Genomic DNA, 140,550 nt, shown 5'->3' on the forward strand with positions numbered 1-140,550 from the left:
GCGCGAATCATCGACTCATCGTCTGTTTAATGCGATGAACTTGAAAAGTCTGTCGCTCACACTGAACAAATTAAAATATAAATAACATTGGCATCTTTATTTGAAATGCTGAAAATTTACGTAACTACTAGCAGCACTCGATCTAAGACACAATCGCTTCGATAGGAGTCAAGAGCGCAGACGGGAGGAATGTACGGCTTCTTAGTTAACCTTCTAGGGCTCGTTCAATTAGGTTTTGTTTGTGCACTAGCAGAATTCACTTGTAAAGCAAAAAATAAGTAAACACATAGCGTTAATTGCTGAGGGGAAATCGGGAATATGTATCGTCCAAGGGAAAAGTCACCTAGTGTAAAGTTGGATTCTGCAGTTGGAAATGTGTTTGATATTAACATTTCTGCCTACAAGATTTCAGTTGCTGGACGTCTGTGTAACCAAGACAAATGCCACTAGGACGCTCAAGTCTTTCCCTCAAACTAATGTCTTTCACTCACGCTTAACATACTCCCGCCAAGCCACGAAGCATTCAAACCGAGCTCCATTGCATTCATAAGACAGTTCAGAAAGTGAATTTGTCGCACATTTCAACCGTCTACCGTCAAACTAACTTCTCTGAGAGGTGATATGTAAACCGGAAATGAGACCACGAACATTAAACCACGCATTTGGACCCATCTGCCAATCTCGACAGGGTAGTCGTGTCAAGCAGTCATGAGCAGGCGACAGATCAGATATTAAGATTGACAGCCTCTATTATCGTTCTTGTGGAAAGAACGATTCGTTATCCAGCACCGCCGCCGTAAGCCCCCTTCAGCTCTGAACTTGGATGTGGCGGTGTTTAAAGGATTCATAGATGTATCACATTTGTAAATAAAATCGAAATAACTAATTTTAAAGTAACGTGTATTGGCTTACGTTGTACTCTGCAAGGAAAAAAGCGTGACATAGAGATGCGTAAGTACGCTGGTTATATAGTCACAACAACCTGTAGCAGCTGGGTCGAGATTCATTCCTTTTACAGTGATTTTCTGCTTATATCCGATTTCCCAGAGTTGTTTCGAGTTACAAGTGTCTCGTTGCTAGTAAGGACCTTTTTCACTGAAATTCCCGGTGTAAGCTTAGCCCTACAAAATGCATTTTCGCTAGTTAGTTATCGCCTGTACATACACTATTACTTATGCTGCCGCAAATGCCTACACACTATTCAAGCGGCTCATGAACTGACATTCTGTTATGGCTATTGCGACTTGGCAGGTATTTTACCAGGCGGCGCGGGCAAAGGTAAGAAAATCATTTTTTTTTTTTTTGGGGGGGGGGGGGGGGACATTTACGTACTTGCGCTTATTAGCGAACAAAAGTTACCGGTGTAGTACCTCCAATAAACAATTTATTTGTACTTTTTCCTAGGCCATCATTTATCTGATATTTTATTTCCGCTGTTGGGCAATAATACACATGCGTGGGACATCTTCCCCTTTAAGTAATTTTGTGTATTTTGCCCACTCTCTCCATTATTACGAGTTCTCAATTACTACCCAAGCATGGATCTAAGCATGCAAGCTTTTCTTCTTGCACCCCTAGCTACTCTACGAACGTGGCGCGCTAAGTGGTTTATGATTTTTGAGAGCTAAACGCCGCAAAGTTACTCAGGCTATGAGGGACGCCGTAGTGTGGTGAGTTTTCACTTTCACCAAGTCAGGAATGCACTTGTCGGGTTCAAAAGGCCTCTTCCCGGCCAACGCATTGCCTGTAAGGACCCGCAGGTGCGAGCCGTCGGCGAGGTTTACTGCCAGGACCGGTGCTGAGCTGCTACTACGATCCGGCATGGTCCAACGCCACACAGCGGGGCGCTTGGGTGTACGACCTGGCCCAGCACTTCCCCGCCGAGCAGTGCACCCACGCTGTGTTCGTGGGTGTGCGGTACGGCTACCAGGGCATCCAGATACCACGTTACGCTTCAGGTACAACACGAAGCGGGTTTTAGTGACACTCGCTATATGTCAAGGGCTGGATAGCACACATGCTCAAGTGTTTAGGTCAAGGCACCCCTACTAGCGAAGCTAGTAGTTTCATATTATTTACTCTGGAGATACGTTTACATCTGCAACTTATTGTCTGCTGCTGTACAGCAGATTCTTTTTGTCGTACCACAAGCACGCCCCGGAGTTATTGAGGGTGCGTTATTTCAACGTACGATAAATATGACGCAAGAGGATGCTGGGACGACACTTCGAAACATATTTTCAAAGGGAACTCATAGGAGATGAAAATGTAATACTTGCCGTAGTAAACAGCTCGTTTCCGGCACATCAAAAATGCACCTTCCAAGTGAAATTTTATGAACTGGTCCTCTGATGGGAGAAACCGTTCCTACGGAGATTTGCGTTAGAGGAAGAACATTTTCGAAAGCTGCGCCCTCTCTCAGCGCACCTGAACATTCTCTAAGAGGTGAACTCAAGAGTTTTAGGTTACGACTAGCTGCAGCGCTGACTCCGGCTCAGCCCGGTGAGTGGCCCCGAGCAGCTTTTGCTTGCACAATGATGCGGGGGTTTCTGTAGCAGTCGAGCCAGAAGTAGACTTATTACGATTATATGCCTGTTCAATCATGCTGCTCTAGCGTCAGTGCCTTAGACGTCAAAAGCATGTTGTCTGAATCTCACCGTCTAGCGCAACTCTTCAGAACAATTGCGTTCTCTGTGTGGCTCAATACTTGTGTTCATCACAGCAATGAAGCAGCTTCACCATACAGTGGTTGCGCAAAAGGGATGGGGACAAATGCAGATATCCCAGCATGAGAATATCACTACGTTATAATAGCACAGATGTTACGATAAATTGAACGGAGCTTTTATAACCCGGGAAAAGTCACGAAATGAAATGCAGGTATCGCCACCGCCGGCTGTATCTGGAAGAATTTTGCGCTAAGGATCCCTGAGGCTTGGTTACACAGCCTTTCACTTCGTAACGGTTATCACGGAGTCATTATCACTCTTGACTTCACGAGTTTTATTCGAGAGGTGGCAAAACTTTGAAATCCAATTTTAGCAGAAAAAAAATGTGCCTTCTGCTGCCAACAAACGCTCACATTAACAGAGCAAATGATAGAAATTATTTCTGTTATCCACAGTGCACAGGTCTTACTTCGATATCTACTGTGATAAATTACTTCGGTGTCAACTTTTACGCCTGTGGGAAAGCGACATACATGCGCATGCTGGTTCTTGGTTCCGCACAGAATACCTGTCGAATTTCCTTCAACTGAAGCGTACTGGACTGACACTGCTCGTGTCAGTGCTGGTGCCGGACGTCTCCAAAGCATCTGCAGATCCTGGCCACTTTGCCGCCGCCGTAGTTGGCTGGGCTGCGGAACAAAGATTTGACGGCGTGGAGCTTGACCTCGACCAGGACACCGATTGTCGTGGATACGATGCCCTTGTCCAGGTAAACCACAGTCGATTTATTATATTTGATGTTGCCCGCAGTTAATAGCTTCCTTATCTAGTGGGAGGTTTCTCTTAGCGTGCACAGCTCTGCAGCAAAATTACAAGGCATGAAAGTTTAGAGTGGGGACCCTCCTTAATTAAAACTTCAGAAGGTACGATTGTAACTCAAGGACGGGGACAGAAGAAGAGGTGGTTGACAGTGGCGGGCACTTGATTTCAACCAGTCTTTCAGATGTCTCGCCTGTCTCTAATATCCCGACTTGACAATTTTTCATATGCGTATGCGGTGATCAGATAAGGGCTTAAATAGTGCGCTGACTTCTTGCGGTACTGAATTATACTTTAAGTATTGTGACAGGTAACGCGCTTTGCCTGTTGCCAAGGCGATAACCCCCACACTTATGTTGGCACGGTCTTGCGAAGATAGAACCGGCTAAAAATGGCCCAATGGAGAAAAAATAAGCGGATATAACGTGAAGTATTAAGCGAGTTGCACTAATAACGCAGGAACTGACCCAACACTTTGTGTTATCACGTACTCTTTTGTATTCAACTGCCCTCGTGCCTGCTATATTTAAGCATTTGTCACTGCAGTGATCTTCGTTTGTTTTCAGGCTGTGTCGCTGGAGATGGCTCACTCTCCACACGAGTGTATCCTGAGTGCTAACATCTACATGAGGCCAAGCTTCATAAATCACGTTGATTTGAAGCAGCTGCACAGGTTAGTGGACACCATGTGTATTCCCAAACTGTTGTGTCATTGTTTGTGCGGCTACCAAAATCAACCGCTAGAAAAGTAGATTGAATAGTAGGCGCCCTGCACGTTTCCCCCTGTTAGGTTGAAAGCACACAACAGTGCTGTCAAGCGTGATCAGAATTCACACTGTTGTGCAGGTACAGTCAAGAGTGGTAGTGAGCTCTGTGTTATTGAAGCAGGAAACTTTTCTTGGGACATCAAGAGAAAAACCACGCGTGATCGCGGAGGTCGTTCGTAATGACGGAAAACGTGCCATGTGCTGTAGATCCCTCGATTAGCACTAATACATTTTAATAGCCCTGCTTCAGCAACACAATGTATTTATGCGAGCAGGAAGAATAAGACGAAGACGAGAATCGAGGCGCATTTATCGGAAAACAATTATAAATAGCGCCCCTCCTGTTTTCTTGCCGTCATCCTTGTCATTGTGGATCTGTTAAGATTCAATCATACCACCAAGCAAATCACGTGTTTTGATCACAAAACGTGAAGCCCGGACGATGTGAACACGACTTAAAACAGTTGGAACGGAACAAGGCATAAAAATGGGAACAGTTTCTTCAAGCGCCGACAGAGATGTTTTGAATGCCAATAACCTAAGACCAAAATTATTATCCACAATGATTAGTTGTGTTTAAAAGCTGGAAAAACAATTGACCCTTTATGGCGTATTTTAATTTAATCCTATGGTACCTATATCATGGCCCACAAGCCCATCTCCGCTCTCGAGCCGCGTTGGCAGACTTCTGTCTCCCGTGTGTCAATGGCCGAAAAGAAGCAAGAAGGAAGTATCTAAGGAAGAAAAAGTTAATAAGGTATTAAAATTTAGAAGCTGAGCTAAAGTTCTAGGCTCAGTAGCCGAGCGCTCTAACCACCTAGCCACAGCGGCCGGTCGCCCTTGGATATAGCGGAATTTGATATCAGTGTCAAGCTTCCGACTATGAGCATTAAACGTTCAGTAGTGCTTATTGGGCGCAGCATAAGGTGACATATTCGACGAAGGTGCGCTTTCTCGAGCAACCGAATCGTAGTGGCTGCGGATAGCGGTCTATGTGAGTGTTCAGTTCAGTTTCAGTTGACTTTTCTGTCGCAGTGACACCGACTTCCTGGTCCTGAACACTCAACGTCTGTCGAACAGTGACCACGTGACTGCAGCTCATTCTCCCCTCTACGGAAATAACTCATGGGTGAGGAAAATACGTTGCAGATATGCCAAGTGTTCTAGCTGATCCTCTTGCGACTTCTGTTCTCGCCACCTGTCGATAAAACGTTGAGAAATAATCCGTATTTTCCGATGCGTCAGATCTTGCAAACTGAAGCGCATGCAGTGCAGTGGACGATGTGCTGAAATGTTTCAGAATCTTGAGAACGTGTTCGAGGGATGCGGTCTGGTGACAAGATGCTATTAATATAATACAGATGCACTCTCCAAATGCCTTTGGGAGGTTCGAAAGAGTCAGACACTTTTATTACACTTAGTAACCTCTTTGCAAGGTGTATCAGTTTGCAGCATAGAATTCCTGACAGTTCTAAATTTCGGTGGCATCTTGCAAAGGCGTCATGGCATCACAGCAAGTGCATACCGGAAGGACGGACGCCTGACACCCTGAATGACGCACTCTTTGTGCAGAACAACAGCCTGGGCGAGGTGTACACCCGAACGGGCACCCTCTCTCGGCTGGTGCCGGTGCTGCCGTTCATGTCGCGGGAGTTCGAGTTGCAGCCGTTCCGTGGTGCCCCCAAGGTGGCCGCGGGAATCGCCTGCCGCGGACTGGCCCCCGCGACGCAGTACCACTCCACGCCAGGAACAAGGGCGTTCTTCGAGGTGCCTGCACCTTTTGCTCCAGCTTTATCACAAAGCCTCGTTGATATCAACGCGCATAACGATCATAGTTATGGCTTTTTTATTTATTTTTTTGGACGCAAGGGCACCTGTGGCTAAAGAGCACCGATGGTCAACAAGGTGAATAGTCAAAGCCAGTTTTTAAGATGGGTTAACCTATCTTAAAAGTACATACATTGGACGTTTTGTCTAAAGCGTAGGGCCGACTAAATGTTTACCTTGTTTTATATAATGTTCGGAAGCTTTCGAAGTGCTATATAATTTAAGAACGAAGCTATCCTACGGGGCTCATAAATGTTAAATTGTATGCCAATGGTATAAACTAGCCGTGGTGCGAGGTTGTTTGCTCAGTAGCTTGACTGCGTACCCCTTAATTTGGCAAGAGAGGTGAAGATCCCATGCCGCGTTCAGTCATGACGGACAGACTGATGTCACATTTGTGTGTTATATGTACTTCTAAAAATTATTACCAGTGATAAAAAATTCCATCAGATAAAAACCAGAGAACAAGACAAAGAATGGATGGGTATCTAAATAAAATGTAAATGTTCACTTTGACAATATCTTCAGTTGAAAATGGGTTTCTGGGTCGACTTCGGTTCCTGGCATTGGCGGAGCCCTCTGCCGTATAGTTAAGATGGTGACTATATTGTCTTTACCTCATTTGAACAGTGCCATCGCTTCGTGTGTCCAGCAGCAGTGGGATGCGGACAGAAAAACATTTGTTTCTGCAGTTCTGGTTTCCTTACTGAACTCCCTGTTTTATGCCCAAAGAACTTGTGCTCATGAGAAAGGGTTTTGCTCACCTTTCTGTACAAGCCATGCTTCCAAATGGCTTTCAATCAACACGGCTTGACTACAGAAGGTACCGTAAAAGACGATGTATCTTAAACCGATATTCGCTAAGACAAGAAACACTTGACACACTCAGTTCATTTCTTTAAAAGTTGACCTTTTCAGGGTTAATTTATTCCGATATTTTTTGGCACTCGGAACAATAGCAAATTGAAACAACCTACGCGATTATTGCATTTAACCTTCAAGCATGATAGAGGCCACCATATTAAGCGACTAACAGGACTCAACATCTGATCAATGTTTATATTATTTTCCTTCTATCAGAAGTGTATATTTTGAATATACATTTTCTTTTTATCAATATAAGGTTTATCTGGGCCGTTACTCTTATGCAACTATAATTTTTCATTTGCTTAACTGGGCAGTACCTTGGAGAATTTACATCGTGTATGCTGTTAGGTTTTTATTTTTCATCTGCGCGACCCCTCCTTGGTGTCCACGCGCGAAGCACTCGGTAAAAATCCAAAATAAATATATAAAGCTTGAGCAAGGCGTTATAAAACTGGTTCAATCATCTTACTGGCCTTCCGCCGCTACACTCTCAGAGTACGAAAAACCGTGTCGTCTTAAGTCGGACAGGCCTCAGTGTCAATGTGAAACTCGTGTCACTCTACCGCAGGTGTGTCAAACGTTAGAAGATTCATCGTGGTTCAAAGCCTGGCAAGAAGACGAGTATCTCTACATGATGGCCAGGCAGCTGCGGTTTATCGTCGCCGAAAGCAAAGAAAGCGTCATTTGCAAGGCAAGGGGAATATGATCTTTTTCTTAGAGCCACACAGTACATTTCCCGCGGCCGTATAAGCCTTCTAGTAAGCTTGGCACACCCAATACAGGAGTGTATTAGCAGCCTGTGTGAACTTTTCAACACTCTCACGTATACTGCGTTACCATAATGGAAACATCGTTTTTAGTGTCTTAATTTCGCGGCTCTGATGAGTGTAGGGAGGGGGGCCTCTCCGTTGTCTAAATCCTAACAGTTGTATTTTCACAACACGGCTGGACTGAAACCTTAGAAATCAGGCCGGTCATCCAAAGATTACTTTAAGTGCCTAACTGACCCATTTTCTATTTGCGAGTGTATAACAACTCCATTTTCACAAATATCTGCGAACTTACCCTCACATGCAGAATCAGCTTTTGATCATTTTTTTAGGCCATGTGTGATTCCGCTGCCATTTGAACGACGCGTTTCAAAGTCTGTGCCGAGCACAGCAATTTGCAGGCTGCTTTCAAATGTCACGAGCATTGAATGCCAGCCCACAAAAGGCTTGAGCCAGCGCCACTGATTGGCGGTGCAGGCAAAGAGCTAAAAAAACTTTCAACAAAACAATTAGGCTGCAGCTGGCAACGCGATGAGGAAACAAATTCCTGCGCAACGAGTTATGCGAGTCACTGTTTTCTGTTGATAAAACGTGGCGACAGCAAATGAAGAGTTGGAGGACGTGCGTGGAGATTCCCGGGTCTGCTTAACTTCAGTGATGGAAAACCTTTTAAAAATATAAGAATTCTTCACCTTACACTTACGAATTATGTGTTGGCTACACCCAGGCTAACGTGATTCTACTGCGTGTTTATCGCAATGCGCTTAGTGTTACTACGTGTGTACTGCACAACACTCATTTAGATCACGTTTTGCGAGTATAATGTGGCTATTTAACCAAAAGCCCGTTTGCGCCAAAACTTCATTTCCTTTCAATCGAATTATCAGACTTCGCCGTAGCCACAGGAGCGGCAGGTTTGTTTTGTTTTCTTTGCCCTCCCCGCGCTCTTGCTTGAACCTGCCCGCTCAGGCTATTGCGGTATTAGTGCTATCGTGGCGTCTCAAGCCTGTCGTGTTGCTGAACGCTACATTGCGTTCGTTTCTGGAAAAGTAGAATTCTATCTAAAATGAAACGCGTGACTCACACTGACACTTCATTAAGCCGCGACACCACTATCCCCCTGCCGCTACTTCCCCCTCCCCTCCTCTTCTCCACTCTTCAGATGGAGTTCGTCAAGGCGCACCGGCTTCTGGGCGTCGCACTGAAGCAGCTGGGGTTGGACGCCTTCCGCGTGCCATCTGACTGTGGCACCGAAGAGACGCTCTTCGACGTCGTGGTGACGCAGATGCGGCACGTGAAGCCCAGCGGAGACGAGCAACTTGCCTGGCAACTCGCGGGGCTCCGGGTGACCGCGTTGTACGAAAAGGGGAAGATAACCTGCTTGGGTGTAATCCGCTAGACAACGCCCAAACTGTGCTCTTTCTCCCGCAAATTTGAATACTTGGTGCATTTCATGTCGTTTTTTTTGTTTAACGTGTTCTTCGAACAATGTTCGCAGTCGCGAATGGCGCAGGACTACTATAATTTAGACCTGTTTGACAGAGAGAACAAAAAAAAAACGAAATGAAACTTTCATTACACAAGTTTATTCCAGTTCATTCACCAACATTCATTTACTCCGGGGAAATTCACTTATTTTCTGTCACTAATGTTGGTGGATTAACTGGAATAAACTTGTGGAGTAAGGCTCGGTGTTTGATATTTGTCCCATGGAGCTGCTTTTTATGAGCACTTCTAAGAACCTTCGCTACTGAAAGAAAGTAAGTGAATTTCCCCGGAGTAAATTTTTAGACATTTACGGAGAATCTTTTATTAAAGCTTTCGATCATACTCAGAAATGCGTAATTGAAACTTATCGCTATAGGAAACAAAGCAGGATTCCAGAACGAAAGGTACATTTTTCACTGCAATGCTTTAAGCTCTAATAATGAAAGTGAAAGAATACCCAAAAACGAACATTTGTCGCATGAATAGGATGCGTTGCTTTCGAACAGTCTACTTTAGTGACACGACGAGCGGCTTCGTCAAGTGTATAGGATAGGACACAACTGAAATAATTTTTGTACTTTGCGTTCCAAAGTTATTTCACAGATGTCCTCTCCGTTGCATCTTTCTCTCTTCCTTCTTTCGCACCCTGGCGGAGTCCCTTGCTTGCAGCGAACAGACGTGCAGCGCCATGTGACCAATAATTGCACCTGAACAGGTTACAAACCGCATTAGCTTTGTGGGAACTCAATGTATTTTTGCCAGTTTAACCACTTGGCGCCGCCACAAGACACTGTACAACCGATTCTTTCACGCTCGTGTGACATTGTTAAAGAAGTCGCCGAGTGTAATTCTTTGCATACATGCAAGATTAAAAATAATTCAAAAACAACTGCATTAATTTTCGAACGCGATTGTAATGTGATGCTATTACATTTGGTGGGCAGTAAATAGTAATGTAATTTAATTACATATTGGCTAGTATTTTTAAAGTAATTACTAGTGTAATTTCATTAGTTTTTAAAGGTTTTTAAAAACTACCCTGTTGTCGAACAGCCCTACAGTCTTAGTACGAATAGCTTGGACTTACGGCTGAAATTTCATCTATTTAAGCGTTACTAACTACTATTGAAGCGTTACAAATAGTGTTAGGTTTTAAAAAAATTAAAAACGGGGCGAGAAACTCTGTGTGCGTCTTTGCTGGGCTTGAGGATTGTTCAAGACTACAAGACTACAAGGTCTATATATGTCGTTTTTATGTTTCCATTAAGATCGGGCCGTCATGCCCTTATCACTTAACGCACTTCCCACCCGGTGTGGGTGGGTGATGCATTTAACACAAAGACAGAACGATATGGCGTGAGCTCTTCTAAACGAAGACACAGGCTCCACTTCCAGAGAAAAATATGGTTCCGCTCGCTGTATACCCTGCAGTTGCCGTTGTACTCCCTAACCCTAATGCAATCTCCTTCATTATCTAGTGGCAGTCGGGAGGTGCAACATAGTTCGGCTGCCATTTACGAGGGGAACAAGATACTTACGAAGACACTTTCAAACGTACTCGCAAAGCGTATTACGCAAGGATGTACTCAGAAAAAAATACACAACCATGCCATTTAAGTTGTCAAAATCAATTTGCTAAACATAAAATGGCACAAACTAAACATAAACTCTTAGCAACACGCGTGTAGAATTCTACACTCCGCTCTCTGCACTATCCGTATGTGGAGGCCCCATAGAAACACGCCATTTACCTTGCAACATGTTGCATAGGGTGTCTTGCTCGTTCAGCTCTGTGATGGTCAGAAGGAGCGCCTACTCCTCTGCGCAACTTGGCAGGGTCTTGTTGGCCAGGCTGGGCTGTACTGACAGTAACCGAAAAATTCAGGAAACGTGCATAATCCCAAAAGGAGCTGCATAGGGCATTCTCAGTCCTGCTGTTCCCCAGGAACATGCACTCCGAACTGCACAAGACAAGGGGCTTAGGGAGGTAAGAAAGAGACGCGGCCGTGGAGAGACACCTAGTCGGAAGGGCAGACACTGTCTACGCAGACGCCTCCAACTATACCCTAGGAAACAGTGGCAGTGGCCTTGGTGGTCGACCACACTCATCGGAACGTCACCAGCGTCACCGTCGGTTACCCTCTCTTGCCATGGCCCTCGTGATAGTCGAAGGCTTCAGGAGGGCCATATGTCTTCGCAAAAATCATGGACTCCTTGGCGGCCGGCCTCAAATACATTAGGGGTAGGATCAGCAAGCCGGCTCTCCAAATCTTACAAGACCCCATGGTCGACAACAACGAGCACCAAGTTATATGGACACCAGGACATGCCGGCCTCGTTGGAAACTGCGCAGCGGATACTGTAGCTAAAGGATACACTAACCGATCTGATAAGTACCCGCTGGAACCCAGACCAGTGGTTTCGACGTTCAAAGTTATCTTGGAACAACATAGAGGGTGGAGGATGGCCCTACACCCACCTCAGAGCCAGCTCACAAAAGAACAGGCAACTGGCTGGAGGCGGCTCCCAAACACTAGCCAAATTCACCCAAAAGCCTCAAGGGCCGCCTGTTCGCTCTGCGCGGAGGTGGCCACTCACTGTCGCACCTCGTGGGGCTTCCGGCGCAACAAGGCGGCCCCCCTCAATATACAAAACACATCACAGTAGAAGTGGGAAGGAGCTTTCTCCAGCTCGATCAGCGACACATGGTGGGTCTTGCGAGAACTGCTGCAGTCTCCGTTGGGGGTCCTGGACAGGAGCTCCACCCAATCGCCAGAGAAGGCTTCGCTCGACTGAATAATAATTGGTTTTGGGGGACAGGAAATGGCGCAGTATCTGTCTCGTATATCGTTGGACACCAGAACCGCGCCGTAAGGAAAGGGATAAAGGAGGGAGTGAAAGAAGAAATGAAGACAGAGGTGCCGTAGTGGAGTGCACCGGAATAATTTCGACCACCTGGGGATCTTTACCGTGCACTGACATCGCACAGCACGCGGGCGCCTTAGCGTTTTGCCTCCATAAAAACGCAGCCGCCGCGGTCGGGTTCGAACCCGGGAACTCCGGATCAGTAGCCGAGCGCCCTAACCGCTGAGCCACCGCGGCGGGGCTTTGCTCGACTGAAAGCCGCGTCGCCCCTTAAGCGCAGGGTGCCTTTTCTGTGCTGGCGAAAATCACCACAGAATGAATTGATAAGGAATGTTTATTCAGTCTTCGCTCGACTGAATAAATATTCCTTATCAATTCATTCTGTGGTATTTTTCGCCAGCACAGAAAAGGCACCCTCCGTTTAAAGGGCGACGCGACTTTTAGCAACAATTTCTTAGTTCTTGATGTCTTCAAAAGAAATTTTTTAGCACATAAGAAATAGTTAAGTGACTACTCTCACAAAATTTCATGGTTATACTTGCAGAAAATTGTTTTCTAATATATATTTTTTTCTCTGAATCTTGCGAAAAGACTGGAGAGTTAAGAAATTGTGGCAGAAGGCTGGTTCAACATTCATTTCATTCCCACTGGCATGCTACAGGTCTAGGCATTCATGGGCTTTACTTTAGCAAAGCGCGAGTTTTTGTTTTCAGTTTTCACGATGCACTGCCCACTGTAAGGTGTAGAATGACAACAAAATTTCACACAAACAGTTTAAAATTCACAAATTTGAAAAACAAGATGTCATGGCCTGCGCTATGATACCTGCAGTGCAGCAAAAAAAAACGGGGTGAAAATATACAAAAGCAGGCATGAAGACACCTCCTCGGTAAGGTGAGTATCTAGACAGAAAACCGTAGCGTAGATGAACGTCCATTGATCAAACGTTTCCTCGCAATGCAATGCGGCCACGACTCACGAACAAATTTTTTAGGTTACTTGCCAGTTCATTTGAGTAATGAACCTTCGGGACAGCATAAAAAAAAACAGGCATAAAAGCGGATGCAACAATATTTCAAAAAATCATTTTTTTCCTTTTTTTCAGGATTCAGTGCCAGGTCCCCCCCTCAAAGCGGGACCCTCATACTGTATTTTATCTTTCAAGAAGGGGAGGTAGACAGATGCAGGATTTTCAGTTAGTAAATTTGTTATGCAATTAATGTGCCAGCAGGACTAAAGTCTCAAGGCTCTTTCTTTCTGACTAATAATCGGGCTCGCATCCCCGTGTGTCTGTGTGCGAAAAACATCAAACATTTAATGCGCTCGGATCCCGACCCGAAAGACGCGGGTTACATCCCGGCCGCGGTGGTCGAATTTCGATGGAGGCGGAATTCTAGAGGCCCGTGTACTGTGCGATGTCAGTGCACGTTGAAGAATTCCCGGTGGTCGAAATTTCCGGAGACCTTCACTACAGCGTCCCGCGAGGCCTGAGTCGCTTTAGGACGTCAAACCCCCGTAAAGCAAACCAAAAACATTTAATGCATAGAATAAATCCATGTTAATTGGGTGGGTCCTCATTCCAGGAGCCCACTGGCTTTTGCCGCCGCTGCATGCCACTTGATGCTTCTATTACGTCAAGGAAGACAAAGAAGAAGAACATTGGAACCCTGAAGCAGTGCGCCATTTTGTCTCTGCATCTTCCAGGCCCCGTCCAGCTCGCGACGACCAAGGCAGACGTTACTGTGACGGGTTTCCTACACCACAGTGATCTCCGTCACACGGAAGACACCGCCGACGCAATGTGGAGCAGGTTCCAGAGGCAGGACAGGGCCAGCATAGTGTCCATATCATCGAACGTTGTGAAGTCGGTAAGACAGCAGGAAGCCGAGCAATCCCTAAGATCAGTTCTAACGAGTTATATTCTTAGACTTTTCCGAAATATCCCCTGTGTGTATGTGTGTACGTCTGTGTATCATCCCCATGCGGGACAAGGATGGGTAGTCAGGGTGTCAGGAGAGCAGTGGACGGCCCGTTTTTTTCAGCACTGATATTTATAGCTGAGGGTGGAAAGGGGCTATAGCGTAAAGAGAAGGCAAGCGCTAAGCACGTGGCAATGTAGCATACACAGATTGCTTGCGTGCCTTCATCTGATATGATAGCCTGGGTTAAGCAACACTTCATTGCGATCACTGCTTTATCAGCAAATCACTTGGACTTCTCTTTCAATCAGTAATTATCATCTCTCCTCTTAAAAGGCAGCAGCCGATATTTCACTGAGAGCTGCTTGCATACAGGCATTTATCTTCTCTCGTACAGCTCTTACGGTTTTTTTTCCTGCCCAAACAGCTGAACGTTTAGGTATTTATATTCAACAACCCCTTGGGAGGAGGAACATGCTGTCAGTAATGTCTTCAGGCGATGCAGAGAGATAAACGACCGAGTTCAGAGCTCGTCACAGCCAGGATTTTACCTAACGTGCCTCTGCCACAACGCAGGGTCTGGCCTCAACCTGCGACCTGTCTGACGGGCAAATACCCCTCTCGCCAGGTACGGCCTCTGCGGCCAACGCTCGACGCAGAAGTTCGAGCTCGCGTCGCCAGAGCAACCAGTCCGCCAGGCAGGGCCTGTTCTCCGAAGGCGTCCACACATTCTGGAGCCTGCGCTCGGGAATCCATCCCTCGCGTACCTTTCTGTGAGTGGCCTGTCCTAAGGCTCGAAGAATAAACGGAATATTTGTACTAATCTTAGGGGCGCCGTCGGCAATGGGCAGAGGTTGCTATGTCATTTCTATTGGTGCCTAGCGTATCCAGCTGTAAGCACCTTAGGACCTTAGGGGATAGGTGCTCTGTGAGTTTCTAGCCCGGTTAATTACCTTATGACCACCAGTTCACTTAGCTGATATGTTCGGAAAGGCTGGGCAAGGTTGCCTGGGTAAAGGACATTGTACGTAGCAAGCCACGATGGCTCACCTGCTTTGGCATTTGGCTGTTGTGTTCAAGGTAATGGGGTCAAATCTCGGCCGCATTGCGATGCACGCGAAATTAAAAAAAAACACTTTGCTGTGCAATGTCAGTGAGATTTAAAGGATCCTAAGCGGTAAAAATTGATCCGAAGCCTTCACAATGATTACGTAAAACTCTTACTTGGACTAGTTGGTTCATGCTTGAAGATGTAATGAAAACGGGGCGACTCCTAGCGTCGTTTGTGTTCTGCTTTTGTCCTCGTTCTTCGCGCCGTTATCATTACCATCTTCGCTGTGACGTTCCTCATAGCCTGCAGCAGCTTTGGGTGGTGAAATACTCCTATATACTCCCTTTCATACACCAGGTGCAACGCTGTGAAAGGTACGGAAGTAGTCCGCATGGAAAAATAGAGGGAGGCGTGTTAATCCGCGCTTGTTTTTCTGGCCTAGCGGTTAGTCCGCATGGAAAAATAGAGGGAGGCGTGTTAATCCGCGCTTGTTTTTCTGGCCTAGCGGTCTAAGGCACGAGGAAGCGACAGTGTGTCATCAGAAATGAGTGCACATTTTATCAAGCTCGTGACAAATGTATCACGTAATAAGCCCGCAGGCAAAGCATTTATTATTTTTCGCTCACCACAATGAACGCACTACTTTTTGATCGTGCATGTAGGCAGCGCCAACAGGAGCGCTAGCTTTGACAGCGTTGCACCCGACGTGCCAAGCGAAGTATAGATTAAGCGAGACGGGAGCTTGTGGGCTGAAATAAACTTTGAGCTTTGGTAAATGCTAAATACATTGTATTAATTTCCCTCTTATTTAAAATATACTCCACCTTGGGGTATTCCTCAAAACACATGGGACTAAAGCCACTCCCACTTCGAGTTGGTTATCTACGGCGCCTCGCCCAACCAGCTATTAGCCGATAGCTTAGCTCGTAGAGTAACTGTCCGGGACATGTGGTGGTCCTTGTTTCGATCTTTGGACCTGGCCGAAGTTTCCTAGACTACAAAGTTTCTGTGAAATCTGTGTATTTTTTTCTGTTTTCGTGTGGATGTTCTTGGATGTGGGGTAATGTATTATTGCTCCCTCATATTGAATCCACTCTGCCTTTTTGGATTTTCCTCAGCGCATGGGTCTGTGGCAATCTCACATCCACAAATGTTCTCAAGAACAACGTAGCTGCAGTCATTTATCTCCTGATAAGTTCGCAAGGCAAAATTGTATCACTAAAAAATGCAAACCAGAAAAAGTGCTTCACTTGACTCCTTATGAGCGCCAGAAAGTGATAGTTCGTTTCGATTAGAGCCGGTTAGGGCTACAAGAGAAGCCATTAGTAAAATTTTGAACTTTCAAGAATCTCCGTCGGAGTGCACCGTTTCTCGATTGCGTCGCTGCCAACTAACTTTGAGACAAAGTACTTTGCCCCTTTCATGGTGTCTAGGGAATATTGTTATTTTGATAACCGTTATAAATTGATAATGGCGGTGTGCATCTCTTGTATTGTAAAATAAGGTGTAACGAAGGAATTCACTCAGCTACAGTATCTGATGTGCAAAACGTCTCGGAGCACTGCCACCTCCTGACTTCTGATCCCCACCTCCCGGATCAAGGCAAGACGTTCGAACCAGGGACCTGGGATGCGTGGTGGCAAGCATCCTGGCGCTGGCGGTGCTCCTGGTGGCGCTTTCCACTCTCCTGCGCTCCGACGAGGGCGACAAGAACCGCGTGCTGGTGACCGGCGACTTCGGCAGCTGCCAAGGCACCGTCTCCGTCGTGGCCGGGGTGACCGTCGGCGTCTTTCTAGGCGTGCCTTACGCTGAGCCAAGCACGGCGCGGTTCGCGCCGCCGCTTTCCCGGCACGGCAACTTGCACGGCCACGACGCTACGGCCCCTGCGCCCGGTTGCGCACAGCCCGCCTCGACGTCCGGTGGGTAGCGAGCTTCGGCTGCTCATCGCGTTCAAGCTGTGAAAAGCGTTCCTCATAAAGCGCCATAGCTGCGCATGTTTCACGTTAGCGTGTCAGCAAAGAAGACACTTCGAGACAGTTTCTCAGCCATTACTTTGGCATATTCACCCACCGTGGTGTCATTTTCTTCAAACAAAACCACCGGCTAGGAAAATAATCCCCAAGGAGTAATTACAATCTACCTTGAAATCTATTTATGCAATACTGTTTGTGCATTTTGATCGACATTCTCTTTCAGGAATTAAAGCACTTTTGTTTGCGGTTTAAAGGGTGCAACTTGAACCAAAAGACTGCAGACTCGATTTAAATCACGATGAACACATTTGCCATTCACGAAGTGCAAGCACAAGCTGCCCGATTCGTGATGCTGCTCGTGAACTGGGAAACTAGTCCCTAAATCTTGTACGTCAGCCACATTAAAAATAAAAATGGCATTGTTTAATCACTGTTTCGGACGCCGGTTCAAGTTTATTAGATAAGGTTTTCAGTCGTGGTTCAAATATCAACAATATTTCTGGTGTGTATACTGCACGCTATCAGAAAGGACAGCAATGTGTGGTGGTGTGTTTTTTTTTTTTTTCAAAATATTAATCTACAGCAGCTCTCATTCGGACTGTCAAGGCGAAGCTCCACCACTTTCTTCCGATCTCTTTCAGATGGGATGAACGCGAGCACATCCGAAGACTGCCTGTGCCTGAACATCTGGGCACCCTCGTGCGGGCCCCGCCTCTGCCCGGGAAACAAGACGGTCGTCTTCTTCATACACGACGGTTTTTTCCAAGTGATTCCATATTACGAAATATAGTCCGGGTCTTCCCCGGGTGACTAAGCCTTGACGCGTGCCTAGATGTTAGGCCTCATTTATTTGTTTTTAGTAAAGAATGTGCAACGAGGGTGCAGGTGAACAACCCTAACTATATCTAGTTTCTTTAATAATGGCTAACATTGAAGCCCATTCAGGTTCTACACACCATTAAAATTTTTAGATACCTCGATGTCTCCCTACCTGAATTCTTGTATAAATTGTAGTTAATATTTTATATATCATTTTATATACAATTTTATACAAAATTTAAGAGAAAAGTATCTGCGTTACAGTTACTAGAGACACGAGTTAAATTTTAATCTTTTGTTTTGCTCGCTTTAGCCACTGTTTCACCGGTGTCAAAAGATATATCATCGCCGTCTTCTTCACTGCGTAAATTTAAAATTGCAAAACCAGATCTTTTTTTTTAGGGTGTTGGGGGTCGTATTCACATTGCGAATGCAGCCATGGGTATCTGGAATACCAGACCTGTAGGGCTGACAAAAACCGATAGATCTGTGGTTTACTTCAGGATCTTCCGAAAGTCCAAGAGCATGTGTTAAAACGTGATGCGTGTAGAGTTAAGTTCCTCTACGGCGCGCTCTTGTTAGCAACTGTACAATAGTGTTTAGAAAATGTATTCAAAAGTCAATAAACTACAGGCTTATTTTGTTCTAGTACATTGTTTCGGACGAAGCAAGTTCACGAGAACTATCTTTCGTCGTCTTCGCCTCAGGATACTCAATGTTGCCTGAGTGGTCGAGGAAGCCGCGCAGCTGTGTGGAGTGCCATAAGAAATTAACAGAAACCACACTGTGCTGAGAGTACACAGCTTCTTTGTTGCATGACGTGCCGAACCTCTTTCGTGGAATATTTGCTGTAGTGCGCACATGTTTTAACATGCGAACCAAAGAAGCACAAGGATCTAAATTTCACTTATAGTTCACTTCGTATTCTGTACGAGAAAGTTCTCTTGTGCCTTTCCTATTTCCCTTGTTCCGGGGTCTCCCACCATGGATTTCCACTCTGCAGAGGAAACGCAAGAAACCGTCGAGATGAAATGTTTTATTTATCGAATGTCTGATGCTCCCGCCTTCTTCCTCTAACACCAAAAAGAATCGCACGGCGACTGATGGCTTGACTCGACGGAAATGCGTGAGCATGGCTCGTTACCATGACACCTGACATTCCGCTCATTGCAGCTCCTACCTCTATCACTTCCATCGTGTACGTCCAATCGCCTTCGTTGTCACTGGTCGGGAGAACTGCTACCATCATGTTGTCTTCAGTAATCATCCAACGCACTACGCTGGTACTTGTTAAGTGGCCGGCATCCATAACGTTGTCGGCACCACTCGCCCTTCTACTCGTTCCCCCACTCGTATATGGAATCGCGCTGCTGTAGATACACACGGCTCATTTCACAACCGCACAGGACATCGCGCCGCGCGTACCTTTATTAAGGGTCCAGAAACACAAGCGCACACTTCACAGGCGCCGCTCCAGTTCCCCCCCCCCCCCCCCTCAGTCTGCACGCACTACTTCCGTCACGCTGCAAGTGCGCTTATGCGATTCTTTACCAACCCGAAACAATCTCCAAGCCAGCGCGCGCCTTCTCCTTTAACGTGAGAGCGTTAAGGAGCTCGTGAGACGGAAAAACCGGCGTTGCCATAATCTAAAACTGCCGCGGCAGCCCAAGGTCGACCGTGGTTACGCCACTTCGTGGTGAAAAGTACCAGGAGTACCCACGGTGCAGGTCTTGCGCCGCTGCTCCGTCAACGCGCTGAACCTGCACCCTGCCCAGCCCTCCTCGCGCGCGGCTGCTGATAGCGGCTGCAGATAAGGGGCGAACCAGCACCCCCCTCGCCGCGCACGGCTGCTGATAGCGCCTGATGATCAAGGGCGCTGGTGGAATAACGCTATCGCGTTGTACTCCTAAAGGCGAAGCTTAAGCATCCTCCAAGTTTTCTTCTTCCTCTGTTCTCCTGTTCGTTTTTTCTGCTACTCAAGTTCTCCGAGGGGGCGCGAGCGCGCTCTTCCTCCTCTTTTTCCGCATTTCTTTTCTCGCTCCTTTTGTCTTTCTTCTTGAGCGCGAGGGCGCTCTTCCCGACCGCGGCGGCCGCGTTTCGATGGAGGCGAAACGCAAAGGCGCCCGGATGCTGTGCGGTGTCAGTACGCGTTAAAGATACCTGGGTGGTCGAAATTATTCCAGAGTCCTCCACTTCGGCACCTCTTTCTTTCTTTCTTCTTTCACTCCCTCTTTCCTTATATTCCTCACAGCGCGTTTTAGGTGTCCACCCAGAAGTTAGTGACTGCGCCACTTCCTTGCCTCAAAAACCACTAATTCTCCTTCCTAGTCTCCACTTTTCTCCATCCTTCTTTCTTATTCTCCCTTCCTTCTTTCTCGTGGCGCTCATATCCTCCGCGGTGCTGCTTCACTAACACACCTCGAATTCTAGACGTGGCCCCTCTAATGCTCAACAATTAATATCGCCCAGTGCATATTTAACTCGACACCTACAAAAGCTGTCACTTTAAGTAGCTTTCTCTGCTGGACAGCGGTTCTGATCAATGTGCAATTGTGAACGCTCGCCGTATTTGGCAGTTCCTTCTGTGAAGAAAACAAATTGGCAGCAATGCTGTTTTGTTCGCGCGCTCGAAATGCTTCCCCCGTCATCTACTGTCTTCCCCTTTGATAAGCAAGTTTAACTAGCATTGCGTACGGTTCATCATCAAAAAAACCCTGAACATAACTCTGCAACAGCATCGTGCTGGTTGTTTCCCTAGAATACGGCGGCAATAGTGCAGCTGGCTGTATAAAGCAGATAAAGGGTTGTGTGCATAGACATTTTTCGTAGAGGTTCCGGTTTCTGCAGTGCCAGTCACAACCGCTATCAGCACTGTTGTAATAATATGCCATAGAAGTACCATATCAGTGCGGATATTTGGCACAAACAGACCGGCGCTACAGGGTTAACCATCTTTCCACTAGCATGGAACTATCTAAGAAGGTCGGATAAGAGGACATGTGCGTTCCTGCGCTTACACGCGGAAAGATTTCAGTGCGCTTATTTTCGTTGAAACAAGTCGAAAGCGGCATCTCATACAGTGTGCAGGCTTAGCTTTGGCACCAGGAGCAGTCCATTCGTTTTCCGGCCATGAGCCTTTCCGACACTCAGTGGAAGCTGGCACGTTCACCAGTGGACCAAGCTGCGCATTCAACCTGCGCGACAACAAATACTAAGTCACGCAATGAAACTGTCGAATAGCTAAGAAAGGTCCAAAGAACCAACAAAAAGCACTCGTGTAAGGAAAGTAATGCCGTCTGTTTGCAGCTCAATAAAGTGTGTTTCGGCAGTGGCTCACTGGTGGTTCATGCCACACCCAGAGGAACTGATGGGTGTTCCACCGGTGTGCCACCATGCACAAGGATCTAGACTCCGTAAATTTCTCCTGCAGTGAACGTGTCAAGTGGTGCAGCTGTAGGTATGCACTGAAGAAGGATGGATAGCTGGGCGAATTGGTAGATAGCTGGGCGAATTGGTAAAAGGCAGTGAACGTGTCAAGTGGTGCAGCTGTAGGTATGCACTGAAGAAGGATGGATAGCTGGGCGAATTGGTGAAAATAGTTCAATGTGGGTGGTACAGCGCGAAACAGACAGCTGTACCGCACACAATGAGCTGCAGGTATAGGGCTATGGTACATAACAGTCCGGCCGGACAAAGTTCAAACGGAAAGCGTTCTTGCCTTAGGAAAGTGTATGTAACCTGCGCTCCTGTTCTGTGCGTTCGCAGAGCGGCAGCAACAATGACCCTTACTACGACGGTAAGATCCTCGCGGCAGTGGGTGACGTGCTGGTGGTGGTTCCCAACTGGCGTCTCGGCGTGCTGGGCTTCCTGAACGTGGCGCTGCCGGATGCACCCGTCAACGCCGGTTTCCTGGACCAGGCCGAGGCTCTCAGGTGGACCATGCGCCACGCTGCGGCCTTCGGCGGCAACGCCTCGGACGTGGTGGTCGTGGGACACGGCTCTGGAGCCTCTGCGGTCGGCTACCACTTGTTCGCTGGAGAGTTCCTGCAAGCCGGTGTCCGCAAGCTCGTCTTCATGAGCGAGAGCCCGTTTACCAGGTGGGCTCAAACGAAGTCTTCATCAGGTTGCCTTTAGATCACAGCTGCTTTTTGCAACAGTTACCCGAATCGAATTCAGCTCCAGTCAGTGGACGGAGCTAAGAACTCAAAACCACTAGAAAAAGCGTAGAAGTTCTGCTAGGCACGAAAGAGGAAACCGAAAGTGGGGATGGGATTGCAAGAGCTTTGGCTCACTCAGGAGGAATATTAGTCCAGTTCCATGCCATGGGATTCGATAGACCATCAGCGCCAATTGGGGATAACAAGGCGATTACTTAAAACACTACAAGTAATTGCCAAATTTGCGCATTCTCAATTTCATCAACCCTTTTGTGTAACACTTATTGAAAGGAGTAATTAAACTGAGGGTTTGCCCGCTTCTGTTTAAGCCGAAAAACAACGATACAAAAATTTAGACAACACACAAGCGTTCTTAAAGGTACAATGCGATAGCATTATAGCGCCCTCGCCCTCCTGCGGAAGCACTCCTTTACTTTCACTTAGGTTACACCAACTATCGCACTGAGTGAACGCTACTCCGCTACCCTTTGGGTAGCGGTTTGATTCCTTCTCGACCACCTTAATTTTGTTTTCTATGGAAGTGCTTCTATTCGGAGGCACTTCGCAATTGTGCTTGGATTCCGTCACGACCCTCTCGACCACAGGGAACTGCGGTGACGTCACTACGTCACGACCCTCTGGACCGATGGGTCTTTTTCGGGGCACGGACTGTCAACGCCGGCTTTTTCCGAGAACAGGACCTCTAATGCTGTCGAATTAAAATTACGCTCCATTAATTTTTGAAATTTTGCTTTAACCGAAAAATATTCAGTATCCCTAACATGCACGCTACGACTACATGGCTATTCAAAACCAGCTACAGTAAGTCACAGGAGAAAATTAGGAAAGTGCTAGTAACCGGAACGCGGCGACGTTACAATATCTTTGGAAGTTAATGTTTTCGTTATGAGTTTTAAAGCAGTGATTCGCGAACTCGGACTCAGCGTTGTAGATATGGACCTTCCACATCCTAGCCAAGCACTGTCGGCTAACGTAGCACCGTCTACTCGTACTTATCACCGGTTTAGGGCCACCACTTGGTTAAGTAGCTCTTCCCTTGCATGCGAGGACATCGACAACTTGTGGAACCGTATCAAGCAACCGCCAAAATGAAACCTTGCATAAACAGCACGAAAGTGGAATTTTGTGGCTTCCGTGTTTAAGCGACAGTTACACTGCTGCCGTCAGCACTCAGACCATGTAATTCATGGTCCTCTCGTTCAATACAGGGCGTAATCAAAACATAATCACAAATATTCCACGCGCGTTTCTGTCTCACTGCCTGATTTTAGACTTTAACGTGCTTTTTACGCTGAACAACCTCCTTCTGCAAGCATACTTCCTAATACGGTCATTTTTATGTGAATTGTTGCTACATTAGTTGCTTTCGCTAAAAAGAAAAGGCCAAGATATACTATACTTCACTTTTGACCGCAGAGGAACCCTATATATTTAATCGATAAAAATTGAATTTTTTACCGAAAATTTCAAAATTTGAATATGATTCACCGATAAAAATCGTCAGTTTGGTCTGAGGTAAGCATTGAAATAGAGCCGCCGAATTTTTAAAAAAATGTAGAATTCCGAGCCCTAGTTGTACTTAACGAGCAGCGATTACAGGAAATGTTTCTTTATGTGATCCAGGCTCCTGTCTTATGAAAGTTGGTGCAGTAATTTGGAGATCAGCGACCGAGCGTCATTTCTGCTTGCTCTTAAAATGTCATTTGTTGTAAGTGAATCGAACACCGAAGTTCACTTGCGCAGAAATTGCCCCACTTCCTGTCCCTCTAGAAACAGCAGCCAAAGGGGAAATTTTAAAAAAGAAAGCCTGTACGAAATGATACGTAACAGGCGCCCAACTTACTCTGGGCTATACAGAGACAAAAATTTATGATGAATTAAAAACAACAAATAGTGAAACCACGGCCCTGACTGTCGACAACTCTGCCGCCAGGCCCTCTTTTCGTAGCAGGTTCTCGAGTGACTGATTAATTGAAAACTTTATTTAAAGAATGGCAATTCTCGGAGTCTTGGGTGGTTCGCCTATTACGCGGCAGCCCATTGGCCTACGCCGCCGCGTGGGCCCTGCGAACCAGTCCTCGCTGCTGGTCGGTGTCCTCGCTGTGCAGAATGGCCTCCCACTGCTCCAGATTGGGCTTATTAACTTTGTCAATAGCAGGACTGAATTGGAATGCCCACACCATGTGAAGAGCCGTTGCTATATTTCTCCCCAGTGTGTGCACTTGGTTTGTGGAGCGAGATTTCTGCCCGTCCCGCATTTTCTCGTCTACTGCTGTTCCAGGTACCCCGTGTATGGCCGCTCCCTGGACGAGAAAAGAGCGATCCTGGCTCGACTAGTGTGCGAGCGTACCGAGAGGGCGCGCTCGTGGCTGGCGTGCCTTCGCGACCTTCCGGTCGCGGCGCTGCTGGAGCAGCCACCCGGGGCCCTGCGGGGTCTGCCCACCTTCTTTCCCGTGCTGCCCGTCATGTGGAAGCGCAGCAACTGGGAGATGCTCAAGGTGGTGGTGGCATTGTCGACGACGGTACTCGGGGCTTACACATGAATGGGGCAGAGTTTATAAACGGAGGCGATGAAGACGAAGCAGACTCGACGTTTTGTTAAGAAACAAGATAGGGAACGATTCGGTATATTCAGATTTTGCCAAAAGTATGGTGACCAACAGGTTTGCTTCTGAGCCATTTCGTGTGACTCGTTGCACGTAGCCAGCGTTCCAAATCTCTTGCTCAGGCAAGGGGGTGGAAAGAGGTGCTGGTTATGGCATATATATACGACGGAAGCCAACAGTCACCGAAGTCAAGGAGCGTAGGGGACGTCTTTTTTATTGTTTGCAGTTTTCATCTAGGGGAGGGTCATAAAAGCAGAATAACACAACCACATGCCGCCGGTAGGATCCGAACCCACGACCTCCGAATTTCTGTCACTGCTGGCTTTCGTCACAAATCTTTTGAAGGTAATAAGAGAAGCTCTGGTCGTCGCCCTTCCTAAAAGTAAGGACTTCCACGGATGCTACAAGGGCCCCTTACGTGGCTTGGAGGCAAAACTTCTTGGCCTCTTTACTTTTGACTAAGGCCCTGCAAAATATTTTTGAAAAAGTATAGACAATTTTTAGGTAAGTTGCTGTTGAAAGTTGAATTTGCCGCAGCCAAGAAGGGAAGAAACGTGCAGGGCTCCGCGAAAATACAGCCTCTGTTTCCATCTCATGTTGCCCTCTTCCTTATATCTAGTTCCTCGAAATTCGGGCTAGTTGGAAAAAAAAACTGTGCTTTGTAGATTACACCACCGCGCATTTCTGTTTTATTAATCACGAAATTTTTTTCTATACACAGCCGCCTCTCGACAGGCACCCTGCATTTTGCGTTGCTATAACTTGCTGGTTTCTGGAGACGTATGAATTTCGTATTTTTGATCCCGGTAACCAAAACATTCGTAAAATAAAGACGGCAGCATTGCAAGGTACTTGCCATCACTGTTCGCAATGCGTCTATGCGTGCTCGTTCCTTGTCCACGCTTTCTGGCTGCTGTGTTCAATTTATATTTGTGGCACGCAGCGCTTCTACTGCCAGAGTTTTGTACGAACTCCCAGTCGGAAAAAACAACAGTACCGTGTCAAATATACGACAGTATGTTTTGTAGTTTTGTCGGAACGATATATTTTTCTGTTGCTTGTTATATTTTCCTTTAGCACTGTAATTTTTTCTGTAGTCCTTTTCTTCAGCCTGTAGTTCTGTAGTACTTTCGTGTTGTAAGTACGGAAACTTCTGTCGTTACTGCTAAATATCTGTTATTATACTACAAGTTTTAGATTTAAAAATTGCATAACGTCTGTTGTTACGCAGAAACTTTTCTGCTCTCTTTTATCACTACGCTTTCGCTAAAAACTGATGAACTGATGATCAAGTGCTCGACAAGGGCTATCTTGGCCCGCTCATCAACCAAACCAAGTAGTTTTTTTTTTTTCACTAACACGCTCCTTTATTCAATCCTGGATGCCTCCAATCAGGTATCCGGTCTCACGGTGCTCATGGGCTTCTCGGACGATGAAGGACCAGCACTGCTAGAGTCCTTCGGCAACTACTTCGGGCTTCGGGACCGCGGTTTAAGAAAAGCAGTAAGCTCCTTGCTCGCGCTGCTGGGGCTTCCCAAGGACGACGCCGACGAAATTTTTAGAAACTACCCCGAGGTGAGTGCCGGATGCAAATGTAATTCCGGAACTTAAGACCTCGAAACAATGGCGCTTAGCCGGGAAGCTTGAGGACCCAGATGCTGACAGAGTGTGAAATGAATTGTCCGCAAAATTTAAACAAAACCATCCAGAAGCCCGTTAGTGTCAGAGTAGTGAAAACGGTTTATTTTAGTTCGGATAGTGTGTCGAAACTGTAAAAAAAAAAACAGCCTGCTATAAGAGGTTTCACACCATCAGAAGAACAACAGAGCTACCGGAGCAGAAAAGTGCCACCTAAAAGTAATAGATTACCTTACGGAAATTTTCATTAAGCTAAAGCAGCCTGACGCGAATGTGACGCTCAAGATTTCTCGCAAAGGTCTCGCTTTTCACTTTGCGTTGGCACAGTACAAGCAATTCCGTTTCATATTTCAATGATTCTTTCTACAGAGAATTGGAGATATTGGCCACCAAGGCATATTGATGAAGGTAGCTGGTGGTGCCTACTGCAGCACGCATCCCAGATTCTGTGTCAGTGGCTCCCTTATTGCCAACTAACTTCGTACGCCACACGCGAGAGCAAGGCTTAGCTAACTGTGCGACTTTTCAAAAACGGTATTGGCGAAGTACAATCTCAGGCGATCACTGTGTTCTAGAGGTCTTCAATTTGAATCTTCGAATCTTGAGACAAGTTCCGAGAAAATACAGAACTGGCGAGGAAAGGATGCACACGTTTCTCTCTGATCTTTGCCAACCTATTAATGGAAATTATCGGTGTGTGTCTCTTTTTCTGCACTGCCCTGTGGTACAGCAGCTCTCGTTTATCCATAAATTCGCACTCGGGTAAATCCCCGCCGCGGTGGCTCAGTGGTTAGGGCGCTCGACTACTGATCCGGAGTTCCCGGGTTCGAACCCGACCGCGGCGGCTGCGTTTTTATGGAGGAAAAACGCTAAGGCGCCCGCGTGCTGTGCGATGTCAGTGCACGTTAAAGATCCCCAGGTGGTCGAAATTATTCCGGACCCCTCCACTACGGCACCTCTCTCTTCCTTTCTTCTTTCACTCCCTCCTTTACCCTTCCCCTACGGCGCGGTTCAGGTGTCCAACGATATATGAGACAGATACTGCGCCATTTCCTTTTCCCCCAAAACCAATTATTATTATTAAAGTGGCTTGACGGGCTTCACGGCAGACTATTCGCACGGCAACGCAGAACCGTGTACGTCAGTCCAAAAGGATTTGTACCTCTTCGAGCCCGCTTCGTCTATTCTGTGGAAGACAAGGTTCTGTAACTCCAAAAAAAGTCAAACGAATTCTGATCCGAGTCATCCCACTGGCAAGCGACCGCCTTCATATCGTTACCGGTCCGAGCGCTTAGCACCTCCTTCTGACAAAACAAATGGGCATTTTTGTTGTATGTCCAGGGAGTCCCTGAGGGCCGCTGGGCCAAGGACCTGGTGTCCGACCTGCTGGTCATCTGTCCAGTGCGATTCTTCGCAGAGCGGCTGCATGGGTTGGGCAATCGGGTGCACGGCTACATTTTGCATCGCGCCAATCCGAAGAAGGATAGCGGTGCGTCCCGGGGTTACGCGATTCGACTGCTGTTCGGCGTCGCTAATGCGCACTCCGACGCCCCCGAAGAGCAGACACTCGGCCATCGCATGATTGCGGTCATGTCGCACTTCTTCAAAACCGGGTGAGAGTGAGCGATCTATGGCTGAGCGATTTCAAGCACTCCACAGAATTTAACGCCGGACACGATTTCGTGGTGGCATTTTCGCTAATAGAATACAAGTATTATGAAGAATACGAAAATATGGACAGCCATCACTTTCGCACGGGAATAACGGGAGCATTGCATACATTTCATTTTTTTTTAGTTTTAAGAACATTTTCTCACTTTTTCTAGTATCCGACACCGCTCCCTTATGGGGGTATGAATATCAAATTTACCTGCGGATTTAACAGTAGTCGGCACTTGTGAAACTGCGAAGTGATCAGTGTCTGTATATGGGGGAGCAATTACTCATTGGAATCCACCCAAACGCAGCCTTACGGCTGCAAAGGAAATCTATACAGCTTCCGCAGAAACTTCGTAGTTAAAGAAAAATTCGTCCTGGTCCGGAGTTCGAACCCGGAACCACCGATTCACCGGAGCAGTCTTTCTACCAGCTTAGCTAACCGGGACAGTAGCGTATGGTAGGGCGAGAGTGGATTGATCAGTAACTCGATATAGGAACAGTATTGGTCACATGTTTACTCCCAAGACCCATCAGGGTCTGTGCGATGGTAAGAAACCGATAAAAGGGTGAAACTGCACGTGGTTGCATCAGCGAACCTTACGCCCATGTTATAAAACGTAAGGACTAGAGTTATGGATGCATGAAAGCGCACGTAAGCGTGGCGATTTTTTTACAGCGTGTGGTACGTGACCATATACGCACGGTCGTGCGACGAGTGCATTTATGAGCCTTGCCGCTTTGTGCATTCACAGAGAACTTCATGTGGAGAATGCCACTGACAACGAAGGAGAAGTCAGCCTCGGCCTGGCTCCAGCCTCGACGACTTTTTCTCCATGGGTGCCGAACTTGCGCAGTGAAGAATGCGAAAAGCTACGGCGTTACTTTCCCATCTCCGCCGAGCACCGCGGTTCGGGCAACGCTGACAGTTCATGAACATTTTCCGATTAGACGGCCATTGTGTTGCGCTTTTAGTTTCCTCAATCTTCGAATTCCTTCTCTCTTTCTTTTTTGTCTTTGGACCCACAACGAACGCTTGCGAATGGTTATTACGCATTAAGGAGGCATAAGTCGAGCTTTTCAGACTGCAAAAAAAAAGTGATTTGGTTTCAGAGACCGAACCGAGTCACCAGAAATATTCTTCTCGCAGGACTTCGGCGCAGGGCTGCCTATTATTGATGACGTTTGTTTATTGTACGTGACAACTGTTATATGTGTCACTCAACCTCATTTTTGTTCTTAGCAGCTCATGCCGTAATGCGCGGCTTCACTACCGTCTGGCATGAGGAGACATGTTCAAATGATCTGAATCGGCAACTATTTTTCCCAGCTAGACTTCAACTTGATCAGCTTTGATTTTATCGTCAGGGGACGTTAGGGCTGAGCAATGATGTCTTATATTTTGCCCCGTTCTGTATATTTGTAGATATGAAGAAAAAATACTTCACCCGATAACGTGTTCTCCTAAATGTTTCGGTCAAATTCTGTGCTCAAAGACGGGCTAACGCAAAAACTGCTCCCTGAGCGCCCTCTTCTCAGTCTCGTATTTGTCTCCACTGCGCATCGACTGGCTTGTGTACACTCTTACCTCGACTGCATCCCTTTGAACAGTCAGTGAATTTTGCGCCGGTAAGGGGGCAGGAAAGCCTCTTTAGTGCTCTTAGGGCTGCGAATGTCGCACAGTTGGGGAGAACACGGCTGGCACAGTAAGTGTTTCGAAGTCTGCTTTTGTATAAGATGGCGTGGCTTCTATTTTTTGCAATGACCGTACTTACACAGCAGCGCGAAACGAGATAGCGTTAACGCGATAGCATTAAAGGCCCCGTTACGCTGAAAACCCGGGTCGGCGGTGTCGACGTTGACGCTGTTGTCAGCGTCAGCGTTGTGAGCAAAAAATTACGAGCATGACTCCGGCAGGTGGTGCCCAGAGAGCAGCCTAGGAGGCAGGTGGGCCGCCTATGTCACGTGACCTTGTGGCGTCATCATAACCTGCCCAACGGACACTGTTTAACTACCCAGCAAACTGGGTCGCACAGTGCCCACCAGTGGCAGCAGCTGCCATCGCAGGGCAGTGGAACATCACTTAACCGCTGCACCACTGCGCCAGGAGGGGTGTGCGGACACCCAGGGACCTATGAATCTAAAGTATAGAATCACCAATTCTTCATATGAGAATTAACCGATTACGCTATCATGCCATACCCTTAAGGTTAAGTGTCCCCTCCAATTTTTATTTGTCCAAACAACGAGAAGGCCTGGTCGGAAATATTAAGCTAACTGTTGTATGTAACGTTCCACTTTATGCCCTAAGGCCACTTCATCATGGCACGTACTGTGTGGGCGCATTGAAAGTGGGAAAACACTAAGCATGTAAAAGTGACGGTGCGTCAGTCACCTCGTTGATGTGCACTATTTGCTTAGCTCTTCGTTTCTAGAGCACAATTTTCAACAGCTGCTTTGCAGATGCCAGCTCATCCTACTCCCGAAGTCCGCTGCACCCAATGATTCCTCGGAACACGTGCCTTCTTATTGGAATATTATCTGTATATATTCTGCGAGGCTGCGGTATACACTGGCGTCAGGGGAAGGACGCTGTCAGGAGAATTGTTCTTTAATACTCTCCAGCGCTCCTCCTGCGTCTGTTTACTGGTCAAAAGCTTCAGACGGAGTAGCGGAGTGTGTTTCAAGTTGAGCTGTGGTAAAATGTTCGAGTATGTTTACGACTTCTTTCAGAATTTTGGTCAATGTTTCCTCGAAATTTCGATGTCCTCGCATTTTCCTCAGGCTGTCTTTGAGCAGCATAAAACAAAGGCATACTTTTGCTATAATGGGAGGAATTATCTGTATTTTTCCAAATTTATCTGCTCTCAACCTATAAGAAAAGTTCCTCGAAGTGCATTATCGTGGTACGCGGTAAAGTACAAAAGGCAAGGGGCATTGCTTCCCTTGCACTTGAAAGCCTTGTAGGACTCGCCCTCAAGATGTTAAAGCGGCGCGTTTTCTTGTACATTTGTTTACAGCCTTCAACGATCCTTTAAATCTGCTACAGCAGTGTTTCTACCATCGCATTGGGTTAACCTTAGAGTGTATAGTCACTGAGATTTTTTCTGGGCTTTCGAGGTTTAAAACCTGTGCGATAGGTGATTAAGGAAAGCGATTTGCTTTTTTTGGCTTATGTTTTGCATTTTTACGGTATTTTGGTAAGTCTTGTTTGGCTGCGCTTACGTCCCCTTAAAATGACCATCTACATGCGGGAGAAGCCTCTTATCTCAACGTGTCGGCGTAATAATTGCCCATTATGCTGATTTTTTGTATCAGTTTGTTCTGCAGGTGCATGCCACTCTAATGCGTGGTTATTAGATGAAAGGATATAAAGTACCTTAATGGTAAAAGGAAACCAGATTCTCAGCCATAAGAAAAGAAGTCGACATTGTTAAAGAACTTTGTCTGCTGTGAATGAGAATAAAGCACCTTAAAGGACCACTGCGAGCAAGTCGACAGACTGTAAGACATTCTAACAGGCATTCACTGTACAGGTACTTCCATCAACGCCTAAGTTTCCGAGTAAAACACATGCGTCGATGCAGAATTTTTTCGTGGATATCGGATACTAAATGTCGCCGCCATTGAAACGACGGCAACCAGTCGTTCTCGGCATGAAGGCCACAAGTTTGAATGGACTAATTTTCTCGCCATAAAAGGCTTTTTTTTTTCTTGCAGCTGGCGAAACGTTTACATACCCAGAGAGGGTAAAAGAATAAATTATAAATGAGAAGAATAGCTGGAGTTGACCTTATTGCGCCTTTAAGAGCAATAAGCCCAAAAGTGAAGGACTACGGAGGTAAAGGGAAAACTATTTCGCGTCCGAAGTCTAGGTCTCTGGCTGAAGTCTTAGTGGCTGAGGCTGCAGCTCTTCGTGATGCAGTGGTTGCCCAACATGCGCATAGGTAATGTGGGCCACCTGTAGCGGCCATGTGTAGTGCAGCAAGGAAAACGGCCCAGCTCTCCCATATCGTCCACGTGTTGGGAGATATGGGCTCCGACTCTCCGACTTCAGACGTCGAGCAGTGCAATGTGAACGTGTAAAGGCGGCTTCTAAGAACGCTGCATGCCGCTATTAGTCGCGGGGCCGCGACGGCGCCAGTGCAAAACAAGTTTTCATTTCTCTTTTCCCCTCTGACTCGACAGCGTTTACATCCCTTGTTAAGTGGGTCGGGATGACTCAACCTACACCCCCCCCCCCCTCCTTAATCGGGATGACCCAGCCTGACCCGCTAACGTTTACGTAGCTGGACAAGCGCATTTCAGCCCAACAGGCCCACTCGACCCGGCGTTGTCAGGTTCATGAAATCGCCAAGAATGTGTTGGGGTTTTCTGCTCGGATGTGTTGCGTAAGGCAGTTGCTGAATAACATCATCAGCCACGTATGACGCGACCCCTGTGGTTCCGTACGTAAGAAAGAAAGAAAGAAAGAAAGAAAGAAAGAAAGAAAGAAAGAAAGAAAGAAAGAAGAGAAGAGAAGAGAAGAGAACAAAGAAATGAAGAATAAAGATAAAAGGGAATGAATAAGGAAAGAACAAATAAAAGAAAGAAGGAAATTAAAGGAATGAAAAGAAGGAAACAAAGAAAGAATGAAAGAAAAAAAGAAATAAAGAAGAGAAGGAAAGGAAAGATGAAAGAAAGAAAAGAACGGAGGAAATGAAACGAAAGAAATCAAGAGATCGACAAATAATCTTATGCAAGTGCACTTTGCTGCACAACTGCAGCAGGGCGCAACAATGTTTGAAGAACACTAGTATTAATATTCGTTTATGGCCAGAGTGAGTGAGTGAAAACTTTTATTGATCCATTCAAGAGATTCGCGGATTCGAAAGCTCCGTCGTCTTCGTTCTTGGCGCTGGCGATCGGAGTCTTCTCTTCAGAATGGGTGGGCCCCTATTCCAGGGCTCCACTGAGCCGTGCTGCATCGCCCGCGTGCCTCACTAAGGCCCGTTGGGCCGTGAGCTCGCTGCTGGTGAGACGGCTCTCCCATTGCTCCGCACTCGGGTGTTCGTGTTTGTGGAATGCTTTGTTGCGTTCGCACTCCCAAGTAATGTGATAAAGTGTGGGTGTGGCTCCGCACCACGGGCAGGTGGCCCTGTATTGTGGTGGGAACATTTTGTTGAGTATGTGTAGGTCGGAGAAGGTTTGTCTGTAGTCTACGCCAGATGGTGGCCTCCTCCTTTGTCAGAGTTTTGTGTGGTGGTGGATATTTGATTCTGATCCCAGAAAGGACTTTTTCCTTACCAATTAAATATTATTCTTTCATAAAAGGTAGCAGCCGGTGAATTAACTTAGCAGTTTACTTTAATCTGCACCATGTTCAACGAATGGCAGCTCCTGAATTCGCAGCAGTCAGTTTCCCCCAAGAGCCAGCTGATCAAAGTCAGAAAGCTGGCATCTGCATAGGTACAGCGTGGATCTCCATGCATTTCAATTGTTTTGTTGTTTTCGTCGAAGACGCTTAATTAAAGTTTCGTGCGTGCGAGTAAGATATGTCCTATCTCTGCGACATTATAGGGTACCTCATTGCCGAAAACGAATTGTCAGTCTCTGCGCCAACATAAAGACCGCGACATTTTTTTTTATTTTTGCGCCTGATGTAGGTTGCGCTCTGTCTCGGAACGTATATCGTACGACTTTTGTTTTCTATAGCTGACTTCGCCATCGTTCTCCATTAACCTCAGATTTCCAGCAACAGTAGCTTTACAAGCAATGCGACAACAAAAAACAAAAAAAAACTGCAAGTCTCAGCACGCACCCGCACAATTGCATACGTTCTCTATTTGTATTCAACAAAGCACGCCAACTCTGGAGCCACCACTACATTTGTAACGGTATGGATTGCAAACAGAGGTGAAAAACACTGGCAGAAAGTAAGATTGTACGCAAAGGTAGGACCGGGCGACAACTTTGCGAAACTCGAAATGCAGCCAGGAAGCTAACAGTGCAAAAACTACGCGCCGACTTCCTTTTCAAACGAAACGACATGTAGCGTATGCATTGAAATTGCACAGTGGACGAGGAAGTGACCTAAATGCAGCAATATATAGCGCCAGTACAGCCTACGTGAAAGGGGCAATCTTCTCAAGGTAAAACGCCAGAAGCCTGGAGTACTCTCTAGCTAAATTGTTTATTTTTCTTGCCCCCTTTTTGGACGTTTTTTCTCGCTTTTTAGGAGTAAGCATTGAATGTGTCCAACCGATGCTTACGCCTCGCGATCACGATGGACCAATAAGGCGTCGCCGCCCGTACAACTGACTGCAGAAATGCGACACCTATATCGGTGTTGCTGTCGGCCAGTCGCTCCTCATTTGCAAGTTCGGAGTGAAAATAAATGCCTCGGCCCAGCAGCGTGCCACGCCGACCAAGATGGCGCCGGCTCTCAGAAAGAACATGCCACCTCTGCTGCAGACAAAGTTCGTGGAAACCTCGCCTGTAATACACGTTAAAGTTCGTCGCACGCGGCCGCAGACAATTCTATGAAAAGAGGACATGCTCACAAATGTTCTTTTCAGGCCAGACAATCACGAAAGTTTTCGAGACTACGTTAATAACCTCTGATCAAATCACAAGAGAGAGTCAACACTGCTCAAGAGAAAATAGATTGAGGTAATAGTAGCACTGTACAAAAGCAAAGCATGCTAGCAAACCTTTACATTTCTTCCGCCGTTCCTCTTATTTTACGTACCTACAATCGTTGATCTATTATCTGTGCAGTTGAAATTTCCATTTTTTTTTCTTTCTTAAACAAAGCACACACCTACGAGAAGAGGTCTCTGCACTCTTCCATGTGCCTCTATGTATGGCGTCTAACCAAACACTGCGCACTCGCGAAGACCCGTCACAAGCGGTATGTGTTCTGCCAAAATCATTCTTGCAATCACAGTGTTGTCGACGCGATTCGAGAATATCTGAGTCCGCAACGCACGCCAAACAACTTGAGCACCTGCACAGTAGCGCGCACACCAACCGCCGCAAACGTAGCAGCCGCCGGTGTAGCGCAGGGGGCGCTACTTTCGTGCCCGGCTCTTGCTCCTGTTGCCCTTATCATTCCGCCGCGGGCTGGCGGCGGAGCTCATAGCTGGCGTCGCCACGACAACGCCGGATCCCAGTGCCGAACTGCCGCTGCCTTCGATGAGGCCGGTCGCGCTGACCACCACAATCTTGGGCTTCTCCGACGGCGAAGTCATCAGGCCACTGGAGGCGCGGCGCCTGACGCTGGTAGCGGGCGAACCCCCAACGTCGCGTCGGCTTTCGGGCGACATGGAGCAGGGCAGCGCGTTCCGCTCTCCGAGGGTCATCTGGTAGCGCATGAACTCCGCACGGCCCCGTGGCCCATACGTGGCCTCGGGCTCCAGAGCAGAGTAGAGGTCCTGGGAGAAGGTAGAGGTAGGAACGAAGGTCACCATCAACATCAACCTGAGTCCAATGCAAAACGACCGCATCTCCAGTTAACCTTGTCCTGTGCCATCTGAGCATCTGTTACCCGTGGTAAGCTTGCCTTTCCTTTAAAACCACTCCGTTTTTCTTGGAGACCGTAGGTCATCTTCCCCTCGCATTACACGTCCTTCCCACGACCACATTTTCATTGTTTCCACTAAGATAGCATGAAATCACGTTTGCTCCCCGACTGCGCCACTCTGCTATCTTCCTGCCTCTTGACATTTCACTGATCATTTTCCTTTCATGATTCGTTCAATTTAAGCTCAAGCCTTCGTCTGGTTCCACTTTTCTGCCCCGAAGTTGGTAGACTGGCAAGATACTATTATTAACTTCCTGCCGAACGCACTCTACATCATTTTGTAGGTATTTCTCTCTTGTTCTACGTGTATGTTCTTGTGTAGCTGTATAGCGGAGGACTCCGGATTAATTTACGTCACCTCAGGTTCTTTAACCCGCACTGTCATAGCACGACACACGGGCGTCTTTCGCATTTCGCCTCCGTTGAAATGGGACCGCCACGATCGTGATTCGATTACACGACCTTGAGCATAGCAGCCGAGTGCCACTAAGCCATAGCAGTAGGCCCTACGAGAAGGGAGAAACGAAAATATGGCAAATACCACCATTTTTTTGCAATTAAGGGAGCAGCCCCACAGGCAGACCACATGGGTTTCAATAGGCAGACATAGAAGAAAGGTACTGCATATTCACAATGGCTCATCACTCCGCTTTGTACGAGAAGGTTTAAGGTTCAAATTCCAGTCGCGGACAAGTTATGCGCTCATGGGTTTACGAGACGGCCTTTCGAAGTTCGCCATATGTAGGTAGCACTCTGCCGGTTGACAGTCGATGGTCTGGTTCGACCTCGTTTTGCGCAGAGGTGATCAACCAATGTGCCCGAACGGAATGAGCTCAATAGGGCGCTCACGTATTTGTTCCTATCGAGCGTGCTGATGACGAAGGTAGCGATGAGCACGACGACGACGCCACATAAGAACAGCTGACACACTCCGGTCCACGCCGGGAACACCTTCTGGTAGCGAGACTGGCGGTGATCGGTGATCGTGAACGAGTTCAGCCCGATGATCTGCAGTGGCGCGCCGCCGTCGAGATGAAGAGTAAGCGGAAGGGCGTGACGGCAACGCAAAAAAAAAAATTCGCCGAAATAAGGATATAAGGGACCGAAAATAAGGATATCTCGCTAATCACTGCTTTGCATCCGGCAGGCGATACATGTTAGAACGATATCTCAAAACCTTCTTGAACGAAACTTGCCTTCGGCTATAGGGTAGAGGCCTGCGCCTGTACACGATATATGCGGAATACAATCTGACCGGTGGATTAATTTTCACTTCTATCAGCGTCTTTGTTTTCTTTACCCTGGGACATGACGAAGTTCCCAAGAGAGGCTTTATTTTTAATTCTTGTGGTCAAGGATCAAACCGTTATTGAGGCGAAATTAGGGTGAGATTCGAGCGAGAAGCAGCTAAAACTTGATTCGAAACCCGGACAATGAGACAGCGATAAGTCCTCGAGAGCAGGCTCTGCCTTCTGCTGTGGTCCAGCAACTCACCGCCAGCACGAGCGGACAGAGGTAGCGCCAGCAGATGGGAAGAAAGCGCCACGGTGTCGACTCGAACGTGAAGGCTATGTCGTACACCAGTCGGTCGCAACCTGAAGAGAGCAGCGTACACGACAGGCAGCTCACGTTATCAACGAAGCTAACTATTTTCTAAGCGTTTCCCTTTAGTGTTTTTTCTTTTGTAACCTAATGGGGAATTTCCCTAATGTACGCGCTGTTGTTTCTTGTCTGTGGGATTCGTATAGAGCTCTGCTTTTGCTATATCGGCACAGGAGACGCCGATACCGGTCACCTGTGACCAACTGAAGCAAAAAAGTCACCACCTGTGACACTGTGACAACGTGTCACACAGGCGTGAGAAGGACCGTCCCCGAGAGTCGAAAGGCAAGGACAGTCATCGAAAAAAAAGCGTTCGCAGTCTCGTCTAGAACACAGCTCTGCTTTTGCTATATCGGCACAGGAGACGCAGATACTGGTCACCTGTGACCAACTGAAGCAAAAGCAAAAAGTCACCTGTGACTCTGTGACTACGTGTCACACAGGCGTGAAAAGCACCGTCCCCGGAAATCGAAAGGCAAGGACAGTCATCGAAAAAAAGCGTTCGCAGTCTCGTCTAGAACACAGCTCTTGCTCTGCTCTCTTCCGTACGCGCGCGCCGGCGTACCCAGAATTCGGGTGGGCAATTAAACAAAGTGGTAATACAAAGATGCAGCGCTAGCTGCCATGCGATAAAGGGTTATCATGTCTGCATAATGCTAAAAGTTTACTGAAAAATTGGTGAGTGAAATCAGCGTCGTCGCGAGCTGCATAATCACAGATCATTCCATCCGATCGGCATTTAAGCAGCATCATTTTACCGCAGTTTTATTTCATTGACGCACCATCTTTCTGTGCATAATCATTTAACGCACGTTATCTAGCGCTACACTTTCGTATTACCACTTCTCTAGTCACTTCTTAGCAAAACTTGCTCCGTTTTTCGAATTACAAGTATTCTCAGGACAGGGCAAAGGGGAACACAGACGTCACAGCTGATTATCCACCCCCTCTGTGTTCTGTCATATTTATGCGTTGGATTCCCAACATGTGCTGCCGATTCGCAGGTGACGTTACGCTGTTAGTTTGTTCACTTTGCGGCATGGCAATACTAGCACAATTACAGCTTTTTCCTAGTGTGTAGATTAACTGTTGTTACTGAAACGTTGTGATTATTGTTATGAGAGCAAACGTTAACTCGAACCCCGTATAAAAAGTTCACAATCACACTTCGAAACACTCAGATACAAACTATGTGTACGTCATGTATTTCTTTTGGTTACTAACCCTCCCCTCTTCCTTTCACCGATCCCCTTTATGCTATATAAAACCAGATGAGATAGGGTCTTCACAGTACAGCAACTTTCCAGCTAAAGCTTCGCCGTTGGAGGAGCTGTTTCTAAATGGTCATATAGCCTCCAGTGTGAGCGTGTGAAAACTCTAATAGCTTTTCAAACACCTGCGTCTATTTCAGGAAACATGGCAGATCCAACCACTGCGTGACAGCCACTTCCTTCACTGGGTCAACGCAGTCTGGCAACACTGCGCGTCTGACATTATATACAGACTATCATTCCAGACCCCAAATGGTGCATTCGCTCGCGTGTTCCCCAGAAATGCAAAATTCCTTCGCCTTGCTCAGTTGTAAGTAAAAGTCTCAGCGAAAGAATAAATTTGAGCAGCCAGAATCACAAAGCGGCTCGTAGGTATCGTGCTGACTGGCCTGCATGGACGATGAACACGCGACAACCAAGGTGCCGGGCAATCTCGGACCGTTTCTGCGCACTCGTAACTCTTCGCGAATCCGGCCCTAGAATCGCATACAACGGGCGTTTGCGGGGCTGCGTGACCTTCCATGTCAGGCAGCCACATAGCCGGACGTTAGAGCAAACGGCAAAGCTTATGCGCGACCGTGGCAACTCGGCCACCAGCGATGACGTCAGGCCGTGGAGACTCACCGTAGCCGTGCGCTACGGCTATAAGCTCCGCGAGTCCGACCCAGGGCAGCAGGTCTCCGTAGATGAGGCTCTCCATCAGCTCCAACATGTAGAGACCCGCCTGCAGAGAATCGATATGCGTTCACGCCTGGTCCGTACTTGGTACTCAGTGCAAGATGCCTACAAGCGAGGCGCCGAGCAGGTTTCAGGCTAAGCTCTCGCAGATCTCACCGGAAACGAGTCCAGCTCCAGCAACGAACGAAGTCAAAAAGAAAGTACTTTTCACTACTCGGCAAGCCTGAAACCGCTGAATTTGCCATAATGCGTACGGAGAAAGACGAATAGAATTTACAGGAGCGAAAATTTGGAACTCGTTGCCAATTGAAATAAAGCAAGCTAGGAATTTCAAACTGACATGCAAGAAACATTTTTTGGGAATGGAAGCAAGACTACAGAGTTATTTTTTCTTCAATGTGTTTGTGATTGCTGTCCTATATGTTATTTTGTATTGGACCGCTTACTAGCCTCATTGGCTATCGGTCCAAATATCTGTGTATACATTTTGTTTGCGTTACTCAATAAAGGCTTCTTGACTCTTGAGTCTCTGGCGCCTTTAAAGGGGGACAAGGGACAAATTGAAGTTGATCTGTATTGATATGTTACCGCATTCTAACGACAAGGACGCTATTTTCACTGAAAACGGATCCTTTATGAGCTACGAAATTGCGAAAATGAAATATAGGTGCCGCCACCATAGGTCAATCCAGCCGGCAAACTACGTTGCATCGATAATATACTTTCTTTTATGTTTATGGTGCGTGAGGCTGTTCGTGCAACACGCCTTGCTGTCACCCGCGAGCGTTTCCGGAAACGAAGAAACACAACGTTCTGCCAACAGTTGGCCAGTTCCGATGGCAGAACCTTGCGGGAATTCGCATTCCTCTGTTCTGGTTTCGCTTTGAGAAAATAACCTACTCGAGTTGTTTACAATTAAAAAAGAACACGTAAAGTTGTTTGACTTCGGTCGCGTGGAACACTACGAGCCTTCGAAAGTGTTCAATGCACCGGCACATGTTCTAATATATCGCAGTGAAGTGACGCTTCTCGCTGATGCCTTGATGTGCTTAGAAGGGTTAATAATGCGGTAATACATCTCATCTTTGAAGAGGCCATTGTAAACTTCAAGCAGGATTGAGCAAGAAGGGCTACAGGTTAGTTCAGGCAAACTTATCGAGTGCTGTAATGAATCAAAAGCAAAATTAAGCGCCGTGTAACGGGACGTACGGGAAGGTCTGTCTTCAAACCGCCTTTTCCCGGTCAGTTACTGGGCGGTTTTATGTGGTCAGGGCAGTACACTTTTCACGGCGACCTCTCGGTCGCGGAGGAGGAGGCAAATATTTCCTGAACTTTTTTTTTTTTACGAAGGTCTTTATGGGAGGCTTCCCGCGGGTATCACCGGGCCACCGCTACAGGCGTCGCGTGCAGACAGAATCTGCTCAAGTTGTCGACGGTATTGTACTGTTTTCCCCTAGCCTGCATTAAAGGTTCGCGAAAACGGCACATTGCACAAGACAACATTCATTCAAAAAGCTCATTTTAAGGAGCATCCGAAGTTTTTTACAAACTTCAATTGTGCACGTATTCCATGGTGTCGTGTCTAATCTGGTTTTGTCCTCCTTATCACAAGGAAGCGGTCAGCTGCAGGTGCATCCTAGCGAGATTTTGTGCGCTTGCGTCGCTGTTCGTGGCCCAAAGTCAAGCTAGATGAGGATGATGACGAATGCACAGGTGAGGGATCAATGAGCTTGCTTTCCCCTCGCTTGCTTTGCAAAAACTGCTGTAGAGGGGGAGAAGTGTGAACAGCATATGCGCCAGCGCTCGGTGCACCAATGAGTGCGCATACAGGCGTCTACGTCATACCCACGCTGATAAAGGCTGAAAGAGCTTCCTTAGGTGCGTGTGCAGGCGCTGGCGTATACGCTGCATGACCTCAGCGCTATGGATACGACAGAGTAGTGACGTCACAACACAGATACTAGGAGTGATATGAGGCATCAGAGAGAGAAGGCGGCGCTGCGCGCTAGTGCTGTTTGCCTGGCTTTCGCTCAGTCTAAAGATTTACGCAGCGATAGCGTAACACTGCCTTTTTTTTCTCACTTTCTCACTGAGCTTCAGCGTTTCTAGTGCCGCCCTTCAGAAGGTTGCGAGACGAGGATACGTCGCTTGCAAGCCTATCTACGTGTTCCGCGGCCAAGCGACAGTACTGGGCAGTACAACCAAAATAGCAACGAAACGGCTGCGGAGTCACTTGAACTAAACATAACCAAAACAGCCCGTTACTCACAAGTCACCGTTCCTCAGTAAGATGCATGACCGATTTTTTTTTCCACTGCCATGCTTTCTTGACGAAAGTCATATTTCTTTTTCTTTTTGGTCTGCTCGCAGTTTCTTCCACAGCGCATAGCTACGCGTTTCTTTCCCATGGCTCCTGCGGTGACTTTGTGGGTACATATTCCGCAGCGCATTCGAGCGATGCGCCGCGAGTACACATCTGGTTGTGTTCACAGATAAGCACGTGCGCCTCGTACCTGCAAAGCCAGGGGCATTGCGAGTATGGTGCAGCCTGCGCCTCCAAGCACTGCCGCCAGTGACGAGCGCTGGCGAAGCCAGAGGCAGGTGTCCTTCAGGCTGCGCATGTAACCCTCGACCACGCAGACCTGAACATAGCACGCAAGACCGGCCCGTCACTCCCGTGTTGCACAAAATGGGCAACGGTAGCTGAGGTAGCGACCAAAATCAAGCACCGTTAATAACGCGAATGATCCATGGCACTGGGTGGCTTGTTATTGCCAAGAACTGGATACATATTAGAATTTGTGCATTAGCTATAGGATAGTTACGCAGTTAATTAAATGAGTAATGCTCTAAACACCAGTCCACTGAAGCGGAGGCCCAGTGGTCATATTCGGGAGGCGCTGCGAGGTGCGGGAGGTGCTATGCTCGTACGTCGGAGGTGGTTTTACCCGTGGGTGTCCGGCTGTGGGCTTGCGGATGCCGACGCCAAATACGCAAAAATACGGTGCAGGTGGTGCACCCCCACTCTAAACACGAATACGCCTATATGGGAGTAAAAAGGGAGTGAGCTGTCCTCTAGTGCACTACATTTTAATAGAGAGTGCGCTAGATGACAGCTTACTCCCCTTATTACTCCCTTCTGTTCAGAGTGCACCGGTCTCTCCGGAGGGCGCCCGTATGGCTATGCGGACAATGCCACTGACGCCACAATTTTTAGTAACCAGATAAGGACAGCTAACGCTGTAGAAGGAGAATCAGGAAAACCAAGTTACTCGAAAGCCGGTCCGGCCACGTAGCGATTGCATCGAGCTATAAAGTACGTAGCTGCCACTTATACGTCTGCCATATCAGAAGGTGATTTCCTTGCTGGGAGTGATACGGTGGCTCGTCGGAATCTGCATGTGCTCCTTGGATGCGAATCTTCGCATAGATGTCACTAGCTTGGCGGATGGATCAAGAGGCCGGCGCTTGTCCCTTCTGTTCCTATGCACTAAGTTAGACAAAGTGCAGTAAAGAAGCTATTGTCTGCAGAAAAAAAAAATTGAGCTACAGACGGCAGGGAAGCCTCCGTCCGCAAGCCGACTTTTCGACAACAGGAATTGTATACGTCCGGTCGACGAAAGTTCTTTGGCTCCTCGGCACATCTGTCGGGGGGCGTTTGTCGCTCTGATTTCTTCTCTTGAGTGGACAGAAAATTATACGGCAGTGTCTTCTTCTTTTTTCTTTTCTTACAGCAAGTAGGAGACTCTGGCTTTCACAGACTGGCAAATAATAATGTTATGCCGGCCGACCATAAAGGTGGTGTGGTCCGGGAAGTAGTCGTGTTCCGCAATGCGCCATTTGTGGGCTTGCTATCCGCGCGGGCATTACTCACGAGGGACATCAGGATCGTAAGTGGACGGTCTCGAGGACAGCCCATAAAGTGTTGTGACATGGAGCACCACAGCTCTGTCGCCACTGTGGTGACGTTGCGGTCGTCACGGTAGAGCGGCCAAGTTCCCTAGCAGTCTACGTGGCGCCCACGCATGGGCAGGCCAACGGAAGAAAGCCGACGACGTAGCAAACTGACAAGTCTTTATGTACAATATTTACATGGCAGTACAAGGGCTCGGAGAAGGCAGCGACAGCACAACGGCTTCTCGTTATGGGCTCGTGCAAACGACGGAGACCAACCAGATCGCTGCGTCTCGCTCTTTAATGCGAAAGCATTTCTTGGCTTATGAATGGCGTCACCGAAAGCTGTGGACAGGTGCTACGGACGGAAGTTGTGGACAGGGCGTGTCCGCACGAACTGAATAAAAGCGCAGTCGTGACGCCATCATGCGTCACCCAATGAAAACCCCCTCTTGCAATGTACGGTGCCGGTCCAGCAGATGGAGCGTGCGTAGGCGCGTAGGCGAAATGGCGGACGATTATAAGGGAGGAAGGATGCGCAGTAAAAACAAATGGTTTCGCATTACTTCACCTAGGCAGACATAAGTGCACCCTGGCATTTTTTGCTCTCTCTCTCCCTCCTCCGACCTCCTGGCTCGTTTTCATACCCTCGGGGTTAGGCTGACGGTTACAGCCCCCGCTCCGCCAGGAGGGTGACTGACGGACGAGGGCGGGGGGGGGGGGGGGGGGGGGGTTGAAAAAGCAGCGCATACCTGCGATCCCAGGTTGAGGATGAAGAGCGTCAGGTAGAAGGCGAAGCACCACAGCCGCTGGTTGGACCGGGGGCTGATCGCCTCCGGGAAGCCGACAAACGCGAAGTCAATGCCTGCGTCGAGCGTTTGTGGTGGCAACCGTGTTCGGCAAGAGAGAAATTAAACAAATCGGGCACTGCCCGTCTCTTCCAGTTTTACCCCCCCCCCCCCCCCCCTCCTTAATACCAAGCAGCTAAAGAACGGCAGCTGGGGAGTATAGGAATTATTTCAGAGCGCGATCCGTGGCCACTATATCTCGACCTAGCATGAAGTTTTCACAGACACCACCCAAGCCACGTAAGCTAACGGTGAACTTTAAAAAGCTAGTTTCTTTCTGTAAACTGGGCACATCGCCTACCTTTATGCTACCTGTTCCGCATTTTGTCAGCTATCTTACGGCGTTAAACGCCTCAAGGTGTTTAAAAACTTAGCCAGTAGGACGCTCTTTGCGACGTCAGTGCGTAAGTCATGAAATGGCAACGATATGGGGCATTAACAAGCGGCCGTTGTAACTGCCAGTAGGCTAGCCGCGGATTGAATATCCTTCAGAATGTGCGGTACACGCCGTTAGAGTATATAGTAGTATGCATTGCCCTGCATACTGCTTCAATATGTTCTCAGTAGTTCTTGAGTTGTATGCTACATAATTTTATCGCTTTCGCGCTTGTTCATGAGCGAAGTACGGAGGAAAGCAAACCAGTGCTCGAACTGCGATGCCTCGCAAGTTGTCATTCGTGCAAAAACGTACGTAGCTCGAATGCACGCACCGTGGGTGACCACGTCGCCGACTTCCATCTGGGAAGACTGAGCCAGGCTGCCGTAGAGGCCGAACACGAAGACGGTGGCCAGCATGCTGTACCCAAAGTCTGCCAAGCTGGCCTTCATCACGTGGCTTTCGTTGCGGCAATGAAAAGTGATCGCAGAAGAGAACGTTATTCACGCCCTTCTCAACCGAGAGAGCTTCAGATGTGCTTATAGGGACACATCAGCGTGTGGCCACTGCATTGCATTTATGCCGTTGTGTGGTTCTTTTCCTCATGATGTCAAGGAAAGCTACATCCCTTTCGCATTAATTGTGTTCGCTGTGGATCGTATCCGACTTAGGATTGCGAAGCTCGCCTCTTTGTCCCATTAGGTACCTTTAGCACACCGTGTTACCGGTACCGGGAGTCCGCGCGCAGCTAATATCCCCAGGTGGTCGAAATTATTCCGGAGCCCTCCACTACGGCACCTCTTCTTCCTTTCTTCTTTCACTCCCTCCTTTATCCCTTGCCTTACGGCGCGGTTCAGGTGTCCAACGATATATGAGACAGATACTGCGTCATTTCCTTTCCCCCCCCCCCAAAACCAATTATTATTATTAATGCGGGCGCGTAAATCGCCTTCACGGCACCAGATGGCGCCAGGCAGCCGGCAGCTCCTGACTTTAGCATTTGCGTGTTTTTTGTTTTTTAATTCTTTTTTCCTTTTTTGTGCGTTTTATCTTTCTTTTTCTCCTTGTGCGCTTCCATCTTTTTTTTTTTTTTTGGTCCGGGTGCCCAACCTAGTGGTGCCCACCCGTTACAAAGGGCAAGGCCTCAAGTATCTATCTATCTATCTATCTGTAGGGAAAAGCACATGAAGGCTCCCTAGGCAGCTGCTTGCGCGTCTGCAGCATCGGGACCAATCAGCGCGTGCTCAGCGGCGGTGGGCGGGCTCTCGGTACTGCGGTAACAGGTGTGTGTTAGGCGAGAAACGAGAAGAAAATTAAAATATTTTTGGAGCCTCTGTTCTAGACCGGGTCAAGTGTGGCCTCGGTAATACTACGTGATTCAGTAAACTTACTAACCGCATAAACGGGCAGCTTCATGGAGCTGCCAAACAACGGCCAAACAACCTTAACCCTTTCACCCCGTATTCAGCTGACAACCTCTGCTTCCATCAGAGAGCGTGCTCGCGCCCTCGTTTTTCCGCGCACGTTTCCCCTTCTCCGACATCCTACCCTGCTCGAGGAGGAATATATGAGGCTGCTCAGGTGGCTCTTTTACTGGTGGTTCGCCACTAGTGGTGACGCCATTTTACTGGCGCCCGAGCGGTGCGCTCATCTGTGCAGCACTTGCTGGCCTTAGAAACTGATGCGCAGCACGTATTGTGTACCTATCGAGCGACTTCAGTTGACTGTCCTCAGATTCTTTGTGAGACTTGCTCACACGCCTATCTGTAACCCCTTCGTTTTGAATCACCCCCCCCCCCCCCTCTCCTTTTCGTACGACGAAGAGAAAATGAAACTTGATCACCTTGGCGCCTTCGGGCTAAGAAAACAAGGAAAGGGCAGACACGAAGTGGGAAAAGGTACCTTCTTTGCCAGAAGGAGCCAATCTACTGGGTTTGTTTATTATCAGTGTAGCGGAACACTTACGGTAACCCTTAACCTCTAAATATGTGTAATGAACGAATAACCCTTGTCCTCACCTTTCTGGACCTTTTGGTCTTTGCACACAAAGGAGCAAAAAGGGAGGGCGTGTTATAAAAGGGGGACCCCACTCCCCTTTTACTCCCATATAGGCCTATTGTAGGGATGTCGTAAGGGCTCCCCTATACGGGTGAGAAACAAGCTCCGTTGTCTGGTTACTTGTGACAAAGACTATACAAACTCAACCAAGAGGATGTGGTGGACTGCTGCAAAGCAGCACGCTCATCAGAGTGCCTATGATTACTGAAGCAAAATATGCACATATTTATAGGCAATAATAATTGGTCTTTATGGAAAGGAAATGGCACAGTATCTGTCTCATATATCGTTGGACACCTGAACCGCGCCTATGATTACTGAAGCAAAATATGCACATATTTATAGGCAATAATAATTGGTCTTTAGGGAAAGGAAATGGCACAGTATCTGTCTCATATATCGTTGGACACCTGAACCGCGCCGTAAGGGAAGGGATAAAGGAAGGAGTGAAAGAAGAAAGGAAGAGAGAGGTGCCGTAGTGGAGGGCTCCGGAATAATTTCGACCACCTGGGGATCTTTAACGTGCCCTGACATCGCACAGCACACGGGCGCTTTAGCGTTTTTCCTCCATAAAAACGCAGCCGCCGCAGTCGGGTTCGAACCCGGGAACTCCGGACCAGTAAATATTTATAGGCAAAAAAATGATTTCTTCGAACGTTTCTATCTTCTGATCACACATTATCGAGTGATCAAAAAGGTGTTTAAGTCTGCGGCCGATCGATTTCTGCCGACTCACATAGCAAGCAAAACAACGGCACAGTAACCGCTTTAGCCCTAAGTACAAACCACCATTCAGAATGCAGCTGGGCTGCTAAAGTTATCCATCGTTCTTTGCCACTGCGGTGGATCGCGTGCGTTCAAGCCCAAATGGTGAGAACCATTGTGCAATCCAAACTTTGATCTTCAGTTTAGCCCAATATGTTTAGGGGAATCCCTCCAAAAGTGAAGTAAATTTGTAATAAAGGAGCCATTACTCATAAGCATCCGCCCAAGCGCAGCCATATGGCTGCAAAGGAAAACGCTCACAGCAGCTTCGCAGTTGAAGAAAAATTTGTCCTGGTCAGGGGTGCGAACCCTGTACTACCGCCTGTCCTGGAGGTGGTCCCGGAGATTGCTTCCTTACCGCAAATTTATTCCGCTTTGGAGGATTCCCTTAAACAGGTAGAATTAACACCGTTCCTGCTTCGAGTTGTTGGTCAATTCGATTTCGGCCTGACACCTGTTAGTATTTCTTGGTCCGGGTTTCGAACCCCGGAACAGGATGAATTTAAGTTCGGCATTCGAGCCGAACGACATTCGGTTGGAAGGCATTCGAAGCGCCCGTGTAGCACGGGTATAAAGCTTCGGTTAAAGCAGTATAGCCTTCCTTTGTAGCCGTATGGCTGCGCTTGGGCAGATGCTGATGAGTAATTGCACCCTTATTGCAGTTTAACATGCGTTTTACTCTACTGCTTATATAGCACCGCCGTTTCTGCTTACTCGAAAACGTTGGCCTGGAAGTCATTGTAGCTGGCCAAACACGTAACAGTGCCACACGAGAGGCTCAAGCTGTAGAACATATGCCGCGATGCCGAGTGCCAAGTCTGCGAAAGAGTAGCGGCGACGGGGATGCATTAGACGCTGGGTAGAAAGGTAAAAGAGGGAGGTGTATACAAGGGAAGGCTGTGTAAGGGTTGATTGCTGTACGCACGCAATGAACGAGAGCTGGGGCTAGTTGAACTGGTAAACGCACTTCGTTGATAGTCGGGAGAATGTGGGCGGTTTCATATCCGGAAGAACTGAACTGCCTTAAATGATTGCGATGAAATACAAGGTCCCCTCGTGCGACGAAAAATCAGTAAAAACTTCGAGACGCGTGAATAGTTCGTCCTACCAGCGCTTCACAGATAATGAGGCGTCGCTTTTGAGTTGCTGGGTTCCTCTGTGTACATGGGACTGCTTAAGATAAACTTGCTAGCCAGGACGTGTTCCACACACGTGGACTATCGTGTTCTGTTATCCAGCACTCTGGTTTCGGGGCCTCAAAGGCCAACCCAACGCGGCTTCACTCTTGTGAACGCACGCCGAGATTGCGCACAAATTTGCGCTTCAGTTATGTACAATTTCGTCTCAATTATAAGAAAACTTCACTTTACGATAGATAATGTGCAGATATATTAGGATAATTAAAATTGTTTGCCGGGTAACTGATCGTTGCGCAATCAATGCTCTAAGGTGAAACTTTTCCTATCGTGGGTCCAAATATAATAAATATAAGCAGAATATTCGTTTATTCGGTATTATTATAGCTGCCGAGAAAGTTACTTGCAAACGCTTTTTAAGAAAAGCACGCACTAGACTCAGCGCTAACTGTCGTATTGGCGAATGTGCTCTGCTTGTTTTGCTCCGCCCTTGCTTGTTTGTGTTGTGTGTTGTGTTGTTTCGCAATTGTTTCGTTACGCCCGTACGGCCGCGGCGGACACACCGCCCTTGCTTTCTCTTTGCCGCGCTGTCGCGCAACACAGGTCGCGCGCCGCTTCTCCTTCCCCGATAGCCTTCACAGTGCTTCTCTACACTATCCCTTTCCCCTAGCCGCTTTGGTAGGAATGCTCTTTTACTGTTTCTTCTTTTTTTTTAGTCCAAAAATAATCTGTCCACACGTCGTGACGCAGTTCTTTACTTTGCTGCCTTCTCTAACTAGTTCGAGAGGGCCGCAGCCAACAAGTTAGCGCTGCTGTTTGCATCCCATAAGGCCAAAGGTACGTTTTGGGCTAGTAGGTCTACGCTCAACTTTACTGTACAGCCTGTGTCAAAATTACTGAGCCCAAGGAGTTTGGTTCTAAGCCTTGTAGGGGCACCCTTGCAGCGTGTGGTGTAGGGTGCCTGGATGCGCTCTCGGCGCTCCATGGCCAATCGAGAAACCCTAGTCTTTGTAGTCCTAACTTTTGGAGCGCTGAGAACGCAAGCTCGAGTTTGGTTCTAATCCTTTGAAGGGCAGCCTTGTAGTGTATGTGGAAGTCCTAACTTTGGGAGGGCTGACAACGCAAGCTCATCTAAACATCAGGAGTTCGAACGCTTGCGAAGCACAGCGACCCTTACAACATGACACATAAGTAAACACCTTTGGCCTCTAGACTTCTGACAAAATGATGTAGTGAATACATCTTGAGCTGCGCATTTAAGAGTCTGGCGCATTTGGTTAAGGACACGCACCTTGATGTCGATTAGCTTCCAGGGGTCCGGCTTGAAGCAGGCCCAGAGGCCGAGCGGGGCGCCGTCCTGAGCCATTGCGGCTGCGCACAGCACGCACAGTAGCAGGGTGGACAAGTACACTATGACCACCGACAGCTGTGAAAGAAGAAGATGGGGGACGCTACGCTGAGCTGAGTCTCGGTCTGCGCATTGGCTATAGGACTTGGCAAGTCTCCTCCTGTCTGCACGGAGGGGACTGATGCACGCACGAGACACGGAAGGGTGTGGATAGCATGCTCGCGATACAGACCTCTTCTCGTTCTTGCCTGATAGGCTTCCTGCCCGTCTCAACTTATGTCCAACTCCGATTCCAACGCTTAATACGGCAAACACGCGAGTTATCGAACGTATTGCTGTTCAATATCACTGCACAGCACATCTGTAGACGCAGTGCTGCAAGAAGACGCCTTCCGTATACGCCTCTTGCAGAAGACATCGGTTTGAGTTCTCTTTCGTGAAGCAAGCTGGAGTTCTTTTCCGCGCATGTTGAAGCAACTTGCTCCTATCGGGGGTTTATGTGGACGAGTAGATTCGAACCTCAGCACCGCATGATACACTAGCAGTGCCATTACGCTACAGGCGATAGAGGCATTCGTTCCCTGTGGAATTCTTAACGAAATAAGCGGTTATGCCGCATGCCAAGGAGAAAAATGTATCCAACAATGTTTTTCTGGACCTGCAGCGCACGCACAGGTGGCCAGCCATAAAATGCGCAGAGGCCTAAACGGAGGACACATTTCATTTTGGACAAGAGAGAGGTGTTTGACGGCGTGCTGACGATGAGCGCGCTTTGCGAATGAAAATTTGCGCCAAGCTGCTGGCACGAACTTATTGGACGTTTTGCGGGCGACTGTTATTTGAATCCGCGATAGCACAACGTTGTCAGCGCTAATGCACGCAGCCAACATCTCTCTCTCATCACGGCCACGTACCTCAAAGCGCGACTGAGGCGTCCACTGACCCAGGGAGCCAGTTATGCGCCCTCCTTTCCTCCAATTCATCGGAGTCAAACGTTGTCCACGCCAACGCCAATGAACACAATGAACGCCGATAGCTTTCGCTTTATATATCCTGGCTTAGCTGAGCTAATCCACATTCATTTTTATTTGAAATTACTGCTCCAAAGTAATTCATTACGTTACTAAATTAGCAGTCCAGAAAATTAATAATTATATTACAAATTACCGGTAAAGTATTTAGCTACTGCAATTTCATTACAGTAACTTAATTACTGACATGTCTGCCGAGTAATCTCGTCAGGAGAGCGACTAAACGGCAGAATGGCTTCCTATGTTGCCACCGGGTGCCGCCACTCTTCAGTCCCCGCGGAGATTATTTCTTTTTTTTTTCGGCTGGCGACAGTGCGTCAGTTTAGAAGCGATCTTCGTGTCTCAGGCCGTCGTGAATGATGATCAGAGCACTATCAAAATAACAGCTACCTTGCGGATGGGTCGCTCTTTCCGATAAAATGTATGATATGGCATTGATGTGAGCTGCCTTTTATATTTATTGGTTTAGACTGTGCATGTACGTGTTACTACTCTGTTGGTCAGCTTGTAAGGAGTCTGGTTTTTGGCAAATTGTTCAGTGTGACATGGTTGGTTAAATCTTGACACTTGATAAGGCTCCGTGTGGAGTCTGCACTCTCTGTGACATTAAGAGAAATTTTTGCGCGATGGCGAGTTTGCTGTAGCGGCGCTTCGGGTTGTCCTGACATTGCACTACTGTCAGATGCAGCCAAGCTCTCTCTTCAGGAGCAGCGTTATAATCAAAAATCAGGTGAGTTTGGAAGCCCTGTATACATGAACCCGACAGTACCGGGTAGAGTCAGCGTCGGGCTAGGTGACTCGCCTCTGACTCGCCCCGATTGGTGTCTACGTGAACTCTGTTCAAGCGCGTAAGTATCGCAGCGGCGCCTAGCGTCGAGGTTCGCAGTTATCGTGCAAGTTTCTGGTTCCTGTTTTTGGCCCGCGGGTTCCCACAGCGCGCTCATGTGGTCATACCACTTCCAAGCCGACGGTGCAGCTCCACTTCTCTCGCTCCAACCGTTCCTGTCACACAAGACAGAATTGTGCTGCAACGTCGTATCATTCCGTATGGGTGTCGAAATTCTGGTGAGGGAATGTTTATACTCACGGCCGTGAATCGCTTCTTCAAATTTTTCCAGCAGTTCTGCAACTGCTGCCACGTCCAGTGGTAGCCGAGATTGGCCATTTCGGCCTGCAGATCTTTGAACACATCTTGGTTGCGCTGGCGTCTGCTGTCCAGCGCCTCGCTCACTTTTTTTTTTCATTTAATAGCCCCAGAAAACATTCCACTTCCCGGTCGGGTGGAAGCAGCGCGGGGACCGACGGCGGCTGCCATTTTGGTCGACTGATCACATGACCGAAATCTTTCCCAGAGTTCCCTGTTACCCGACTCCCTGACCCGACTGCGTATACATGGTTTTTGGAAAGGCGGGTCAGGCGAGTTAACTCGACTCGCTCTGCCGCTTATTTTACTCGACCCGACAGCGTCTACATAAACCCGGCAACTGGTTTTTTACCCGACAAGCAAACTCTACTCGACTCTATCGGGTTCATGTAGACAGGGCTTATGAGATCTTAGTAGGAACTACTTATGAGTGTAGTATGTATATGTACATTATCTGCGCGGCCAAAAGCTACATATGTGATGACTGTGATCGCCCGCAGGAGCGCACAAAACATTTTCATGAAGGTTTTCGGCGTCCGAGAAACGATGTCCAGATGATGATAGCAACTTAGGGAAGCCCCCCTACTCCCGTCCTGGTGAATGACTTGTTGCTGTGAAGCAGGGACCTCGCTCCGCAGCAGGGTTTCTCTACAATTTATATTTGCTTTAGCCCCCTGAGGAGCTAGCGCATTCTCAGATTATGTGGTCGAGGGTCCCTCTCACACCACAGTGCTTGCGCTTATCGTTTTGTCTCTCATCTTTCTGTACATTATATGCCCAGACCGGGCTTACGAAGTTCCCAGCATGGAGGCGCCGCTATGCGATTGCCTCCCTATTGTTTAGACTTTTATCCGGTGATGGCAACCTCCATATAATTTTGCAGACACGCGTCCATGTTCCGGCAGTCGGGCGTCTCCACAGTTACCCGGAGGTAGAGAGCTCGGGCTAGGATCCGCCGGGCAGAGGGAGAGGATGTGGAGGAAAGAGGCGAATGGTTCGGCCTAGAGGACCTCAAGACATGGGAGGACTGGGAGGCCCTGCTGCGCTCGGAGGACCCGGCCGTGCAGACAATCGCCACCGGCCGGGCTGCCAGTGCTATGGACCTTAGGGACATAAACACTTGAGTGCAGTGGGGTCGTGCGGAGACCCAGGGGCGTGCCCCGACTTCCTCTCCAACAATAAAGTTGCTCTCACTCGGGCTAGGAACGGACGCGTGTGCGGGAGTCCAAAACACCTCCGATGACGTCATTAAGGAAGGTAAAAATGGCTGACGGTTTAGGATTTTGCAAAACATTCACTACGCTAGGTAAAGCCGCTCTTCGCGTGTCCCTAAATTTGACCTTCCCAAGCCAGGTAGGTAAGTGGTTTTTATTCAAATAATAATAACATAGAAGGAAAAGATATTTGCTAGCACCGGCATATGCCATCGATAATGAAGCACCTGAGATGGGGCAGCGGAAATAAAGGATAGCAGGTAGAATGGTGGTAGTGGTTTTATTAAAAATAATAGTAAAAAGGAAGGAAAAGATTTTTGCTAGCCCCGGCATCTGCCATCGATACTGAAGCACCTGAGCTGGGGCAGCGGAAATAAAGGACAGCAGGCAGAATGGAGAAATGAAATGAAAGAGGTGAGGGGAGAGGAATAGAGGACAGGGGGAGAAGTAATATGTACAAACTATTTACACAATAAGAAATGTGTCCAGGTTGTGCGCGTGATTAGTTCATTTTAGAGGAATTAAATCACACACGCGCACAGCACTGTGTTGGTTACAACTGGAGTGGGGCGTCCAGTTATTAATCGTTCAATGTAGAACTCGCGGAGCGTTCGGTCACTGCGTGTAACTACCTGACGGAGAACAGACGGGACGTCAAGCCCGTGTGTTCGAGGAATGCACAGAGGCTCACCAAAGTTCGCTCACGAGTGTGCGCACTGCCCTGCGGCCACAATAGCGTCTTGATGGAGTCTGGTAGTATGCCCTGCGCCCTATAGGCCGCGAGCATATCGCGACGAGCATCGGCGAACGCGGCACAGTGAAGGAGCAGGTGGTCTAGTGTTTCCACTGCACCGCATCCGTCACACACATCACTCGTCGCGATTCCGTGACGCACCCGTCGTTCCCCGGGCCACACGCAGCCAATGCGCGCGCGGAGGATCATTGCACGTTGTGACCGTGTAAGTGCGCGACAGCCGGTGACACTGTCGATGCGCTCACCTCCCGCGATGCGTGGGTCGGGGTGCTGCTTTCGGAGATGGTCGTGGATGGCCGCACGCACGTCCTCCAGCGCAAGGGGCAGATCGCGATGCACGCATTTTTGCTTTTGGTGCTGAACCCTTGTCATATGTGTGTTTACAGCTTGTGATGAAAATTGGTGGTGCTAGTGGTTGTTTATTAAAATAATAGTAAAAAGGAAGGAAAAGATTTTTGCTAGCCCCGGCATCTGCCATCGATACTGAAGCACCTGAGCTGGGGAAGCGGATATAAAGGATAGTAGGCAGAATGGAGAAATGAAATGAAATAGGTGAGGGGAGAGCAAGAGAGGATAGGGGGGGGGGATGTAATATACACAAACTATTTACACAATAAGAAATGTGTACAGGCTGCGCGCGTGATTAGTTCATGATGGAGCAGAGGTCATGCTTTCGCGGGGTTGAGGTGCCCACCTAGATGTCGAAATGTCGGAGCACGGCGCCCTTTGCTTTCGTCAAAAAGGTTTCCTTTCCTCAAAACATATGCTTTCACAATCCTCCACGTAAGCAGACTGAAGTGCCTTCAGTTGCGTTTGTTATGGTGTTGTTTTTAGTGGCTATTTCTTAATTTAAAAATTATGAGATCACTGCGGCACCCGCATTGGAGGAATGCGTAAGCATTGACGCCTCCTCGCTCCTCTTTGCCTCCGACCCTTATCGATTAATCATCAATCGCCTGCTGGTCACGTGATCATCTGATTGAAATTACGTCAATTCATCAAATTTCCAAATTGCTTGAATTAATCACGTTCCATCACTAATTAATTAGTAATAATTTGTTTTGGGGCGAAAGGAAATGGCGCAGTATCTGTCTCATATATAATTGGACACCTGAACCGCGCCGTAAGGGAAGGGATAAGGGAGGGAGTGAAAGAGGAAAGGAAGAAGGAGGTGCCGTAGTGGAGGGCTCCGGAATAATTTCGACCACCTGGGGATCTTTAACGTGCACTGACATCGCACAACACACGGGCGCCTTAGCGTTTTTCCTCCATAAAAATGCACCCGCCGTGGTCGGGTTCGAGCCCGGGAACTCCGGACCAGTAGTCGAGCGCCCTAACCACTGAGCCACCGCGGCAGGTTCCATCATTGCCCATTTTCAGTTTTCAAACTTGGTGCCACGCTTCGTTTTCAAATTTGACGCCAACTTTCGCTCCGTCCACACTTCCGGTTTTTCAAATTTGGCGCCACGCTTTAGCTCCGCCCACTTCCCGTGTTTTCAAATCTGGTGCCACCTTTGCTCCGGCCCTGTTTTTTGCTCTAATTAATTCACTAATTACCCCACATGCACCTCATGATTTCCCCTGCGAGATTTTTTGATGCTTTATCTAATGCAACCATTCTTTTTCTTATCACTGATTTCATTCGAACGCTATCGTGATGAGATATATGAGACAGATACTGCGCCATTTCCTTTCCCCCAAAACCAATTATTATTATTATTATTATTATTATTATTATTATTATTATTATTATTATTATTATTATTATTATTATTATTATTATTATTATTATTATTATTATTATTATTATTATTATCGTGATGACACGAAACTCCAAACATAGCCATACAATGCTTACACATTAATAACAATGGAAGGAAAAGCCGTTGCTAGCCGCGGCATCTGCCATCGAAACCTGAGCTGCGGCTAGAGGGAATAAAAGGACATGGAGACGGAAAGGGGGGAGCGTTTTGCCTCCATCGAAACGCGGCCGCCGCGGTCGGGTTCGAACCCTGATACTCTAGCTCATTAGGCGAGTGCCCTAATCACTGAGCCACCGCGCGGAAAGACAGGGGAGCGTTTCGCCTCCATCGAAACGCGGCCGCCGTGGTCGGGTTCGAACCCTGATACTCTAGCTCATTAGGCGAGTGCCCTAATCACTGAGCCACCGCGCGGAAAGAAAGGGGGAGCGTTTCGCCTCCATCGAAACTCGGCCGCCGCGGTCGGGTTCGAACCCTGATACTCTAGCTCATTAGGCGAGTGCCCTAATCACTGAGCCACCGCGCGGAAAGAAAGGGGGAGCGTTTCGCCTCCATCGAAACGCGGCCGCCGCGGTCGGGTTCGAACCCTGATACTCTAGCTCATTAGGCGAGTGCCCTAATCACTGAGCCACCGCGCGGAAAGAAAGAGGGAGCGTTTCGCCTCCATCGAAACGCGGCCGCCGCGGTCGGGTTCGAACCCTGATACTCTAGCTCATTAGGCGAGTGCCCTAATCACTGAGCCACCGCGCGGAAAGAAAGAGGGAGCGTTTCGCCTCCATCGAAACGCGGCCGCCGCGGTCGGGTTCGAACCCTGATACTCTAGCTCATTAGGCGAGTGCCCTAATCACTGAGCCACCGCGCGGAAAGAAAGAGGGAGCGTTTCGCCTCCATCGAAACGCGGCCGCCGTGGTCGGGTTCGAACCCTGATACTCTAGCTCATTAGGCGAGTGCCCTAATCACTGAGCCACCGCGCGGAAAGAAAGGGGGAGCGTTTCGCCTCCATCGAAACTCGGCCGCCGCGGTCGGGTTCGAACCCTGATACTCTAGCTCATTAGGCGAGTGCCCTATTCACTGAGCCACCGCGCGGAAAGAAAGGGGGAGCGTTTCGCCTCCATCGAAACTCGGCCGCCGCGGTCGGGTTCGAACCCTGATACTCTAGCTCATTAGGCGAGTGCCCTAATCACTGAGCCACCGCGCGGAAAGAAAGAGGGAGCGTTTCGCCTCCATCGAAACGCGGCCGCCGTGGTCGGGTTCGAACCCTGATACTCTAGCTCATTAGGCGAGTGCCCTAATCACTGAGCCACCGCGCGGAAAGAAAGAGGGAGCGTTTCGCCTCCATCGAAACGCGGCCGCCGTGGTCGGGTTCGAACCCTGATACTCTAGCTCATTAGGCGAGTGCCCTAATCACTGAGCCACCGCGCGGAAAGAAAGGGGGAGCGTTTCGCCTCCATCGAAACGCGGCCGCCGCGGTCGGGTTCGAACCCTGATACTCTAGCTCATTAGGCGAGTGCCCTAATCACTGAGCCACCGCGCGGAAAGAAAGAGGGAGCGTTTCGCCTCCATCGAAACGCGGCCGCCGTGGTCGGGTTCGAACCCTGATACTCTAGCTCATTAGGCGAGTGCCCTAATCACTGAGCCACCGCGCGGAAAGAAAGGGGGAGCGTTTCGCCTCCATCGAAACGCGGCCGCCGCGGTCGGGTTCGAACCCTGATACTCTAGCTCATTAGGCGAGTGCCCTAATCACTGAGCCACCGCGCGGAAAGAAAGAGGGAGCGTTTCGCCTCCATCGAAACGCGGCCGCCGTGGTCGGGTTCGAACCCTGATACTCTAGCTCATTAGGCGAGTGCCCTAATCACTGAGCCACCGCGCGGAAAGAAAGAGGGAGCGTTTCGCCTCCATCGAAACGCGGCCGCCGTGGTCGGGTTCGAACCCTGATACTCTAGCTCATTAGGCGAGTGCCCTAATCACTGAGCCACCGCGCGGAAAGAAAGGGGGAGCGTTTCGCCTCCATCGAAACGCGGCCGCCGCGGTCGGGTTCGAACCCTGATACTCTAGCTCATTAGGCGAGTGCCCTAATCACTGAGCCACCGCGTGGAAAGAAAGGGGGAGCGTTTCGCCTCCATCGAAACGCGGCCGCCGCGGTCGGGTTCGAACCCTGATACTCTAGCTCATTAGGCGAGTGCCCTAATCACTGAGCCACCGCGCGGAAAGAAAGAGGGAGCGTTTCGCCTCCATCGAAACGCGGCCGCCGTGGTCGGGTTCGAACCCTGATACTCTAGCTCATTAGGCGAGTGCCCTAATCACTGAGCCACCGCGCGGAAAGAAAGGGGGAGCGTTTCGCCTCCATCGAAACGCGGCCGCCGCGGTCGGGTTCGAACCCTGATACTCTAGCTCATTAGGCGAGTGCCCTAATCACTGAGCCACCGCGCGGAAAGAAAGGGGGAGCGTTTCGCCTCCATCGAAACGCGGCCGCCGCGGTCGGGTTCGAACCCTGATACTCTAGCTCATTAGGCGAGTGCCCTAATCACTGAGCCACCGCGCGGAAAGAAAGGGGGAGCGTTTCGCCTCCATCGAAACGCGGCCGCCGCGGTCGGGTTCGAACCCTGATACTCTAGCTCATTAGGCGAGTGCCCTAATCACTGAGCCACCGCGCGGAAAGAAGGAGCGTTTCGCCTCCATCGAAACGCGGCCGCCGCGGTCGGGTTCGAACCCGGATACTCGAGCTCATTAGGCGAGTGCCCTAATCACTGAGCCACCGCGCGGAAAGAAAGGGGGAGCGTTTCGCCTCCATCCAAACGCGGCCGCCGCGGTCGGGTTCGAACCCTGATACTCTAGCTCATTAGGCGAGTGCCATAATCACTGAGCCACCGCACGGAAAGAAAGGGGGAGCGTTTCGCCTCCATCGAAACGCGGCCGCCGCGGTCGGGTTCGAACCCTGATACTCTAGCTCATTAGGCGAGTGCCCTAATCACTGAGCCACCGTGCGGAAAGAAAGGGGGAGCGTTACGCCTCCATCGAAACGCGGCAGCCGGGGTCGGGTTCGAACCCTGATACTCTAGCTCATTGGGCGAGTGCCCTAACCACTGGGCCACCGTGCGGAAAGAAAGGGGGAGCGTTTCGCCTCCATCGAAACGCGGCCGCCGGGGTCGGGTTCGAACCCTGATACTCTAGCTAATTAGGCGAGTGCCCTAATCACTGAGCCACCGCGCGGAAAGAAAGGGGGAGCGTTTCGCCTCCATCGAAACGCGGCCGCCGCGGTCGGATTCGAACCCTGATACTCTAGCTCATTAGGCGAGTGCCCTAATCACTGAGCCACCGCGCGGAAAAAAAGGGGAGCGTTTCGCCTCCATCGAAACGCGGCCGCCGCGGTCGGGTTCGAACCCTGATACTCTAGCTCATTAGGCGAGTGCCCTAATCACTGAGCCACCGTGCGGAAAGAAAGGGGGAGCGCTTCGCCTCCATCGGAACGCGGCCGCCGCGGTCGGGTTCGAACCCTGATACTCTAGCTCATTAGGCGAGTGCCCTAATCACTGAGTCACCGCGCGGAAAGAAAGGGGAGCGTTTCGCCTCCATCGAAACGCGGCCGCCGCGGTCGGGTTCGAACCCTGATACTCTAGCTCATTAAGCGAGTGCCCTAATCACTGAGCCACCGTGCGGAAAGAAAGGGGGAGCGTTTCGCCTCCATCGGAACGCGGCCGCCGCGGTCGGGTTCGAACCCTGATACTCTAGCTCATTAGGCGAGTGCCCTAATCACTGAGCCACCGTGCGGAAAGAAAGGGGGAGCGTTTCGCCTCCATCGAAACGCGGCCGCCGCGGTCGGGCTCGAACCCTGATACTCTAGCTCATTAGGCGAGTGCCCTAATCACTGAGCCACCGTGCGGAAAGAAAGGGGGAGCGTTTCGCCTCCATCGAAACGCGGCCGCCGCGGTCGGGTTCGAACCCTGATACTCTAGCTCATTAGGCGAGTGCCCTAATCACTGAGCCACCGTGCGGAAAGAAAGGGGGAGCGCTTCGCCTCCATCGGAACGCGGCCGCCGCGGTCGGGTTCGAACCCTGATACTCTAGCTCATTAGGCGAGTGCCCTAATCACTGAGCCACCGCGCGGAAAGAAAGGGGGAGCGTTTCGCCTCCATCGAAACGCAGCCGCCGCGGTCGGGTTCGAACCCGGATACTCGAGCTCATTAGGCGAGTGCCCTAATCACTGAGCCACCGCGCGGAAAGAAAGGGGGAGCGTTTCGCCTCCATCGAAACGCGGCCGCCGCGGTCGGGCTCGAACCCTGATACTCTAGATCATTAGGCGAGTGCCCTAATCACTGAGCCACCGTGCGGAAAGAAAGGGGGAGCGTTTCGCCTCCATCGAAACGCGGCCGCCGCGGTCGGGCTCGAACCCTGATACTCTAGCTCATTAGGCGAGTGCCCTAATCACTGAGCCACCGTGCGGAAAGAAAGGGGGAGCGTTTCGCCTCCATCGAAACGCGGCCGCCGCGGTCGGGTTCGAACCCTGATACTCTAGCTCATTAGGCGAGTGCCCTAATCACTGAGCCACCGTGCGGAAAGAAAGGGGGAGCGTTTCGCCTCCATCGAAACGCGGCCGCCGCGGTCGGGCTCGAACCCTGATACTCTAGCTCATTAGGCGAGTGCCCTAATCACTGAGCCACCGTGCGGAAAGAAAGGGGGAGCGTTTCGCCTCCATCGAAACGCGGCCGCCGCGGTCGGGTTCGAACCCTGATACTCTAGCTCATTAGGCGAGTGCCCTAATCACTGAGCCACCGTGCGGAAAGAAAGGGGGAGCGCTTCGCCTCCATCGGAACGCGGCCGCCGCGGTCGGGTTCGAACCCTGATACTCTAGCTCATTAGGCGAGTGCCCTAATCACTGAGCCACCGCGCGGAAAGAAAGGGGGAGCGTTTCGCCTCCATCGAAACGCAGCCGCCGCGGTCGTGTTCGAACCCGGATACTCGAGCTCATTAGGCGAGTGCCCTAATCACTGAGCCACCGCGCGGAAAGAAAGGGGGAGCGTTTCGCCTCCATCGAAACGCAGCCGCCGCGGTCGGGTTCGAACCCGGATACTCGAGCTCATTAGGCGAGTGCCCTAATCACTGAGCCACCGCGCGGAAAGACAGGGGAGCGTTTCGCCTCCATCGAAACGCGGCCGCCGTGGTCGGGTTCGAACCCTGATACTCTAGCTCATTAGGCGAGTGCCCTAATCACTGAGCCACCGCGCGGAAAGAAAGGGGGAGCGTTTCGCCTCCATCGAAACTCGGCCGCCGCGGTCGGGTTCGAACCCTGATACTCTAGCTCATTAGGCGAGTGCCCTAATCACTGAGCCACCGCGCGGAAAGAAAGGGGGAGCGTTTCGCCTCCATCGAAACGCGGCCGCCGCGGTCGGGTTCGAACCCTGATACTCTAGCTCATTAGGCGAGTGCCCTAATCACTGAGCCACCGCGCGGAAAGAAAGAGGGAGCGTTTCGCCTCCATCGAAACGCGGCCGCCGCGGTCGGGTTCGAACCCTGATACTCTAGCTCATTAGGCGAGTGCCCTAATCACTGAGCCACCGCGCGGAAAGAAAGAGGGAGCGTTTCGCCTCCATCGAAACGCGGCCGCCGCGGTCGGGTTCGAACCCTGATACTCTAGCTCATTAGGCGAGTGCCCTAATCACTGAGCCACCGCGCGGAAAGAAAGAGGGAGCGTTTCGCCTCCATCGAAACGCGGCCGCCGTGGTCGGGTTCGAACCCTGATACTCTAGCTCATTAGGCGAGTGCCCTAATCACTGAGCCACCGCGCGGAAAGAAAGGGGGAGCGTTTCGCCTCCATCGAAACTCGGCCGCCGCGGTCGGGTTCGAACCCTGATACTCTAGCTCATTAGGCGAGTGCCCTATTCACTGAGCCACCGCGCGGAAAGAAAGGGGGAGCGTTTCGCCTCCATCGAAACTCGGCCGCCGCGGTCGGGTTCGAACCCTGATACTCTAGCTCATTAGGCGAGTGCCCTAATCACTGAGCCACCGCGCGGAAAGAAAGAGGGAGCGTTTCGCCTCCATCGAAACGCGGCCGCCGTGGTCGGGTTCGAACCCTGATACTCTAGCTCATTAGGCGAGTGCCCTAATCACTGAGCCACCGCGCGGAAAGAAAGAGGGAGCGTTTCGCCTCCATCGAAACGCGGCCGCCGTGGTCGGGTTCGAACCCTGATACTCTAGCTCATTAGGCGAGTGCCCTAATCACTGAGCCACCGCGCGGAAAGAAAGGGGGAGCGTTTCGCCTCCATCGAAACGCGGCCGCCGCGGTCGGGTTCGAACCCTGATACTCTAGCTCATTAGGCGAGTGCCCTAATCACTGAGCCACCGCGCGGAAAGAAAGAGGGAGCGTTTCGCCTCCATCGAAACGCGGCCGCCGTGGTCGGGTTCGAACCCTGATACTCTAGCTCATTAGGCGAGTGCCCTAATCACTGAGCCACCGCGCGGAAAGAAAGGGGGAGCGTTTCGCCTCCATCGAAACGCGGCCGCCGCGGTCGGGTTCGAACCCTGATACTCTAGCTCATTAGGCGAGTGCCCTAATCACTGAGCCACCGCGCGGAAAGAAAGAGGGAGCGTTTCGCCTCCATCGAAACGCGGCCGCCGTGGTCGGGTTCGAACCCTGATACTCTAGCTCATTAGGCGAGTGCCCTAATCACTGAGCCACCGCGCGGAAAGAAAGAGGGAGCGTTTCGCCTCCATCGAAACGCGGCCGCCGTGGTCGGGTTCGAACCCTGATACTCTAGCTCATTAGGCGAGTGCCCTAATCACTGAGCCACCGCGCGGAAAGAAAGGGGGAGCGTTTCGCCTCCATCGAAACGCGGCCGCCGCGGTCGGGTTCGAACCCTGATACTCTAGCTCATTAGGCGAGTGCCCTAATCACTGAGCCACCGCGTGGAAAGAAAGGGGGAGCGTTTCGCCTCCATCGAAACGCGGCCGCCGCGGTCGGGTTCGAACCCTGATACTCTAGCTCATTAGGCGAGTGCCCTAATCACTGAGCCACCGCGCGGAAAGAAAGAGGGAGCGTTTCGCCTCCATCGAAACGCGGCCGCCGTGGTCGGGTTCGAACCCTGATACTCTAGCTCATTAGGCGAGTGCCCTAATCACTGAGCCACCGTGCGGAAAGAAAGGGGGAGCGTTACGCCTCCATCGAAACGCGGCAGCCGGGGTCGGGTTCGAACCCTGATACTCTAGCTCATTGGGCGAGTGCCCTAACCACTGGGCCACCGTGCGGAAAGAAAGGGGGAGCGTTTCGCCTCCATCGAAACGCGGCCGCCGGGGTCGGGTTCGAACCCTGATACTCTAGCTAATTAGGCGAGTGCCCTAATCACTGAGCCACCGCGCGGAAAGAAAGGGGGAGCGTTTCGCCTCCATCGAAACGCGGCCGCCGCGGTCGGATTCGAACCCTGATACTCTAGCTCATTAGGCGAGTGCCCTAATCACTGAGCCACCGCGCGGAAAAAAAGGGGAGCGTTTCGCCTCCATCGAAACGCGGCCGCCGCGGTCGGGTTCGAACCCTGATACTCTAGCTCATTAGGCGAGTGCCCTAATCACTGAGCCACCGTGCGGAAAGAAAGGGGGAGCGCTTCGCCTCCATCGGAACGCGGCCGCCGCGGTCGGGTTCGAACCCTGATACTCTAGCTCATTAGGCGAGTGCCCTAATCACTGAGTCACCGCGCGGAAAGAAAGGGGAGCGTTTCGCCTCCATCGAAACGCGGCCGCCGCGGTCGGGTTCGAACCCTGATACTCTAGCTCATTAAGCGAGTGCCCTAATCACTGAGCCACCGTGCGGAAAGAAAGGGGGAGCGTTTCGCCTCCATCGGAACGCGGCCGCCGCGGTCGGGTTCGAACCCTGATACTCTAGCTCATTAGGCGAGTGCCCTAATCACTGAGCCACCGTGCGGAAAGAAAGGGGGAGCGTTTCGCCTCCATCGAAACGCGGCCGCCGCGGTCGGGCTCGAACCCTGATACTCTAGCTCATTAGGCGAGTGCCCTAATCACTGAGCCACCGTGCGGAAAGAAAGGGGGAGCGTTTCGCCTCCATCGAAACGCGGCCGCCGCGGTCGGGTTCGAACCCTGATACTCTAGCTCATTAGGCGAGTGCCCTAATCACTGAGCCACCGTGCGGAAAGAAAGGGGGAGCGCTTCGCCTCCATCGGAACGCGGCCGCCGCGGTCGGGTTCGAACCCTGATACTCTAGCTCATTAGGCGAGTGCCCTAATCACTGAGCCACCGCGCGGAAAGAAAGGGGGAGCGTTTCGCCTCCATCGAAACGCAGCCGCCGCGGTCGGGTTCGAACCCGGATACTCGAGCTCATTAGGCGAGTGCCCTAATCACTGAGCCACCGCGCGGAAAGAAAGGGGGAGCGTTTCGCCTCCATCGAAACGCGGCCGCCGCGGTCGGGCTCGAACCCTGATACTCTAGATCATTAGGCGAGTGCCCTAATCACTGAGCCACCGTGCGGAAAGAAAGGGGGAGCGTTTCGCCTCCATCGAAACGCGGCCGCCGCGGTCGGGCTCGAACCCTGATACTCTAGCTCATTAGGCGAGTGCCCTAATCACTGAGCCACCGTGCGGAAAGAAAGGGGGAGCGTTTCGCCTCCATCGAAACGCGGCCGCCGCGGTCGGGTTCGAACCCTGATACTCTAGCTCATTAGGCGAGTGCCCTAATCACTGAGCCACCGTGCGGAAAGAAAGGGGGAGCGTTTCGCCTCCATCGAAACGCGGCCGCCGCGGTCGGGCTCGAACCCTGATACTCTAGCTCATTAGGCGAGTGCCCTAATCACTGAGCCACCGTGCGGAAAGAAAGGGGGAGCGTTTCGCCTCCATCGAAACGCGGCCGCCGCGGTCGGGTTCGAACCCTGATACTCTAGCTCATTAGGCGAGTGCCCTAATCACTGAGCCACCGTGCGGAAAGAAAGGGGGAGCGCTTCGCCTCCATCGGAACGCGGCCGCCGCGGTCGGGTTCGAACCCTGATACTCTAGCTCATTAGGCGAGTGCCCTAATCACTGAGCCACCGCGCGGAAAGAAAGGGGGAGCGTTTCGCCTCCATCGAAACGCAGCCGCCGCGGTCGTGTTCGAACCCGGATACTCGAGCTCATTAGGCGAGTGCCCTAATCACTGAGCCACCGCGCGGAAAGAAAGGGGGAGCGTTTCGCCTCCATCGAAACGCAGCCGCCGCGGTCGGGTTCGAACCCGGATACTCGAGCTCATTAGGCGAGTGCCCTAATCACTGAGCCACCGCGCGGAAAGACAGGGGAGCGTTTCGCCTCCATCGAAACGCGGCCGCCGTGGTCGGGTTCGAACCCTGATACTCTAGCTCATTAGGCGAGTGCCCTAATCACTGAGCCACCGCGCGGAAAGAAAGGGGGAGCGTTTCGCCTCCATCGAAACTCGGCCGCCGCGGTCGGGTTCGAACCCTGATACTCTAGCTCATTAGGCGAGTGCCCTAATCACTGAGCCACCGCGCGGAAAGAAAGGGGGAGCGTTTCGCCTCCATCGAAACGCGGCCGCCGCGGTCGGGTTCGAACCCTGATACTCTAGCTCATTAGGCGAGTGCCCTAATCACTGAGCCACCGCGCGGAAAGAAAGAGGGAGCGTTTCGCCTCCATCGAAACGCGGCCGCCGCGGTCGGGTTCGAACCCTGATACTCTAGCTCATTAGGCGAGTGCCCTAATCACTGAGCCACCGCGCGGAAAGAAAGAGGGAGCGTTTCGCCTCCATCGAAACGCGGCCGCCGCGGTCGGGTTCGAACCCTGATACTCTAGCTCATTAGGCGAGTGCCCTAATCACTGAGCCACCGCGCGGAAAGAAAGAGGGAGCGTTTCGCCTCCATCGAAACGCGGCCGCCGTGGTCGGGTTCGAACCCTGATACTCTAGCTCATTAGGCGAGTGCCCTAATCACTGAGCCACCGCGCGGAAAGAAAGGGGGAGCGTTTCGCCTCCATCGAAACTCGGCCGCCGCGGTCGGGTTCGAACCCTGATACTCTAGCTCATTAGGCGAGTGCCCTATTCACTGAGCCACCGCGCGGAAAGAAAGGGGGAGCGTTTCGCCTCCATCGAAACTCGGCCGCCGCGGTCGGGTTCGAACCCTGATACTCTAGCTCATTAGGCGAGTGCCCTAATCACTGAGCCACCGCGCGGAAAGAAAGAGGGAGCGTTTCGCCTCCATCGAAACGCGGCCGCCGTGGTCGGGTTCGAACCCTGATACTCTAGCTCATTAGGCGAGTGCCCTAATCACTGAGCCACCGCGCGGAAAGAAAGAGGGAGCGTTTCGCCTCCATCGAAACGCGGCCGCCGTGGTCGGGTTCGAACCCTGATACTCTAGCTCATTAGGCGAGTGCCCTAATCACTGAGCCACCGCGCGGAAAGAAAGGGGGAGCGTTTCGCCTCCATCGAAACGCGGCCGCCGCGGTCGGGTTCGAACCCTGATACTCTAGCTCATTAGGCGAGTGCCCTAATCACTGAGCCACCGCGCGGAAAGAAAGAGGGAGCGTTTCGCCTCCATCGAAACGCGGCCGCCGTGGTCGGGTTCGAACCCTGATACTCTAGCTCATTAGGCGAGTGCCCTAATCACTGAGCCACCGCGCGGAAAGAAAGGGGGAGCGTTTCGCCTCCATCGAAACGCGGCCGCCGCGGTCGGGTTCGAACCCTGATACTCTAGCTCATTAGGCGAGTGCCCTAATCACTGAGCCACCGCGCGGAAAGAAAGAGGGAGCGTTTCGCCTCCATCGAAACGCGGCCGCCGTGGTCGGGTTCGAACCCTGATACTCTAGCTCATTAGGCGAGTGCCCTAATCACTGAGCCACCGCGCGGAAAGAAAGAGGGAGCGTTTCGCCTCCATCGAAACGCGGCCGCCGTGGTCGGGTTCGAACCCTGATACTCTAGCTCATTAGGCGAGTGCCCTAATCACTGAGCCACCGCGCGGAAAGAAAGGGGGAGCGTTTCGCCTCCATCGAAACGCGGCCGCCGCGGTCGGGTTCGAACCCTGATACTCTAGCTCATTAGGCGAGTGCCCTAATCACTGAGCCACCGCGTGGAAAGAAAGGGGGAGCGTTTCGCCTCCATCGAAACGCGGCCGCCGCGGTCGGGTTCGAACCCTGATACTCTAGCTCATTAGGCGAGTGCCCTAATCACTGAGCCACCGCGCGGAAAGAAAGAGGGAGCGTTTCGCCTCCATCGAAACGCGGCCGCCGTGGTCGGGTTCGAACCCTGATACTCTAGCTCATTAGGCGAGTGCCCTAATCACTGAGCCACCGCGCGGAAAGAAAGGGGGAGCGTTTCGCCTCCATCGAAACGCGGCCGCCGCGGTCGGGTTCGAACCCTGATACTCTAGCTCATTAGGCGAGTGCCCTAATCACTGAGCCACCGCGCGGAAAGAAAGGGGGAGCGTTTCGCCTCCATCGAAACGCGGCCGCCGCGGTCGGGTTCGAACCCTGATACTCTAGCTCATTAGGCGAGTGCCCTAATCACTGAGCCACCGCGCGGAAAGAAGGAGCGTTTCGCCTCCATCGAAACGCGGCCGCCGCGGTCGGGTTGGAACCCGGATACTCGAGCTCATTAGGCGAGTGCCCTAATCACTGAGCCACCGCGCGGAAAGAAAGGGGGAGCGTTTCGCCTCCATCCAAACGCGGCCGCCGCGGTCGGGTTCGAACCCTGATACTCTAGCTCATTAGGCGAGTGCCATAATCACTGAGCCACCGCACGGAAAGAAAGGGGGAGCGTTTCGCCTCCATCGAAACGCGGCCGCCGCGGTCGGGTTCGAACCCTGATACTCTAGCTCATTAGGCGAGTGCCCTAATCACTGAGCCACCGTGCGGAAAGAAAGGGGGAGCGTTACGCCTCCATCGAAACGCGGCAGCCGGGGTCGGGTTCGAACCCTGATACTCTAGCTCATTAGGCGAGTGCCCTAATCACTGGGCCACCGTGCGGAAAGAAAGGGGGAGCGTTTCGCCTCCATCGAAACGCGGCCGCCGGGGTCGGGTTCGAACCCTGATACTCTAGCTAATTAGGCGAGTGCCCTAATCACTGAGCCACCGCGCGGAAAGAAAGGGGGAGCGTTTCGCCTCCATCGAAACGCGGCCGCCGCGGTCGGATTCGAACCCTGATACTCTAGCTCATTAGGCGAGTGCCCTAATCACTGAGCCACCGCGCGGAAAAAAAGGGGAGCGTTTCGCCTCCATCGAAACGCGGCCGCCGCGGTCGGGTTCGAACCCTGATACTCTAGCTCATTAGGCGAGTGCCCTAATCACTGAGCCACCGTGCGGAAAGAAAGGGGGAGCGCTTCGCCTCCATCGGAACGCGGCCGCCGCGGTCGGGTTCGAACCCTGATACTCTAGCTCATTAGGCGAGTGCCCTAATCACTGAGTCACCGCGCGGAAAGAAAGGGGAGCGTTTCGCCTCCATCGAAACGCGGCCGCCGCGGTCGGGTTCGAACCCTGATACTCTAGCTCATTAGGCGAGTGCCCTAATCACTGAGCCACCGTGCGGAAAGAAAGGGGGAGCGTTTCGCCTCCATCGGAACGCGGCCGCCGCGGTCGGGTTCGAACCCTGATACTCTAGCTCATTAGGCGAGAGCCCTAATCACTGAGCCACCGTGCGGAAAGAAAGGGGGAGCGTTTCGCCTCCATCGAAACGCGGCCGCCGCGGTCGGGCTCGAACCCTGATACTCTAGCTCATTAGGCGAGTGCCCTAATCACTGAGCCACCGTGCGGAAAGAAAGGGGGAGCGTTTCGCCTCCATCGAAACGCGGCCGCCGCGGTCGGGTTCGAACCCTGATACTCTAGCTCATTAGGCGAGTGCCCTAATCACTGAGCCACCGTGCGGAAAGAAAGGGGGAGCGCTTCGCCTCCATCGGAACGCGGCCGCCGCGGTCGGGTTCGAACCCTGATACTCTAGCTCATTAGGCGAGTGCCCTAATCACTGAGCCACCGCGCGGAAAGAAAGGGGGAGCGTTTCGCCTCCATCGAAACGCAGCCGCCGCGGTCGGGTTCGAACCCGGATACTCGAGCTCATTAGGCGAGTGCCCTAATCACTGAGCCACCGCGCGGAAAGAAAGGGGGAGCGTTTCGCCTCCATCGAAACGCGGCCGCCGCGGTCGGGCTCGAACCCTGATACTCTAGCTCATTAGGCGAGTGCCCTAATCACTGAGCCACCGTGCGGAAAGAAAGGGGGAGCGTTTCGCCTCCATCGAAACGCGGCCGCCGCGGTCGGGCTCGAACCCTGATACTCTAGCTCATTAGGCGAGTGCCCTAATCACTGAGCCACCGTGCGGAAAGAAAGGGGGAGCGTTTCGCCTCCATCGAAACGCGGCCGCCGCGGTCGGGTTCGAACCCTGATACTCTAGCTCATTAGGCGAGTGCCCTAATCACTGAGCCACCGTGCGGAAAGAAAGGGGGAGCGTTTCGCCTCCATCGAAACGCGGCCGCCGCGGTCGGGCTCGAACCCTGATACTCTAGCTCATTAGGCGAGTGCCCTAATCACTGAGCCACCGTGCGGAAAGAAAGGGGGAGCGTTTCGCCTCCATCGAAACGCGGCCGCCGCGGTCGGGTTCGAACCCTGATACTCTAGCTCATTAGGCGAGTGCCCTAATCACTGAGCCACCGTGCGGAAAGAAAGGGGGAGCGCTTCGCCTCCATCGGAACGCGGCCGCCGCGGTCGGGTTCGAACCCTGATACTCTAGCTCATTAGGCGAGTGCCCTAATCACTGAGCCACCGCGCGGAAAGAAAGGGGGAGCGTTTCGCCTCCATCGAAACGCAGCCGCCGCGGTCGTGTTCGAACCCGGATACTCGAGCTCATTAGGCGAGTGCCCTAATCACTGAGCCACCGCGCGGAAAGAAAGGGGGAGCGTTTCGCCTCCATCGAAACGCAGCCGCCGCGGTCGGGTTCGAACCCGGATACTCGAGCTCATTAGGCGAGTGCCCTAATCACTGAGCCACCGCGCGGAAAGACAGGGGAGCGTTTCGCCTCCATCGAAACGCAGCCGCCGCGGTCGGGTTCGAACCCTGATACTCTAGCTCATTAGGCGAGTGCCCTAATCACTGAGCCACCGCTCGGAAAGAAAGGGGGAGCGCTTCGCCTCCATCGGAACGCGGCCGCCGCGGTCGGGTTCGAACCCTGATACTCTAGCTCATTAGGCGAGTGCCCTAATCACTGAGCCACCGCGCGGAAAGAAAGGGGAGCGCTTCACCTCCATCGAAACGCGGCCGCCGTGGTCGGGTTCGAACCCTGATACTCTAGCTCATTAGGCGAGTGCCCTAATCACTGAGCCCCCGTGCGGAAAGAAAGGGGGAGCGTTTCGCCTCCATCGAAACGCGGCCGCCGCGGTCGGGTTCGAACCCTGATACTCTAGCTCATTAGGCGAGTGCCCTAATCACTGAGCCACCGTGCGGAAAGAAAGGGGGAGCGTTTCGCCTCCATCGAAACGCGGCCGCCGCGGTCGGGTTCGAACCCTGATACTCTAGCTCATTAGGCGAGTGCCCTAATCACTGAGCCACCGTGCGGAAAGAAAGTGGGAGCGTTTCGCCTCCATCGGAACGCGGCCGCCGCGGTCGGGTTCGAACCCTGATACTCTAGCTCACTAGGCGAGTGCCCTAATCACTGAGCCACCGTGCGGAAAGAAAGGGGGAGCGCTTCGCCTCCATCGGAACGCGGCCGCCGCGGTCGGATTCGAACCCTGATACTCTAGCTCACTAGGCGAGTGTCCTAATCACTGAGCCACCGCGCGGAAAGAAAGGGGGAGCGTTTCGCCTCCATCGAAACGCAGCCGCCGCGGTCGGGTTCGAACCCGGATACTCGAGCTCATTAGGCGAGTGCCCTAATCACTGAGCCACCGCGCGGAAAGAAAGGGGGAGCGTTTCGCCTCCATCGAAACGCAGCCGCCGCGGTCGGGTTCGAACCCGGATACTCGAGCTCATTAGTCGAGTGCCCTAATCACTGAGCCACCGCGCGGAAAGAAAGGGGGAGCGTTTCGCCTCCATCGAAACGCAGCCGCCGCGGTCGGGTTCGAACCCGGATACTCGAGCTCATTAGGCGAGTGCCCTAATCACTGAGCCACCGCGCGGAAAGAAAGGGGGAGCGTTTCGCCTCCATCGAAACGCAGCCGCCGCGGTAGGGTTCGAACCCGGATACTCGAGCTCATTAGGCGAGTGCCCTAATCACTGAGCCACCGCGCGGAAAGAAAGGGGGAGCGTTTCGCCTCCATCGAAACGCAGCCGCCGCGGTCGGGTTCGAACCCGGATACTCGAGCTCATTAGGCGAGTGCCCTAATCACTGAGCCACCGCGCGGAAAGAAAGGGGGAGCGTTTCGCCTCCATCGAAACGCAGCCGCCGCGGTCGGGTTCGAACCCGGATACTCGAGCTCATTAGGCGAGTGCCCTAATCACTGAGCCACCGCGCGGAAAGAAAGGGGGAGCGTTTCGCCTCCATCGAAACGCAGCCGCCGCGGTCGGGTTCGAACCCGGATACTCGAGCTCATTAGTCGAGTGCCCTAATCACTGAGCCACCGCGCGGAAAGAAAGGGGGAGCGTTTCGCCTCCATCGAAACGCAGCCGCCGCGGTCGGGTTCGAACCCGGATACTCGAGCTCATTAGGCGAGTGCCCTAATCACTGAGCCACCGCGCGGAAAGAAAGGGGGAGCGTTTCGCCTCCATCGAAACGCGGCCGCCGTGGTCGGGTTCGAACCCTGATACTCTAGCTCATTAGGCGAGTGCCCTAATCACTGAGCCACCGCGCGGAAAGAAAGGGGGAGCGTTTCGCCTCCATCGAAACGCGGCCGCCGCGGTCGGGTTCGAACCCTGATACTCTAGCTCATTAGGCGAGTGCCCTAATCACTGAGCCACCGCGCGGAAAGAAAGAGGGAGCGTTTCGCCTCCATCGAAACGCGGCCGCCGTGGTCGGGTTCGAACCCTGATACTCTAGCTCATTAGGCGAGTGCCCTAATCACTGAGCCACCGCGCGGAAAGAAAGAGGGAGCGTTTCGCCTCCATCGAAACGCGGCCGCCGTGGTCGGGTTCGAACCCTGATACTCTAGCTCATTAGGCGAGTGCCCTAATCACTGAGCCACCGCGCGGAAAGAAAGGGGGAGCGTTTCGCCTCCATCGAAACGCGGCCGCCGCGGTCGGGTTCGAACCCTGATACTCTAGCTCATTAGGCGAGTGCCCTAATCACTGAGCCACCGCGCGGAAAGAAAGAGGGAGCGTTTCGCCTCCATCGAAACGCGGCCGCCGTGGTCGGGTTCGAACCCTGATACTCTAGCTCATTAGGCGAGTGCCCTAATCACTGAGCCACCGCGCGGAAAGAAAGAGGGAGCGTTTCGCCTCCATCGAAACGCGGCCGCCGTGGTCGGGTTCGAACCCTGATACTCTAGCTCATTAGGCGAGTGCCCTAATCACTGAGCCACCGCGCGGAAAGAAAGGGGGAGCGTTTCGCCTCCATCGAAACGCGGCCGCCGCGGTCGGGTTCGAACCCTGATACTCTAGCTCATTAGGCGAGTGCCCTAATCACTGAGCCACCGCGTGGAAAGAAAGGGGGAGCGTTTCGCCTCCATCGAAACGCGGCCGCCGCGGTCGGGTTCGAACCCTGATACTCTAGCTCATTAGGCGAGTGCCCTAATCACTGAGCCACCGCGCGGAAAGAAAGAGGGAGCGTTTCGCCTCCATCGAAACGCGGCCGCCGTGGTCGGGTTCGAACCCTGATACTCTAGCTCATTAGGCGAGTGCCCTAATCACTGATCCACCGCGCGGAAAGAAAGGGGGAGCGTTTCGCCTCCATCGAAACGCGGCCGCCGCGGTCGGGTTCGAACCCTGATACTCTAGCTCATTAGGCGAGTGCCCTAATCACTGAGCCACCGCGCGGAAAGAAAGGGGGAGCGTTTCGCCTCCATCGAAACGCGGCCGCCGCGGTCGGGTTCGAACCCTGATACTCTAGCTCATTAGGCGAGTGCCCTAATCACTGAGCCACCGCGCGGAAAGAAAGGGGGAGCGTTTCGCCTCCATCGAAACGCGGCCGCCGCGGTCGGGTTCGAACCCTGATACTCTAGCTCATTAGGCGAGTGCCCTAATCACTGAGCCACCGCGCGGAAAGAAGGAGCGTTTCGCCTCCATCGAAACGCGGCCGCCGCGGTCGGGTTCGAACCCGGATACTCGAGCTCATTAGGCGAGTGCCCTAATCACTGAGCCACCGCGCGGAAAGAAAGGGGGAGCGTTTCGCCTCCATCCAAACGCGGCCGCCGCGGTCGGGTTCGAACCCTGATACTCTAGCTCATTAGGCGAGTGCCATAATCACTGAGCCACCGCACGGAAAGAAAGGGGGAGCGTTTCGCCTCCATCGAAACGCGGCCGCCGCGGTCGGGTTCGAACCCTGATACTCTAGCTCATTAGGCGAGTGCCCTAATCACTGAGCCACCGTGCGGAAAGAAAGGGGGAGCGTTACGCCTCCATCGAAACGCGGCAGCCGGGGTCGGGTTCGAACCCTGATACTCTAGCTCACTAGGCGAGTGCCCTAATCACTGGGCCACCGTGCGGAAAGAAAGGGGGAGCGTTTCGCCTCCATCGAAACGCGGCCGCCGGGGTCGGGTTCGAACCCTGATACTCTAGCTAATTAGGCGAGTGCCCTAATCACTGAGCCACCGCGCGGAAAGAAAGGGGGAGCGTTTCGCCTCCATCGAAACGCGGCCGCCGCGGTCGGATTCGAACCCTGATACTCTAGCTCATTAGGCGAGTGCCCTAATCACTGAGCCACCGCGCGGAAAAAAAGGGGAGCGTTTCGCCTCCATCGAAACGCGGCCGCCGCGGTCGGGTTCGAACCCTGATACTCTAGCTCATTAGGCGAGTGCCCTAATCACTGAGCCACCGTGCGGAAAGAAAGGGGGAGCGCTTCGCCTCCATCGGAACGCGGCCGCCGCGGTCGGGTTCGAACCCTGATACTCTAGCTCATTAGGCGAGTGCCCTAATCACTGAGTCACCGCGCGGAAAGAAAGGGGAGCGTTTCGCCTCCATCGAAACGCGGCCGCCGCGGTCGGGTTCGAACCCTGATACTCTAGCTCATTAGGCGAGTGCCCTAATCACTGAGCCACCGTGCGGAAAGAAAGGGGGAGCGTTTCGCCTCCATCGGAACGCGGCCGCCGCGGTCGGGTTCGAACCCTGATACTCCAGCTCATTAGGCGAGTGCCCTAATCACTGAGCCACCGTGCGGAAAGAAAGGGGGAGCGTTTCGCCTCCATCGAAACGCGGCCGCCGCGGTCGGGCTCGAACCCTGATACTCTAGCTCATTAGGCGAGTGCCCTAATCACTGAGCCACCGTGCGGAAAGAAAGGGGGAGCGTTTCGCCTCCATCGAAACGCGGCCGCCGCGGTCGGGTTCGAACCCTGATACTCTAGCTCATTAGGCGAGTGCCCTAATCACTGAGCCACCGTGCGGAAAGAAAGGGGGAGCGCTTCGCCTCCATCGGAACGCGGCCGCCGCGGTCGGGTTCGAACCCTGATACTCTAGCTCATTAGGCGAGTGCCCTAATCACTGAGCCACCGCGCGGAAAGAAAGGGGGAGCGTTTCGCCTCCATCGAAACGCAGCCGCCGCGGTCGGGTTCGAACCCGGATACTCGAGCTCATTAGGCGAGTGCCCTAATCACTGAGCCACCGCGCGGAAAGAAAGGGGGAGCGTTTCGCCTCCATCGAAACGCGGCCGCCGCGGTCGGGCTCGAACCCTGATACTCTAGCTCATTAGGCGAGTGCCCTAATCACTGAGCCACCGTGCGGAAAGAAAGGGGGAGCGTTTCGCCTCCATCGAAACGCGGCCGCCGCGGTCGGGCTCGAACCCTGATACTCTAGCTCATTAGGCGAGTGCCCTAATCACTGAGCCACCGTGCGGAAAGAAAGGGGGAGCGTTTCGCCTCCATCGAAACGCGGCCGCCGCGGTCGGGTTCGAACCCTGATACTCTAGCTCATTAGGCGAGTGCCCTAATCACTGAGCCACCGTGCGGAAAGAAAGGGGGAGCGTTTCGCCTCCATCGAAACGCGGCCGCCGCGGTCGGGCTCGAACCCTGATACTCTAGCTCATTAGGCGAGTGCCCTAATCACTGAGCCACCGTGCGGAAAGAAAGGGGGAGCGTTTCGCCTCCATCGAAACGCGGCCGCCGCGGTCGGGTTCGTACCCTGATACTCTAGCTCATTAGGCGAGTGCCCTAATCACTGAGCCACCGTGCGGAAAGAAAGGGGGAGCGCTTCGCCTCCATCGGAACGCGGCCGCCGCGGTCGGGTTCGAACCCTGATACTCTAGCTCATTAGGCGAGTGCCCTAATCATTGAGCCACCGCGCGGAAAGAAAGGGGGAGCGTTTCGCCTCCATCGAAACGCAGCCGCCGCGGTCGTGTTCGAACCCGGATACTCGAGCTCATTAGGCGAGTGCCCTAATCACTGAGCCACCGCGCGGAAAGAAAGGGGGAGCGTTTCGCCTCCATCGAAACGCAGCCGCCGCGGTCGGGTTCGAACCCGGATACTCGAGCTCATTAGGCGAGTGCCCTAATCACTGAGCCACCGCGCGGAAAGACAGGGGAGCGTTTCGCCTCCATCGAAACGCAGCCGCCGCGGTCGGGTTCGAACCCTGATACTCTAGCTCATTAGGCGAGTGCCCTAATCACTGAGCCACCGCTCGGAAAGAAAGGGGGAGCGCTTCGCCTCCATCGGAACGCGGCCGCCGCGGTCGGGTTCGAACCCTGATACTCTAGCTCATTAGGCGAGTGCCCTAATCACTGAGCCACCGCGCGGAAAGAAAGGGGAGCGCTTCACCTCCATCGAAACGCGGCCGCCGTAGTCGGGTTCGAACCCTGATACTCTAGCTCATTAGGCGAGTGCCCTAATCACTGAGCCCCCGTGCGGAAAGAAAGGGGGAGCGTTTCGCCTCCATCGAAACGCGGCCGCCGCGGTCGGGTTCGAACCCTGATACTCTAGCTCATTAGGCGAGTGCCCTAATCACTGAGCCACCGTGCGGAAAGAAAGGGGGAGCGTTTCGCCTCCATCGAAACGCGGCCGCCGCGGTCGGGTTCGAACCCTGATACTCTAGCTCATTAGGCGAGTGCCCTAATCACTGAGCCACCGTGCGGAAAGAAAGTGGGAGCGTTTCGCCTCCATCGAAACGCGGCCGCCGCGGTCGGGTTCGAACCCTGATACTCTAGCTCATTAGGCGAGTGCCCTAATCACTGAGCCACCGTGCGGAAAGAAAGGGGGAGCGCTTCGCCTCCATCGGAACGCGGCCGCCGCGGTCGGGTTCGAACCCTGATACTCTAGCTCATTAGGCGAGTGCCCTAATCACTGAGCCACCGCGCGGAAAGAAAGGGGGAGCGTTTCGCCTCCATCGAAACGCAGCCGCCGCGGTCGGGTTCGAACCCGGATACTCGAGCTCATTAGGCGAGTGCCCTAATCACTGAGCCACCGCGCGGAAAGAAAGGGGGAGCGTTTCGCCTCCATCGAAACGCGGCCGCCGCGGTCGGGCTCGAACCCTGATACTCTAGCTCATTAGGCGAGTGCCCTAATCACTGAGCCACCGTGCGGAAAGAAAGGGGGAGCGTTTCGCCTCCATCGAAACGCGGCCGCCGCGGTCGGGCTCGAACCCTGATACTCTAGCTCATTAGGCGAGTGCCCTAATCACTGAGCCACCGTGCGGAAAGAAAGGGGGAGCGTTTCGCCTCCATCGAAACGCGGCCGCCGCGGTCGGGTTCGAACCCTGATACTCTAGCTCATTAGGCGAGTGCCCTAATCACTGAGCCACCGTGCGGAAAGAAAGGGGGAGCGTTTCGCCTCCATCGAAACGCGGCCGCCGCGGTCGGGCTCGAACCCTGATACTCTAGCTCATTAGGCGAGTGCCCTAATCACTGAGCCACCGTGCGGAAAGAAAGGGGGAGCGTTTCGCCTCCATCGAAACGCGGCCGCCGCGGTCGGGTTCGTACCCTGATACTCTAGCTCATTAGGCGAGTGCCCTAATCACTGAGCCACCGTGCGGAAAGAAAGGGGGAGCGCTTCGCCTCCATCGGAACGCGGCCGCCGCGGTCGGGTTCGAACCCTGATACTCTAGCTCATTAGGCGAGTGCCCTAATCATTGAGCCACCGCGCGGAAAGAAAGGGGGAGCGTTTCGCCTCCATCGAAACGCAGCCGCCGCGGTCGGGTTCGAACCCGGATACTCGAGCTCATTAGGCGAGTGCCCTAATCACTGAGCCACCGCGCGGAAAGAAAGGGGGAGCGTTTCGCCTCCATCGAAACGCAGCCGCCGCGGTCGGGTTCGAACCCGGATACTCGAGCTCATTAGGCGAGTGCCCTAATCACTGAGCCACCGCGCGGAAAGAAAGGGGGAGCGTTTCGCCTCCATCGAAACGCAGCCGCCGCGGTCGGGTTCGAACCCGGATACTCGAGCTCATTAGGCGAGTGCCCTAATCACTGAGCCACCGCGCGGAAAGAAAGGGGGAGCGTTTCGCCTCCATCGAAACGCAGCCGCCGCGGTCGGGTTCGAACCCGGATACTCGAGCTCATTAGTCGAGTGCCCTAATCACTGAGCCACCGCGCGGAAAGAAAGGGGGAGCGTTTCGCCTCCATCGAAACGCAGCCGCCGCGGTCGGGTTCGAACCCGGATACTCGAGCTCATTAGGCGAGTGCCCTAATCACTGAGCCACCGCGCGGAAAGAAAGGGGGAGCGTTTCGCCTCCATCGAAACGCAGCCGCCGCGGTCGGGATCGAACCCGGATACTCGAGCTCATTAGTCGAGTGCCCTAATCACTGAGCCACCGCGCGGAAAGAAAGGGGGAGCGTTTCGCCTCCATCGAAACGCAGCCGCCGCGGTCGGGATCGAACCCGGATACTCGAGCTCATTAGTCGAGTGCCCTAATCACTGAGCCACCGCGCGGAAAGAAAGGGGGAGCGTTTCGCCTCCATCGAAACGCAGCCGCCGCGGTCGGGTTCGAACCCGGATACTCGAGCTCATTAGGCGAGTGCCCTAATCACTGAGCCACCGCGCGGAAAGAAAGGGGGAGCGTTTCGCCTCCATCGAAACGCGGCCGCCGCGGTCGGGTTCGAACCCGGATACTCGAGCTCATTAGGCGATCGCCCTAACCACTGAGCCACCACGCGGCGGGTGCCTACGTATTGTGCGGAACGCACAAAACGTTACAGACGCAAAGCCGATGCCACCTGCCGAGGTGGCAGGGTGAAAACGAAAATGTTTTTTTTTAGGAAAGTAAACGGCGCAGTAACTGTCTCGCATATCGGTGGACACCCGAACCGCGCCGTAAGGGAAGGAAGGAAGGTGGGAGTGTAAGAAGAAAAAGAGAAAAGAGATGCCGCTCTGCCATATCTAGTGTGTGGAACACGCTCAATGTTACACACGCCCGGCCGCGTCTATACTTTTCCGATACACAGCTCTCGCTCTCGAACCACATTCAGCAGTAGTTAAACCGCACCTAATTTTTGTAGCGAGAGCTACACTACGCCAGCTCTTCGAGCCTTCAGCGTGGCACCCCCTGAGCTCCGAGGCGGCGCTGTGGTCACGTGATCGGTCACGTGGTGCGGAGCAGCTGCTGCTGCCGGCGGCGCGGCGCGCCGGCGAAACCGAGCTGCAACAGCTCTGCGCATGCGCTGTGTCGAGGGGGGGAAGTGGGGGGAGAGAGAGTGAGTACACGTCTAGGGACGAAGATGAAGGAACGCCCAGCGAAACGGAGCGGCGAAAGACTGACTTTGCAACTCGACTGTCGGACGATTAGGTAACAGCTTTGCGCCCCACCTCAGCTGTTGTGTGCTAAGTGTTCTGCGCGTGTGTTTTTCCTCACTCTGCACGCACGCAACTTATACAAATGTATTAATATGTAAGTAATGTATTTATCACCTCTCCCTCTATCCTTTCTTACTGTCTTCTCACCTCTATCATTTCACTTCTTCAAACTGTCTGGTATTCTTTATTTCCACTGCCCCAGCACACTGGAGGTGCCGCCGCCGTGGTGATGGCAGACGCCGAGGTTAGCAAAAATCTTTTACCTTCCTTTTTGTTTGTTTTACATTAAACACATACTACTACTACTGCTTCGACTGAGCGAGTTCCGCGCGGCCAGATGTAGCTCTCGCGTCACTTCAGGTTTAACCAGAGCTAAACCACAGCCAATTTTTCCAGCTTGGTCTGCCTCTGGTCTATAAATCTGATTACATGTAGAAACAGCGCGATTAACGAAAGTCAAGAAAAGGGGAGCAAGGTTCTCGGCAGCTATAAACACATGCTCGGCCGCATATCGAACCTGCTGTGCAGAGAGCGCCCACGCACACCACTTGCCTTTCCCAGAGATTGTGGACCCTTGAAAATGGCCACGAAGACGAAGAACCCGCAGAAAACCATGGCGACCGCCACGCCCACCTGAAAGGTGCCCATCTCGTCGATGCTGGAGCTGAGGTGCACCACCTGCCTCCTGCCGCGGAACGAAAGAGCAACGTTTGTCTGCTGATTTGATATAAGGAGGCCGGCCATCGCCGTCCAAGCGTACGGAGTATATATTACTATGGGTCCGCCAGAATGAGTGAACAAGGGCTCCGGAGCGTCGACACAAGTCCTTTGCGTCTCCAGCGACTGTTTCAAAAGCGGATTTATCTGCCTTTTTTAACCGTTCTGTTACTAACTAAATTGATAGATATGGCCACCCGCCTTGACTATAGGGTACTGGTTGGCGGAAAGGGAACCGAGTCTTTTTATTTCGAAGCGCATCGAAGTGCTTCAAATGTACTAGAATAAGGTCCCCGTCTTATCTTGTCCGGTAGGTGGCCCTAGCAACAGTATCTGGAACGACGAACTCTTGATGCGAGAATCCCTTCATCAGTCCTCCCACCACCGTCACTTGAGACATGAGCGGAGGCCACCCCTATAGTGTCTCCAGTACAACCTCCTCTTTGTGATGATTCCGGAGTATCTGCCCTCGCAACGTCGTTATTGTAGGTGATTATTTAAAACCCCGCGTAGTTTGCGCCACTCAGATCGGCTAGATCGTGAACTAACATTCAAAAGAAACGGCAATTTTGGAACGTCGTTTAAAAAGCACCTTGTGTAGTTATTCAGGACCTAGATGACGCGACCTGCACGGACGGACGGACGCAAACCGGACGGGCAAAATTGCTGACAAAGAGAGGCGAAAATGTAACCGTTAAATGCATTCCTGCATTAAAAACGAAAAAAAGAAAGCCACCACCGTCAGCCCAGACCGCAGCCTGAACACGCTCGTACCGGAAGTGGTACTCCTGAGCCGAAAGGGTGCCATTGATGCAGTTTTTGTGGAGCGCCTCGTACTCCGTCAGAGGTACGGCCACCGCCTTGCCGTCGTCCGTCTGCACGGCCACCGCACGTAAGCCCGTGTAATTGGCCGACGAGTAACGCCTCGCCATGGTCGCGTTCAAACGCACGCACGGGTACTGCACCGGTGGAGATAGACGAAAAAAAAGTAAAGTAGAAAACTCGCCTTCTGCTTTGCTTTGGCAGAGGGGAGACACACAGATCACCACGGTCATTCACACTTCGGGGCAACCATGTCAGCCAGTCATTCGATCAACCAGTCATCCATGGATGCATTAAGGTCGATTGCTCAACCGATAGATCGGATCGATCGGTTAATTGATTCCGGCCGCAGCAGCTGCATTTCGATGAAGGCATTTCGATCACTAATTCAATAAATCAATCATAAATGTCTTACTGTAATCAATATTTTTACCCTACACGTTTTATATAGGAAGGACATTCGGGAGGTTCTCGGTTCGATCTCCAGTGTCACCGTGTACCCACCGGTTTTCTGATTGAGTACAAGATTTCCTCCGGCCTGGTGCTCGGCTTTTCTGGGGTGAAATGCTCAGGAAGAGGGTATTGGACCAAACTGGTACGTTGACGTTTCAGTGGTTCGTTTCACCGTCAAGCAACCGAAATCCGCTTCGTGTGGTTAAAGCCAACTCGTGGCCGGTGCCTGTCCAAGCTCAGAGTGACAGTATTTGAAGACGCGCTGCTCTTTTCCGAAGCCATCCGCTCAGGATAGCCTATAGCACCAGAGGGAAGGGCGGGGAGGGGATAGGCCTGTGCCCATTTGAAGAAACCGGTGGGTAGTCGACCGGCAGTGGGAGTCGAGCCCGCTAAAGCTCCTCCATGACGCGCACACTCTTCGAGACGCTGTGGAGGGGCTTTATCTCCACTCTGCCCGGGGGCTAAGGGAACGCGCGCATCGAGGCACCCTAGTTGCCTCTGGAGCCAGTGCTCTATAGTTGCCTTCGTTGCTTCAGTTCTACAGCGACATCTTACGGCCTGCACATGAAAAAAAAAGGTAATGGTATCACTGACCAGCCCCTGCCTGATCTCGTAGCAGCCGTCGTCGGTGCTGATGAAGCCGGAGGGCGATGATGGAGAGGAGGAGGTGTTCGTGGCGGTACCGTTGACAGCGGTTCTGGAGCCGGGGCACGAGTCCCAGGGTAGCTGATACAAGAAGCATTCGGCCAGATAGATGAGGGAGTAGGCCACTATGGGCGCGTGGTACATGCTCAGCAGCAACGCCACGTACGCCATGGTCCAGCCGATGCCTGCGCCCGTAACTGCCGTCACTTCGGGATAAATGACTGGCTGCACCGTTTTAGCCTGCCCCCTATACGCACACGTATAAATGTACAAGTAACTACAGAGAAGTTCATGTGGGTGTGTTCAACCAAATTGGTTTCGTTACGTTCTTTGCAACCACACAGTTGCAAAGAACGGGGGCGCTAGGAAAATCGGAGTGGTGCCATGCTTCGTGACAGGACGTCACGAGGGAAGAGTTGCGGTCGGGCAGTTTTTTTGGAGGATCGCTGCTTCCAGCTATGACGCGGTGGTCCTGCTGATACAACCCACTCGAATCGCCCACCCAAGGACCCGTAACAGCCTGGATTGTGGAGTGGAATTCAATGGAATCAAAACAGCGAGGGGAAAGTAAGAGGGAAGCTATTCCTTCTATTGCTCCTTGTTGTGTTTGTTAACCCTTTCATTACATTAATTTTTCCTCGCTGCTTTAGTTAGTTTTAACCGCGCTCGCCTAACCGCTAAGAGCATATGTGAAATGTGTATCGTGGGTGCAAGGAGCTATTATAGGGGTCTTGTATTTTTACTTCGGAAAAAGCAATGGTTGCAGCCAAAAAAGCACAAAAAAAAGAATTGAGGGAAATTTGGAAGGATCGAATAAAAAGAAAAAGACGGGGGCTTGGAAAACCGCTCGAGAAAGTGGTTTCCTCGAATTATATTTATGTTTCTCAGCACCGATGCACTGCACTTAAAACGGACTTGTGGAGCACTATAGTCAGATACAACCTAAGAACGCAGCGGCGAATGTCAGGCCCTCCAGCCAATAGCGTCGACAAGTTCTTATGACGTCGAGGTTAATCCCCTAACGTGAAGTCGCAAGTGACTGGCAAGTGCCATGACACTCGGTCATGACAGTCGGTCGACGCCATTGTCTGCAGGGCGTCATTTGAGGGGTATTTGCCGCTGCCTTCTTGACTTGTATCCTAATATAGGCGTTTCACATGTTTTAGGGTAACTGGATAGCTCCCACGACAATGAGGGATGCAATCCACTCCCTGTCAAAAGCTTCCAGAGACCCAACAGGCGCAGTTTCGTCGATGCAGCGACATTTTCATTGCACATGGTTCTGCCCTCATTACTATAGATAATGCGTTCTTCACCCTCGACGCCACCCTTAATGAAGTGATAACTTGTAATACCTTTCCGATTGGCGGTACGCAGCTGACAATAAATGATAGTGAAAGCGCATCGTAGAAAATGACTGCGGTTGGCACTGCGTAACGTGTGATATTGACCCATGCGCCATCGAGGTGACAGCAACGGCGGTATCAAAAACTTATCTTATTTACAGGAACGACACGATTTCTTTTAAAGCATGAAATGCTGCTCACGGTATATGTTGGAAATGTACGCTGGGGTTATGAGGCTGGGTGACCGGTAACCTGTAAAGTGAGAAGGAACTGGCTGTGCCGGGCAAGCTGGAACTCGAGCAACGGAATGATCTATCCGTGACAACATAGTGACAATGTCAGAAATAATAGACATAGCGGAAGCTTTTTTTAAGTTGGCAGCTCGACTTCCACGAAACTTGCTGCACTCCGGCAATCCGCCCGTCCGCGCTGGTCATTCCTCTTGCACTTTGAGGACGTCCCGTTTTCTGTGCGTCAACTTCTATTGGCTCACTGGCAGTCTTTTTTTCCTGTGTTTTTTGCTGGCCGTTCTGGAACCAGCCGCTTCTGGACTGGACGTCATAGGTCGGCTGGAAGATATCAGAGGGTAGAGAAAGAAGCGACCCGGATGGCAGGACGCACCTTTGGCCATGGGGAATCCACCGAAGCTCTGGGGAACAGACCATCCGGAGAACTGGCCCAGGAAGGCCTCCAGGTAGAGCATTGGCAAGCCCACCGCGGCCGCCAGGAGCGCGTACACTGCCACGAACACCACTACGGAGAAAAAGGTATCCCTGCGCTCGCTCTGCCAATGGTGAGACATGCGTGTGCGGTAGCAGTTCACGTCCCCGGTCCCGACATAAACTGTGCATTGTGGAAAAAGGTGCGCGGTTACAGAGCATACAGACGCTGTGGCAGGCCTCCTGTGGTGTCGCCGGTGGCTGGCAAGGTACCGAACCTAATCAAAAGGCACCGAACATCTATTGTTTTCGTGGAACCATTCTCTGCCAAAGGCCTGCACTAACCGTGCAGAAAGTCGGCGAAAACTGTGGTGGGTGGATAGGCAGCACTCCCGGCGCCCCTAGGGGATTTCAACAGATCGGGGCAACTGCCGGGAACCGTCAGGGCCCGGAAGTATAATGTACTTGATACCGGCAGGTGCCTGGAGATATACCCACCGGGGGATGCTCCGGAGGACGCACTTTCTGGGCCCAGAGGGTGCCGAAGGGTGCCGGGTGGATATACTTCCGGGCACCTGCTAAACTTTACAGGTCATGGTGAGGTAACAAACGCGGATTAGTGACATTCTAGTCGAAATCAAGAAGAAATTGGCTTGTGTCGGGATTGTACGTATTACTAATGCAAGATAACCGACGACTGTTAGGGGTAACGAACTGGATTCCAAGAGAAGGTAAGCGCGTTGGCAGAAAGTTATGTGGGCGGATAAGCTTTAGAAGTTTGCGAGAATAAGAAGGCCGCGGCTAGCACAGGTTAATTGGAGAGATAAGGGAGAGGCCTTTGTCCTAGAGTGGGAGTAGTCAGGCTGATGATTATTATTATTATCGCCGTAAAAATACAGCGCGGGGAGGGGGGTGCGGGATTAGTGGCTGCAGAAAGGAACCGATTCGGACACGGGAATTCCCCTTATGAAAGTATACAGCAGAGGATGCTTCTCTCACGTCCTCCGTTCTCGTAGACGAGGTAGGGGAACGTGCACACGTTGCTGGCACCGACAGCGAGGTTGACCAGAGCGAAGGTGAACTGGCTTCGCGTCTGCCACTGCTCTCGGTCGTCGGGCAGCAGCATGGCGCAGTGAGCGAGGCTAGCAGCGTCCGCGCTCTGATGTCGACAGTCCGCGAAATTCGCCGCCTCGTCGACGTCGCCTGCAGGATATGTCCCGGTACGAGGAAAGCTGGGCGCGACAGGTTGCCCGGTGTCTTCCTCCTTGCCGCGTGCTTCTTCTTCTTCTTCTTCTTCTTCTTCTTCTTCTTCTTCTTCTTCTTCTTCTTCTTCTTCTTCTTCTTCTTCTTCTTCTTCTTCTTCTTCACCCCAGGTATATGGCACACACCCACGCGGGGGGATTGTCTCTTCTTCTTCTTCGTCCTCTTAAGACATGGCACATACCCACATGGGGGGATTGGCCAAGGTGTAGTGGAATATACAAGGAAATTTCCATAGGATATTACAACAAAATTTTAGCACCAAGCGTGAATTTTGAAAAATGTATCAATAAAAACGACAGAAGAGTATTTAAAGTAAAATAACAGACATCATTTTGGTGAAAAAAGAAGAGCTCGAAGAATTTTAAAAGAATTAGCAAATAAACCTACCAGTTGCAATTATGTAATCATGGAGGATCCCACAAACTGAACCGAATGCAAATCCTTTGGCACTCGCACCGAACGATAATAACGCTGGCAGAGATAACGAGAGCCCTAACCTGAAGAGAGGGACCTCCAGGTAAATATTTCTCTGAGGTGCGAATTGTGGACAGTAGATGAGAAAATGGCCTACAGATTCAACTTCCCCGCATGCGTCACATAGGTTTGGCGGTGTCAACCCAAACCTGCCTCGTTCCTCTCGGTTCTTTATCTTTTCTCATTTCTTCATCCTTGATGTTCTCTTTTTATACGTCTGTCACCTGTCTGCGGAGCAAGATGATTTCCTCTAATTCAACGCGAGTCAATGTCGTTCGCTCACGGAAGTGTGCCGTGCCCGGTCACACATAATTTGACGACACACACTTTAAAACCCTGACGAGCAGGTTTTCTGTGATAATGCAGCCCGTATGCGGCCCCTCACTGGTCAGAGTTGATAAAATCTCTATGAAAAGCTCTCACCGCTGCATTTTGTGCGCGTTAATTACTTTACCTTCATGAAGCTGAATGCCACAAAGGCATCCTGCTTACCTAAAGGTATCCCCGCGCCCTCTTTAGTAGGAGAAGTTTTGATCGCTCGATCTCACCCCACTTGGTTTTCTGCGCATGCACAGCGTTGCTATAGCCTGTCGTCTCCTTCCCACGGCGCCGCGGGTCTAAAGCCTATCGCGGCGCTGTCGTGCGCTACGAATTTCAAGACACGCGCTTCAGCACTGGCGCCAAATTTGAGCTCTCTTACAGTTTGCATGCGGATTGTCACGACTGCATATGTGTTGTGACATTATGCTTGCGTCGTCGAGTACACGCTAAAATAAGGATACCGCGTGCACCGCGAGCGGATATGAAGGTTTCAAGTGGCTGGTATGCAAGGATACTACAACGATGAAAAAAAATTCCAACACGGAGCGCGTGACTTGCGGCACAATCGGCGCAGCCTCGAACTGCTAGTCCGAGGTTCCTAGCGCCGCTATGAAGATTAGCTTACCAGCAGCCAAAGCATATCGAAATTCAACACGAATCATCAGCTACTGGTGCATTTTGTGTTTGGTTTGCATCGAAACGCGGCCGCTAAGAACTGACGTGTGTGACGTAGATGTTCGCACTGCTCCAACAGCGCCTACGATGTCCACAAAAGGTATCGATTATTTATTGATTAATGCGTTAGCATTAGAAGGGTCTGTGCAGGCGGAAACGGCGGCCACCGTATGTCAATAGCCAGTGGCAGGAGGCCCACCGGTCAACGAACTTACCTATACGAATTTTGTATACTGCCTTGGATATAAAGAACCTCAGTATGCCACCTCGGATATAGAGACTTTTCCTGTGTCAACCTGGGATATAACGAACGTTTGGCTGCTAAGCAGTAGTAAGTGTTTAATGTAAAATAAAGAGCAAAAAGAAAGGTAAAAGATTTTTGCTGACCCCGGCATCTGCCATCACTACGGCGGCGGCACCTGAGCTGGGGCAGCGGAAATAAAGGATGGCAGGCAGTTTGCACTTGTAAGTGCAATGAAAGAGGTGGGGGGACAGTAAGAAAGGATAGAGGGAGAGGTGATAAATACACTATTTACATAACAGTGTATGTTTACAAGTTGCGCGCGTGCAAAGTCAATAAAGAAAAAAAAACACGCGCACAACACTTTGCAAACAACAGCTGGGGTGGGGCGCCCAGCTAACTGCTAACGGGTCCAAACTACTCATAGAGGATCGCCTGATAGGATTTTTTTTCCTTCAGAGTTCCTGCTTTTTCAGCGCGCTGTGATGGAGGGGAGCGGCTGAGTGCTTGCCCTTCGCAAAGAAATGGAAATGTAAACAAAACAAATCTGCGCGCCAAGGCGCCGAGAAGCGTGAAGGATTCTGCGTAGACTTTCGTCACTGCTGCTGTGTTTGCAAAGCCATCCGTGCGACCCGGCAGCGCTGACCCCTACAGGCATGATCAGTAAACGCCGCCGTGGAAGCACACGACTCCACTCTCTCAGCCACCTCTCCAGGCGCTGATCAAGTAGAATCATTCTTCCTTCATGAAGTAGAATGCTCAAGCACATCACTTGAACTTCCAGCGCACGCTAGCATTGCGAATGGAACGGGGCTACGGTGCCTTGGGAAGCAGAATATATGGCTTGATGGAGGCGAAACGCAAAAGGCGCCCGTGTGCTGTGCAATGTCAGTGCACGTTAAAGATCCCCAGGTTGTCGAAATTATTCCGGAGCCCTCCATTACGGCACCTCTTTCTCTCTTTCTTCTTTCAGTCCCTCCTTTATTTCTTTTCTTACGGCTCCGTTCAGGTGTCGGCCGAGATGTGAGACAGATATTGCGCCATTTCCTTTCCCCAACAACCAATTTTCAATTTTCAAGCAGACAAGACGCCTAACCACGCCTGCTTCGCTATGGCAACGGTGAGCATGCGCAGAGAGCAGCGGAGGTGAGATCAAGTGATAAAACACCCCCCACACCCCCTCTTCTTTGCGTCAGCTCACTACGAATATCCTGGCGCTGTCCCTGAACGGCGCATTTGTCATTCAATAAGCTAATAAACTATGTGCTCTTCATAAACTGTTCCTTCCCATTTGAATGTCCCTATCCTCCTGACGTCATATTTCCTGGCTTCATATTGGAAAAATAAAATTCGGATGCTGCTTTTAAGTACTTCAGCGCAAAAACTTTCGTCTTGCATTCGAAAAGGGCGCGTTGATACGCATTGACCGTTTCATGGATCGTATTGATTCGATATTTGTCTTGCCGTGAAAGTAACAGTGGCCGACTGGCCGGCCAAACAAGGTCAAGCCAAAAGTTCAAGTCAAAGCCACATGTGCAAGCGTGTTTTGGAAAGCGTGCGTGCGATTATGTGCTGGAGAGTTTGTCATAATGCAGTAAAATCAAGACTGACACACTGTATTTGTACAGAAACTGTGCGGCTAAGAGTGTCGTGAGCCATATTTGTGTAGTGATTTTTTCATCTGTTTGACACAAGTGAGATTGAAACCATGAAGCGAATCTCGGTTGAGAGAATTCAAGAGCTGCAACAGCGTACTCGAAACATCAGAAACATATGCATACTCGCCCATGTGGATCACGGTTAGTTGCGTGACTTGTTATTCACCTTCCGCTCAAATATGGGTTGAAGTGAATCGTAGCAAGTCATTGACTAGCTGTTGGCCCTCGTATATATATATATTTTTTGAAGTGCTGAATTCCTATACAGTACTACCAGTAGTCAATTCGATATCATCACACATTCTGTCTCTTGCGTTTATTGCAGGAAAAACAACGCTGGCAGATTCGCTCGTCGCGAGCAACGGAATAATATCGCAAAAGCTAGCCGGAAAGGTTCGTAATGATCTTGTCTCATCTCGTTTGCAGCAGACGATTACTCTTGAGCTGACCTACAGTGTCACTCTTTTATTCTGTGTACTTTTGACCAGAAAAAGAAATGTGTGGCTATGTAATTTCGGATGGCAGTTTTACGCTTATTTGATGTGATAGTTGGTTTCTAACGCTTTTATTATTATTACTTATACGGTGACAGTACCGATGCGAACTGTTTGTTATCTCGTACTTTCTTTTAGTAATGTGACTTTTTTTTTTCCAGCAGCAGCATATGTTTAAGAACATAGTTCAGTTTTGCGTCACTTATGACAGGGAAAGCTGCAATAGTTAACTCATTTTATGTGGCTAAGTTGGTTCAGTAAAGTGCTTACAAATATATAAATGCTGTAAGGTTTCAGAATTGAAATGAACCATTGCATAGTTTGTTTCATGCATATATATTTATTATTGCTGGTCTGTTAATTTCATTTTGAAGTCTTTTCATTTCTTTTGCAAGCCCTGATCTGAGATTGAGGCCAGCACAGTACTGTATGTTTCAAGTCTTGTTAGCTATTTCCGTTTGTTTGAGCTAATAGTACCTGCTGTTGTAAACTCATTTTGCAGTTGCGTTATCTGGACAGCAGAAAGGATGAACAAGAACGTGGAATTACGATGAAGTCTAGTGCAATCACACTTTATTATCCCAAACGTAAGTTGCAATGTCTTGGCTCGGCATGTTGTGGCTGAAATACTTGGAAAAAGCAGCATTCTGGCATATGCTATGGCAATTTACACAGACGCTGTGGATTTGCTATATGCAAGATTTTGAAGCGCGTGGACATATATAGTGATATTCAAAGTAGAATCATAAGAATTTTTGTTGGATATTTTGGGGAATAGGAATGATGTGTGTGTAGTCACTAATTAAAGGGGCTCTGAACACGTCCCGAGGAGAGCACGTCAAGTCGCTCAATCACTACATTGTGTTGTCATGAAAACCTGAGCCAAATAATGCACTTCTACACGCAGCAGAGGACCCAAAATCCCGCACAAAAGTTGGCGAACCCTTCCCGGTTATTTTTTCATGCTCGCACCCTCCTCCATTATTCACACCTGCGTATAAAAGTTGAGAAGTCGCTATTGGTGAGATTCTTTCTGACGTCAGGCAGCTACCATGGCGCGGCCAGTGAGCCGCGTAGCTCCAGCGGGTCAGGAAGCTCCGCCCCCGAAGGTGGGGCCGGCAGAGGAGCACCGACCTTCCAGTGTGCAAAAAGTGATGAGAGGGGAGGGAAAGGTGCGAAGACACTGAAATTAAAATTTTCACTACAGATAACTCAACTTCTACTAAACGAATTAAAAAAAATTCTTGCTGGACAATATTCCTGAAGCGGCGTGCTTTAACATCCCAGGCATACCGAAACTTTATTAGTTCCCTTCAGAGCCCCTTTAAGGCTTGAAATGTAGAATCTACTGTATTTAGAGGTTTATATAGTCACAGGTGCTTTCTTAGATGCCGTTTTGCCATGAGCAGCATCTTAAATGCAGGCTGGAAAATTGGTGTTTGAACACTTTTCTATCATGTAGTTCTCTGCACTTTTTTTTTTTTTTACACAGTGCAGGGTGTCAGTTTCTTCCAACACGATATGGTCAGAAAGCATATTCAGAGGGTGGCTGACAGGGTTGAAGCCTTGCTCTAATTATGGCTATTCACACTTTAAATGAGAACCAAGGATGGGATAGTCTGCATCCTCTTTGAGCTTTCAAGATAGTGCAGCTTGGCAGCATGACCATACATAAATGCAAGGCACCATTTGTCAACTCTGCATCTAGAAAGAGAACAATGCAGGTGCATGCTTGCTACTGCTGGTCACAGAACCCCATATAATCACCTGTTGAGACAGGCCACCAAAAGGCCATCAAACAAGTTGAGAAGCAGTGCATACTTTTTTGCAGTCTTAGCCGATTGTCTGAGTCCCTTATTTAAGTGACCATGCCTTGCACACCTGGAAGAGCGAAGTTAGGTATCCCACCTAAAGACAACAGTAAACGTAGTTCATTGAGCCTTCACTAGCGGAGTGGAAGGTTTATACTTAAAACAGCGTGAAAGGCAGGGAAAAAGAAGGAGACACAACAGCACTTGTTGTGTCCTTTTTTTTGTCCTGTCTTTCGCGCTGTTTTATGTATGAACCTTCACCAACATGCCCAGTTCACCACACTTGTGGAATGGAAGCCAAGCGACAGTGTCAGATAACTTGACTTATTGTCAGGTAACATATTCCTGAGGTGGAGAAAATGGAAAGAGGCGAGCTTATGCTAAAGTGGCAAGTAGCCAGTGCATATGCAATGAGGCCTGCCAGGATTCTCACACACCGTACCTGCACCTCACAGTCTAACCGGTGCTGTGCCAGTTGTGGTGTCACTCTCAAGTGACACATGATGTAACGTGTCATAGTTGTGAGTTCATATCTTAACAGTTGTGGGTGAGCACATGTGGGTAGCTTGCTAGTTAAAGTTTTGACAACATGTGCAGCATATATTTTGTCATTGGTCAAAGGTTCTTTGTGCTCAGTTTCTTCATCTTGGCAGTGTTGCAAGGATGAGTCAGCATGCAGGACTTTGTGCTGTTTGTTGAATAAAAAATTATTAGTCTTGGCAAATTCCAACTTTGACATGAGTGGTGGTGATGAATTCATAATTCCAAGTTGCATGTCATGTGATGGCATTGAGAACAATTACCTTGTACTGGAGAATCCAAAGAACAGGACACATGAGGACAGGAATTTGTGTTGGAGGATGAAAAAATTAGATCATCTACCTTGAACAAGGATGTTTATATACTTCTCGGAACATTATAACGTGCTACTAATGCGAGGCATTCAATGAGCTGAACACTCCAGCAAGGTTGGAGCAGTAGTTAGAAGATAATGCGACAGTGAATGGAGTAAATAGATATCTGGAGCATGTTTGAAAATTTTGCTTTTCTTCATGGCTTCTGCTGATCGCATTTGTTCTGCTTTTTTTTTAACGAGAAAAACTTCTTTAGTGCGAAAGCTCTACTTCGCTAGCAATCTTGAAAAAGCCGATGGCTCTCAGAAGCCTTGACTTTTGACCCTTGACCTTTGAGGTGAAATGATTTCGATACTGTGTGGTTAGGGGAGGGTCACGCAGTGCGAAATTTTAAAAGAAATTGTCTTGGGGGACAATGTGAGGCACCGTCTAGGCAAGAGGCAAGCTAATTCAAAACCAAGTGTTTTCGCACGTCATGCTCGGTCTAGAGGCGTTAAAACTGTGTCATTTTTTTTGCCAGAGCTTATCGTTGTCTTTGTGGATTGTGGATTTAGGCTGATATGGTTGCTATTGGTTTTAAAGGGTTGTTACTTTGATGATTGTAGGTGACCTTCTAGTCAACCTAATTGACTCACCTGGCCATGTGGACTTCACCAGTGAAGTAATGGCTGCTGTGCGACTTTGTGATGGGGCTGTCATTGTCGTTGATGTTGTAGAAGGTGTTTGTGCACAGGTAAGCCTAAGTTCACCATTTTTCATTTACACATCAACTTTACACCACCTCCTTACAGAAATGCCTTCAGGCAGTATTCAGACAGTCGACAGTCTCTAGACACAATATAGGCAATATGTAAATATGGACTATTGAAATCTTTGTATGGGCTCCCTCCATCTGAGTCTTCTTGGTACTTATAAACGAGCACTGGCACAAGATCTTAAAGTCAAGATTCTGGGCATGCATAGGCACTTTCACAAAGTATTAGCTGCTAATGTAGCTAGAAGCTTGTTGTAATTAAGTTTTGAAGGCTACATGGTTACCTTGTTCAGTAATGCTGTGAAGATCATAGGTATGGGTGCAACTTGGGTAGCCTTGGTGCACGGCATGAGGACCGCAATATTCTGTGATGGTTGTTGAATGGAGCTGGCATCTGACATTGGCCTGGTACTGGCAGCTTGCTTCAAGCACCAGCGTATATCTTCTGCATCAAGGGTTTTAGAGCTTGTGTTTACCAGGTAGTTTTCCCAGGACATCTCTTGATGTTTAGGCATGCTCCATGCCCTTTACAATAGAAACCTGAATGGGGTATTAAGTTGGAAGATAACCTATCATCTCAAACAGCACTAGGCTAGTCAGAACCCATGCTGTGATTATCAGGCCAATATACGTGAGTGAAATCGGAAAGTAAAAACTCAAAATCTTCATGTCAGTGCTCATGTAAGAAGGATGTTTTACAGCATGAAACACCCTAGTGGACTTGCCAGGCTCGTCATAAGCCAGCTGTCATTTCTGGCTCATGATAAGTCCAGTTTGTTGTGTGTTTTCTGGCACTCTGTGTCCGGTTTAAGGTGATCAGGGCTCGTCCATAGCATTTTTTTTTTTTTGTCGACATACGGTAGCACGATTGCTAAGTCACCATTCTGGTACCATTTAAAAAAAATATATGTCCATTGGGTGGTTAATGAGGTCTTAGAGAAATGAAACATCAGTGCCAGCATATAAAGGTATTTAAGCACAAAGTTGTTGCCTGGCATTTTGTAGTGATGTACTCACGTACAAGGGCTAAAGAACTCACAGGAATGTTGATGCTCAATAATGGGAATTTTCATTGTCAGCTAGCATAGGGAGGTAAGACGATTACAGGCAACACTTACTTTCATCGGCTCATGCGTCTCTTTGTTGCACACGCGCAGCTGCTAGCTCTTCCTATGTTAGCCTCTCCATCCGATGCGTCGCCTTTTGTGGGTGGGGAAGAAGTGAGTCATCCCTCTGCATGGAAAGAGGTGGATAGGGAGAGAGGGCACTGCCACTGCAGCCCCCGTTAAGCTTCGTCTCTTTCCCGGTGTCCTCCAGATCTTACTAGAACTTTCTGCCACTGCTTGCCATGCCACTAGGGTCTCTGGGATGGGACAGTGCCATTTACAAATATGCACACACAGGGGTGCCTGCCTTCAAGAGCACTCGAGTCCATTCGTCACCTTCTTTCTTTGGCAGGCACGCTGACAGCTGGTGTAGCAGGCTGTCTGTTGTGGTCGCCGATGGTACCATGAAAGTCAGGAAAGAGCTAGTAATAGCTGGCACTGTAAAACTATTTTAAATTAAATTTTTCATGCTGTGAAGTAGCTAAGCAGCAGGTTTCCATTCCAAAAAGCTTGATTGAATGTAACGTTGTCAGACCGCTTGTGTGGATGTGTTCGGTAGCGTTTTGTAATTGCTTTCAGCATTGTGGGAGACACGTTTATTACAAACTGTGTGTGCGATATTTTGCTGTCTAATAGTGCGGCTGGCATGTTGCTGTTTATCCAAGCACCCGCCCCTTTTTTTTTGTTGCATTATTGCACATTTGCTGGTGCCCGCTGTGTGCGTGGCAGAAGGAATCGCTAACATGATTGCTGATTGCATGTTCTTTTTCCTCATGTTCTTTTTCCTCAGACGAAGGTAGCCCTCCACCTGGCTTGGTCTGAAAACCTGAAGCCACTACTAGTGCTGAACAAGATGGATCGCCTGATACTAGAGAAGAAAATGACACCGCTGGATGCATATATCCACCTCCAACAGATTCTTGAGCAGGCAAGATGCTTGTTTTCGCTTCCTTGTACTACTACAGTATGAAATCTGTAAATGTGGCTGATTACGTGGGAAATCAAGTGATGAAATAACATTGCTCTATATTTCTTGTTTTCAGGTGAATGCTGTTGTTGGTGAACTTTTTGCTGCAGATGTGCTAGAAAAAACTTCTAATGAAACATCTACGGACACTCCTTCAGAAAAGAGTGATGATGTGAGTTTTTGCTGTTCAAACACTTTTTGTATGTGGCCTATTAACTAGTGGTGGAACTGCTGCATCAAACTGCGCCTAATCAGAATTCCTGCTACATGCTGCTACAAAATCGATTTTTTTGCCTACTTTTGCACCATGTGTGCTGCAAAACGTCACTGAATAACTCTGCCGAGAGCAAAACAGAAACTCACTGTCGCAGACCCGACATCTGCCGGCAGCACTCTTCAAGACCCGAGTTGATTGGAGGAAAAAGGCGCGAAGAAAGTGTCTGTCTTCATCTCTGCTGGTCATCGCTACCACTGGTCATTGCAGCTCACGAGGCCTCCACCCTGATGGATGAGTTTAGTCTTTGTGTCACAGAAAATATTAGCCAGACAGTCAGAATGACTTGATGACTTCTGGCAGAAATTTTTTGACCTCAGGCAAGCAAATATCTCAAGCAAGAAAATATCCCTTGTTGGGAGCACTCGTAAAAGCGCTTCTGTGCCTCTCGCGCAGCAATGCTCATTTGGAGAGGGGCTTCAGTGAAAATCTCCGAGTGCTGAGAGACCGATGGTCCCTTTCAATACAAAGTGTAAATGGGCTTCGGTCTGTAATGATATATTCCCAGCATTTCGGTCAAAATCTAGTTGCCATTCCTATGACACAAAAATTAATCAGAGAATTGAAAGGCTTGCGGAAGCGGCAGCTGCAGTGGTTGGAGGCAGATGCAGCAGAAGAGACATGTGCAATACAAGCAAAAGAAGGCTGATGTACCGGACAAGGGCACCCATAAAAGAGGTCAGAATGAAGAGAAGGTACTGGAAAAGATCAGGCTGGCCAGGAGTATGATCACCAGTGCTGAGCGGCTTTTTGCAAAAGGTGTCGTCTAAAAATTTTGCAGACATTGCAAGCCCTTCTGAACAATGGACAGGAAAGGCTCACAGCGGCGCCGTCTGAGCTGGAGTTGAAAAGAAATAGTACCTAAAATTTGCAGTTTTAAGAATGGTATCATTTTTTGTAGTTTTGTTGCATATCTTATTATGTCTTCCCTCTGAATAAAAACAGCTTTGTGTTTAGCAGAATCTCCTGTTTGCTTATTTTTTGGAGTTTTAAGGAAATAACAGCACTTTAGACTGAATTTGGGCTTGAAGCTTGTTTTTGCATGGCTATGGTCATCATAAACACCTGAGCAATTGGCTGTTCCAGAAATAAAGCAAGCCTTTTTTATTTAAGTGTTTCGAAACCTGAAATTTTGCTACTAAACAGTTTTTTTTCTGCTACAAAAGCTCAAATATCTCCTACAAAATGCCATTTTTCCTGCTACAAAACTTGAAATTGCTGCTGCAAACTGTGATTTTTTCTGCTACAAAAGCTGCTACAAGAAGCCAGTTGCCAGTTCCACCACTGTATTAACCCTTTGAAGTGAATTAGTAAATGGAAGCAAATTGAAGTGAAAGATTATTGCAGCAAATATTCTTGGTTTTGGCACCTATGTTAATGTCTCTTCAAGAGCGCTTGTTTTGGGTGAGTATAACATATGCAGGTGCTACAAGTTTTTCCTGTCTGACTGATTCTTATTGTGTCTTATTATTGATACCTTTGTCAGGCGTGAACTCTATTTCTGATGTATGCCACTGTGAGCTGAAAAAAAGTGTTCAGAATTTTCTGGAATTCAATTTGTTTGTACTATTCAAAAGGGTGTATGATTTATTTAACAATTGCTATGTTAAAAGACAGCAAGTGAGTGCCACAATAATATTCATGAAGAGACTATTTTTTTATTGTCTTGCAAGCCTGACATTTTGCATGAGTTACCAAGTAAAGATGCTAGCCATGTAGAGCAACAACTGTTATTTAAGTCGGTTCATTTGATAAATTTCTGGTAGGTTTAAAGGATTATGAAGGAATTATTTAAATAGTTACAATATAATCAGGTCTTATAACTGTGCTGTATGGCACTCATCTCTTTGCGTATAGCTGTTTTGTAAAATATATGTGATTTGCTTGGTTATTGGTATGTAAAAAAGAAAGCAGGTAAGGACTCCAGTAGATATCAGAGCAGACGCTTGTTTTTCATGAACTGGGTTAACTAGTTCAGGTGTATTCAGGCCTGCATGAAGTAAACCCAGGTGTGCAAATATCAGGATTTAACAAGGTGAAAGTGAGGCTGGTTGGTGCATGATCTTGAAGCGAAAAACGGTGCTCACACAAGACGCGCGTCGTGTACCCACCCTCCTCTTTCTCATGCAAGTGCTGCTTTTTGCCGCAAGAGCAGGAGTTATGCTACTTTTACACGGCCAGTTGCATTTGCTGTGAATTCATCGATGATTGACTTTGATCACTTGAGCAGTGGACACACCTGCATCAACTGTTGTTGAGTTCTAAATGGCAGTAGAGCTTAAATTAATAGTTCCCCTTGAATGTGCCTCCAGGCACGATGGTGCAGAATGGTCCTACATCATCTACTAACTTGGTGTTATTTCCTGCTGAAATTCATTTTCTAAAAGTGTTAAAGGCTGCCATTCTGTATAAACCGATATGTATAAATATGGAAGTAGGTGTTGTGGCATAAAAAGATATTGTGATGAAACACCAAAACCAGACATGCCTCTATTCGATTTTGTTGCTTTTTCTGTCATTTAGTTTTAATGTATTGAAAGTGCAAAACTTGCAAGCAATTGCAGCTTGCCAAAATAAAACATGAATTAGTGCTTAAAGGGGCCCTGGAACACCTTCTGAGATGCATTAACTCGTGCAATCGCTGCATTGTATTGTCATGAACACCAGAGCCAGATACCAAATAATGCGCTTCTATACGCAACAGAGAACCCGCAATCGCACGCGTAAGTTGGCAAGCCTTTTCCAGTGACATTAAAGCTGCATTAAAGCTTCAGAGTTTCGCAATGACGTCTGAAATTTCATTTTTCTTTTCTTAGGCCTTGGTGTTCGACTGGAATAGTGGCCTTGATGACGCCGATGACTCCACGCTTTACTTCGCCCCAGAGCTGGGAAATGTGGTGTTTGCAAGTGCTTGTGATGGTTGGGGGTTTAGGTAAATTTTATCTCAAATTAGTTTGATTGTATTTGGTGTTACAGTTTCCTTTCTGCACATCAACTGATTATCATTTCTTTGTACTGAGCTCTTTATACCTGTGTTGTTTGTTACACCTAGTGTTTCATGAGGCTTGAAAAGGTGTACGTTTTATCAGTTTTTAATAAATATTGCTGCATGTGACAAAAGTGTACAAGAGCTTATGTCTTGTTGAAAATGAATCATAGTTGCAACTTGGTGCCCGATCATTAGTGCATGGTTCATAGTTTGTTGCATTCATCACATGACCTGTCTATACAGCATACTTGTTCAATTTTTATGCTGTTGGATTTAATGCTGGCTCAAGTCCCTAGTTGCAGTCTTGGTGTATCTAACGGGACTGGTGCAAAATGACCTGTGGTGGCTTTTCCCCCAGCACATCCCAGTTTGCCCACCTGTATGCCGAGAAGCTAGGGATGAAGAAACAAGTTCTTGAGAAAACTCTGTGGGGTGACTTTTATCTCAACACGAAGGCAAAGCGAATCCTCAAAGGGGCTCAGGTGAGATGATGTCCTGGTAAGCATTTGGTTGTTGGAAACTTCTGCAGACTCTACGCAGTCCTCTCACAAACTTATAAAAGCCTGAAGTTCTGATCAGAGTTGGTTACACTTCTTGACAGCGTTGCTTGACATGGTTGGCTTAAGACGGTAGTAGGTTAGCAAAGATGATTCAAACTTGTTTTGTACTATATCAAGCAGGGTCAGTGTCGAATTTGTGAAACTTAGTCTAATGAACTGCAAACAGCACTGCATTTCCAGCATTGTTCCACTCCCATTGTGGTAGGCATAACAAGTGTTTATGCTATCTTTGTGCCTAGATCAGCTGTTAGGTTGGGATGGTGGCTTTTATTTTATTATAACTAAAAGCTGTTCTAGGTAGCTCATTTGCAATGGCCTTTAATAAGCAGTCCTTTGGTAAGCACAGCTATAAGGCAGCCCGAGCGCTCCTCACTCACCCATGGCCGCTTTGTCTCTTTTACCGCGCAGGACAAAGGCCGCGTGGGGCACTCACATAATGCTCAGCATACGAACATCTTACATGCATACCAGCACAGTAGACACCTAAGATATATACACTATACATCGCAAAGCTCTATAGAGCTCCTTCGCCACGCCAGACGGGGTACTGTCGGATCAACTGCAGGGAGCAGCAGAGATTCTGCATATTCATGAGCATGAGAAGAAACGTCAGCATTGGCACAATCCAGCTGTATATGGTGTAGGACGCGAAGCCACTAGGCTTTATGGTGAAACCAAACATCATCGCCGGATGAATGCAGCTATTTTTTGGGGAATATTGCAAGCATTAGAGGAAAGCATCCTGACTAGTTGCCCCTTTGGCCATGCCCAGACGGTAGACACCAGCTAAATGTGCGCTAACGGATGAACAGCAGGTTTGCAAGTCCAACAGCGACGAGAATGCAGCTGACAGAAACAGCTTTCTGCTGAATTGTTCGTGTTAAGCAGTAGCTTAGCTGTTGTAGTTGTTTTTGTTTTGTTTTTTCATTGTTTCATTAATTCCAGAGTGGCAGGGTTGCCCTTAGGCAAGCTATGTTAAGGAATGTTTGTGAAATTAAACACTTCACCGGCCTATATCATTCATATTAGAAATATTTTAACAGGGCCATAATGTGAAATGAGAAATCTGGTGATAATTTAAATTACATAGATTTAAGTTTTTACAAGGCCGCTTGCAGTTTGGAATCAGTCAGTTCTCCTGATTTCATAGAATTACTTAAGAAAAAATTTTGTCAGTTGTCTTCTCTAGTAACCATTGCCTTTTTTTTTTTTTTGCATATACTGCTGTTCCTACTGGGGATTTCATCTGGGTTGGATACACATAAGTAAAAACAGCATAATAACACAGGCAAAGAACACAAAAACAAATCAGATTAATGCAGCTTGAACAGTTTGTTAAATGAGCTTAGACAATGCATTTTTAAACAATACTGGAAACAAATATCGACATAGATGGTTTTGAAACTTGATCATTGGTTAGGAGATTCCATTCATTTACTGTTCGGGAAATGAAAGAACCCTTTAGTGATTACACATGATGATTGGGGTTATTGTGTGACTATGTCTCTGCCTAGTGGTATAACCAGATGATAAAGAAATGATTCCCATGAATGAGATCTGTCTTATTGTGGCCGTTAAAAGTTGAAAGAGGAATTTTAGTTGTGATACAGTTTCTTTGTGTTAATGGTGGCAAGTCTACTTTAGAGTTTTGTCACTGATGTATGTACAAATCTATTATAAATGAAGTGAGCTGCTTTCTTTGCATCATTTCTATCTTGTTAGGGCCTCAAGTAACACGTTGAAGGGGTCTCAAGTAACATGTGCATAGTCTAGTATCGGCAGAATTACTGCTTCATATGCAAGTAGGCGGACAGAAAAAATGGAAAGTCTCAAAGCTCTCCTCACAACTTGTGATTAACAGTAGCTATTTCATAGTCGATATGCTTAGTCCACCAAGTGAGGCCATCAGCGATCAAGAGTCCGAGGTACTTATGTTACTTTGGAGAGTATTATGTTATTAGTTGAACATGGAAACTTCAGTTTATGCTTCTTGCGTGTAATGGACATAAAAATTCATGTTAACCGTTTTACTAACCATCATTTTTACAGGCACTGGCAGCTCTAATGAGAATTTTATGCTGTATACTGGCCTTGCATGTTCCTCAGAGTGGAATCAAAACTAATCAAAAGCACTCTTGCAGAGTGTTCACTTGGTAAAAAGCAAACCACCATGTGTTTGCATTGCCTAAAGCAGGTGATACCATGTTGGCTGATTCAAGAGCATTTAGGTGTCTGAGCGCAAATCGCCAATTGCCGAAACCTTCGCGGCTTTCGTCTTGCTTCCATTTGGAAATAGCGCACAGTGGTAAACTGTGGTTAGTATGCCCGTACTACAAGTGCGCCCCGCCCCCATTCCACCTTCCTTTCCAGCCGTGAACATGCATGCTTTACTTTCCACGAAATGGGCTGATTGGGTATTGGGCAGCTTGAGATGTTTCATGCAAATTTCAACACTTGCTTTACTCCGTGCTTATTAATTAACTATTACATTGCATTTTCGGTTCTCTTTTAGGCAAAGTGCAAGAAGCCTCTGTTTGCCCAGCTGATCCTGGAAAACCTCTGGGAGGTGTATGATGCCATCTGCTGTAGACGGTACATTTATAGTTTCCTTTTGTTCACGTCTAATTGCATTTTCTTCACAGAGTGTGCCTAAAGCATACTTGCACTTTATGCATTTCTTGGTATGGGGGGAAACATCGTGTATATAGTATTGATTGCAGTGTCGTGAGCAACAGAACACTTCTCCTGTCATCCTTGGCTGTTTGTCTTAGTACCCTTGAAGGTTCAGCATTTTCAGTCAATGTAATGAGCCCTGTTATTGCGCCCTGTTAGTGGTCAGTCACCTTTCTAGAAGCTACCACTGTCTATGCTTCAAAAGTTCGAACTACCAGGCTGTGTGAAAGAAAAAATTATTTTTTTTTTTGCTGCCTTATTTTTCTTTGCTGTGAAAGCAACGCTGACTATCCTGTTGTAAAAAATGTGTTCAAATTATTGTTTGCTCGGCACAAATGGTGTGTAGGTAAATAGGCCGTAATTTTTACCTTCTCTTCGTGTCGTCACCTGCTTTTCTTATCCCACAGGGACAAAGTGGCAATGGAGAAAATAGTCAAGTCCCTCGGCGTGACATTGACGGCACGAGATGTTCGGCACAGTGACTCTCGAGTACAGCTTCAAGCCGTATGCTCACAGTGGCTGCCATTGGCTGACGCTTTCTTGGGTAATGGCACAAAATGTACTTGACGCAAGGCTTTTGGGCAAAATTTTTTATAAGTGGCCGTTCAAGAATGAATTGAATGGAAGGGCAGAAATTGTGACGCTACATAAAAGACATTCCTTCATTTTAATTAAATTGTAACTATTAATTTTGTGCAAGTGAAGTTTGCTTGCCCAGTTTCCAATCCTTGAAATCAGTCTCCTCCTCTACCACTCTATGTGTGAGTAGCCTTCAGCATAGCACCAGTCGCGCACTTAATAGCCCAGCACTGCAGTTAAACCAAAAAGTCAGAGCTTCAGAAAGTAAACTCGCAAGACACTAAGCATTGAAGGTATATCCTGTGATGAAATTGTGATGGGTTGTATGTATATGTGAAGGCATAATTCCCTTCTATTCTTGTTTCTTGGGGCCACTGGCAGATGGCAAAAAAATTTAATTCTTCTTCGCTTTAATTTAAGTTCAATCTGCAGTAATTAATATATTGTTCTATAAAATTAGCACTGTGATAATACCTTTCTTACTTAGCACACATGCATGCACATTATACAGATGTACTAAAATATTGCATGGGCTTTGTATTGCCACAAAGCTTGTTGCAATCAGTTTTCTCTCTTTACTGCTGCCAGCACTTAACCTTATCATTCTTCAGCCTTGGCTCATCAGCCAAATTATGTAGTCATGTTCTTGTAATATGTCTAGTTTCTTCATAAATGGTTGTTACTAAGCATGCATTATTATACTGTGCACTGAACAGTTCTCAGCTGTGCATACTCGTTATCTCTAAAATTCTGATTCATGCTTCTATAGAGCATGGACAAAAACCATGACAGTCCTGATCATGATCACTGCTAAGTGTGTAGCTATTACCGCTACTGAGTTGCTCTGTTTTTGTTGTGGGCATAAGGTAACCCAAATAAACAGTTGGCTTTTTAATTTCAGTTAGCTCAGCTGCTTGCATGTCATCAATGCAGTGTGACTATTATGAAACACATTTCATTTGCCGCTGTCCTCATTTTTTTCCATGGATATCTTTCCTTCAGAGATGACAATGCTGATCCCAAGTCCTGCTGAGCTCCCAGAAGCCAGAGTTGAATCCCTGATGTGTCCTCCATCTCAGTCTTTTGAATCTCTACCGGAAGAGACACGCCTGCTGAAAAAGGGTATACACTTGCACATGTTAGCACTTTAGCTCAAATTTGTTTTGTTAATAGTAGACAGAAAGTATGCATTGAACGTAATGAATCTAATTGTAATTTATTAGTTAATTGTTTACAAATGGTCGTAGCTTCAAGAGAATTTAAATAATATAAGGCACAGTGCTTTCATTCCTATGCCATTCTGCGCCAAACTAATTGCTGCACCATCTTCTTAATTACTACCAAAATTGCACCACTGTGTGCCCAAAGTTCATGTTTTCAATTTTAGCGAAATTTGCTGCCCTTTGAATTGTAAAAAAACGATCACCTTAATTTCACTTAAAACTGCTCCAACGTCTGCAGAACACATTCGCATGTCTCCATCTCCATTGGTTAACTCGGTGATCAGTAGCCTCGTCACCACTCTCGGCACAGCATTCACAAAAGCTTGTCGCTGTCCGCGTTATGCGCCACATGGAGCATGGAAAAGCACTAAAAAATGCAAGCTCACAGTGCTGTGCTTTCGAGCACATTGACTTCCTAGCTAGGCATACCTTCAGGTCAGCTTTTAGTCATATTTGTGTACTCCGGTAGGAGTTTAATGGTGAACTTAAGGACAAAAGTTTTGTTGAGATGAGCAGCGGCACTGAATCGGCGCGATTTTAACTTGTTTTGGGTCTCATAGGCTCTAACCAAAGTCGGCGAATTACCTGGCCAGCAGCGCACTGGCTGCTCGAATTATTCAGTGAAATTAGCGTCGTAAATTTTGCAACTGCAAAAATTTTCGAGTGGAGTGCTGGGATTTTGAACGGGCTGTGATTTTGAGCAAAATGATATTGAATTTTCAAGTATTTTACTTTGTGCGGCTGCCTGTGGGCCTTATATCATAAGTGATCACCTAGCATATCTTTTTGATGAGTAGCATTCCCTTCCCTGCAATTCCAACCAATTCAAAGTGCTCCATGTGGCAAAATTACTGTTGATATGTACATTAGGACCTCCTGGTAGGTTTTTACGGGACTGTGAAAAAAAAGACTGTAAACTAGCAGAGAAATTTAGTCGCAGTGCACATCGAGAAGCGAATGGCAGGAATGAACCGAGCAAAAATTTACTTCAATGATAGCATGCCAAATAAATTCTGTGTTGTTGTCAGCCGCTGTTTTTTTTTTTACTTCCTGCAAGCGTAACATGCTTCTGTAGAATTTGCAAGGCTTTGTTGTTCTCACAATTATGTCCGGTGGCACTCACAATTGTTCTGCACACACAACAGGTCCTGCGATGTCTGCCAGAGCAGCTGTCATTTTAGATTACTATTTAGTGTGCTAATGGAGCTGCTGAATACTTTTTCAATGGAGTCATAAGTTTGTTCTTGTTCATTTTTTTTAAGGCTTAGAATTTATTTGCTCAACGTCTAGTGCTTTGGTGATGGTTTGGTATCTACGGAAATGTTGAGAAGTAAGCTTTTAAAAGAAACTGTGCCCGAGCAGGAAATTGAATTGTGTGAACTCATGGCTGGGCGCTAGACTGACTAGGGATGTGGGAATATTGAAATTTTTAATATGAACTGAATACGAATAGGAAGAAAAAAAATAGCTTTGAATAGTGAATGAAATATCAAATATCTATTCAGTACAAAAAAAAATTATTTCAGAAAATGAGAAACAAGCAAATGTTTTGCTCTTATTTTTTTTTCTAAGTACTAGTGTGTGCTCTTTGCAACTGAAATAAACAGTGCTCTTTCAACTGAAATAAACAAAACTAGACTGCCTCAGCACCATATAAAAAAACATGATATGCACAGAATTGTATACTGCATGATTACAAAGCATAAAAGTATCCATCCTGTAATCTGGTCATGCAAAATAAAATCCATAACATGACAAGGGAAACAAAAATAGCATGATGGCTAGTAAAAGCTCATTAATTCGGAGTTCAAAGAACGGAAAGAAATGCCCGGTTTATCCAAAGATTGATTTATAAAGTGCCCCGCGGTGCCGAAAAAAAAAAGCTACTGAAAATGCGAAAGTGCGGTAAAGTCTATGAGGTGGCTTCATCATGCAAACACCTGTAAGCCCGTGGCAAGCGCCCATTTTCGGTGAGCTGGAAGACTAACGCAAACGTAAGCAAGGGGGGAAGCACACTGGGGTCGGAACGGCGAGACTGCTTCTAAAAACGAAAAAGAAATGACCAGCAACACGCCAGTCGGTGTCCGAAAGCGGCATGGAGCTAAGATTAGTCTACTGGCAAATGCACGTGCCGACAGCTGCAGTCACCACGGGAGAGCGGCGAAGCTCAGAAACCAAAACTATCAGCCAGGTTATTTTTGGCCTAGCGACAGGGGCCTCCAGACGTTGTCATGCCTGCTGTTACACCCACTCAAAAGGTGCGCAGGTTACAATGCACCATGCAATAGACAAGATTTTCTCACAATCACTTGCCCTGTTTTGACACCTCGGCTCGCCCCTTTGGGAGCCTCATGCAAAATTCCGCCAATAGGCTTTCCCACATACCGTAGTTGACCAAAACATATGGTGAGCGAGTTATGAAGGTGACAGGCCGATTGCCATAGGTGTGGGCATGAATTATGTGGCATATTACGGAAGGGTTAAAAAAAAAAAAGTGCGCTTTCGCATTGCTGTTGTTAGAAGCGGGTTGTCGGCCATCTTATTCTCAGCACTTATGGTATGTGGAAAAGCCCGTTTGCGGAATGGCACACGAGGACAAAGTTTGCGGCATCGGAATTCGTTCGGTCCACGCGATAAACGATTGAGAAGAAAGGGAACAGGACCTTTGTATTGTTTTCCTGGAACTTTAAGCTCGATCATCAGATAATATGCCCAGATATTGCGGTTCTGCCACGGTCAAATTTACGAAAGTCAATGTGGTATATGATCGCTGGCAGCATTCACGAATTTTCGAATATTCGGATATTCACGAATATCAATTTCTCGAGTACGAATACAAGCCAAATATTAAACATATTCACTTCGTATTCGAAATTTCGAATATTCGAACGCCCCTACTTATTTCCCATTTTACTACTCCTGGAACAAGAGCTTAAACGGAGCCTGAAATAATTTTGATGGTTATAGTGTAGTGCCACAGATCTGTAGAGATGGTTTTTGTGAGTATTCAAATGAAATTTAAAAGCTTCACATGGACTCTATGATTTCAAAATAGTTGTTTTAAATTGCTGCTCGGAGTAGCTCAAAACTGATTAGGGTGAGATCCCACCACGCATTCTTAGCTTCCCCCCTTCTCCGATGATGTCAAAGGCAAATTGCACAAGCCTTCCCACTGGGCATGCCCAGGTGGCGTGGGCGGGATGGGGCCAGATGGAGAGCCGAGGGATGCAGTCCTGACCTGTTTTCTTTATTTTTAACACAGTAGTGTTAAAGGCCTCGTTCACCAGAAAATCCGCTGTTGGCATTGTCAGCGTCCGTCGGTATTGTGAGTGAAAATCACGGGCAGTAGAGAATGATCTTCTGCATAAATGGGAATTAACCCATTAAACTATTGCATCATACCCTTAAGGCAAAGCTTAAGTGTCCCCTTCAGTTTTTTTTTGTGGCACGTTGGCGTACACGAGTTGAGAGGGGGGGGGGGGGGGGGGTGAGTGAGAAGGGGCATTCACTTTTAATCTCCGATATTTCCGGTGTTGATCAAGCTAACTTGAAAATTTTCACAGTGCGGTGACGAGTGATAGAATACCGATTACTCCTGTACTTTTCCTAACCTCAGGAAATATCATTTCATGGTCTCTTTAAAAAATAGTGTGCGCAGTTAAAGGGCCCTCGAGCCAAAGCACATTTTTTTTTAAGTTCTCGCCATTGGTGACCATCATTTTTGTTTAAAACAGCTTTCCTAGATTGCTCATCACATGATGAAGCTCCAGTGATTGTCTGCATCTCCAAAATGGTAGCAGTGGAAACAAAACAGCTTCCTGAAAACAGGACGAGGTATGTCTTATTGAATTTATTCATTCTTATTTTTCATGCATGATTGTCTTGTTGTAGTGTGTTAATTGTTATATTGGCACCAATGTCCCGATGGTACTTGACAAAGTATTTAGAGTATGAGCATACCTGTGCACACTTTGAATGCAGGGATAGCTAGTCGTTATTCTAACATTCTATCATATTAGCATCCATCATCAAATGATTTTGTTACTGCTGCCTGTCTAGAGCATTTGGTTTTTCTTATCTCTGGCGCACCCCTAACAGCCGCTCATTTCCTCTGATTGCTTGGCTCAGTTTTACGTTGTTTTGTCTGTTTGTTCTCGAGTGACTCTGCTTTGTTGCTGCCGTTTCTTGCAGGCTGTTCAAATTTTTTTGGCCAACACTGTTCCAACTTTGAGTTATTGATGAATTCGCTCTCACCCTACCTAATACTAGTCGTCCCAGTTAGCTCAGTTGGTAGAGCGACTGCTCTGGTGAAGCGGTGGACCCAGGTTCGAACCCTAGACCAGAACAAATTTTTCTTTAACTACAAAGTTTCTAGGAAGCTTTATAGCTTTCCTTTGTAGCCATAAGGCTGCGCCAAAGTGGATGCCAATGAATAATTACTCCCTTATTTTTGCAGGCTGTTGAGTCTTGAAGAGATCGCCTTGCGGCGGGAGCAGGCTCGGCAGCGTCACGCTGAGCGGATGGCCTTGGCAGCAGCTGGCCAAGATTCTCCGGATGCTCAGAAGAATGGTCATGCAAGTAGGCATTGCAGCTTCATATTCATTCAGTTAGCCTTTTTTTCCATTGTCACCATCACCCGCCCTTCTCTTTTACCACTTATCCCTTTCCGCAGTAGGTTAGGTCTTTCCTTAATCAGGCTAATCAAGCTGGCCTTTACCCCATTCACTTCCAAACCCGGTGATTTGCTGGCTGGTGGTAATGGAACCAAAGTCTTTGAAGCCAGTGAACCGCTGTTTGCTGGAAAAATGTTTGCTTTAAATAAGTAAAAAGAGACAGCGCTGCTGGAAAAACTTTTCTTGTTTGCTTTGTAGCTAATACGCGAGATCACACTAATGTCTCAAATATTTTGATGGGGGAAAAATCTTTTTTTCGAAGCTTCTTTTCAACTCAAGCATGATATCAGGAATACACAGGAATCTCAATGCTATCAACAGACCATGATGCTATAACCAAGGAAGACGCAGCAAAAAAAAAAGGGAAAAAGAATAATTAATTTTAAAACCAGTTGCTGTCCTTGATTATAATAAAGGTATGGGGGTTGTAGACCGTGAATACCATCTGCTAACATTGTTCCTCATTTTGCGCAGGTAGGCCAGAGGTTACAAGAATTTTTTTTTATGTGATAGCTTTAGCGGTTAACAGCCGCTACATTCTATACTGACAAACCACTGGAAAAAAAATTTGCTACACCGACTAGAAAGCTCATCTGGTCACACAGATCATTGAGGAGGTTGTGCTGCCCGGCTACAAGCAAAGGGGGAAACCAAATATAGCACCATTCCCAACGCATCTAGAAGCTTGTGAATGAGGCCATTTTGCTCAACAGATACCCCCAAATGCTGTTAAACCAAATGGATCACATAGGTGCTTGGTCTGCAAAATGCAGGGCAAAAAGTGCTAAAATTGTTGGGAATGTCAACGGTATAATGTGGTGCTTCACATTACTGACAGGTTCAAGATATTCTACACACAAAAATATTTCTAGATGCTCAAAATTTGCACATATTTTGGGAGCAAAATAATATAAAATTGGTGCCGCTGAGATGTTTACAGTGCAAGTTATTGTTGATTCTTTGCAGCGACCTAGGTTGTGTTCCTGCCCCCGAAAATACAGCTCGAAACTGCGCAGGGAACGCAGGGAAGTGATTGGGTTAAGGGGTCAATTTTTTAACTGCTGGACTGGTTATGCTTAATAACTTTCAAGGATGCTGTAAGCTTATGCCATTTGAATATGACCATTCCAGTATTGTGTCTTGAGTGTCAAAGAAGTTGTTTGTATCAGAATGAGGTAGTCAGTGAGTGAATTTATGAAAAAATTTTCATTTTAAAAATATGACAGTCTGTATATTTTCTCAGCATAGGTGATTCAAGGAAAGACACTCATACAATATAAAACGAAGCAGTTGTTGTTTTATGACCTTTTTTTTTTTTCACACCATATTTTTAAAAGCAACATTGGTTTTTTTTTTTTTTTTACCAGTTTCAAAGGTAAACCTTGGGCACGAGAACTCATAAAAACTAAAGTATGCAAACGAGATAAGAAACAGGTGTTGTATGTTTGGTGCGATTGCACGAGAGTCTGCCTGTAGTCTTAAAGCAAGCTTGTAAGCATCCAAAATGCAACCTTTTCCTGGTCCTAATGGATGTTCGATTGTGCTTTACTAAAATGTGTACACAGCTGCAGTTGACACTATTTACCACACGATAGCAGATGAGTGCCGTTGTTCAAGCTGTTTTACAGTGTTTTACATAACACAGTTACACAGCATTATTTGCGTCAAGCTCTTCACTGGGGTCTCAGTCCGACATTTTCACTTGCATCTCTTTTACTGGGGAAATAATATAAGAAATAAGTGCTGCTGGTTCCTAAGAATGCCTTTTGTTTGCATCTTCTTTTTCTTCTTTATGGTGTGTTCACATATATTATTCTCATTCACAGCACCGGTTGTCGAAGAGTGCATTCCTCAAGAGACAGATGACAATGACTCTACATTTATTGCCTTTGGACGGGTCTTCAGCGGCACGCTAAAGTGTGGCCAGCAAGTGTATGTCCTGGGGCCCAAGCATGACCCAGCCAAATTTCTTGAGAAGGTTAGTTAATTCCTGCGCATGCAAATGGCTTGACTCTGTTCTTTCTCCTCTGATAGATGTTACAGCTTTTACCCTTGTGTCTTGCAGTCTGTGACCGTTAATCCTGCTCTTAGGCTGAAGGACTTGGGTCCAGAAGAGCATGTCACCGTGGCAACTGTAGAGAAGCTTTACCTGCTAATGGGAAAGGAACTGGAGGTGCTGGATTGTGTTCCTGCAGGCAATATTCTTGGTAAGGCATTGTATGTCTTTGTTTTCCCACAGTGTGTCAGTTGGCTCTTTCTTGGGTGCAGCCTGATTTCATTCCTTTCAGTTCAAAAAGAAAAATTATTTTAAGCATCCAGATGAAGCTGCTCAAGTACTGAGGCCTGCTGCTAAGCTGCATAGACACTTTTTCTTTCAAGTTGATAGTAGCAGTGAAAAATAGGTCACTAAGAAAGAGATAGTACAATATATAATTGCCAAATATACGATAAATAGACATGTTGCTGCAGAAACTGGCAATATTTTCTTTGGCAGTAGAGTAGGTGTGGCAGACAGGTATAAGGAATGGGAGTACATCTTTCATTTTTGGTTGCCTATAAAAATTTTGTATGTGCATCCATGAAATGGCCTCATGTTCAGCACCACCTGACCTTGTATTCATTTAATTTAAGTGAAGCTTTCAGAGCTGTCATTTCTGTTTACACACTTCCTTGCATTAGTTTTAAAGGAAGAAAGGGATCAAAATTCAGATAACATTTTCCTTGTACGCATGCACGATCACCACTGTGAGCTGCAACACGGAATCTGCTGGTGCGAAATTATCAGTTTACAAATAGTTTCATCTGAGATGTAGATTTGGTTTCTAACATTTTTATAGCTATCACAGTTATCAACATCATGTCATTTACTAATTGTGCAATGCTTGCAAACTGTGAAGGTTTGCATATTTTTTGTTCCACACCAGTCATCCTATGGTTGCTACCTTGCACACCCTCAAATTCTGCAACCTGAGATTCTTTCAGATTGGTGGGGTTTCACAGCAAGAGAACTAAAATGCATGCAGTGTTTTGTAGAAACTGACAAACACGTGCTCGTTGTTAATTGGAGAACAGTGGGCATTGCACAGTATGACATCAGTATTCTGGAGCACATGATCGGCACATCACCATTGCAAATGAACTCTTCAATTTTTCACTGCATAAAGTTGTGCCCTGGACTTGCAGCGCTTAAACCAAAGTCATTTTACAAAAGATACCCCGAAAAAAGAAAAATTGAGTTTTTTTCTGCAATTTTTCATTATGTTCCATGGTTACCAATATTTTTAATGTATTGAGTGAGAAGAAATTACAGCTTAAATTTTTCATGTCTCTCTTTCGTAAATTGACCTGTATCTTCTGAGTGCAGTCATGTTTTTGGAATGTCCAGCAGCTGCTTGCAGTGGTGGCATCCTTTTCTCACTTTCATTGTTTGAGTACCTCGAGAAATTTCTCACTGGATCAGTAATCTTGAGACATAAGGAGAGAAAATTGGAAACTTTGTGCAGAGTGGTTTGTTTGAAAATACTAAGGCTTCAGGTTGTTTTCATTTATTTTTTCATTCACCTTTTTTTTTTACTTCACTTTCCGTGAATGCAGGCATAGGAGGTTTGGAAGAGCACGTCGTGCGCACAGCCACACTGTCCAGTTCAGTGGCATGCGCACCCTTTGCGGACATGCGGGGCCCTGTGACACCCATTCTGCGGGTGGCCATAGAGCCACGGCGTCTGGCTGACATGGGTGCCCTGGTGCGTGGCTTGAAGCTGCTGCACCAAGCCGACCCCTGTGTCCAAGTGCTGCTTCAGGAAACAGGGGAGCATGTGCTGCTTACTGCTGGAGAAGTCCACCTGGAGCGATGCCTCAATGACCTCACCGAGAGGTATGTTCTTGAGAGCGAAAACATTTCCACATGTCTTTTATGTTTATTTTTGAACTATATTTTGTTTTTTGCCTTCAGCATGCAGCCTTATGGTTACTTATTTCCCCACGTGCGATGCACTGTCCGGCATATTTGACTGTACTAGATCATTCTCAAAGATTCATGATGATGTGTAGGTGATCCTGCTCCATCTGGGACTTGTCACAATGACATGTGCCAGGTCTCCAGGGTCTTCTTAGTCATGCTTAAATGCATTGCGGCTGACAGACTTCACAGTTTTGCTTTTGGTAATTGTCGAATGCATATGTTGTTATTGCTGCCATCAAGCTTTTTTCATTCACTAGCACAAGTGCACCCAAATGAACAGTTAGTGGCAAATTTTATATTAGTTAATCAGTCAGCGCATTTACACATCAGGTTGGTTTGTTTGAGATTTCAAACAGTTTCGAATTTCGCCCTTTGGTTGAACCTGGCATCACAACTGCATGACATTATCTCAGTATCTTTCGAAGCATGCATGCTGGTTTAGCATGCCGCTTATATTTGTAATTTCTGTAACCTCCTGTGATTTTTTAGTTCGCTCAACTTCTTAATGATGCTTTTTACTAGTCATTCCCCTCGTGATAATGTTCCCAGCAGTGTTGTAAATGTCACATTATGCCGTGCTCCCCCCCCCCTCTTTTTTTTTCATGGGTAAATGCTCACAGAGCACAGAACATTTCAGTCAGATATATGTGCGTTTAGAATCAGGTGGCTGCTGAGGTTTTGACTGTGTCAAATGCTTTCTCGTAATCTATGAAGGTTATATGTAAGGATTGGTTATTCTGCGCATTTCTGTGTCACCTGATTGATAATGTGAATATGGTCTATTGTTGAGTAGCCTTTATGAAAGCCTACCTGATCGTTTGGTTGAGTTTGGTTGAAGTCCTGACTATTAGAGATTACCTTATAAAAATACCATATTGGCAACGGACAGTAACCTGATCGATTGTAATTTTTTAAGTCCTTCACATCTCCTTTTTTATGGATTAAGATGGTGTTAGTGTTGGTATGCCCAAGGTGTTAAGGAATTGTGTATACAGGTTGGCTACTTTTCCTAGCATGATCTTCCCACCGTCCTTCAACAGATCTGCCATTACATGATCCTCACCAGCTGCTTTCCCGCTTTGCATTGCTCCTAAGGCTTTCTTTACTTCCTCTTTTATTACTGGTGGGATGTCCCACTGCGGTGTGCTACTGCCTCTCTCATTAACATCCTGATTACATTGGCATAAACTTTTCGGCTGCTTTAACTTATCCACATTGCTAATGACATGGCCCTTTTTGTCTCTTAAGACATGCATTCTGATTTTCTGATTTCTGCCTATGCCTAGTTTCCTCTGCACCGCTTCTAAGCTACCTCTGTTCTTTACAGTATGCTCGATTCTCTCCATGATAAGATTCTTTATGTCGGTAACCTTGCGCTTATTGATTAACTTTGATAGCTGTGCCAGTTATATTCTATCTCTGGGGTTAGATGCTTTCATGCTATGGTGTTTCTTAATTAAAACTTTCGTCTCTCTCCTGAGAGAGTTTGCTGGTATGCTGTCCAACTATCCTACAACCTGTTTTTACTGCGCTCTCCGTAGTGATAGCTTTGGGAGTATAGTTCATTGCTTGAACATTAAAGGTGCACTAGAGAGGAATCTGAACTCTTATTTTTACTGCAGGAACTCTATCCACACGTTTCGAGCATTTTTAGAAACTTCAAATTATTGTCCTGTGCGGCCGATTTCCCTAATTTTAATCGGATTAAACGTCCCGGCTCCCGCCTTTTTTTGAACTCAACGCTGGTGGAAGGAGGAGTCAACCAACGTGTGGAGTGCCTTTCAGCCAGTCCCGTGGCGGCTTCGCTTTCACTTTTATTTTGTTTTGTAGGTTTCTGGGAATAAATAGTTTCAGTTGCATACAGCATAGCCACAAATTAGGCCCACGGAAATAAAAGTCCATGTGGACTCTTTGATTTACGTATCACTGCTCCGATGGCAGAGCGGCAAGCCGCCACAGGACTGGCTTAAAGGCACTCCACGCATTCGTTGACTCCTCCTACCTTCAGCGTTGAGTTCAAAAAGGGGTGGGAGCCGGGACGTTTACTCCGATTTAAATTATTGAAATCGGCCACACAGGACAATAAATGGAAGTTTCTAAAACTGCTCGGAACATGTAGATCGAGTTCCCGCAGTAAAAATACGTGTTCAGGTTCCTGTTTAGTGCAACTTTAAGGTCGTCGTTCTCAGTTAAAGCTGAATATGTTCTGCACCAAGATCCTGATTTCCTCTACTTTTCCCCTTACCGCTAACTCATTCAGGGGCTTCCATTTCACTATTTTCTTCTGTTCCATGTTCAAATCTGGGAAAATTCGAGACCTTACCATCCTGGGGTCACTACAATGCATCCTTCCAATGATCTCCACATCCTGCACGATGCCAGGGTGGGCACGTAGTGTGGAGTCTATTTCACTTTTAGTCTCACCATTACAGTTCTCCCATGTCCACTTCCCTGTTCTCTGTTTTGCGGAAGAAGGTACTCGTGATCCGTAAATCATTTCTCTGTGCAAACTCTGCTAATAACTCCCCCCTGCTATTCCTGGAGCTTATGCCATGGCCCCGTACTGCTTTATCTCCAGCCTGCTTCTTGCCTACCTTGGAACTGCAGTCGCCCATCAGTACAGTGCACTATGCTTTTACTTTGCTGATTGCCAATTCTGTCTTCATATAAGCTTGCGACGATCTGGTCATCATGGCATAGGCCTGCACCACCTTCAGTTTGTACCTCTTATTAAGCTTAATTACGACTACTGCCACCCTTTTTTTAATACTACAGAAATCCTCTATCTTGCCAGCTACATCCTGATTGATGAGTCCCAACCTAGTTCTCGTCTGTTTGCTAATCCACGAAAGCATAGTACGTGCCTACTGCTTAGCACTGTATACGCCTCATCTGTCGTCTTAACTAAGCCCTATGACATCCCATTTAATGCCCGCTAGTTCCTCGAACCGCACTGCTAGACTAGCCTCACTGGATAAAGTTCTTGCATTAAATGAGGCCAGGTTCAATTTCCAATGGCGGACTGTCCGATGCCAGAGATTCTTAGTACCTTCTGCTGCATCACAGGTCTGAGCACCGCCTTGGTCAGTTTTCTGCAGCTGCTAGGGACTGAGGGCTGAGGAATTTGTTTATTTATATAGGAGGCTGTGGCCAAGTAGTACAGCAGGGTGACCAAATCCTGTTCTGGTGAGGGAGTGCGTTGTCGGTTCTGGTCACCGACATCAGGTTGCACCCCTCGCCTGGTTATGCAGTTCCATCGACATGCTATTTTTTTTTTTTTTTTGTAATCCGATGAAGAATTTCACTACACCAGGATTCATACCACAGTCCTCTTGCACGAGAGGTGAATGCTCTACGGTTGCACCATCGCTGCAGGTCTACAATAAACTCTTTTAAAAGCTTCAGTCTTTTTTATTTGTCTTTATGCTGTTCAGGTTTGCCAAGGTCGAGGTGAATGTGTCAGATCCTATTGTGCCCTTCCGAGAGACCATTGTGGAACCGCCCAAAGTGGACATGGTGAATGAGGCCATAGAGGACAAGAACCCTCTGCAGAAGGCACCAAAGGACGTGAGACACTTATTTGTATACTTCTTTACTATTCAGTCCATTGTGGCGCCGGTTGTTCGTACGGAGGCTGTTTTGGTTTGAAACGAACAGTAGTTTTCATTGAATGATTTCGAAGTGAATACCTAGCACCGCTAAGTAAAAACTCGAATATAGTAATGTTAAACTGCAGTTCCATTTCGCCTTGCATAGGCGACTCTACTTGTTTTTCTTGCATAGTATGACACCTTAATAAAGAAACGGATATAGTAAAGAGCTACTGGCCATGGCGACGTAAGTCTCGCGGAACGATGACATTGCGGCACGCGCACAGTCTAGGACATCTCAGAGCAACAGACACTAAACAGCGTAATCGTAAGACCAACATTCGGAGGCAAAGAATATCGAAGATGATTTTAAAAAAAAAAACGACTCTTTGAGATGACTTAACCACCAGGCTCATGAGCTGCGAGGAGAGGCCAAGTTTTCGAAAGCTTTGGGACCGTGCGACAAAGCGCGGGGTCCGCAGGGAAAAATAAAGCTGACTGCAAATTTCAGAAGAAGGCAGTGAAATGTAGGCAAGGGAAGAAAATGGCGAACGTTTGTAGCACTGGAAAGCGCAAGGCACAAAGTATGAAGTAGCAGCAGCAAAAAGCGGATACATGGCTGCAGTGCGTGGATGGTTTTGCCGTGCTCGATTGTGCCGCGCATGTTTCGTAACTATTTCCATCTAAATGACACTTAAGCCTTGGAAGGCGACATCGTGTTCAAGCAAAGCTTTGGTTTTTCACATGGAATCAAAATTCACCCCGCCTTCCCTTATATTCGTGCATATGTGATATATTTCCCCAAGACTTGGAGGAAATCAAGAACATAACATAAAATGTGATAAGCAAAAATAAATAATTAGCACATAATGAGATGATTAGGGCAAGATGGAAAGTAATTCTAAACGTTTATTTTCTGAACTAATACAATGTGGTTTGTAAGTAGCCAAATTAATTACCTGACAGCATCCTCAGAGCCATGCTATGACCGACAACCGATATAATAAAGACACTGATATAGTAAGGATTTTTGCTGGTTCGAGCAAGACAGCATTCTCGGAGCCATGCTATCACCGACAACTGATATAATAACGACACTGATATGGTAACGATTTTTGCTGGTTCGAGCAACTTTACTATAGAGAGGTTACACTTTATTTAGAATACCTTTTATGCAAAAAAAGAGGCAAGAGGTTGAAGCCTTGGATTACAATATAGGCATTTTTAAAATTGTCTATTTTTCTAACACACAATGCGATTGCATGAAAAATAAGAGAGTGCATTGAAGCTTTGTCATACTTAGCGAAGCTGTGTTGATACATATAAAGCATTGAAAGCTTTTGCAAAAATGCCCATTTGAAATTGGTGGACATGAAATTGGTGGACGTTGTCCTGTCCACCGTTCTTGTGATTGTGTCTTACTTTGTGCTAACGCTTGTACATAGAACTATGCGTATGCACCGACTAGCCCAGCAACAAGTGTTACTTGAGTCACCTACACACGGAGCCGGCTGGTTCGCTGGGTTTGAGATAGGTCCTGCCAAGTCACGTAGATTACACACTACTTGCCAGTGCCCATTCCTGCCATGGTTCATGCTGTTCCTTGCGTCAAAGGAAAATATTAGTTCATATACAAATCAGTTCCACTTTTGAAAATCCAAACTGTGCGTCAGATACCCAGCTCGCACTGGCGGTCGTTTTCCCCAACAAGTGGCTGGTAGTGCAAGAGCAAGGTTCCAGTTCACCAGGTAACTTCAGGAGCATGCTTTGCACCCGAATCCGAAACTACAGGACCATTAGCAGTTCAGTTGTTTTGTTCGCCGCTAAGCTAGCCGAGCTGCACACAAGTAGTAGTAGTATTAGTATTAGTACTAGTAGTAGTAGTAGTAGTATTAGTATTAGTAGTAGCAGTAGCAGTAGTGGTCTACTTAAAAAAGAAAAAAAGTGAAGGAAATAATGTGGCCTGGCGCGCGCTCGACAATTGCTATCTAATATCTTAAGCACTTGAGCTGCAGCCAGGGGAGGTGAAAGGGAAAGAGAGAGGATAGTGAGGAGAAATATAGAGGGGAGTGATAGAGAGAAAGGACAGGAGAGAGCTTTGTACAAAATACAAAAATTAATCAAGTTCGTGCTGTGGTGCTGGGGGACTATGTCCAGGCTCTGTTCGAAAAAATGAAAAAAGTGCAAAGTGTATGTGTGGGAGGGGCCACTGTGTACACTCAGCACACAAGTGGAAGGCGTGGAAGTTGTGCTGTTTTATCACCTTTGATTGCCACTTGCCTCCCACTGCTGGTCTTAATTGTAATTATGTTTGGTTGCACAGCTTTTGCTTATAGCTAGGACTGTGCAAAAATTTGAAGTTTCGAATGCGAATTGAATATGTTTGATATTCAGTTTATATTCATATTGGAGAAAATGGTTTGTTTATGGTTTTTGAGGAAAGGAAATGGTGCAGTAATTGTCTCACAGGGAGGTGGGAGTGAAAGAAGAAAGAGAGAAAGAGGTGCCCTAGTGCAAGGCTCCAGAATATTTTCGACCACCTGGGCCACCTGGGGATTTTTAACCTGCACTGATATCATGAGTGCCTTTGCGTTTCGCCTCCATCGAAACGCGGCCGCCGCAGCCGGGAACTCCGGCTCAGTAGCTGAGCGCCCTAACTTACACTGAGCCTCCGTGGCGGGTTTGAGAAATTTCAGAATATTCGGAAATTCTTGAGTTTTCGCCAGCGATCTATACCGCGCGCCGACTTTCATAAATTCGACCGTGGCAAAACCGCAGTATTATCCGACGATTGAGTTTAAAGTGCCAGGAAGACAATACAAATGTCCTGTTCGCTTTCTTCGTCGTTTATCGCGCAGACCGATCACATCCGAACTCTGCTTTGCTTGGACCTCGCGCCAAATTTTGCGAGTGGGCTTTCCCGCATAACACGCGTGATGAGAACAAAATTAAATGAACGGCGGCGCAAACAAGGACACTAACAAGAAAGAGACACCACATGCGCCAACTCATGCACCAACTCGCCCTTCAGGCCGTTATTCTGAGAACAAGGTGGCCGACCATCCGCTTCTAACCACGAAGAAGCGCACTGTTTTTCTTTTATCCTTCCATATGGGTGTGGACGTTAAGTCCACACCCATGACATTCGATGTATCGCATTCACAATTCCCCTATATTGAGCTCCGCCATCTCGTTTTGATCAGCTATGCTATGCTGGAAAGCCCACTTGCGGAAATTTGCATGAGTCTCCCATAGGGGCGAGTCTTGATACAGGAGGGCAAGCGATGGTGTAAAAATCCCGCCAACTGCATGGTGCGTCGTCAAGCACCTCTTAAGTGGGCATAATGGTAGACGTGACAACGATCGTTGGGCACCCGTCGTTAGGTCAAAAAATTGCCTGGCCGCGGAGTTTCGGTTTCTGAGCTTTGCTGCTTGCACACGGTGACGGCAGCTGTCGTTCCGCACATTGGCCGCTCTTTCTAACTCAGCTCTGCGCTGCTTTCGGACGTCGACTAGCGCGTCGCTGGTCATTTCTTTTTTCTTGTGTATACATTCTCCTCGCTTACGTCCACGTTGTTCTTCCAGCAAGCCGAAACCACGCTCGACACGGGCTTTTTGGTCTTTGTGCAGTGGAGCTTCCACATAAGGCTTCACAGCATTTTCGCATTTTCAGGATTTGTTTAATGTGAAAGCATTTCTAGGCTATGTCGACGGGGACATGTCCGCAAAGCGTGTCATCATAACCTATCCGCAGCAGTTGTGACGTTCTCAGAAGAGGTAGCACCAAACGAATGGTTGTAATCGAAAGAGAAAGACGTGAGGATGGTGCCTCCCCCCAAAAAATTATATATATAGTGTTTTTAATTAATTAATTAGAGCCAAAAATGTAAACGCCGAAATAGCGCAGACGTCAATTTAAAATGGGAATGGACGGTAAACTAGTAGGAAAATGTGCAAAAAGCGAGATAAAAATTTCGAATGAATTGAAAAGCGTTTTATAAATCAAAAGTAATCGATTAAAAAATTTTGATTCACATGCATCAATTAGGTAATTAACTATAAGCAAAAGTCAATGGATGTTTGAATAATAATGGGGCGAGAAAAAAACCATGACGCCAAATTTGAAAACGAATCATGGGGCCAAATTTGAGAAATGGTTTGGTTTGGTTTATGAGTGTTTAACGTCCCAAAGCGACTCAGGCTATGAGGGACGCCGTAGTGAAGGTCTCCGGAAATTTAGACCACCTAGGTTTCTTCAGCATGCACTGACATCGCACAGTACACGGGCCTCTAGAATTTCGCCTCCATCGAAATTCGACCGCCGCGGCCGGGATCGAACCCGCGTATTTGAGAAATGGGTGATTGAGATGAAAAGAAGGTATAATCGGAGTAAGACTGGTTAATTATTGTGAGTAATTACGTAAATGGGAAAAGCAACCATGGCGCCAAATTTGAAAGGCGACGAGTGTCGAGGAGGCGTCAAAGCTTTTGCATTCCTCCAATGGGGGTAGCCGCAGTGACCTCTAATTTTTTTTTGGGGGGGGTGTGAGGCATTTTATAAATCGACCTTCAGATCAATGGGGTATTTATTCCGGTATCTTGAACTCAGAATAATGAGGTTTTACTAGCCATAATGTTATTTTTAGTTACCAGTCATGTCATTTTATGGATTTCATTTTGCATGACCACATTACAGGTTAGGTACTCTTATGCTCTCTAATGAAGTAGTATACATTTCTGTGCACATCATGTATTTGTTAATATGATGATGAGTCAGTCTGGTTTTGTTTAGTTTAGTTGCAAAGGACATACAGTAGTTAGAAAAACGTAAGTGCAACGGCATTTGTTTATTTATCATTTTCTGAAATATTTTTTTCTTACTGAATAGGTATTCGATATTTGATTCGTTATTCGAAGCCATTTTTTCTGAAATATTCGTATTTGATTCGTATTCAAAAATTTCAATATTCGCACACCCTGATGTCTTCCTGTGGAAGTATGTTGAACCACATGAAAGACACACAAACAAAGCAAGCTTCCAGAAGCGTTATCCGCTTGAGATAAATACTTTAAGATATAGAATACCAAACATTCCGATTGAATGAAATGTCGAATATTTTATTATTCAAGCGAATATTTGCACAAGCCTAGTTTTATGGCATCATGTTACAGTATAATATTGGTGACATGGTATGATCACAGCTGACACGAATTTTTGGCATGAAGTGCATAATGTACAGTGTGCAAAATTTCGGGCGTTCAAGTGCTCTCCAGCTGCCTTATGAACGATATTAATGGGGGACCCATGACTCTACCTTCGGTAGCCATGTACACATCTTATCATTCCATGCAGGGGCAAAATTGTGAAGTTTTTGTGCTCTGCTGAGGAATGTTCACATGTTTGACTGACCCTATTTTTAGATTTTATATAGGTGGTAATTTTTTAGGCGGCATCACCGGCTGCCATGCTTCGGGTGCACGTAGCTGACAAGCTCCTGCTCCGCAAGCATATTTTCTTCGCTTGTTGCATTCAGCTTTCTGCCATCAGAGATTCGGCCAGGGGTCGAATTCCGTGCCATACCATAGCACTGCCATGTGTGCCATTGTTACTACAGGTTACAACGTGGACTTCTAGTTTTCTCGTGTCCTATTTCACTGTAGTTTGAAGCTTCTGGATGCATTTTGCAATGGCTATTACTGGCACTGAAATAGGCGAACAGCCGAACCACCCCGAAATTTACTCTGTTCTTTTTCTGCCCTGTTAGGAGACTTTAGTTAGGGCAACAACTAAATGCCTGTCTTACGTACACAAGTTATTAATGATTATAATATTCACAACAAGGGAAATTGTAGTCATACATGGGAAAAAGGACAAATATGCCAATTTGCATTGTATGCCTTTGTGATTTTTGTCATCTTTGCAAGCGCCCACTTTTCATGAAATCTGTTATAACCTTCTTTGTTATTTAATATATTTTAATGTGTACCAAATGTAACTCTGCAGAGGTAGCTGTTTTTGCCGCAAAGTAGAATGAAAGAGCATTCCATTTCTACTTTCAGGATGCTGATGATGATATCGCAGATGACGGAACGGTCACAATTTGCACTCCGAATCGACAAGTTGTTATCAAGTTGCGAGCTGAACCTCTGCCCCAGGATGTCACCGAGCTCCTTGAAAAGCACACATCCCTCATTCGAGACTACGACCAGGCATTGTCTTCTAGAGGTCACAAACTCCCAGAATCTCTGTCCAAAAACATAGCTGAGCTCCGAAAGTCCCTGGCCCAGTCTTTTGCTAATGCCGGCTGGCCCAAAGAGACAATGGACCAAATCTGGTCCCTTGGTCCTCGGAGGTGTGGTCCCAATATGCTTCTCAACAGGGTTTCTGGGTATAGAAGGGCACCGGTGTTTCAGCTTAGCCCCCAAGAAGCTATTTCTGCTGAATTAGGTGGTGACTCAAATGTTGCGGGAATGGAAACTTTAGAGCTTGGTGGAATCTGTGATATCGCCAATGATTCACTGCCAAGTGCGGAAGGACTCCACAGACAGCCAGGAGGCGACCAGAGATGCAGAAATGATGATAATGAGCTACAGAACACTGAGCAACAGACTGTTACTTCTTCTGCAAGTCCTGTTTCAAGTAGGGCCAAGGCATTGGCCGACTACGACCACAGTTTTGTGAGTGGCTTCCAGCTAGCTACGTTAATGGGCCCCTTGTGCCAGGAGCCAATGATGGGTGTTGCCTTTGTGGTGGATGAGTGGAACTTGAACCGGTCTGTGGAAGACCCAGGTACCTATGGACCGCTGTCTGGCCAGATCATATCAGCTGTCAAAGAGGGTTGCCGACGGGCCTTCCAAGCTCAGCCCCAGCGACTTCTCTGTGCTATGTACAGCTGCAGCATCCAGGTCACCTCAGATGCGCTTCGTGAGTGTTTCCATGCATGCTTTTTCTTGCCTTGCTTTTCATTTTGCAGTGAAAGCTGTGTGCGGTACATTTGGCGAAATCACAGTGTCATCTGTGCACCTGCCAGTGATGGATCACTTATTGTTAAATAAGGCGCGCGTCTGGCATGACAAGCACAGTGGTCTGTGACTGTGCATGTAACTGTGCCACGCTTACCCCGCACCAATACCTCCACACCTCACGACTAGTTGCTGCATCCGGCTGCTCTAACTTCTCAGCAAAGGGCTGTCCCTGGAGCTTACTCGTGACACTAATTGGAGCGTAGCAGCATAAACGCAACACACATTCCATACCTGTACTCGGAGTTACTGAACACTCCTCCTGACATCAGTATTTTGCACCACCCCAGTTATCGCTGAACTTTGCATTACCACAAGGGTAAACATATCAGGTGAATTTTTCCGGCTGCAGCACCTTGCTGCTGCCTGCTTCCACTGCATATGTAGTTTGATGAGTGAATTGTCTATTCCATGCTCAATGACAAATGAGCTGAAGACTGAGCCAAGCTTTGGGCTGTAACTAGGTGCATTTTTGCGTTGCATAGTGTTGCATGGGATCTACCAAAAAATATGGATTGTGGTATGTTATGCTTGATAACTGTCACATACAAGCCGTGGCTTTACAGAAAACTTACTGATAAGATCAAAAGTATGACGACTGCGCAGTATCATTTGGGCCGACTGAAAGCTTGGCCAAATGCAGCGATTAAGCAAAAAATATATATATATATTATGGCTGCCACAGCACTTGCACTGTCTATTGGCAGGGCATACATAAGTTAGCATATTAGCTAATGGCACAAACACGTGCCTTTATTTGCAATGGAGGAACACTTTATTGAGCATTCAATGAATAGATTGATCTGTACATTGCATATGGTCCAGTTATACACATTCAAATACTTAAATCTTAGAAACTATGCAGTGAAACACTGCACACTCGGAGTAAGCCTGAAGCGACCTTAATACAATGCTCATCTCTCGCAGCATTGCCTTCAGTGGTGACATCTGCTAATAGCCAGAAATAATACATGGTCAACATTTTTAGTTTCTTAGCTGTCAGGAACTCGTTCACATTTGCTGTCTGCAAATATATCTGCAAGCACACTTAATAAATACTATATATAAGGCACACATTACAAGTAGCTTGGATATGTCAAGGTAGCTAGATTTGCAAGATATTTGGCAATCATATTTTCTTGCTGACAGCACATCCAGGTGATGCATGTGGGAGTGTAAAAGCCATAGGTATGGTCGGTCTAATGGCGGTTGCATTAAATGTTGACTTCTACTCGTTTGAAGTCACTCTCTGCCCAGCTGCTATCAATATAAGTTGCTGGCACATTTACATTACTCACTAGTTAATAATTAAGTAGCAGCTCTAGAAGTCAGAAGACACTCTATTTACTTTTTTTTTTTTTACTGTGACAGTTGAGTCAAGCTACTGTCCTGGTTTTGATATGCAGTATCAAGCTTATGGCAATGGAAAAATGTGCTTAAAGATTCATGAAACTGATTGCTACAAACTGATGAAATGAATCACATTTATTGGTGCCTGATTGTATTGACCATATTGGAACTGAAAGCATCTGAAAGCATAACTCAATTTCTCATCAGTCATTTCAGCACTTTGTGGGGCCCTCTGCAAATAGATCTTTACCATAACAAAACAGTCTGGCAGTATTGATGGCATGCAGAGTAGGGGTACTGAATTTGTGCTAAGCATAAGTGCAACACCTGCAGACATCAGGAATTGTGCTGCTCATGCCTGGTACAACTGTAGGACTTGTTGCCTAGGTTTAAATTGAATTCCCTAGCAGGTAGGAACGGCAAGGCACAGCACTGGCTAATGTGTGCACACTCATCACTCACTTCATTACCTTTTAACTTCTTTCATTTATTCAGCATCTTCCATGCACAGACCTACTTCTCATGTTGCAACTTGCATATGTTAAGGTCACTCCAGTTTCATGATATAGTAACTTCCCGTGCACAAAAATTCATTCATGTTTTTCTCATGTGCTGAGCTGTCGAGAAAAACTCACGCTTAAATTTAACGTGTTCATAGCACACTGCATGAACACAAGCTGAAACAAACGACGAACAACAGAGACACGCTTGCAAGTGAAATGTTTTCGGCTTCAACATGGTCTGTGTGATGCATGCCTGAAGGCCTGATTACAGCGAGTATGTAACATTTTTCAGGCAGTATTAATCAGTACTGCTGATGCGGATATGTGGAAGCCAAACCAACTAATGCAGCGGCTGTCGCTTGAGACACATGGCTAGAAATTGTCTTGTATTTGTTCAGAGACATGAAACAAAAGTTTTTTTGTTTTTTTCCACATGGGATGTCGATTTCATGAACATTTGGACCTTAAAATTTAAGCATATCTGAAATTTCAGCATTTTGTCTTTCATTCGTGGAAGCGGATTTTAGGTAACTGATTCACATGGAGCTTTTGAATTAACAAGAGAAAAACCGGTTTCTTCAATGTCGACTTGTTCCTTTCAGCATTTGTTCCCTTCATTACCGCTCGACAAGGTGGCTTCACTGCATAGTGAGTGTTTGTGCAGCGAAGCCAGCTTGCCGTTCTTGCTTTCTTTTTTTTCTTTAAGGCGACACGAATTTGCCAGCTTGCAAAATATAAAACGCTGCGTTTGTCTCTTCGCGCTTGGTTTATACTTGGTGGGCTTCTTCACTTTTATTGGACGCATTGTTGCTTAACAAGGCGGCCGAAGTGGAGCGGGGAATGCAGCGAAAGGGAATGCAGGGGGGCTGCAGAACTGCCACATTTCCTATATGTGTTTCTTTTACGATTGTACCGGCTGGCTTGTAATGTTCCGCGGCAAGTGTGCATGCTGTCATTGCGTTCGCGCGCACCGCAGCGAACGAAATAGCGCCGCCACTCGAGAATCAGTCCATCAGCCGCCACTGCTGACCGCGTCTGCTTGGTTGACGGCCAGTCATTCGCGACGGCGTGGCCGCATTCGACACATTTGCCTCGCGCGCTCTCCCACACGCGCGAGGGGCCAACAGAACGGGCTGACGTCACGAAGCACCGGCGCCTATGAGCACGCTAAAGGCATTGCATCTCTGTGTTGCCGAGGTCACACGTTGGCGCCACCCCGGGATGCCGTCGTCGCTCGTCCCAGACCCCGAGCTGGACGTCAGAGCTTGTGATGCAGCCCCGACTTCTTGATCATTTCCAGTATCCTGGGCCAGGGAGCCTCCGGGTAGAAACCTGAGAGAAGAGACGCGCAACTTGGCCATTGAGCAGCCCTCGCTATGTTGGTGCTGCGACGATTTGACCTAGGTCCACACTGCGGCAGTGGCTGCCGTAGTGACGTCATCTTGGCGTCTTTACCCATAGGAACTTGATAAGAGATCATTGAGGCTAGCTGCAGTAGCCGCATGTTCGCGTCTGTGTTCGCTTTCGGGGGCGGATTTCGTTAACGCAGGTGGATCTTTTCCCTGAGCAATTCTCCCCACGTATGCCTTCAAATTATTAACCATTCTTGAAGTCGGCCGGCTATGGAAATAGGGCGTGCTTTCCAAGTTATTTATGGTTGCTCTTTAAGCGTATCTCGTTGCTGCAGTGCATAACGCGCTGCACGATGATCGTCGGAGCAGCGGTGGATGATTTTTCCTCGCGTCATGGGTGCAAGATCAGCGACTATCGTTCGATGGGTGGCTTCTGTTATTGCGTTTTGGCACCGAGAGTTTCATGAACAACATTTTTTTTTTTTCAGGAGTAAATTGCTCCCTCTGTACATTGCACCTTTCTATAATCAGTGTTCTGTTTGCGGTTGCTGCCAGCAAAGCAGCTGCATATATGCATAGCCGAACTAACGCGTTTTTTATTATTCTTTGACCTGACCCCACTTCAATGGAGTACACTCATGCAATGCATGTGATCGCTGCGTTTAATGCCAAGTTTGGTCACAGGGCAGTACGATTCTGAATATTAAGCCTCGCTTGTGCAGTTCTAAATTAAGTACTGGCCTAGAGAACGCAGTCTGGCGCTGTATTGTATGTTGCTTTTCCAAGCTCATGGCAACCGATGCCGGGTTTTAAACACTCAAGTATCGCTTTTACAAAACATCCATCTAATTATCTTTGACGTCAAAAAAAAAAATTCCCTCTTAATGGTGAGGTGCGCCGCTTTAATTAATTGTAATCGGAAAGATGTGTTCTGCACCTGTTCTTTTCCTCATCTTTCTGCTACTTTCGACCATGCCCGCTGTGCTGTTCGTTACACGGTCACAGGAGACGATCGCGGTGTGGCGTCACTTGTCACCTGCTGTTCAGTGTTGGGCTCGCAAGGAAGCTCGTGTCCGAAGTAAGTGTACCTTTGTGGAAGTTCCTGCTGTCCCTGGGCGGCATCGCGGTGGCGGGCCCCTGCGCGCACAGCATGCCGTACACGCGGATGCCCGGGATGTTGGCGTACGGCGGCGTGGTGTGTCGCACGGGCCCCAGCAGCCTCGATCCGGTCGGACAGCGGCACACCAGCAGGTAGTGGGCGCGTCCCGTGCGGGTGCTCTGCAGCGCCAGCAGCTGCCAGTCGCGGGGCTCCTGGCACCTCCGCACTGACAGCACCGGCTCACACACCTGCAAGCCGGGTGCCAGTCACTGCACTTACTGCACCGTAACGCGCGCGACGGAGCTCACTTCACGAAGCTGTTCGACTCCGTCCCGGTGGTACTTTTCGAAAGTTGTCTATTTAGCGCTAATCGGAAGAGTGAGGTTCCTTGAGGCGTCTCCATAAATGTTCAGGAAAGAGACGTTCGCTAACTGCGACCTATACGTACAGAGCGCGCAAAGAGTATATTGGCCTTTGGTTTTGCTTCTGGAGAGGTGCTCTTGCTGCACCCATAGTTGGAGCTCCAGGGGTGGGAGGACGACGGTTCCTCTCACCCTCGAGACATCCGCAACGCGGGCGAATTGAAAGGAGTCACAGTGCGCGCCGAAGAGTACCTAAACCCAGTGGCCTGTGTATTTTCGGAGCTTTATAGGTGATCCCCGCGTGCGTACCCAAGAAGCTCGCATGTTTCGCGCGTACAGGCGGCCTGCGTACCGCGGCGGCGCGGTTTGCAGTTGCAGAGCACGTACCTTGATGAGGTTGAAGGTTCCCTGTCTGTCGTTGGAGACGAGCTTGATGGTGTGCTCGTCCAGCTCGGCCGAATCCGAGCACGGCTCGGCAAAGGCCGCCGGGCAGGCGCACAGCGGCTGGGTCCGGTTGACGCGCACGTACAGCGCCGAACACACCTGCTGCGCCGCGCACTCCGGCAGGGCGCCGCCACCGCGCACCGCCACCGCTCCGCGCCGCTCCCACGGTCGGTGACGCTGTGCCTGCGCCCGAAGCGGGACGGCGCGCTGTTGAGGGTACACTGTGCATCTGTCCGGGGGGGAGTGACCGAGGCACTTTCCCGACGGGGATATGCTTCCGGCATGATTCTTGAACGGCAGAGCAACTACAAAGCCCATGGAAGGAACAACGTGGCTCTGCTATAATCGGATACAACTCAAGAACTAAGCATCATATACCCCTCAAATGTGGCCCTCCAGCCAATGGCGTGGGCCGGTTGCCGTGGCCTCCCGGTTAATCTCATTTCACGGAGGCACTTACCAGCCACCTACGAGTTCACGCCAGGGGATCAACCGCGACGTCATGAGAACCAGGCGACGCCATTGGCTAGAGGTCGTTCTATGAGGTGCATCCGCCGCGGCGTTCTTGAGTCGGATCCGCCTGTAGTTCTCTAGCTCTGCGGAGCGGTAGAGTCCCCACACGAAACCCGCTGTACCGCGTGCGGCGGATTGCTTCGGTTGCCGCGCGCGATGCGTGGACCCTCCTGACAGAAAGGCGTTATATATGCGGAGGCGTGTTGGAGGGCCTTTTCAGCCTTTTCACGTCGGTTCCGCATTCGGGTGCGGTGCGGCATGGCGTGGCCCCCAGGAATCTCGAATCAAGGCTGTCGAGCTGTCCCCGTCTGACGAGGGCAGAGGCGGTACGCAACGATTGTGGATAGTTCAGGGGGATGATTCAGGCCACCCGAGCGCAGGAACCTCACTACAGATGCGTCCATTGGAACGTGAATATTTTTACAGAAATTTGTAGGAAGGGAAGAACGTCAACGAAATCAGCACTGGCTTTGTCAAGACGCTTTTGTCAAGACGACGGTTGCCTAGCGAGACTTACGTCTCGGGTATAGCCCATAAAGAGAAGGATCCTTGAAGGAAACCAGTGGCGCAGCAATGGGAGAGGCAATCTCAGTGACTGCGGTAAAACTGGCGATGGATGGGGACCCCTCCGGTCCGTGGGTAATTGTTTTGCCATCGTGAAGAAATCATTCGTCGAAGACTTCTTCGCACACCTCAAACTCTATTGAACCGACCATCGAGATGTGAAACGAGTAGCGGTCATGCCGTTTCTCGACTTGCTAGTGAAGCGATCAGGAAGCCCACGTTCTCTCTCTATACAGTAAGACACAACGCTACCAACGAGCATAAATATCAAATCATATCACCCGACATCAGCCGAAGGACGATTGCGTCCTGGTTGATCTGCTGAGCAACGGCTACACAAAAAGCTTTATCCGACGGGCGGTCCGGCGGCTTGACAGCAAGCCGAACATGGAGAATACCAAGATCAGCAACAACAAAAAAAACCACATGACCATCCATTGCGTCCAGATATGTCATAAGCATTCGTCGATCCTCGAGCGCTTTATGCCACGTCCGAAATACCGTGCACATAAAGAACGAGCGTCCGGCATCGCCTATAAATTTTCTGTGCTGACTGAACCGCCAGCTACGTCGATGGCGAAACGGGAGAATTTTTCAAAAAGGCTTCGCCAGCGCGGGAACATTGTCCGCAACTGTGACCGCGGGCGCAGTGCGATCGCAAAGCATTCCGGGGACTCAGGTCACCGCATCGCTTTTCAGGACAGCAGGACCACGGATTCGTTCGCATTTCACGAGTGGCCGCGCAGGGCACACGGGGGTTAACAGCAACGCGAGGAATCAGGTCCCCGGTACGTGTCCGTTCGTTTGTTTGTTTGTTTGTTTGATTGATTTTCTTAACTACGGCGAACCCTTTCTGGTTATCAAGCACAGCCGCGGCGCTTTCTGGTAACGAGGCTTTCTGTGTACCCAGGATCACCGGACCAGCTCCAAGTTCTTTCCTGCTTTCTTTCGCGTGTTTGCACTTTCCGATCGTCACAGAGCAAGCACGCCATCTCTGGTTTGCAGGGACGAAGGAAGTGACCGCAACGATGACCACAGCATTTACTTGCTCTTTTTTTTTTCTTTCCGGCCGACCCTTAACCGGCTGCAATTCTGCGCGGGCGCTGCAGGATAGCCTTGGCTCTTTAACCGTTATATATGTACGGTTGTGCGGGCCGAACTGTTCCGAGAGCCGTTTCTCTCTCTTCTGTCGTTGAGAGCGCCCTCGTTATCCTCCTCCGATGCCCTTGGCTGGGTTTCGCGGTTTCACCCAAGCTGACCGGTCAGCCCCTTCCCTTTTCAAACATCACACTTCGGGGAACAGCACGCGGAAGGGAACCGCGCCGCATGACCGCCGAGGCATTTTCCGTTCTCTGCGGCCGCGACTGCGCCTGTAAACGTTCTCCCCCGCCGTTGCGCCGCGCATTTTCGGGGGGTAGCGGAAACGAGCGCCTTGCATGCTTTCGGCGCTGGTTGCCTTTTCAGGCGCGGTGCTTTCTTCCCACCGTAAGCGCGCGCACGCGTTCTGCGATCTCGACCATTGTGCCGCTGTCGCCTGCTGCTGCCGTTCTAAAAATCTCGCGCGGGGCGGAAGCGCGCGGGGGCTGATGGGCAGATAGCGGTGAGACGCGGAGCGGTCAGCGGCGGCGACTGCCACGCTCGGAGAAGCAGCGGTCGCTTCTGGTCTTTTCGCGGTTTGCCATCGCGCTGCTGGCAAGCCGTTGGGTTAAGCCGCGAGGAATGGAGCGCGCTGCGCGTCCGACACCCGTTGCTGAAAGTATACGAACGCTGAGAGGGAGAGGGCCCCTAGCTCTCCACAGACTTTACTTCCAAAAGGCTAAGAACAGGTCACGGTCGAAAAGCTAGAATGTTAGCTTGAGGGAGTCAGTGTCTTTGTAAAATAAAAAAAAGTGACACGACGGTTATCACTGGTTCATGCGAGATTCAGCGACAGCTATTAAGGTATTTACACATTATGATACGTTGAGGCAGACAGTTTGAGAGCGCCCTCACATCTGTACAGTTCTAGGGCGCTCTTTTCAGTTTTCCACACATAGTCGGTTTTCGTCTAGGTCTGCACTGCAGTACGCCGTTCTAGAAGCGCGGCGCCACCAGTTACTCTCTCCTCGGGCGGCGTGTTTCGCAGCAGCTGTCGCAGATGGACCGTGCTCCATTCCTCCGCCATCGCCATATCCTCCCTCCTCCTTCCACGGTAAACACGTGCGGGTTAGTTACCGTGGTACGTCCTCCTGCACTCTCGCCATAACTTCCTCCTCCTAGGGTAACTACCCTCCGGTTGGTGCCCATGGCAGCCACGTGTCGGTTGCGCCTCCTCGTGCTCTCGCCGTACCCTCCTCCTTCTAGGGTAACCATCCCCCGGATGGTTCCTGTGGTAATCGCCCACCGGATACAAATCTCTCCGCTCACGTCATACCTTTCTCCTTGCAAGGTAACCAGTTTTCGGGGATATGATGGCCGTAGCTGGTACAGGACCTGGTTGATGTGTGGGAGAGTCCTTAAGTCCTGCATTGTGCGTAACTCCCCTGCTGCTGGATGATGATGATGATGATAGTCTAGTAAATTCACGTCTAGAGTTCCCCTTGCGTTCTCCGGCGATTGGATGTCATGCAACAGAAAGTGCGTTGTCGACGCAGATGAATTGCAGTCAAAAAGATGGGGGGGGGGGGGGGGGGGGGGGGGGTAGCGCAAGAAGAGAGACATGGCACATTCATGCCTGTTTGGTAAAACCGCCATTCGTTTGCGGCACTCTCGCCGCCGGGACGTCTCGAGGACCGGTAGTCTTCCCGCCGATGTATCTCTCCCAGCGCACGCGACGTCGTCGTCTCTCTCGCGAATACGTTTTCACGCTGTCGTCGCATCTCCGTGGGAAAGCGGCCCCGAGGAGACGCGCGCTGGCTCCCGCTTGTTTCACCGCCGCCGCAGTTTCAGTCTACAGCCCCAGGGAGGGAGGGAGCGCTTGGCCGGCTGCATGGGAACCCGGTACTGTGCTGCGTGCAGTCCCGCTATCCGTCTTCGGCGTGCTTCCCAAACGGCGGCGAGAGCGAGGGAGGGCCTGCTCTGGTCATCCGTCTTGCATCGACGTTTGTAGCCGGAGAGAGAGGGGGATAATATGAGTCAGCACGCGACGTCCGGTGGCGGTCACCAGTGCGTGTGGCCACCGGTGTCATCCTTCATCCAGCATAGTCGTGCTGCACGACTGCTGTGCTTGCTTTCGACTTGTTTTCCTCGCTCGCCCCGCTAATTTGCGTTCCCCGGTTATATGCGTCGCAGGTTGTAACGGCCCCCTAAGAGACATGGCGCTGGAGCACTTCCAGTCGTCCCTCGTTAATACGACCCCCCGTTAATGTTGGAGACGAATTATGGGCAATTCCAATGCAATCACGCCTCGTTAATATGGAAACTCGCTGTCCGGAAAATGGACAGAGGGAAAATGCACACTGCCCATTGGGGTCCGTGTATTTTTGTCGCGTTATTACGGACAGCAGTGATTAAAAAAAAAAAAACTACCATCCCAAACGGATGTCTCCATCCCTACATTTTGAGAGCAGACCGCGAGAGTAATGCGATGGAAAATTTCAAATTCACCGATTGAGGTCCTGTCCTTTTCAGGTTTTACGCTTTAAAGTGCAACGTTGCCAAGTCAACGCCCCCTTACCATTTGCCACACTGCATGAATGGCTGCGAAGAGAACTCTCTGTATACGTTATGCTACATAGCAAGCGTGTTCAGCAGCTGCCAACCGGCTGAGTCGTGGGGTGTAAGCAGTTGTATTAAGGGTTAGGTCATCCAGCCATGAAGCGTATCACACATATAGATCACTAGGCGCATGAAGCTGCAGCGCATTATTTCAGGCATAATGGAGACCAGAATAATGGGCTAGGGTCTCCCAAAATTGTGTCTGATTTCAACTTCGCTGACCACCACTGCGCGCAGAAGCAGACGTTAATCATAGCGTGTGTTTTTTTTTTCTTTTCTGATTATATTTCCTTCGCGATTCTTTAATACGTACGATTCGCTTTACGGACAGTTGCTCGGGAACCAACCAAACTGTCCATATTATCGAGACACGACTGTACTCCGAGGATGTTCGAATTTGTCGAACGCTATAAAACGACGATCGCGGCCTGACAGCGCGACGGTTCCCGTGCTCATTCCTCGTTCGGATTTGAATTTACAACAGCGCACCGTTCTGTATGGCGACCCTCGTGTCGCGGGAGCCCCGACAGCTGAGCGTGTGGCGCGCTGCTCGAACTCGCAGAGCTCATGCGTATCTAAGCGGCGCTACCGCGGTCTCTCGCCGCTGTCCCCGCGGCGGTGTCAGTGGCCACGGTGTCTCTCGGCGGCGGCCCCACCGGCGAGGAAAGGGAGTCGTGCCCGCGGTGATCCGTGGACCGAGGACGCTCCCGACGTCGCATGTGCGTGCACACGGCTGCTGCCGTGACCGCGAGTGGCGGCATAGCCGATCCATGGGACCGTGGCACGCCCGCGTCACGTCAGCGCGCCTCCGTTCCCTGCCGCTGCGTCCCGCATTGTGCTCGGAGGCTCTCTTCTCGTGGCTGTCTTTGCTTTTCCGCCGAGTAGAAAGAACCGCGGAGGACGGGCCCTGTTCTGGTGTTGAATCGGGCGAAGACGGCCGGTGGCCTCAGTGCGCGCTATTACGCGGTAGGGACGTGAACGTGGTCGGGTGTGCTGTGCCCGACGTCCGTATACTTGTGGGCTCTGTGTTCATACCAGCCATCGTTTCGCGAGGAGAGAACGCACAACTCCGAGGCTTGTCCGTCCATTGGCTCGTGACTGGTCATGAACAGACACTCTCGCTCGGTCTTTTTTTTTTTTTTGACGATGTCGCATTAAGACGCTGACGGTGCGTGAAATGAGAAAAGTGGTCGTGTGTGCTTTGTGCACACCAGTTCCGCTGCTTCACAGTTATCGGCTTACGTAATAGTCGACGTATTGCAGTCTAGTTTGTTTTCACGGCGTCTGTGGCTTGTAGGACGTTCTGAGGTGGAATAAGCGTCAATTTATCATAGCTCTCGCTGTTATTCCACAAACGCGCGTTTATACGAAGCCCTGTATGTACAACCATAGGGGTCTGCATATACCGTCCAGCTAAGGTTCTGAAAGCTTTACTGCACCCTGAATGTTCCTTCGGGCCAGAAGGTTGTTTTTCTTGTACTTCCAGTTTACGGAGTGGGAGTTGCAGACGTTACCGTCGCATGACGCTACAATGACGCTACAACATGACGTCGCATGACGCTACAACAGCGCTACAATGTTTCTTTGGCCATGTCCTCGTTCGCAGGTAACCCTGGAAAAGACTCTAGGCCGCACTCACAACGTGGTATTACCACCAGTGCTCTGAAAAAAAAAAAAAAATCAGCCACACTGCGGGAGCGTTTAGTTTTGTTTTTCTCGAAACGGTACCTGCGCGCACCAGTATGCAAATCAGAACTCGTGCTCTGCTGCCCGCAGCCGTTTCGAATTTTGTATATCCCTGTGCTGTGACGGAAATACACACACACCCGCCGTGGTATAGCTAAGTGGCTATGTGGCCTTCGTCGTGGCCTTATCGTTTCGATAAGTGATAAATACAAGAACGCCCGTATGCTGTGAGTGGCGGATTTTAGGTGGGCTAGCTACAACACCCCCCCCCCCCCCCCCTCTTCCATAAGCGAGATATTTTACTAAGAGAACCTTGGAAAAACCCAGTTTTTTCGGCGAAAATGTCCAAGAAATACATAGTTGAAATGGGATCGCCCCCTTCTAAGAGTGACCCGTAAGACCTCCCCTGTATTCTTTGCGCTGTCAGGTTGTTCTCGGCAACCTCACACTATATTCTGTCAGCGCAGGTTAGAGAACGCCAGAGGGTCGAAACGAGCCCGCAGTCTTCCTCTACGGCGTCGCTCATAACCCGTGTGGTGGAGCTCGTGAGACTGCGTACACCACGAGCTCGGCGTATCGTACCGCGAAGGGAAGACACCGCACTGACCTTGGACTGGTGCTGCTCGCTTCCGCCGCTTTGGCCAAGCTTGGCCCAGGCGCCGTCGGCCAGCCACAGAGGGGCGAGGAGTGTCAATATCCCGGCTAGGGCCCAGTGGCTGGCAGGCATCCCTCGTCACGTCGTCACGCGGCCACACCACATAAGGAGGAGCGCTCTCCGCTGCCGCCCGCGTCTACTGTACACTACGGACGGAGGATAACGGCGGCGGACATGAGAACGCAGCGGTCCTTCCCTCGCCCTTGCCGCATCATAGCGCCTCCTCTCTCTCTATTCTCTTTCTCCTCACTCACTGTGCTTGCAGGTTTTGCCACCCGCGTTGCGATGCGGCGGCGCGCTTTTTGAAGCGGACGGCGGTGCGTAACGGGACTTTTCTTTGCCTGCGTGCCGGTGGTATGGGTCGGTTTCCGGCTGTCGCCGCCGAGGGCGCTGCTGGCGCCTGACGTCACGGGTCTCGTTAAGGCGTCGTCGCCGACAGGCCCCGTTGGTTCGCGGCGGGCGTCACCGCATGCGGCGACACGCGCCACCGTCCCGGCGCCCCCTCGCGGCGGGCCGGAAGAAGAACTGGGTCCTCTGTGTACACAGGCAGACACACAGTTCGGCCAGGTGGAATGCGTCGAATTAAGCCCCGCTCTTTTGTTGTCCGCCGGCAGCGCGCCCTATATTTCCCCCCTTGTCCGTGCGAGCCGAAATCGGTTCTGGTGGATGAAGGCGCCGTATTCAGCGCCTGTCGGCCCGCAGGCGCTGATGATGAGGTCTCTCCAGGGACACGTCTCGTCGTTGTTATGACGCGCGCGCCGTCGAAGAGGCCATTTCTTTGCCAAGCACGAAAAACGTATTCTCTCTCGCGCGCGCGCTATCTCCAAGGGGCGAGGAGGCGAGCGGGGGGCGTAGGCTTGTGCCCCAAATTAAACACATTTTCGGCCGCTTCTCACCTGCCCCGGCTGGCTCCTCCTCGGACTTCCCTTAATTGGGTCAGGTGGACAATCCCGCGCTCCCCCGTCGCCTCCATCTCTCTCTCCATCTTCTTCTTTCTTTTGCTGCTGTATTTCATTTTTTCTTTCTTTCTTTTGGTCTCTTTTGCTCCCACCCCCCGAAGGCGTCCCATTTGCCTCGATTGCGTCCCCCCGCGTGCCCCTTCTTTCTTCGTGACTCGGGGGGAATCCGCGAATGCCATTCTGCATCGGATCGCCCGGTGGCCCGGAAAATCGTTGCGCGCCCCAGGAGCAAGAGCAGGGCCGGCTGTCGACCACGGTTGAGAAAGAAGACGCAGCGCGCCTGTCTTGGCGCCCTTTGCGAAACTCGGCGCCTCTCCCGAAAAATGCCCCAGCGGTAGCAAAATGCATCAAGGTCGACGACGGCCGGCGGCGGCGCGTTTCCGTCGTTCTCGCCGCACGCGCGCGCCAACGCGTTCGCACGAGCCAGCCGCCGAACTTGACCCGTTTTGTGTTGGCGCGCCTCATTACGACGCCGTCGACAGAGACCCCTTTCGCCTCCCTCACGTGCCGTCGCGCGGGTGAGAATGCACGCGATGCTGCCACTGCGGCAGCGCGGATACGTGCGAGTCAGCCCGGTGGCTGACAGGTCCCAATGATCTATTTCCGGGCAACGCGTTTCCTCGTCGTCCATGTAGCCGTTGATGTGTAATAGGGTTTCGAGAATCGGCCAGGTCGTTCTTATCTTTTGTTTTGTTTTTCGTGCTGTTCGTATTGCCGAAGGCGCTCGGACCGAGAAGGCGGTTCCGTAATTTCGCGCGGAATTCCAGTCGGTGGTGTTATTTCGCGCGGAATTCCACTTGAGCGAGACGTCGACGTGGGAAGCATGCGTGGCGGTATAGAACTGTATTCGACTTGATACGGGGGTGGGCAGGCGTGTCATTTGGGCTGGGCCCTTGCGCATAATATACTTGCCTTTGTTGTCCGTAGAAGGCGCGGAGAATTTTTTTGCGATCCAGCTATTTACCTTCTTCATTTCTCTCTCTCTCTCTCTCTCTCTCTACGTGGATAGAAGTCGTCTTGGTCCTGTCTTCTTTCCGTTATTTTTTCGTCGGATCCAAGAGGTCCAGTCGCTTTTCCTGTTCTTTTCCACGTATGCCGGCTACGTCTGGTTTCAGCTTCAAGGGAGGGCACACAGTAAGAAAGCTGCAGATGTCCCGCGCTGACATTTCCTGCTTTGGTTACGAGATCCTGGCCACGTCTCACTCATATTGGGGCTTCTTTTGTGTGTGTGTGTGGAAGCGCTTCTGGCAGTTCATACCTTGTTCCACTTCCGGCTGCGGTGAAATTTTTCACTTCATTAAAAGATTGTCCGGCTGCGTCCCCTGCTAAATAGAGGCCTCTCCCACTGTGTTCTAATAAGCCCTGTTCTGCGCCAGATGGTTGACCCCTCTAGGTATCCGATCCATTACACTGAGCGACCATCGGTTACACACTCTTTGTATCACATGCCCTGCCCGTTCCCATTTTTCCTTGTTCATCTCGGCTAGGATATCACTAACTCGCGTTCGTTTTTTTTTTTTAATCCACGTTTCCCCTTTCTCTCTTCGTAATATGCCCCCTGCTGCGCTGTACGCCATTTAATTTCACCGCAAGATACAACTGTAAGGGATACTGATGAGTTCATATTCGTAGCCCGAGAGTGCTTGCAAAGTTCACTCCGCTCCTTTCTTATGCTCCTGTGTATTTCTTTCTCGACATCTGCGGCTATTACTTGACCTATATAGATGTAGTCCCTCACCTCCTCCAGTGTCTCGCTTCCTACTGTAAGCTATTGCTCCGTTCCTGTGGTCTCATCTGTCTGCACGTTACCTGACACGCAATAATACGCACAGCTGATCCTGGTACACGTGTCGTGTGCATAGCTTTTGTCACGGGTATTGCGGACCCGTATGACCTGGTTTTAGCGACCCCGCGTATTGCATGTGACAGCAGCCCGTGCTCACGAACGGGGGCGTGACAGCGTATTCTACTGTGATCGTCTCTGTTCACGCTCAGAGCACGCGTACTCGAGATACACCGCTTTGCATGCATCATTATGCATTCGAGGGCGGAGACCGTGCCGCGCGGAATGCTGACAACATAGAAGGACTTATTTCGCTTTGTGCGTGCGTGCGTGAGAGCTGAGTGCGATCCGCGTGGCATTACGAAAGAACTAGATTCGTCTGGTTGCGAATTAGGCGTAGAAACTACCCCGTCGAAGCAATGGCAGCACGTGCTTTACGTTTATGGCCACCTTCTAACTTAGCTTAAAAATCTAGCGATGAAACGGCCTGGATTTCACTCAGCTGTCGTAGTCGTCTCTGTTCCACGCGTCATTTGTACCTATTGCCGGAAAATTCCTCTCTATACCTTGAGAAGTGTGCGACTGATTCTAGGCCAACCGTTTTAGCCACGCAAGATACGTGATTGATGAAGGTACACAGAGACTGCAACGTACGGGGCAAATGCTCTTGGAGTAGGGCCTCACACACCGCCTTTATTTTTAAGTTAATCACAACATGTGTTCTTTTCGGCTTAACTAGGAAGGGTGCGACTGATTAGCGTCACTGTAATGTTAAAGAAAGACATCTCTGAGATGGCTACAAGAGAGAGAAGCGCTGCGAGGTTTGAATGAAGGAAAAAAAAAAAAACCCTGTAGTGGTGTTCCACTGAAAACACGTGTGGGGCTCCCTTGTGATCGATGTGCGCCGCTCCGAGAAGAGGTATATAGAATGCGCCTAGCAATTCATTATTTTGCGGTGTGGAAAGACTTGAAACTCTAAATGTGTGTAGTAAGAGAGGGCTGTTTTAGTTCAAAGTAATCAACAAACATCATCCACTCCGTGCACGAAAAAGTTCTGTGTGTTATGGTTTAACTCGGGCCCCTCACCGCAAAAGCTATAGTCGCTGTGACACACGTTCGCGCTCGACCTCTGCGCGTGAGCCTTCCTAATCGTATCGGGAATTTTGGAGGACTAAATTTTAGCAAAGACCTTCGAAAAATAAAGCAATGCACAGGTGACCAAACGACGTGATGCGATAAATCTGCGTTAACAGTTTTGGTCACAAATTTCTCTTTTGCACTGATCGCCTTTCCATTGAGTATTCGAATTTTTTAATTAAATTGCACAGTTGCTTTTTCGTGCCGGTGCTGCGTGGGCTTCTGATGGGTGGAGTCTTCTGCAGGGTGAGGTCGCTGGATAGGTCATTTTTAGTGGCGGGTGTCTGGAGATGCACCCGCCGGAAAATACCTCTGGAGGAAGGACCCTTTACGCACGCACGCACGCACGCACATGCGCGCGCGAATTAAAAAGGAATACAAATAATTTCGCCCTGCCCGTACCACACACGGGGTGGAGAAAGAGAGGCCACGGGTCAGGGGAATGCAAAAAGAAAGAAAAAATTGCCCTCTCATCATGGTGCTGTCATGGTCACTTCTCGCGTGGTGCGACACCCTTCGTCCTGCCCTCACATACTTGGTGTGTCTGAATGCCGCTGCCGAAGGAAATGACCTGATGGCATGGATTAACTGTGCTACGTCCTGTGCGCATCTGCGACGCCCCGAACGCTGCTTCCACACGTTGTGTCCGTTGCCTTGCGTACACAACGGCTCGCCAGCGCTCAGAACCCCTTATATCTATATCGCCGACCTTCTTCCGACGCCTGCAGTGAGCTGATGTTGTCGCACACTGGATTGTTGCTGCTGCTGCTGCCATTGCTTTTCTCGCCCCTTCAACAATAGCACCGCGCATCTCCGATGGGCTAATGCCTTAAGGGTGCTTCCGCTGTTTTATGGCCGCCCCCCTTTTTTTTTTTATCTTCCTTCGCATCGGCGGCCTAGTTGCGAGTGCGAAGCGGGGTCAACAGTAACGTCTCTCTGGCGCGCGTGTATATACAGAGGCAGCTTTCATTGAAGGCGCCGAGCTCAACCCGTTCTCAAAGTAGCGACGCCGCGAGGCGTTGACCGGTATGCAAACGACCAGCAACGGTCCCACGCTACTCATACGTGCCGGCAAATGAACGGCCGGCAGTCGCCTCAACTGATAACCAGCAGCCCTTCTGTGTTCCCCTAATTTTACATCGCCGAACGTGGCGCGACTGTGTACTCGTTGGGAAAGCGGCGAAGGGTGTACTACATTAAGGCGCGGCACTGTGTATAGTTGGGGTCTACGATGAAGATTGCGCGCTCGATAGGTTAGCGCGGTGCTCCCGTTGCGAGCGTGGGGCCGTGCATTTCACACGTGTTTCGCGCGGGACACTCCTGAGGCCGTGCGCGCACGGAATCAGTTGCCCGGGCGCCGTGGTGCACTACAGAGCCCCCCCCCCCCCCCCCCCCCCCCCCCCGCGGCGCATATGCCGTTGACTCTTTAGCATTCAGTAATGCAGGGGCTCCGTGCTAATTTCGTCCTCATCTGTAGTATTCCCTCGTTTCATTGCATATGGTGTGATAAGACGTTCAGCACTGCGTGAGGGACGATTGTAAGCTTCTTACTACGGCGCCGGAAAAGAGAAATAGAGTAGGAAAAGCATTGTGGAACTAAGATTAGCGGCTCAGCGCATTAATCAGCGAGAACTGAGTAATGTGCTTAAGAATGCGATTAACAATGGCGACGGCGGCGAGCCCCGGGCCTCTTCCGTCTGCTGCGAATCGGCCATAGCACTAACATAAATGCAGTTGCGCGCTGTGACGTCATGCTGCGCGCCGCGCCATCTGCGGCCGACCTTGGCTCCACCACCTGCTGCTCCTCGGCCGCTGGCGATGACGCCATACCAGCTGCGCTCCGACTCGTCGCGGGCACTGCGTGTAACCACGCTGGAAGGGCAACGCAAAACAGTTCTCGCTGTAAAACGAGGCAACGGGAATTTCTTTAGGAGGAAGCCCAAGGTACGTTCATAGTATCTACACGCTTTGAAACTTTAGTGCGGAGTGTTTGGCTGCTGCGGCGCCTTCTGCCTCCTCCTCCCGCCGGCGTTTGCGACGTCCTCATTGTTGCGCATACTCTCGAGCGCGAGCCCTGTAGCCGACGCCTGACGGCAGACGGATCGGCATCAGCGGCCGAGGGGCTTCGAGAAGGCTGATGTGGTAGCCGGTGCGTTGCGCCTCCGCTGCTCCGCGCTGTGACGTCATACTTCACCTGACAGGCGGCATCATCTGACATCACCTGACGACAGACCAGCTGGCGCCGACAAAGATATGTAAATTTAATGAAACGGTGCCGGAGAGGTTCGGCTAGAAAGATTGATATCTGGCCTGCTACTCTGCAGTAGGGAAGGGGAGGAGGAGGAGGAGGAGGAGGAGGAGGAGGAGGAGGAGGAGGAGGAGAAGAAGAAGAAGGAAGAGGGCCGTGATAAGTGACTATGTAGTGAGAAGAGAGAGGAGAGTGCACGCACATTTGATGGCATCACAGCAACGAGTCGAGGACCGTGTCACTCAAAAAACAGCCGTGCGCTGCGGACCGGCTCTGCTGAAGCTTTGCTTCGGCAGGCCCCTCACGAACCGTAAGATACACACAGCTCTCGCTGTAAACCGACGAAGGCGCAGCATTCGCGACGTCTGAGGCCGGCCGAACGTCGCTGCATGCCGTTATGCACTCGGTCGTCGCGTGGTTTTTAGAACAACACAGGTGTCGCGAGAGAAGTTTCCCCCGCCGCCTGCGGAATAGAACACCCGTCCAGTCAGTCTTCACTTGCGTGCGCGAACAATTCACGCCGCTCCTCTCTCGCTTCTGGGCCAGGGTCGTAAGGAAATTCTTTCAGCCGACTGTGCAGCGCCTCTTAACACGCAAGCTGTGTCCGGTGATGTTCATCCTCAGTGCTAGAGGGCACATATCACTAAAAGTACAACGCGGAGTACGATGCACCTATACGGCCTATATGTCCAATGTATGGAAGCCAGGATGTTTCTTTTAAGCCAAGTGTTATAGTATTGTAAGGGGGTGAGCATAGAAGCGAATGCCGGAACGGGTCACCGACGTGCCCTGGCGGGAGTCAGACTGGCCCCTCTCCTTGAAAAGCGGGGAAGCGTTTATTATCTTTTCCCTTTCCCCCGTGCAGCTGGGTGCCGCTGAGAAGGCGCCTGCGGTGTCCTTGGCGTCTGCTTCCTTGGGGAATCGTCACACCAAGTAATGATAGCTCATCTCATCTTGAAGGGACTGGCAACGCTGGCGGTGCATGACGAAGCCACGCGTCATTGCCAGGAAGGAAGCAAGCTCCAGCTTCGACGAGGTGTTTCGGGCCTTGGAACCGAACATCACCGGACCCCTTTGCTGCGGTCGATGCGTGTTTGCCTTCGCTCGGCTCAGCCTTGACCCTGTCGCGCGTCCCATCTGTTCGGGGTGCGGTTTTCGGTTAACCGTCGGCTGCGGCCAGGGGGCAAGCGTCGTTTCCCCATTCGCCTCTGTTCCGATGATCGGCGAGTGCGCGCGTCCCTCCCTCCTTCCCTCTGTTTGGCGGCTGAAACGGACCTGGGCAGCAC

The 140,550-nt window shown here is 49.5% G+C and overlaps 4 protein-coding genes across 5 annotated transcripts in view; 2 read left to right on the plus strand and 2 right to left on the minus strand.

Moving 5' to 3' along the window:
• Nucleotides 1–24,477: 24,477 nt before the first annotated feature.
• Nucleotides 24,478–28,862, plus strand: LOC144124296 (acetylcholinesterase-like). Its single transcript, XM_077656931.1, has 4 exons — nucleotides 24,478–24,534; nucleotides 26,014–26,193; nucleotides 27,598–27,869; nucleotides 28,668–28,862. The coding sequence occupies exons 1-4, from the start codon at nucleotides 24,478–24,480 to the stop codon at nucleotides 28,846–28,848; spliced, it is 690 nt and encodes a 229-aa protein (XP_077513057.1). The 3' UTR covers nucleotides 28,849–28,862.
• Nucleotides 28,863–37,267: 8,405 nt separating this feature from the next.
• On the minus strand, nucleotides 37,268–83,876 carry LOC144124297 (sodium- and chloride-dependent neutral and basic amino acid transporter B(0+)-like). Its single transcript, XM_077656932.1, has 15 exons — nucleotides 83,750–83,876; nucleotides 83,096–83,275; nucleotides 82,713–82,934; nucleotides 82,293–82,343; nucleotides 80,695–80,930; nucleotides 79,600–79,784; nucleotides 78,661–78,793; nucleotides 49,396–49,530; nucleotides 47,683–47,786; nucleotides 46,164–46,181; nucleotides 44,480–44,604; nucleotides 43,674–43,786; nucleotides 41,541–41,669; nucleotides 38,974–39,073; nucleotides 37,268–37,281 (listed from the first exon to the last, which is right to left on the minus strand). Exons 1-15 carry the CDS (start codon nucleotides 83,874–83,876, stop codon nucleotides 37,268–37,270), a joined length of 1,872 nt encoding a protein of 623 aa, XP_077513058.1.
• Nucleotides 83,877–87,234: 3,358 nt separating this feature from the next.
• Nucleotides 87,235–140,550, plus strand: part of LOC144125568 (elongation factor-like GTPase 1) — a 128,915-nt gene continuing 75,599 nt past the window's right edge. Inside the window, exons 1-18 of one of the 2 annotated variants that reach the window (XM_077659060.1) lie at nucleotides 87,235–87,523; nucleotides 87,708–87,775; nucleotides 88,379–88,463; nucleotides 91,147–91,274; nucleotides 93,192–93,329; nucleotides 93,445–93,540; nucleotides 96,459–96,574; nucleotides 96,990–97,113; nucleotides 99,704–99,783; nucleotides 100,272–100,408; nucleotides 101,446–101,565; nucleotides 105,401–105,500; nucleotides 106,123–106,244; nucleotides 108,166–108,317; nucleotides 108,405–108,546; nucleotides 109,934–110,213; nucleotides 113,735–113,867; nucleotides 119,951–120,815. In XM_077659060.1, the coding sequence (XP_077515186.1) occupies nucleotides 87,433–87,523; nucleotides 87,708–87,775; nucleotides 88,379–88,463; nucleotides 91,147–91,274; nucleotides 93,192–93,329; nucleotides 93,445–93,540; nucleotides 96,459–96,574; nucleotides 96,990–97,113; nucleotides 99,704–99,783; nucleotides 100,272–100,408; nucleotides 101,446–101,565; nucleotides 105,401–105,500; nucleotides 106,123–106,244; nucleotides 108,166–108,317; nucleotides 108,405–108,546; nucleotides 109,934–110,213; nucleotides 113,735–113,867; nucleotides 119,951–120,815 (2,977 nt within the window). In that variant the 5' untranslated portion in view covers nucleotides 87,235–87,432. The remainder of the gene's footprint in view (nucleotides 87,524–87,707; nucleotides 87,776–88,378; nucleotides 88,464–91,146; nucleotides 91,275–93,191; nucleotides 93,330–93,444; nucleotides 93,541–96,458; nucleotides 96,575–96,989; nucleotides 97,114–99,703; nucleotides 99,784–100,271; nucleotides 100,409–101,445; nucleotides 101,566–105,400; nucleotides 105,501–106,122; nucleotides 106,245–108,165; nucleotides 108,318–108,404; nucleotides 108,547–109,933; nucleotides 110,214–113,734; nucleotides 113,868–119,950; nucleotides 120,816–140,550) is intronic. The other variant, XM_077659059.1, reaches the window with a different exon arrangement.
• dsx-c73A (doublesex cognate 73A) lies at nucleotides 121,673–134,117 on the minus strand. Its single transcript, XM_077659064.1, has 4 exons — nucleotides 133,090–134,117; nucleotides 125,967–126,206; nucleotides 125,207–125,465; nucleotides 121,673–124,098 (listed from the first exon to the last, which is right to left on the minus strand). The coding sequence occupies exons 1-4, from the start codon at nucleotides 133,207–133,209 to the stop codon at nucleotides 124,025–124,027; spliced, it is 693 nt and encodes a 230-aa protein (XP_077515190.1). The 5' UTR covers nucleotides 133,210–134,117; the 3' UTR covers nucleotides 121,673–124,024.

This window comes from Amblyomma americanum, chromosome 3 (assembly GCF_052857255.1).
Source record: "Amblyomma americanum isolate KBUSLIRL-KWMA chromosome 3, ASM5285725v1, whole genome shotgun sequence".
Lineage (NCBI taxonomy): Eukaryota > Metazoa > Arthropoda > Arachnida > Ixodida > Ixodidae > Amblyomma > Amblyomma americanum.

What these genes read in the sequence shown, in the direction of transcription:
- dsx-c73A (XM_077659064.1), bottom strand. Translation starts at nt 133,209, where the DNA reads ATGCCTGCCAGCCACTGGGCCCTAGCCGGGATATTGACACTCCTCGCC. An exon ending in GAACCTTCAACCTCATCAAG is followed by an intron (nt 125,466 to 125,966) that starts GTACGTGCTCTG and finishes CCCGGCTTGCAG; the next exon opens with GTGTGTGAGCCGGTGCTGTC. An exon ending in CAGCAGGAACTTCCACAAAG is followed by an intron (nt 124,099 to 125,206) that starts GTACACTTACTT and finishes CTCTTCTCTCAG; the next exon opens with GTTTCTACCCGGAGGCTCCC.
- LOC144124296 (XM_077656931.1), top strand. Translation starts at nt 24,478, where the DNA reads ATGTGGAAGCGCAGCAACTGGGAGATGCTCAAGGTGGTGGTGGCATTG. An exon ending in TGGTGGCATTGTCGACGACG is followed by an intron (nt 24,535 to 26,013) that starts GTACTCGGGGCT and finishes GCCTCCAATCAG; the next exon opens with GTATCCGGTCTCACGGTGCT. An exon ending in TTTTTAGAAACTACCCCGAG is followed by an intron (nt 26,194 to 27,597) that starts GTGAGTGCCGGA and finishes TTGTATGTCCAG; the next exon opens with GGAGTCCCTGAGGGCCGCTG.
- LOC144124297 (XM_077656932.1), bottom strand. Translation starts at nt 83,876, where the DNA reads ATGCTGCTGCCCGACGACCGAGAGCAGTGGCAGACGCGAAGCCAGTTC. An exon ending in GTACATTTCCAACATATACC is followed by an intron (nt 80,931 to 82,292) that starts GTGAGCAGCATT and finishes TTACGGGCGCAG; the next exon opens with GCATCGGCTGGACCATGGCG. An exon ending in GGAAGCTAATCGACATCAAG is followed by an intron (nt 47,787 to 49,395) that starts GTGCGTGTCCTT and finishes ACTCTTTCGCAG; the next exon opens with ACTTGGCACTCGGCATCGCG.